We start from the raw sequence: 132,273 nt of genomic DNA, 5'->3' as shown, positions 1-132,273 counted from the left end.
TTGGCTTTTTTGAGTTTGGGCAAGGACACAGGGGCCCCATGATCCCCTATTGCCCGGGGGGCCCCATGAGTTGTCAGTCCGCCCCTGATAAGAGGAGAACCAAGGGAGAGCAGAGTCTCGAAGGCCAAGAGAGTGGAGTTGAAGTGGGGATGGTCAACAGTATCAAAAGCCGCAGAGAGGTTTTAGTGAGTTTTAGTAGGGTAGTTTCAGTGGAGTGCTGCAAGCGAAAGCCAGACTAAGTGGTCAAGAAGGTTGTTGTCAGTGAGGTAGGAGCTCAGACCATTGTAGACTAAGCTTTCTAAGAGTTTAGAGGTAAATGGGAGCAGGGAGATGGGTCTTAAGTTGTTCAGGTTGGTGGGGTCCAGTGAGGGCTTTGTAAATATGGGAGTGATCTGTGCATGCTTTAGAGGGGAGGGGAAGGTGCCAGTAGAGAGGGAGAGATTAAAGATGTGAGTGAGGGAGCATAGGATAAAAGGGTGACCGTAGTAGTTGAGAAGGAACAGGATCCATGGGACTGGTGGTAAGACGGGCTTCTGAGAAAACTCTAGTGACCTCTTTGGTAGTAGCAAGGCCAAATGCAAGGTCAAAAGAGGAAAGTGTTGAGGGTGGTTTTGTTTAGGGTATGCTAAATGAGATAGATAATTGCAGTGGAGATGCCCCCACAAATTCTTTATTTCTTTCTCTCTCCCTTTCTTTCTTCCTCTCTCTCTCTGTCTCCTGGTTTTCTCCTTTCTCTTTCTCGGTCTCCTGTTTCTCTCCTTTCTCGCATTTTCTTTTTCTCTTTCTTTCTTCCTCTCTCCCTCTGCCCTGTCTCTCTTTTCTCTCTCTCTCCAGTTTCTCTCCTTTCTTTTTCTCTCTCTCTGTCTCCTGTTTCTCTCCTTTCTTTCTCTCTCTCCATCTCCTGTTTCTCTCATTTCTTTCTTTCTCTTCCTCTCTCTCTGTCTCATGTTCCTCTTTTTCTCGCCTTCTTTCTCTCTCTCTCTCTCTCTCTCTGTCTCTTGTTTCCCCCCTTTCTCTCTCTCTTTCCATCTCCTGTTTCTCTCCTTTCTCTCTTTCTTTCTTCTCTGTCTCCTGTTTCTCTCCTTTCTCTCTCTCTCTGTCCCGTTTCTCTCCTTTCTCTCTCTCTCTCTGTCCCGTTTCTCTCCTTTCTTTCTCTCTGTCTCCTGTTTCTCTCCTTTCTGTCTTTCTCTCTCTGTCTCCTGTTTCTCTCCTTTCTCTCTGTCTTTCTCCAGTTTCTCTTTCTCTGTCTCCTGTTTCTCTACTTTCGTTCGCTCATTATTTCTCTCTTTCTCTCTCTCTCTCTGTCTCCAGTTTCCCTCCTTTCTTTCGTTTTCTCTCTCTCTCTGTCTCCTGTTTCTCTCCGCTTTCTTTTTCTCTCTCTCTCTCTCTCTCTTTCCTTCCTTCTATACATCTCTTTTTCTTTCTCTCTGTCTCTGTCTCCCGTTTCTCTCATTTCTTTCTCCTTTTCTCTCTCTCTCTGTCTCCTGTTTCTCTCTTTTCTTTCTCTCTCTATTTCGTGTTTCTCTCCTTTCTTTCACTCCTTCTTTCTCTCTCCTTTCTTTTTCTCTCTCTTTCATTCTTCCTCTCTCTCTGTCTCCTGTTCCTCTTTCTCTCTCTTTCTTTCTTCCTCTCTCTCTGTCTCCTGTTTCTCTGCTTTCATTCTCTCTCTATCTCCTGTTTCTCTCCTTTCTTTCACTCCTCATTTCTCTCTCCTTTCTATCTTCCCCTCTCTCTCTGTCTCCTGTTCCTCTTTCTCTCTCTTTCTTTCTTCCTCTCTTTCTCTGTCTCCTGTTTCTCTCCTTTCTTTCTCTCTCCTCTTTCTTCCTCTCTGTCTCCTGTTCCTCTTTCTTTCTTCCTCTCTCTCTGTCTCCTGTTTCTATCTCTCTCTCTCTGTCCCGTTTCCCCCCTCTCTCTTTCTCTCCTCTCTCTCCTGTTTCTCTCTTTCTCTCCTGTTTATCTCTCTCTGTCCCCTGTTTCTCTCCGTGCTCTCTCTTTATCTCTCTCTTTTTCTCTCTCTCTCTGTCTCCTGTTTCTCTCCTTTCTTTCTCTCCCTCTGTCTCCTGTTTCTCTCCTTTTTTCTATATCTCTCTCTATCTCCTGTTTCTCTCCTTTCTTTCTCTCTCTCTCGCTCTGTCTCCTGTTTCTCTCCTTTATTTTTCTCTCTCTCTCTCTCTCTCTCTGTCTCCTGTTTCTCTCCTTTCTCTCTCCTGTTTCTCTCCTCTTTCTTTTCTTCTCTTTTTTTATTTTCCTCCTTCTATATGTCTCTTTTTCTTTCTCTCTCCCTATGTTTCCTGTTTACCACCTTCCTTCTTTCCCTCTTTCTTTCCCTCCTTCTTTCCCTGCATACATCTCCCTTTCTTTCTCTCTCTCCTTCCTCTCCCTCCTTCCTTATTCTCTTCATTCTTTCCTTTCTTTTTTCTCTCTCTCCCTTTCGCTCTTTCCCCTTCCTTTCTTCATTATTTCTTTCTCTCCATCCTTCCTTTCTCTCCTACAAAAAAAATGTAAAGAAATTCTACAATATAAAATTGTAAAAAATTAAATAAAAACCTACTGACACTAGTGGCGGAACTACCAGGGTCACAAAGATCGCTCTTGTGACCGGGCCCTGGCGTTCTGCCAGCTTTGGGCTGCTCAGTCCAAAGTGCCCGGGCCTATTTTGTGTCCCAGTCTGGGCCTGAAGAGAGGTGAGCTTGTTACAGACAGAGCAGGCATTCCTGAGTGCACATGGAAAAAGAGGGGTAGTTTTTGGGAGAAAGGGAGTCAAGATTAAACTGAGTGCATTGCAGCTATTGCTGGAGGAAGGAGGGGCCTGGTGTGGAGGTGAGACACTGGAGGACCAGGGTTCAGGGAGATATCCCCAGAGGTTACTAGAAGAAGGAGGGTAAGGAAAGTAAGTGGGATGTATATGAGTGCACATGCTTCCCTGTCCTTCTGTTTGGGTCAACAGGTGGTTAAAGTGTTGCTAAACCAAGGACCCTGCATTCACTATATCTGATCTCTCACAGTACACACAACATGGAAATGCAATTATTTTAGTAAATAGAAACTGCTAAATACCTTTTCTCATCAGCAGTTAGAGCAGTCTTGTGACTTCAGCAGAGCACTGGTTAAAGCTTGTAGGAGGAGTTTTCTTTCTGCTCTAGGAGGATGCAGAACCACTGTCCTCTGTCTGGACAGTGCCGATTGGCCCTGTGCTGATCACATGCACCCTCCTAAGAAAATTAAAAACGCCTCTCTAGCAATACACATCAAACTGAGCATGTGCATGTGACTACGGATTCGGTCTGTATCAGGTGGACATTTCAACAAGAGGAGGGGCAGAGCAGAAAGGATCAGACAGCCTTTTTACACAATGAAGAGGATTAACAAGCATGTTTTACTGCATATATAGACTGATTTTACTGTCGTGGGTTTAGTAACACCTACGTATTAGCAGGAGGTGATGAGAGCAGTAGTAGGGAGATGGTAGAAGTGAGGGTGATATGTATAAACTTTGGGCTGGAGAAGAGGGGTAAACAAATGAGATTTTTAAAACAGAGGATATTAATATGAGGAGAAGTAGAGGGGCATATTAAAGGTAGATGGAGTGGGAATCAGACTTGTCAGAGATGCTTTCCAAGGTGTTTTGCTTGCAGCCCATGGAGTTCTTTGTTGTGGCTTCTTGCTGCTTTAGGTAAATTGCTGTGTTCAACTGCTGCTGAGCACTCCTGCAGGAAAAATACCCTGTGACTGTGCCCCCTATCCATAACTTCCCCCATGAGCTCATCTTAATTTATAGGGAGATGATCAATTGAGGAATCCTTCCCTGCCCCAATTAGGAGCTGATAAGGAACACATGAATGGGGGGGGGGAGATTGGTCAAAGCCAGACCTGCCACAGACATCGGCCAAAGGCATAATATATATGATTGATTCTTTGATCATAAAAACGCAAAAAGGAGGTGAGAATCAATCACCACAAACAGACAAAACGACTCTTTGACTAATTACCCTAAGTTATGCAAAGAGTCAGTGCATAACAGTAAGACCTTTAACCACCTCAATACATGGCACTTTTACCCCCTTCCTGCGCAGGCCATTTTTCAGGTTTCAGCACTCTCACATTTTGAATGACAATTGCGCGGTCATACAACATTGTACCCAAACTAAAATTTTATCATTTTCTTCACACAACTAGAGCTTTCTTTTGGTGGTATTTAATCACCACTGGGGTTTTTATTTTTTGCTAAATTAACTAAAAAAGACCAAAAATCTTGAAAAAAAACAAATTTTTCTTTGTTTCTGTTATAAACATTTGCAAATAAACAATTGTTCTTCATAAATTTAGGCCAAAATGTATTCTGCTACATGTCTTTGGTGAAAATAACCCAAATTAGGATGTATTTTTTAGTTTGTAGGAAAGTTATAGACTTTACAAACTAGGGGATATATCTGAATATTGATCAATGCTGAAGTACTGACAGCCAATCTAATTTCTTGAGGTCCAAGAATGTCAGAACAGTACAGATATTCCCCAAATGACCTCTTTTTGCAAAGTAGACAGACTTTCATAACAGGCATGGTGAGTTTTTTGAAGTTGTATTTTTTTTGTCATAATTTTTCGGAAAAATTATAAAAATTATAAAAATCGTAGGTCTTCTGAGAGCTCTTTTCTGCAAGGCATGGTTCACATCAGACAGTGCTTCTTGAAACCAGTAAACCCAAAACAAGTGTGTGTTTTTTAAGGGCAGGACAGCTGTCAGCAACACATCCAATATCATCACACTGATTGGAGTCAAGGTTGGCTCACTCCTGGCTCCAATTAGCTCTGGGAGAAGTCATTGAGCTAGGGCCTCACATAATTGTTCCTCCCTGCACTGTGAATGTTTACATGTTATGTGCAATTAAACCATGGCAGCATCTAATGTTTGTGTAGTATTATGTTCAGCAGACTGTGTTCTTCTATTGTTGTGACTTAGATGACGTTCAGAGCACATTTTATGCCCAATTCATGCAAAACTCCACATAATCCCAAGGGGTTCACATACTTTTTCTTGCAACTGTAGATACCTATTGTCAGGAATGGACTGGCCAGCAATGGTGGGACTCACCTGCCTTTTGATCTGCAGTACCAGGGCTGGCCAGCGGGTGCTCCCAGCAATCAGAGACTCAACCTTTCAGCCAGCTAACACCTGGAACTGATGATGCTGGGGTATTTAAGGGATGGCCAGACCCACAGACTCTGCCTTGGTGTTGTGTTTGTCCTGGGCCCTGTATCTGTCCTGCATCCTGTTTCTGTCCCTCTGCCTGACCCTCTGTACTACGCTGCTTGTTACCTGTTTTGATCCCTGGCTTGTGACCCTGACCATCCCTCTGCCTGACCCTCTGTACTACGCTGCTTGCTACCTGCTGAACCTGGCCTGTGACCCCGACCATTCTCTGCTTGCTCCCCCTGTACCTACCTGCCCAATTGATATTGACCCGGCCTGCCTGACGACGCTTGCTTGTATGTACTGTTATCTGTGGGTGATTGGTTGGGTTTGTTTGCGCTGTATTATGTTTAGTATTGCACTGCGTTTATGTTTGTATGGTTAGTGTTAATAAATTGTATTGTTTATCACATATCTGAAGTCTGCGTTTCCCTGCATCAGTCACACACCTCTGGTCACACCTGGGAGCCCTGACATTACACCAAGGCCAATCCTGACCAGAAGTGGCTGCACAGGGAAGCCATCTTGGCTTGTTGATGGGAAGGATGGATCTTGATGAGGTTGAATATTTATATCTGCTAGTGTTTGATGACAGGGAGTATGCTTATCAAACTCTGAAGGAGTATACCCGGGATGAACTGCTAGAATGTATACGGCTCGCTCATGTTCTAGTAGATCAGGGCACAGGGTTCTCTGAGGTGCAGCCATTGATTGAGGTTTGTGCTGAGTTGGTTTCATCTGGTACCCCCGAATGCAGGGATGAATTTTTGCCACCATTTAGTGCAGACCAGGTAGAGTCCCTGGTGTGGTTATTAGAGGATGATGTGGGTTACTTTCTGGAGCATTATTCCACATGTTCACCACAGACACTAAGAGATTGTATAAACGCAGTACAGTCATTGACCAGACAGGCTTTGTGTAAGCTCAGCTTTGTTCAACCCATACTGCAGACATGGACAGATTTGTTGCACCCAGCCTCAGTCAGCTTACAAAGACCCAGTCCTGCTTCTAATCTATTTCCTAAAAACTCTATTCCTGCATTCCCAACAGCTCCTCCTGCCCTGCTATCTACCGCATGTCAGTACCCTGTTCCCACTCGCTGCACCTATCCTGCCTTTAACCCTGTAAAAGAGCCCTCTGTAGCAACTGCTCCCTCTCCTGTTCCATCCTCCAGTTCTTCTCTGTCTCCAGCTGCTCCATTCGTTTGCAGACCTGCGTTTACTTGCAGTGCTCCAGTAGTTAAAACCAGAAAAAAGCGAAAATTCTTTCCAACCAATACCATCCTGCCAGTATCCAAACCGGTGAGCCTGCCTTCCGTGGTTCAGCCTGAAGCCTCTACTCAGCCTGAAGCCTCTACTCAGCCTGATGCCTCTACCCAGCATGATGCCTCTACTCAGCCTGATGCCTCTCTTCAGCCTGATGCCGGTACGCAGCCTGATGCCTCTCTTCAGCCTGATGCCTGTATGCAGCCTGATGCCTCTCTTCAGCCTGATGCCTCTACTCGGCCTGATGCCTCTACTCGGCCTGAAGCCTCTACTCGGCCTGAAGCCTCTACTCGGCCTGAAGCCTCTACTCGGCCTGAAGCCTCTACTCGGCCTGATGCCTCTACTCGGCCTGAAGCCTCTACTCGGCCTGAAGCCTCTACTCGGCCTGATGCCTCTACTCGGCCTGATGCCTCTACTCGGCCTGAAGCCTCTACTCGGCCTGAAGCCTCTACTCGGCCTGAAGCCTCTACTTAGCCGGACGCCGGCATTCAGCCTGATGCCTCTACCCAGCATGATGAACTGATCCAGCCTGACGATCCTATTAGGCCAGTTGACTCGATGCCCGCTGTTGATCCAGATGATCCGGTACCTGATCCGGTGCCCGCTGTCGAGCCAAATGACCTGATGCCTGGTGACCCAGTGCCCGCTGTCATACCTGGTGACCCGATGCCCGCTGTCGAGCCAGACAATCCGGTACCTGATGACCCGGTGCTCACTGTCGTGCCTGTTGACTCGGAGCCCACTGCCTTGCCAGATGACGCGGTGCCCGCTGTCGAGCCAAATGACCTGATGCCTGGTGACCCGATGCCCGCTGTCCAGTCAGACGATCCAATGTCTGACCCAGTGCCCGCGGTCATACCAGTTGACTCGGAGCCCACTGCCTTGCCAGATGACGCGGTGCCCGCTGTCGAGCCAAATGACCTGATGCCTGGTGACCCGATGCCCGCTGTCCAGTCAGACGATCCAATGTCTGACCCAGTGCCCGCGGTTATACCAGTTGACTCGGAGCCCACTGCCTTGCCAGATGACGCGGTGCCCGCTGTCGAGCCAAATGACCTGATGCCTGGTGACCCAGTGCCCGCTGTCCAGTCAGACGATCCAATGTCTGACCCAGTGCCCACGGTCATACCAGTTGACTCGGAGCCCACTGCCTTGCCAGATGACGCGGTGCCCGCTGTCGAGCCAAATGACCTGATGCCTGGTGACCCGATGCCCGCTGTCCAGCCAGACGATCCAATGTCTGACCCAGTGCCAGCGGTCATCCCAGTTGACTCGGAGCCCACGGTTGTGCCTGGTGACTCGGTGCCCGCCGCCCCGCCTGGGGGCCTGAGACCTGTCGTTCCGCCTAAGGGCCCGAGACCTGTCGCTCCGCCTGGGGGTCCGGCGCCCGCCACTCCGCCTGAGGGTCCAAGACCTGTCGCTCCGCCTGGGGGTCCGGCGCCCGCCGCTCCGCTTGAGGGCCCGAGACCTGTCGCTCCTCCTGGGGGTCCGGCGCCCGCCGCTCCGCCTGAGGGCCCGAGACCTGTCGCTCCGCCTGGGGGTCCGGCGCCCGCCGCTCCGCCTGAGGGCCCGAGACCTGTCGCTCCGCCTGGGGGTCTGGCGCCCGCCGCTCCGCCTGAGGGCCCGAGACCTGTCGCTCCACCTGGGGGTCCGGCGCCCGCCGCTCCGCCTGAGGGCCCGAGACCTGTCGCTCCATCTGGGGGTCCGGCGCCCGCCGCTCCGCCTGAGGGCCGGAGACCTGTCGGTCCTCCTGGGGGTCTGGCGCCCGCCGCTCCGCCTGAGGGCCCGAGACCTGTCGCTCCGCCTGGGGGTCCGGCGCCCGCCGCTCCGCCTGAGGGCCCGAGACCTGTCGCTCCATCTGGGGGTCCGGCGCCCGCCGCTCCGCCTGAGGGCCCGAGACCTGTCGCTCCGCCTGGGGGCACGATGCCTGTCGCCCCGCCTGGGGGCACGATGCCTGTCGCCCCACCTGGGGGCCCGACGCCTGCCGCCCCGCCCGGGGGCCCGACGCCGGTCGCCCCGCCCGGGGGCCCGACGCCGGTCGCCCCGCCCGGGGGCCCGGTGCCTGCTGCTCCGCCCGGGGGCCCGATGCATGTCGCCCCGCCCGGGGTCCCGGTGCCTGCTGCTCCGCCCGGGGGCCCGGTGCCTGCTGCTCCGCCCGGGGGCCCGGTGCCTGCTGCTCCGCCCGGGGGCCCGGTGCCTGCTGCTCCGCCCGGTGGCCCGCTGCCTGCTGCTTCGCCTGGTAATCCGATGTGCCTCTGCCCGGAGTCCTGCCCGATGTGCCTCTGCCCGGTGTGCCTCTGCCCGGAGTCCTGCCCGATGTGCCTCTGCCCGGAGTCCTGCCCGATGTGCCTCTGCCCGGAGTCCTGCCCGATGTGCCTCTGCCCGATGTGCCTCTGCCCGGAGTCCTGCCCGATGTGCCTCTGCCCGGAGTCCTGCCCGATGTGCCTCTGCCCGATGTGCCTCTGCCCGATGTGCCTCTGCCCGGAGTCCAGCCCGATGTGCCTCTGCCCGGAGTCCAGCCCGGTGTGCCTCTGCCCGGAGTCCAGCCCGGTGTGCCTCTGCCCGGAGTCCAGCCCGGTGTGCCTCTGCCCGGAGTCCAGCCCGGTGTGCCTCTGCCCGGAGTCCAGCCCGGTGTGCCTCTGCCCGGAGTCCAGCCCGGTGTGCCGCTGCCCGGAGTCCTGCCCGGTGTGCCGGTCTTTGATATCCCGCCAGTTACCAGACCCGGGCGGTGGAACATTTTGCCCAGCTAGGACTGTTTGGAGCGTCCTGAGGCCGCTCCTTGGGGGGGGGGTACTGTCAGGAATGGACTGGCCAGCAATGGTGGGACTCACCTGCCTTTTGATCTGCAGTACCAGGGCTGGCCAGCGGGTGCTCCCAGCAATCAGAGACTCAACCTTTCAGCCAGCTAACACCTGGAACTGATGATGCTGGGGTATTTAAGGGATGGCCAGACCCACAGACTCTGCCTTGGTGTTGTGTTTGTCCTGGGCCCTGTATCTGTCCTGCATCCTGTTTCTGTCCCTCTGCCTGACCCTCTGTACTACGCTGCTTGTTACCTGTTTTGATCCCTGGCTTGTGACCCTGACCATCCCTCTGCCTGACCCTCTGTACTACGCTGCTTGCTACCTGCTGAACCTGGCCTGTGACCCCGACCATTCTCTGCTTGCTCCCCCTGTACCTACCTGCCCAATTGATATTGACCCGGCCTGCCTGACGACGCTTGCTTGTATGTACTGTTATCTGTGGGTGATTGGTTGGGTTTGTTTGCACTGTATTATGTTTAGTATTGCACTGCGTTTATGTTTGTATGGTTAGTGTTAATAAATTGTATTGTTTATCACATATCTGAAGTCTGTGTTTCCCTGCATCAGTCACACACCTCTGGTCACACCTGGGAGCCCTGACACCTATCATGTCACACTTAAAAATTGCACATGCTCATGGAATAGCAACAAACTATGGTACTTAACAATATATATAGGTGATACCTTAAAAGCCTTTGCAGGTTACCAGTTTAGAGTTACACAGGAGGTCTGGTGCTAGAATTATTTCTTCTGCTTTAACATTTACATGTTTGGTGCAAACACCATATGCATGACCTACATATGCGTGCAAGCACAGGAAAAGGGGAGCTTTACATTTTTTTTAAATCTTATTTTTTATTTACATTTTTTACCACTTTTAGGGCTATCACAAAGGATTAACAACATTCCTTGTGATAGTTGGAGTAGTGACAGGTCCTCTTTATGAAGAGATCTGAGGTCTATTAGACCCCAGATCTCTTCTCTGCTCTTCAAATACTCATTACTTCCAGTTTCTTATACCAAAAAGATGATCAGGGATGTTCTGGTCCTCGATTATCTCTATAGTCAGCCAGCGGAAGCGCTGGCTTCAGTCCAAGGCTCTCTGGTGGGGCAGGAGAGCCCAGGAATGAGGCGGGAGGGTTGACCACCTTCCACTGTCTGTAAAAGTGATCCAGTGGCTAATTAGTCACTAGGATTCCTTCTACAATAAAGCCCATTGCATGCTGGAAAAAAAAGATTAACTGGATGATGCCTGTAGCTACAGGCATTATCCCAGTATAAACCCTTCAATCAGATGACATACGAGTATGATGCTGAGGCTGAGGCTGATGTGTCTGCAATCAAGTGCTTGATCCTTTGTGGAAGATATTTGTAACCAAAAGACAACAAAAGTTCATTCCTGTCCCAGGCTCAGATTGGAGCTTCTTTGAGCAGATTATGGGGGATGTCAAGATTTGCACGTGAATTGGATTAAAGTAAGGGAGAGGTGCGCATAGTCAGTCTCTCACTCTCTCTTCCCAGGTTCCATCTTGCTCCAATGGCAGGACAAGAACCGAGACAGTTGGAGATGGGGTGGGTGCAGTGGTTGACCAGGGCATCTTTTGTGTCTTGCCGTGCTCTTAGCATACCACATCACTTGCAGAAACCACCTTCATGAACGTTGTCCTATTCTAGTAGGTTTCATCTGCTCAATCCGCCAGAATCTGTCTTCAGATGCTTGGGATAGACAAGTCCCTATCTCATCGAACGTTGATGACCCAACGGCTACTCTCAACCTGGTTTGGCCAGCCTGTCGAAGCTGTTGCCCGGGCTGTGGCCGCTGCGCATGCTACAGCTACAAGGAGCCACAGGTGGGATCTGAGTGACAGGTGGGGACCAAAGGTGGATGTGCTGCCCTCAAAAGACACGAGCTGCTCTTACACCAGAGGTTCTACCGCTCCCTGCACACCCCAAGCAGATTAAAACTCTAGCTGTCCACATGTTCTCCCAGCCCAGGAGGTATGTTGTCATTCTAGGTAGATATGGGCAGTAATTCCCTGAAGGGCTCCTGCCATTCAGGATGTCCATTCAATCTTTTCCCCTTCAGGAAGCATACTAACCAGCTGTGGGGTCTGCTAGTCAAATGCTAACAACCTCATGCATTCATCTAGCCCTCCTTGAGGCTGACTGGCTGTGCAGAGAAGCCATTCCATTCATGTCCAAACTACATTGAAATGATTTTGTCCAATATTACAGTACTTAATTCAAAAACCAAAAACCCTTGTTCTGAGATTTGTGTCTGTAAGATTGTCAGTTGTGGTACAGTAATTAGGAGTATTTTGTGGGTACAAGGACAGTGGTTCTGTGTTTTTTTTTTTTTTAATCCTCCACTTTCAGCCAAATCCACAGTTAAGTGTAACCTGGCTATGCCCACTCCAAATCTTGTTTCTGTATTCTATCCAAGGCAGGCACAGGTCTTTCATAACCATTACCATGCTTACATTTTTCACACTCTATTCACTAATTCATAATTGTACTGTAAAGCCAGTTATTTACATATAGGACTGAATTGGGTGTCACACTCCTCTCATTAGGTATACTAAGTTTGCTTTGGAATCAGAAATGGTGCTTCCATGTACATGGATATCCTCAGTGATACCAACCACTTCAGATAAAAGAACTAGAGCTGAAAATCCACATGCCGCATATACAGGGAGAAGGTGGAAACAGAGCTTCAAGAACTTTGTTCCTACGGTTTGCTGCCTTCATGAAACCTACCTTAACAAGCTCAGAAATGACATCTCTTCTGTCCTTGTTCCAATATATGGAGTTGTATGCTAAAGCAAATTTTGGTAATTCATAAGGCAGATATCTTGTCATATTTATCCCCTCCTACAGCCACGTAGTATTTATTCACCGTGGATTTATATATTGGTGATAACCCAGAATGCAGTCTCTCATATCCAGTTATTCTTTGGATGTTACTTACCTCTATATCTTTGAGTTAAAACGAAACAGTAATCACCTCAGCTCCAGCAATGCAGCATTCTCAAGCTTCCAGTCCGGCCACTGACATCTTCAGGTGGCGACTTCCGGGTCTCGAACGCTGGCTGCTGTCATTGGCTGGAGGGGTATTATGTCACTCCTGCACATGTGTGGTAGTTCAGTCAGATTGGGCGTTGCCGAATTTGTACAAGTGGTATGTGTGCACTTACCATATTCACTTACCTCTTTATCAGGGGCAACCCTTGAAGTGTCTGTAAACCTCAGACATTAAATCTGAGCAAAGCACATCTTTCTATAATGTTTGTCTCTCTCCCAAGCATTAAGTGTAATTTCTCTTTGCTGTATAGTTCCTCTGTTATCAGCATGAGCCCCTTCTGACAAGCTTTCCTAACACCAACAGGTGACAGGGGAGGGAACAATCTGTGATTGACAGCCTCAGCCCTGTGCTGTGTGAAGGGGGGGGGGGGTCTTATCCCTCCAGTCAGCTCTCAGAACTCTTGTACAATATGTAACTGCAGCTCCACACGCCCTAGTTTGTGAGCCTGTGAAAAATCTTTTTAATATAGCTATACAAGGAAGTACAGGACAAATGGCTGCAAATAAACAGCTACAACGTATGTAGGAGAATTTGTTTCATCTACAGTTGTGTTCAAAATAATAGCAGTCAGACATCACTAACCTGATCAATCACTGTTTTTGGTAGAAATTATATTTCTACATGGTAAATAATTTACTAGCAGGTGTAGTAGAGTAATATAAATCCAACAGACCCAACAATCATGACATGCATGCTGCTGATTCTGTGTAATTGAATCACTAATTGAAAGGGGCATGTTCAAAATAATAGCAGTGTGGAGTTCTATTAGTGAGGTCATTCATTCTTTGAAAAACAGGTGGTAATTATTGCCCTTATTTAAAGAAGGAAGGCAGCAAATGTTGTACATGCTGGTTACAGTGCATTTCTCTCTGAAATTCTGAGGAAAATAGGTCGTTCCAGACATTGTTCAGAAGAACAGCATACCTTGATTAAAAAGTTGATTGGAGAAGGGAAAACATATAAAGAGGTGCAGAAAATGATAGGCTGCTCAGCTAAAATGATCGCAAATGCTTTAAAATGGCAACAAAAACCTGAAAGACGTGGAAAGAGGCAAAAAACTACCATTCGAATGGATAGAAGAATAGCCAAAATGGCAAGGACTCAGCCAACAATCAGCTCCAGGAAGATCAAAGAAGGTCTAAAGTTACCTGTGAATACTGTTACAATTAGAAGACGCCTATGTGAAGTCAAGCTATCTGCAAGAAGCCCCCGCAAAGTCCCACTGTTGAAAAAAAAGACATGTGCTGAAGAGGTTACAATTTGCCAAAGAGCACATTGACTGGCCTAAAGAGAATACATGAAGAGGTCATGCTGCCTTATGCTGAAGAGGAAATGCCCTTGAAATGGGTGTTCCAACAAGACAACGACCCCAAACACACCAGTAAACGTGCAACATCTTGGTTCCAGACCAACAAGATTGACGTTATGGAGTGGCCAGCCCAATCCCCGGATCTTAATCCAATAGAAAACTTGTGGAGTGACATCAAAAATGCAGTTTCTGAGGCAAAACCAAGAAATGGAGAAGAACTGTGGAATATAGTCCAATCATCCTGGGCTGGAATACCTGTTCACAGGTGCCAGAAGTTGGTTGACTCCATGCAACACAGATGTACAGCAGTTCTCAGAAACAGTGCTTATACAACTAAATATTAATTAAGTGATTCAAAAGGAAAGCAAAATCTTCAAACATTTTTCAGTTTATATAGTGAATGTTTGAGTTTGTAAAGAAGATTACAAACACTGCTATTTGTTTGAACAGTCTAATATTCACTTTTCTTCAATTTTTTAGAGGAACAACAGAAATTTGATATATTTTTCTTCATGCTTTGATTTGGAATAGAATGTGTAGTGTTCCCAATGCATTTGTGTGTATGGAAATAAAAGCTATTAGAAGGATTTTGAGCTTTATTCACTTTTTTCAACACACTGCTATTATTTTGAACACAACTGTATGTGTATCACCTGAGGCTAGTCACCTCCCAGGGCATAGGTAAGGGTTTACAGCCACTTTAAGTGTCCAACCATCTATGCCTCTGATCAAGGCCGCTGTTAGAAACAACGGGGCCCGATACAGCCAACCTGACAGGGCCCACTCGAAAAACAAAGCCCAGTTTACTATGCTTCAGTTATGAATGAACACATTGATTGGTACCAATCATTTGTGTTCATTCAGGAACGGAGGGGCTGGTAAATGTGACATATTTAACGGACCTTTCCCCCAGTCTCCATCCTGAAGGATCCTATTTCATGACTGCAGCTGCTGGTGGAAATGAGAGAAGGAAGCCAGTAGCATTGCAGAGATGGGTGCATACAAGGGGGCATGGGCAGCAGGGGGAAATGTATGGTGCACAGGGAGGGTGATGGATGCAGTGCTGGCAATTATTGAAACCGATCCCCTGTATGGCTCCCTCTGCAGAAGCTGAAAGCCAGTGCGAGGGAGAGAAGAAGCCGGCATAGAGGGGATCGGATCCAGTAATTGCCCCCGCCATACCGATCACCCTCCCTGTCCACGTTCGATTCAACCAGCTGCCTGGGCCTCCCTGCTGGTCTGGGCCCTATACAGGACGACAGGTGGTACCTTATCCACAGCCCTGCCTCTGATTCCTCATAGAAGAGTTGTAAGAATTAATTGTCTATGTTAAAGCTAGTCTATAGTCTGTATATGATCTTACTACCACTTAGAATACCTGAGTGCATTGAATCTGTCACCTGCAATTCTGTACCATAGAGGATTCCTGTATGTATTATGTGCATTTCACTTTGTACAACTTTAAAAGTTATAAAAAAAAAAAAAAAATTAAGCTGATCATTTACAAAACACTGATGTGCAAAAAAACACCCCTTTCACAGTGGCACTGTGAACACTAACCTAAAAGCATGTGCATATCAAGTATGAACAATCAAAAAAGCCGTCCTTATTAACATAAGTCCATCATATCAAATGGGTGCCACATTAAGTGCGCCAATCTTCTTGACACTTTACATCCCAAACCAACACCACCAAGTGCTCATGAGACATTTCCTTCTGGGTATGCACTCACCAGACCCACATGCCTTACACTGTCATGGTTGGCATGTACCGCTTGTTGAGATTCCACTTAAGCATATCGCTGTGTAAAACTTCATAAACCTCCTTACTTCTCTCCACCAGGTATCATTGCCAGGGAAAGATTAAACTCATCACCAATGGTACAGTAACCAATGTTCAAAATGTTATTTAATTAAAATTCACTCACAAAATAAATGAACTAAAATCGCTTATCATATCACTGCGGATTGACATCAGGTGTGGGCATGTAAACTCTCACCACTGCCAGACTCCCGCATCACTTCCGGTTCTGGTTCTGACATCAGAATATCCAGTTATGATAGCACTTGGTGGTGTTGGTTTGGGATGTAAAGTAGCAAGAAGAATGGAGCACTTAATGTGGCACCCACTTGATATGATGGACTTATGCTAAAAGGACGTTTTTTTTGATTGTTCATATTTGATATGCTCACGCTTTTGGGTTAGTGTTCACAGAGCAACTGTGAAAAGTGTTTTTGTCACATCAGATATTTTTACTTTTTTATACAAGGTGGTTGCAGTGATTTGCATTATCATTAGTCTTAGAGAATTGTTTAAGGAAGGGGATAACATTATTTATTTAATTTATTTTGGGCACACATCCAGCCCAGAGGTTTAAATATTAAATTTTTTGTTTACAAAGCACTGGCCATATCATGCTGAACCATGAGCAGGTTGTCAGGGCCCTGTACAAAATGTTAGGTACCATAATCAAAAGGCCACCATGTGCTTCAAACATTCTAAGGTACATACATACCGCCCAGAGAGGGAAAGGGGGGGGGTGACTCCATGTTGCCACCAAGAACTCCCAGGGGGTCAGTGGGTCATCTCAGAGGAGAAAAAGGGTCTGCCTGTCCAGCTGCCTGGTCTGCCTGTCCAGCTGGTCAAAATTTTTTGGATCCTGGAAATCTCTATCTGAGACACAGGAGAGGATCTGCTGAGGATTTCCGGAGGTCTGGCTGGGCTGATTTCTTGTTTGATGGCAATTTTAAAGATGAAGATATATGTAAGCACATGAATAAAGTATATTCTGTTTAAGTTTTTATGGAATTATGCTATTGTGGTTTCATTTATGGTGGGCATTGTTTGGAGACTGATGTGGAGAGGAGTATAATACTGCAGCTGTGAAGATCCCTCTGGAGGAACTTATTATTATATATCAGTACCCTGCCTGGAGGATTACTAAGCTTGTGTTTTATAATTTTTTGGTTTCAGAAATCACTTTGGAGGCTGTCTTCACCTGGAAGTTGATTTTGAGATTTTGAAGGACTATTTTATTATTTTGGGACTTGTGTGGTTTTTGCTTTTGTTCAGAGCACTTATTATATTTGTATTTATACTTGGGATACTAAGCATACTTCATAAGATTATCACACTTTTTGGGGTTTAAGTCTATATGCGTTTTGGGGAAGTTTGTTAATAAGGGAAGGGTACACTGTGTTTGATTGTCATTATTTTGCACTAGGGGGGTTTAATTTATATTTATATACTTGGGATACTAAGCATACTTCATAAGATTATCACACTTTTTTAGGTTTAAAGTGTTTATATGCATTTTGGGGAAGTTTGTGAATAAGGAAAGGGAACACCGTATTTAATTGTCATACCACTGACAAGCCATCTGGGGATTGGAGGGGGGAGAGGAGGGTGCATACTTACCACATTCTAAGAGGACAGTACCATCTCCATGACAGGACAAAGTAGGGGTGCTGTCTGCTGACTGGGGGGATCCTTTGACAGAGCAACAAGTCATTCGGTCATATGTGCCCCCATGAGGAATGCTCACAGGCTGCTCTTAAATCCAGGTTAAGCCTATTTCAGTCAACCCAGTCTTAGCTAATATGATCTGCATACGCTCAAAGACTAAACTAGAGAAGAAGAGTGGAGACTACAAGGATCTATTGTACCCAGCCAGTCACTCAGCTCAGCTACTGACTGAAAGTCTCAAAGACTGAAGTAAAAAATGGGTGCGGTCTGCTGCCTGGGGAGACCCTGTGACAGAACAAGTCACTCGGTCATACTAGATGTATTCTCCATGGGGAACACTCAGAGGCTGCCCTTAGATCCAGGGCTGTTTCAGTCAACCCAGGCTTAGCTAACATGTTTTGCATGTGCTCACAGACTGAGTTGAGGAATGATTGGCAGAGACTATAGGGATCTATTGTATACAGCCAATCAACCAGCTCAGCTATTGATTGAAAATCTCAAAGACTAAAGAGAAAAAAAAAAAAAGCTCCCTGGAAAAGAAAAAATAAGAAAGTCCTAGCAGAGAGTTTAGGTCCTTACACTAACAAGTCAGCTGGCTCTAGATGATGATGAGTTTGACCACCGTCAGGGGCCTCCCCTAAGCTGTGCTTAAGTGTTTGCCTAGTATCCTACTCCTGAACATGACACTATAACCATGAAGATATCAACTGTTCCCTTCAATGTATGGAAGAAAGAAGAGAATCTCTTTTGTAGAATGAAGATGTGTCAAAGGGATACACTTAAACAGCTTGAACGATACCTAGGCAAGTGGCAAAATGTTTATTACCTTAATGCAGGGAATGCATTAAGGTAAAAACAATGTTTTAGCTTTAGAACCACTTTAACTTGCTAGAAACTACACCAAAGTCATACATATAAGTCCAGGGCTCACTGACGCCTTACAATTGTTTTGTCTTTGGAAAGAACAAAAAGGTAGCTTCAGGCATGGTAATGTAGCAAACGCAAAGCAGAACTTTAAAATTAATGTCATGTTTAATAACCAAGTTTCAGTTATACAATGAGAGCGCATTTACATTTCCTGAAGAAGAGTCACAATGTTGTCACAGCACAACAAATAATACAGTATTGTATTTTCCAAATAGGAAATGGAGAGATTAAGATTGATACACAATTGCAGACAACAAGAAACTACTCACAAAAGTATAAAAGAACTCTACGTGATTATCTGTACACGATTATCTCATAAACCATATTTAGTGCAATTCCAGTACAAAAAAATCATAGGTCAGCCCAACTAAAACGAACATTTTTGTTGATGAATAGTGGAGTTAAACAAGTAACAGATTTGTATGTCTCTTGTGGAACCTAATGGTGGGATCCTAAACACTTTGTAATGTTTTCTGAATATATTATGCCCATTTTGCATTTCCTTATATCCAGCTGTCTTTGCCTTATCTATCTGTACCAGTATAGTCAAAAGTTTTATGATTGCAATAGTTGATGGAACCACCAGCACCTCTTGTAAGGACTAAACATTTTCTTGTCAGACATAGTCCATCATTATACACATCACAAAACAGTATAGATTATTTGCATGCAAGGGAATTTTTTTCTTCTTTTTTTACATAAAATTCACTCTGAGTGAGAGTTATTTGAAATGTAATCATAAAGAAGATGATGTAAAAATTGTGCATATATCTTAATGAATGTGCTAGTACCTGTGACACATCCTTTGTGTTTAATTTATTTTATTTTTAATAGCGATCATATAGAGACACTATATTTTGACAGGGAAAATAAGATTGAATTAAAGTAAAACAGAAATTGAGTAGCTTTTTAGTACCTTACAATAACCATGCTTTTCACAGCAGTTTTGCACTGGATTTGCATTAAATGTACAATACATACAAAATTACACTGAACAAGTTTTTAATCTGGACTGCACTTCTGCAAATACCTCTACGTACATATAATACAAGTGACACAATGAAGACATGTAAGGTAGTACAAAGTGCAGGAACCAACAGAAACCAATTAGCTTTCCATTTAAAGTACTTAAAGGATAGGTTCACCTTTATACAAAAAATAATAAATGCACATTTTTTTGCAGGTAAAAAAAATGTGCATTTATTATTTTTTGTTGCAAAAGCCTATGAACCATTGCACCAGCAATCAGCAGATTGCTGGTGCCATGCAGGTCTCCTGCAGATCTGTAATTTTATCTGCTTGCCCGTATGGGATGTACGGGCAAGCAAATATACTGACAGGAAGACTCAATGAACTACTACAACACTCCACAGCACCATGGTAGTTCATTGAAAACTATAGGCCGGCAAACACTAAGGCTGTTGGGACTTGTAACTTCTCATTCACAGAACACAGTGAATGAGTGACGTGGCCTGGTGGGGAAGCCCCACACGGATGCTTTTTTTAAACATTTGACAGCTAGCAAGGGGGAGAAGATCCCCCGCTAGCTGTCAATGCAGGGGAGTGGGGGCCGGTCTGATCATAACATGTTGCACCCTGAATATGGGTGTAACATGTAACAAACTTATCCTTTAAAAGGTGAAAATGGGTGAAATCTTACTGGTCACTGTAGGTTACTGCATTTTGCATAACCCTACTAAGTCTCACAGATCTCAGGAACCAACATTAAGAACACTTAACAGCAACCAAGTGAACACAGAGATCATGAGTAAACATGCAACAACTCAAGGCAATACACCAGCCAAGGACAAGAAGAACAAGGCCCTGGTGACTGAAGACAATACAACGAACAATCTGTAGCTTCTTCAGTTGAAACGTTGAGGTGTAGATTGTCATCATACCATACGTTTGTAGTAAATGCATTTATTGTTTTTTGGTGTACTCTTCAGCAGAGAAGTTCGAATAACTAAACCCAAAATCTGAAGTCCAGGCATTTTGTTGTTAGTAAAGGTAGGGCAAATGCAAATGAGCTGTCTCACCAGCTGGATTGCTCTTGTTTTGTTAAGAATACCTTTTACCTCTATAACAGCCTGTATGCCTGTAAACATGAGAAGCTCACAACAGTGCTGGACTATTATATACAGATACGCTGGTCACCCAACACATGGCTAATAATGTGACTACCCCCAGACCAGCAGCAAAAACATTAGGTAGCTGTATTGCATCATGGGAGGTATTGCAGACAAAATAACCTACTTCCACATTACTAAGGGCCCCTTCAGACCTCTGGGGTTTATGGGAGACATTACCACATGCATATAAACATGTGTTGCATTAATGCAGCACACCAAACACAAAATAGATGTTGAAGTGTGCTGCAGTGAGGTTGCATTATAGGATACTCTTCTGTGCATTTGGGTGCCACTGTAAATTCTGCATTTTACCATACATTACTGCAAGGCATAGATGTGAAACCAGGCTAAATGTTCAAACTTCAAATACATGTAGGTGGGGGTAAATGTGGTGTTCTGGTTCAGATTTAAGGTTTACCGTAAGGGACCTGCAGACTTCTTTAAAATTATGGCTATACTTAGATGATACTCAAGGTAGCCAACAGTCCAAGATTGTATGGCAGTAAACAGGTGACTGGAAAATTCCAGGAGTTCCTGATATAGTACAGCAGCAGTCAGGAGTGTGGCTACCTGTTTTCCATGTTCTGTATTTGGAGGCTAAGAGATGTGAAGCTGGCCAGAAGCTCTGTCACCTCATCCACCTGTAAAACATACAGCTTTTTTACATCTATAGGATTCAAAGATTACAGTTTCCTCATTTAATAGTCCCAAACAAAACAACAGGATTAATCAATAGTTTAACAAATTATTTAAAATGAATATAAATATGATTACAGATTCTTACCTGTTAATGTTCTAAAGAGAACAAAAAGAAGTCATGCCGGTACACTAATGGTGATCTGAAAAAAAAATTCTAAGTGGGTCTGACTACTGTATTCACTTGTGTGTTTTAATAAGAAACATGAGATTTCTGGGAAAGCCTATCTTCAAACTAAGTATTCTTGTTATGGTTGCAAGAATATTTTTTGAAGTTCTAATCAAGTACTCTGTGATACATTTTTTATTTTCCACTAAGTTACATTTTCAGCACAGGTTTTTGGAGGTCTAATCTCTTCTTTTTGGTCTAAGTAGTACTGATATCCAAGTGGTTAGCAAATATTAGGAAAAAAAATCTGGAAAGACAATGATCTCTGGAAAAAAAAGTTCTAGAAAATCATATGTGCCTGAAAACCTGGAGTTTTTTAATCATTTGCATTAAAGTGTATGTTATTCTATTTATTGTTTTTGTTCATATGTGCATTTGTCTTTATGTGGATGACAGTTCCCCTTCTTTGCTTTTCCAATCTGACCAAGCCAAGCACGATGAGGGAGTGGATGAGTTGCTTAGTAGTTTCTGGGGTTAGGAACGGGCGTATTTTGGCGATGTTGCGGAGGTAGAGTCTGCATGAGTTTGTTAGTGATTGGACTTGGGGCTGGAAGGATAGATTGGAGTCAAAAATGACACCGAGTACTCTGGCTTGTGGGGTGGGCCTGATGGTGGCATTGTTGGACATGATGAAGAAGTGTGGGGGGGGGGGGTGCGCAGGCTGGGGGGAAAACTAGGAGCTCAGTTTTGGAGAGGTTCAGTTTAAGGAAGTGGAGCGACATCCAATCTGATATGTCGTTCAGTAGGCTTGTGATTCGGGCAGAGACTGAGGGGGTGAGGGGTCAAGAGAAAGATTTGCGTGTCGTCGGCATAGAGGTGGCAGTTGAAGCCATGAGAGTATCAGTTGGCCAAGGGAGGAGGTGTAGATGGAGAAGAGAAGGGGCCCGAGGACAGAGCCTTGAGGGACCCCAACAGAAAGGGGGAGTGAGGGGGAGGTGGTAGCGTTATAGGTAACGCTGAAGGAGCGTTGTGATAGGTAGGACGAGAGCCAGGAGAGAGCAGAGTCTCTGAGGCCAAGGGAGTGTAGTTGTTTGAGGAGGAGGGGGTGGTCGACTGTGTCGAAGGTCGCGGAGAGGTTGAGGAGTAGGAGCACTAAATAGCGGCCATTAGCTTTTGCGGTGAGCAGGTTGTTGGAGAGATTGAGTAAGGCAGTTTCAGTGGAGTGTAGGGGACGGAAGCCGGACTGTAGGGGATCAAGGAGGTTGTTGTCGTTGAGGTGGGAGCTTAGACGATTGTAGACTAAGCGCTCAAGGAGTTTGGATGTGAATGGCAGCAGGGAGATGGGTCTAAGGTTGTTCGGGTCAGTAGGGTCCAGGGAGGGCTTTTTAAGTATGGGAGTGATGTGCGCGTGCTTCAGGAGGGGAGGGGAATGCGCCAGAAGAGAGGGAGAGATTAAAGATGTGGGTGAGGGAGCGTAGGATGGAGGAGGAGGGAGGTCGTAGGAGTTATGAGGGGACAGGGTCGAGGGAGCAGGTGGTGGGGCGGGCTTCAGAAAAGACCTTGGTGACCTCCACAGTGGTAGTAAGGTTGAAGGAGTGGAGTGTTGAGGGGGCTTCAGTGTGAGGGATGTTAGGTGGGGTGGAGGTCTGAACAGTGGTGAGGCCGAGGGAGAGGGGTGATGAGGGGGTTGCTGTGTGAGGAGATAGGTGGGGAGAAAGTTTGAGCTTAAAAAAATACAGCTGAAGAATCTAACTAGTTGATACTGGAAACACAAACTTTTCCTTTTTATTTAACCACTTGCCCTCCAGGAGGATTTACCCCCCTTCCTGACCAGGTCATTTTTTGCAATACAGCACTGAATTATTATAACTGAAAATTGCACGGTCATGCAATGCTGTACACAAATGAAATTTATGTACTTTTTTCCCCCACAAATAGAGCTTCCTTTCAGTGGTATTTGATCACCTGTGCGATTTTTATTTTTTGCGCAATGAACAAAAAAAAAAAAAAACGACAATTTTGAAAAAAACAATATTTTTTACTTTTTGCTATAAAACATATCCAGAAAAAAAGGTTTATAAAAAAAAAAAAAAAAAAAAAAAAAAAATAGATTTTGTCATAAATTTAGGCCAAAATGTATTCGGCTACATGTCTTTGCTAAAAAAAAAAAATCCCAATACGTGTAAAGTTAGAGCGTCTGCAAATGGCGGTATATACTAGAATTTACATTTTTATTATACTAGTAATGGCGGCGATCAGCGACTTAATGCGGGACTGCGGCAGGCATTCTGACACTGGGTGGGAACTGACTAACTGCCACTGACATTCCAATGACACTAATACACTAATACTGATCAGTGCTAATAAAAGCAATGACACTGTACTAATGACACTGGGCAGGAAGGGGTTAACATCTGGGCGATCAAAGGGTTAACTGTGTGCTGTTTTACTGTATGTGCTGTGTGTGTTTTACTAGGGAAACATGCTGCTGTGTATTTCTCTGCTGTGCATGTTATTGCTGGCAGGAGAGAGACCTGTGTTGTTCACACACAGGTCTCTCGGCGATCGCCAGGTGCCAGTGGGGAATCTCCGGCCGGGACCTGGTGATCGACATCAGTAGCCGCCAATGACCGCTCCCTACCCAGAAATGCAAAATCACGTGATTTTGCGCAGCACTGTAGCAGTAATTCTGCTATAGGGCGGCGGGCAACTGGTTAATAAATGAAGCCCATAGTTTAGTATGCATAAAAAGACAGCAATCCCAATCAATCACCTGTTCCTTAGTGCTTGTCCTCTGCAGCCTGTAACAAATCTGATCCAACTGTTCGGTTTGCTCCTGCTGACCCAGCTTCTCTAGATACTCTCGCAACATTTGGATGATCTAAAAATTCAAAGAACAAACGTTACATGTTTCTGCAGTCCAATAACATGTAATATTCTGAAAAAGAGGCATCTTCTCTGCTCTCCACCATATTTCCAGGTATGAAGGATCACATGACTGGCTCAATCCTACATGACAGCACTGGTGCCTGGTAGACCCAGTGCTGTCATATTTGGGCGGGAAGTGACCCCTTAACCCTGTGTAAGTTTTAACAAGTCAGTCTGGAGTTCAGACAGGGCTGTCTTTCCTCTATACCGACAGCTTGAAAGTGTGACAGGTCAAAGAAGAAAAAGGGAGTATATGCTGCTGTGGAAGGGCAGTAAAAGGGTAAGTTCATCTTGTTACACCCATAGTCAGGATGTAACATGTTATGAAAAGATCGGCCCCCACTCCTCCTCGCTTTCACAGCTAGCGGGGGATCTTCTCCTCCCGTTAGCTGTCAAAATTTTTTTAAAAATGCGGGCATGAAAGGCTCCGCTGCCTGGCCACGTCATTCATTCACCGTATTCTGTGATCGAGAAAACTAAATGTCCTGACAGCATCGCCGGTGCAATGATTTACAGGCTCATATAACAAAAAACAATAAAATGCACATTTTTTTACCTGCAAAAAAAAGTGCATTTATTATTGCTTGTCAAAAAGGTGCACTTATCCTTTAAGCGACACTAGTACTTTGCCTTTCCTGGAAAAAGAAAGGACAGTAATTTTGGAGTAAATTGCAATATTATTTACACAAATATAAGATTTCTACTTTTTTTTTTTAATAAATGTACAGATGTATACATTTGTCACAGAGATCCTACAGAGGTGTTTCTTATGATCTTTATGAACTGTATCTAAGCATCAAGATAATATTGTATACCCATTGACTTGCATGAGCAGTGAAGCAGTTCTTACTCTAATTAACAATACTAAAGGTACCCACCAAATACTAATTGCATTGTCTTCAATCAGTAAGCTAAGTTATATGCTTATATTGTTGGGGAGGAAAAGTAAAATACAACCAGCGTGGCGCTTTGCAAAGGAGAAAGCAGAAAGGAAGTATGGGCAAATGTGGCTCTCCACAGTACAATGTCCAATTGTGTGTTTCAAAAGAATTTAAAAGTTTATTCTATTAAAAGCTGAAGTTTTGGGTTTACAACACCACATTAGATATCTGAAATGCTATGCATGCCATGTACTGCAGGTTAAAAACATTTTCTTTATTCAGCTGGATAGTTGCCAGAACGGCAATCTTTGCCATTCACAGAACTCACAACCAATGCATTTTGTAAAAGCAGGAGGGGCAGATGAATGATAGGATCTCCCCTGCACATTCACAGAGAGAATTCCATTGCAGGACAATGATAGTATGAGTTCTGTGAAAGGCGGAAGGGCAGAAAGGGACAGGCGAATGGCCACTTGAAGCTTCTGCGGTTAACCTCTGCAGCCCCGGAAGATCACCTCTCTGGGCAGTATCCAGCGAAAAAAGGATTTTTACAATAAGCAGCAGCTTACAGGACATGGGATACACATCATTTACAGGTAATACATTTGGTGCTGTATCCTCAAAAGAAAAATTTCTAAACTTCAGCTTTAGGATTGGTTCACACCGCAATTTGTGTTCTGGATGAGTTTTTGCATACACTTTTACATGCGTGTTTGATGAATTTTCAATAACTTTCAGGCCCCATTCACACTTGAGCATTTGTGATCTCAGGCAGAATCGCCGAGATTCTGCCTGAGATCCCAAAACGTTCTGCACAAATGACAAATTGCACCACACCTGTTCTAGTGCCATTCATTTTCAATGGCAACAAAACATGGCGCTGTTCTGCCGCAACTGTTATGCAATAAATCGTGCTGCAATCACGGCAAACCGCATAGCATGAAGTTTGTCGCTCAAAAAGGAGCAGGAGCTTCTTTTGGGCAACAAGCTTTGCACGATGCAATTTATAACACATAAAACCGCACCTAATTTTGTTGACTTTGAAAATGAATGACACCAGAACAGGCATAGTGTGGTTTGTCATTTGTGCAGAGTGTTTTGGTATCACAGGCAGAATCGCTGTGGCAGAATCGCTGGGAACGCAAACACTTAAGTGTGAACGGGGTCTCAGTGCATTTTTTCCTTTTTTAATTTGACACTTCAAAAATCTTTATTTTAATGCAGGACAAAGTGCGTTCTGGTGTGTTTACATGCATTCCAATACATTTACATGCATTCTGCTAAGTTCCAGAAGTGTTCAAGATGAAAAAATGCAGCAGGTTCTACTTTTGTTAACTGCACTGGTGTGAACTACAGCCATTGGAAAACATGAAAAACATCATGCATGCGTTTTTGATGCAATGTAAAAAGCATCTGGAATGAAGCAACCCTAAAGAATTCTGGACCTTTTGCTAATAAAGGATGCTTGTATAGCTGAGGAAGACGGTTACCTAAACTATCTCACCTGTTTAACCTCTAGTCGCAAAGATTCCAAGGTCTGTGATTTTCCATCCTGCAGGATGTTCAGCTTTGACTTGGCTAAGTGAAGTGGGGTTCGGCCTGCACGATCCAAGGCATCCACTCTGGCACCTTGAGATATAGCAGAAGAATGCATATTCCAGATTTAAATGCAACATATTTTATACCCTGTAAGGGAGATTTTAGACAGTAAGCATACAAAAAGATCTCACCTCCACGTAAAAGGGTTGTAATCACCGGAACATGGCTTGTACATGCAGCTGGGGGGAAGAATGGAAAATTATAGTATAATTGCTAGCTATGAAATACAGAGAAATATCAGAGAACTATAAGACGTGTCATACCTAAATGTAAAGGAGTATTCCCTAGCCCATCTCTCTGGTTTGGATCAGCACCATGGTCCAGAAGCATATGCACTGAAAAATGGAGCAAACAAAAAAAAAAACAAAAACAAAAATACATATATATTGAAGACATTCATTCATTACATGGTTTATGATTTGAATCATGACCACATGCAAGAGTAAACAATACATATTATAAAAAAGGCATCTTTTCAAACTTGGGTATCTACGAACCTGACCAGCCTCCATTAGATTTTACAGGAATCTTATAGTTTACCTAACACATACATTTTCTGCTACCTACAAATCAAACACTTTTATTCTCCTTATTTTAAGGCAGAGATGTCATTAGATCAGATGACCCAGTTTGAGCAAAAAAAATGTCAACGTGACCTGCACTCACTATGCCATGACTTCACAAATGAGCTTTGAATCTAGGAACCAGCTAAAAAAAGTTAGAAGCCAGTTTTAAGTGGCTGGGGTTTGTGTTCAGGTGACAGAGATGACCAACTGTTGATCTCTAAAGGGGGTCGCTGGTAAAAGGGGATTTTGATCTTAATGGGTGGTCTCTAAGGGGGGTGCTAATATAAAAGGACTCTTACCTAATGGGGGGGAGGGGGTTCTAAGAATGGTGCTAAAATGAAGGGGCCCTACTAATGATCAGGAGCTGGCAAGACTGCCTCTCAATCATGTAACCACTGTGACATTCATAGTGATCATGTGATCGGCCAATCCTTTCAGCCCCCTGGGCATACAGAACCTATTGAAGAGAAGCTGGGACTGGGAAGGAATTATTAGGGAGGGTAACAAAATGTCAATAATACTATGTAGAAACATCTATCTTTGTCAGTTACACCTTCATTGCTCCGGTAAAAGTTTGGAAAAACCCACTATATATTTGTTACGTGTTCCCATTCACACAGCATAGCTAAAACCAATTAAAAATCATATACAGTACCGTGCAAAAGTCTCAGGCAGGTGTGAAGAAAATGCTGTAAATTAAGAATGCTTTCAGAAATAGAATTTTTTAGCAATTAAACTGGAAAGTACATAACAAGAGAAATCCAAATCAAAATTTGTGTGACTTCTCTTTGCCTTGAAAGCAGCATCAATTCTTCAGTTCTTCTAGGTACACTTCCACACAGTTTTTGAAGGAACTCCGCAAGTAGGTTGTTTCAAACATCTGAGAGAACTAACCACATATCCTCTGTGAATGTACTCTGTGGGGGGCTAAACCATCACTTACGGGGCTCCTTGTTTTTCTGTACGCTGAAGGTAGAACTTAATGACATTGGCTGTATTTTTGGGGTCATTGTCCTGCTGCAAAATAAATTTGGGGCCAATCACACGCCTCCCTGATGGTATAGCATGATGGATATGTGTCTGCCTGTATTTCCTAGTATTGAGGACACCATTGATCCTGATCAAATCTCCAACTCCATTTGAAGATATGCAGCCCCAAACTTGCAAGGAACCTCCACGTGCTTCACTGTTGCCTGCAGACACTCATTATTTTACCACTCTCCAGCCCTTCGGCAAACAAACTGCCACCTGCTACAGCCAAATATTTCAGATTTTGACTCAACAGTCCAGAACACCTGCTGCCATTTTTCTGCACCCCAGTGCCTATGTTTTCCTGCATAGTTCAATCGCTTAGCCTCGTTTCCAGGTCCTATGCAAGAAAGCTTAGGAACTGGGGTGCAGAAAATGGCAGTAGGTTTCTGGACTGAGTAGTCAAAATTTGGAATATTTGGCAATAGCAGGCAGTTTGTTCACATTCTCTTCTGTTAATTTACTTTACATTTTGTTAACTAATAAAAATGGATTATTCACACTTCTATTTCTGAAAGCATTCTTAATATGCAGTATTTTTAAACACCTGCCTAAAATGTTTTGCACAATAATGTGTGTGTGTATGTATAAATATAAAAAAAAAAGTATGTTTCCAGCAGAAGTACTGCTACAGGGCGGCAGGGCTGCGCAAAACCATGTATATATACACGTGATTTTTCATATCCAGGTGGGGGGGGCGCAAGCACCGCCATTGGCGGCTACAGATGTCGATCACCGGGGCCTGGCCGGAGATTCCAAGCTGCTGTGTATTTCTCTGCACAGTAGAAAAATACACAGCAGGTTTCCCTAGTAAAATACACACAGCTTATACAGTAAAACAGCACACAGTTGACCCTTTGATTGCCCCAGATGTTAACCCCTTCCTGCCCAGTGTTAGTAGTGTCATTGCTTTTTATTAGCACTGATCACTGTATTAGTGTCATTGGGATATCAGTGGAAGTTAAGTCAGTTCCCTCCCAGTTTCAGAATGCCCACCGCAGTCCCGCTATAAGTTGCCAATAGCCACCATTACTAGTATAAAATAAATAAAAATTCCAGTATATATACACTTGTAGAAGCATAACTTTCATGTAAACCAATTGACATGTATTGGGATTTTTTTTTTTTTGCAAAGAAATGTAGCAGAATACATTTTGGCCTAAATTTATGACAAAATTAGATTTTTTAAAAAAATTTTCTGAACATGTTTTATAGCAAAAAGTCAAAAATAGTTTTTTTTTAAGTTGGCAGTCTTTTTTTGTTTATAGTGCAAAAAAAAAAAATACAGGAGGTGTACATTTATGTACAGTGTTGCATAAACGTGTAATTGTCAGTAAAAGAAATGCAGCGCTGTATTGCAAAAAAATGGCCTGGTCAGGAAGAGGGGTAAATCCCCTGGTGGGGGGGGGGGGGGGGCAAGTGATTAATCGCTGGTAATCCCACTCCAGAAGTAAATAAAACTAACAAGAATGTTCTAGAACACAGCAAAATGAAAAAATTTTAATTTGTGACGCACCGATATATTGTCCACCAAAAATTATCGGCAAAAACAAGGGTTATCAGCGTTTTTTCCGATAAAAAAAAAAAAGGGAGATTGGGCAGATAATGCTGGTTATTTTTTACAAAATTATTGTGCAGCATGTTTAAAGTTTTTTAATTTAATCTATATTTCATTTTATTTTCTGTCCAATTCTTGTGTGTTACTTTCAATAAAGGTTATTTTACGTTACTGGATTTATATAAATAATATAACAAAAAAAAACCCAAAACGGTCTACTTCGATTTCTGTTTTCAGCCAAGTGCATCCTGAATTTTCGATTTTAGTTTTGTTCCAGAATTTTCATATCAGCGCACCATTAATCAAAAAAACAGTATAGGTTTTAAAGAGAACCAGTCATAAAGCAAGCATTTCATAAGCATCTCATTACAATAGCCAATCACTGACTCAGTTGAAACTCCTTTGCCAATGAAGTTATTTTCTTGAAATTAGTGTGTAGTTTCATATAAACAGCAGCGTCTAATATAGGTGATTTGCCCTTTTAGATGCTCCTGTTAAAACTGAAATTAACCAAAATATGATACAAGACTTTTTGTATTGTCAAAGAAAAATCTCAGCCATCCACTCTGTTATCTTACCAATTTGGTCATTTCCATTGCAAGAAGCAAAGTGTAGCGCTGTGCGGCCTTTGTCATCAGCCGCACATGGATCTGCTCCCTCATCTAGCAAATGCCGGACTGAAAAAACAAAAACATTTTTAACTGAATTCTACAGCTCAGTAGATAATATATTTTAAACCCAACTCCAAGTTGAGCAGAGTGCAGCAAGAGTCCCCAATGCCCTACTCAGGTCGTCTTCTCCTCTCCAGCAGAGGGTGATCCTTCCTGCTGTTCTGAACAGCACTAATGTAATTATATAAAGCAGTACTGCAAGTCCATGGAAGCAGGATGCCCAGTTCTTGACAGCCCAGGCAAAAGTTGGCCATACCATGTGTGGGCAGGGAGGTTGTACAGAAGTTGATCTATCGATTTTCTCTTCTCGGTCAGCGCTGCCAGCTATAACCAGCAAAAGGGTTATCACCATATATTCGTTTTCAAAAATGTATGTTTACTATTGTTCTGTGAGTTGGGATATAAGCACCAACAATGTATAGTATAACTGGCCAGTACCATATATTCCAAGGCCACAAATGGCAGTCACAGTGTACCTGGTGTGAACAACCCCCAAAAAGTAGATTTTTAGGGTACTACTGAAGCACAATTGCCATTTAAATATATTCCATTTTTTTTTTAGACAGCACTTCTTCCATTTTTGAGTTCAGGTCCACGTAAACGTGCTGCCCCAATGTACTTTAATAGTAATATCTATTAGAAGAAATTCTCTGTGATTAAAAACATAACCATTTAGAAAATGAGGAAGTACTCTCGACCCACTTAACACCTGGCACAAAGGAAACCATAAAGCCATAACTGAGACATGTACAGATACTTGTAATGGTGTGTGGTGTTTATTCCAATACTTCATTTTCTATCATTTTACATTCTTACAAAAAAATTAAGAATATTCCCCTGCAAACAGAGTACCCTGGAGACCAAATCTCTAATGGAAAGCATTATCAGACCAGTCTCTAATTCACACTCTTCTTTTACCCAACTGAAGACAATACCATCAGCTGGGTTTCACAAGTACCTGTCCATCCACTCCACAAAGCACTGATTATGAGCAGCAGTCCCAGCAATAAATACTGCAATGTTTGCCGATTCGCAGTCCTAAAGACTGCCCATTGCATGACCCTGCCACAATACTGTCCAGGGTGTTCAGTTCAATGAAAGATGACTACATCACCAGGATGTGATGTAGCATGGCTGTTGCTACACTTCCCCAACCTATCACTTAAAGGCTAAATTCACTTTATTTATTTTTTTGTAATGTAAAAAAATGTGTATTTATTTTTTCATAGGAGCTTGCACAGCATTGCACAGACAGTTACTAAAGTGTAAGAAGTGTCGAGGAACTACGGAAGCGCTCATCAGCACCCTCACAGTTCATTGAGAACAAGCCATCGGTAGTTCATTCATTTGCAGATCTGTATGAATGAATGATGTGGAGGTGCAGGAGGATCCTGCACAGCAGTACTGTTTTTAAAACGTGACAGGGGTGCGGGGAGAGGATCCACTGCCCTCTGTCAAAATTGGGAATGGGGGGGATGGGAGAGTGGGGTAAGTTGTGCTGCTGCATTAGTAACATGTTACACCCTTAACACGGGTGTAACATATAACATGTTACTAAAGGTGAACTTATCCCTTAAAGTAAGATGCCTGCTAAGCCTAAAAATTGGCTCATTTTTTAAATTATTTTCCTTTTAAAATCTCCCTCCAAATGTATTCTTAATATGAAGTCCATCTTCCCATTGGTTGTTTAAGGGGCTCTAAAGGACAGTAATAACATTTATTAACACATTATTAAAACCACCTGGAAATAAGCACAATCAGTAATAAAATTACCTGTATCTATGTCATTCCCATTTGCTGCTTCTCTTAACTTCTTTAGAGCTGTTAGTGAGGAAACATTTTGAACAGAATTATTAATGTATATAAACAATATTCTCTTTCCCCCGTTTGAAAATGTGCATTAGTTTCCGTTCAGAGGGGCTGCACTTGTCATATCCCATTTGCAGGCTGGCTGTAATGGATGAAAAATTACTCTTGCAGCTACTGTATATTTGACCCAATGACTTCGTACAACTCGACATCCTTTCACTTAACCTCCCTAACGGTATTCTCGAGTGTAGCTCGGGGTAAAATGTCTGTACCAAAAGCGGTAACCCCGAGCTACACTCGGGCTTACCATGCGGCGCTGCATAGGGAGTCCCTGCAGAGCTTACCTTGTCCTTCGCTCCTGCGATGTGTCCCCTGCAGCGTCTCCGGCCATCTCCTCCGGCTGATGCCGGCATCCGGCTCCTGTGTTCCGGTCCCTGTGACGTCGGGACGTACGGGCGCCGGCGGGAAATTTAAAAATTTTTAAAAAGTGTAATTTTTTTCAAAACGATTTTACATAGTAAAACATTGCTGTTTCAACCCATTTCACATACATTTTGTCCCTAGTGCTCTGTCCTGTCCTGTCTGCATTTTGACTGTTCTTTCTGCCTGGAAACTTAGAAAAGTCCATGGCGTCCAAAAAGTGTTCCTTTAGGTCAAAAGCGGGTTTAGATCAGCTAGAGAACAACGATAGTAAATCAGAACCACTTGCAGAATTGAGTGATGATTCGTGGAGAAATTCGTCATCAGACACTGAAAACAATTTTGCGACTTTGCTCAGCGATGTGCGAACTTGGCGCTATATTTCAAATTTCAGTGTTTTTGGTTTGATTATATTATTGAATTAAATGTATTATTATATTATTATTTTTTATGATTATTTATTAAATTATAATTTATGATTTTGTGTTTCAAATTTTATCATACCCGGGATGTTTAATAGACTCTTGTTCGGACAGATTTCAGCGAATTATTCCTAAATATTACAGCCTACAATAAAAAAACTACATATTTCCATGCAAAATAATGGTACCGCTTTCAGCAGAAAAAATCTAAAATAATCATACCGCTAGGGAGGTTAATGTACTGTAACTAGTGTGTTAAAAGGCTGCAATCAAAGCATGTATCAGTGATCTGCATAATGGTCACCCAACTGGTGGCACATGGCAGGCATGGCTTTGCAAAAATAGTAAAAATGGATTCCCTGCATAGCTTGTATGGGGCCTTAGGATATAGCGGAAGAGTTTGCTCTGCCTACCATTATGACAAATGGGGGTAGACCAAGCCATACCAGGGGTCTCCAAACAACTTCCCATTACAAGAGTTTACCTGGCCTACAACTTTTCCTGCATCTGCATTGTGCATTTACATAGAGGGCCAGTGGCCAGCACCATAATAACCAATGACATGGAGTGGCCAGGATACACAGCATCATTCAATGATTTGTTGCTGGTAGACAAACAAACTGCATCATGGAAATGCAGGACGCAAATCTAAGACTGCCTGGGCATTCAGAAGAGGACCTGTTTCACCTCTCCGCCTCTGTCCAGACCTGCTCCACCTCCCACTCTGTGCCTTTCTGCCATTGTGGCGAAGATTGTAAAGTAGGGCATGAGGACTTTGATGTGAAAGGGGGGAGCTCTGATGTGAAAAGGGGAGGGGGAGGAATGATCTAATGCGCGGCCCTCCAGCTGTTGCCAAACTACAAGTCCCATGAGGCATTGCAAGATTGACAGTTACAAGCATGACTCCCAAAGGCAGAGGCATGATGGGGTTTCGCAACAGCTGGAGGGCCAGCAGTTTGACACCCCTGATCTAATGTGAAGGGGGGGGGTGGGGAGAGCGACTTTCTAAGACCGATTTGTTTTCAACCCACAAATATTTGTAAGATACATTATGAAGTTTGAATGGGTCCTGTCAAAAAAATTAAATTCACATGACAAAAGCCTGAGATCTACTCAGCAGCTCTGATCATAGAGGCAACTGACAGAATGGAGGGGTTTCCACCTAGTAACCTATGGCTCCATGCATACTGGCCAATTAGAGACAGACCAGCCAGCAGCACAAGGAACACTTTTTTTTACAGAAAAAATGTAAAGCCAACACTGGATACCTTTCGGGTCCTCGCTGTACTTGCCTTTGAGGCTGGTGAGCTGTCAACGTTCCTGGGATTTGAAATGCCCACTCTTCACCTTGCAGCAGCAGCTTCCAGGACAGACCAGATCGATTCTGATTGGTCAGCGACATCACAATGAATTACTCTGGTCCATCCTGAAAGCTGCTGCAAGGAGAAGAATGGTTGACAGCTCAGCAGCCCTGGAGGTAAGTACAGTGGGGACCAGGAGGGTGTCCAGTGCTAGGTTAGATTGACATTTTTTCTGTAAAGGTGAACACTTTAGGCTAAGCTCACATGTGTGGGCCGGGATCATCTGCAGAATCACTTACTGACCGCCACAGATACACGCTGCGCTTTAGCAGATGAGCAAGGTTGCTGTTAATTCTTAATGGCGCCTTCGTATGTTTTCATGAGACTGCATGTGCCACAGCATCAGACGGTCCATTGTGGCGTGTTCTCGGTAAAGGGTTGTAGATTTTCCCGGCGTTCCTTAGGGGTACAGCGCAGTAAATTAATAGGTTGCTGTACCGTGACATGCATGTGCAAACGCACACATATGTGAAGCTAAACGTCATGTAAAATATACAAAGTGTGCAGATTGTGAAAATGGGCAAAGAAGAGATCGGACTCTCTGGGGGTCCCCCACCCCCCTATCAGTGGTAGGTGGGGTGTCACTTTCATAGTCGCCATGTGCACCATACACTGTTCATGTATCCGTCTACTGGGCCCCCTCCCCATACACTGATGACAGCTGGACCCCCCCGGCCTCGCTCACCATAGCTCTCCCTCCCCAGAGGACAGATCCTGAAGCGATGTTGTCGGTGAGACTTCACCCGGCCCCCGAAACTCCTCTTCTGTTTCTCGGGTTCCTCCCATAGAGCTCTCAGCAGCTCCGGCACAGCGGACGGACAGAGCTCCTCACCCCGGACCGCAGCCCCCCGATCGGCGGAAATAATCGCCTTGCTTGGATCCTCCAGCTCCATTCCCTCTACAGGCTCAGACAGCACTAGGCCTCAGTAACCACGACAACAAGGATCGGCAGCCAATCCAGACCGACTAGAGTCTCTGTAACCTGACACGTAGGAAAGCCCCAGACCACAGTATTTGAATATCATTTGACAGATACCGCCTCCTGTGTAGACACGCTATCGCCACTAGGTGGCAGGCATTCTCCAACCCATTCTGTATTTACTCCGCAAGTCAACGTTTTCTCTCTCTAACTAGAGGATCGGAGAGCAGTGGGCGGGGTCTGGCAGCCTCATCCTGTTCATTTCAGGCTCCGTGCACACGGGCGTTTTTTTTAAGGCTGGTAACGTTAGCTGTGTGAAGTCAAATTAAAAACCTGAGTTTTTCAGCAATTCTGCATTAGCGTTTAGCCACGTTTGCAGTTTTTATCATTTTTTAACATTTTTTTTACCCCAAAAAATTTATATTTTTAAAAAGTCCAAAAACGTCGATTTGCAGCTTTTAACCGCGTTTTTCAGCATTAGAGCATTTTTCCAGCTAATAAACTCCTCTAGAAACCCACTAGTCCTGGGTTTTTTTTAGCCAAAAAATGCTGATTACACTCTGTGTGCATGGACACATAGGATAAAATGCTGGGGGGTTTACTGGCTGTAGGAAAAAACACCAAAACCATCCTGTGTGCATGAGGGCAAAAGGATAAGTTCACCTTTTTTTTCCCTAAATTCCAGCACCCTTGTATACCAATATACTGTTAGTCTACTTCTTTTTCAGAAATTCAAAAGCTTTCCATATTTTCTACCCACCTTTATGTCAGTGTCCAGATGGCTGTATAAAAAAAGCTTCCCGTTACTTCTGCCTTATTTCCTGCAGAGATTTAAGATCATGACACAGGAAGGAGCTGACCTCATTAGCACACACCTTACATCATATACATCCTACCTCCCACCCACTTCCAGGTGCACAAATATTAAATGAAAAGCAATCAGAGATCACTCTTCTCACTAAATACACAGACATTGATTTTTATTTCCCTTCATCAACACCGCCCTTCACCTGACATTTGTGTCATCTCCTCCATTCTTCATATCCATTCTGTGTTCTATCACCCTCATCTCCATCACTCTTCACCTCCATTGCCCTTCACCAACATCACCCTTCACCTGACCTTTGTGCAGGCCCAGACTGGCCATAGGGCACACTGGGCATTTGTCCAGAGGGCCGGGGCCGTCTGGACAGGAGAGGTGTCAGGGCTGCACATAGAGGACCGTGCATTTCTCGGTTCCTCTCCTATCCATCTCCTGCATGCCCTGCACTCCTGTATGCCTCCCCGCGCCCCCCCCCCCTCAACTCCCGGAGATCTGTGAGCATATGCTGTCCCCAGTGCTAACAGTCCCTGCCCACCACAGACAGGAGAGGAGAGAGAAAGCTGCCCCTTCTCCTCCCGCCCTCTGCTCCTGTGTCTGCCCCGCCCACACTCCCAGCCAGCCTTGTGCCTTCTCTCCCCCTTCTTTTTTTTCTCTCCTTTCTTTCTTTACTTCTCTCTTTCTTTCTCTGTCTCCTGTTTCTCTCCTTTCTTTTTTTTATACTTCTCTTTCTTACTTTCTCTCTCTCTCTGTCTCTTGTTTCTCTCACTTTTTTATTTTTCTTTCTTTCTTTCTTTCTTTCTTTCTTTCTTTCTTCTTTTTCTCTCTCCTGTTTCTCTCCTTTCTTTCTTTCTTTCTTTCTTTCTTTCTTTCTCTTTCTTTCTCCTGTTTTCCTCCTTTTATTCTCTCTCTCCCTCTGTCTCCTGTTTTCCTCCTTCCTTCCTTTTTCTTTCTTTCTTTCTTTCTTTCTTTCTTTTATGCCTCTCTCTCTCTCTCTCTCTCTCTCTCTCTCTCGGTCTCCTGTTTCCCTCCTTCCTTCTTTCTTTCCGTTTCCTTCCTTCTTTCCCTCCTTCCTTCTTTCTATATGTCTCTGTTTCTTTCTCTGTCTTTCTCTCTGTCTCCTGTTTCTATCCTTTCTCTTTCTTTCCCTCCCTCCTTCCTTTCTTTCTTTTCCCCCTTCCTTTCTTTCTTTCTGTCCTTCTATATGTCTTTCTTTCTCTCTCTCAGTCTCCTGTTTCCCTCCTTCCATCTTTCTTTCTCTTCTTCTTTATTCCCCTTCCCTTCTTTCCCTGCTTCCTTCTTTCCCTCTCTCCTTTCTTTCCTTTCTCTCTTTCCCTCCTTCCTTTCTTCCTACAAAAAAATGTAGAAAAATAATAAAATATAAAATTGTCAAAAATTAAATAAAAACACTAGTGGCAGAACTACCAGGGTTGCAAAGGTCGCTCTTGCGACCTCAGTTCAAAATGCCCGGGCCTATTTTTTTTATCCCAGCCCGGGCCTGCCTCTGTGTCATCTCCTCCATTCCTCATATCTGAAAGGATAAATGGAATATAACCAAATCCATTTTGTATACACTAATACAAGATGCTTGTTTAACATACACATATATATGACCTTTGTACACACTAACAAAACTGTCTATGCCAGCTTCATGTAGAAATAAGTGTTTTTGCAAACTTTACAAAAAAGGAGATAAGCTTTACTCTCATTTCTGAAAAGTTGTAACCACAGCTTGGGCATTGGGCCAGATTATAGCCATGGTCTGGGCGTTAGACCAGATATGGTGTGACAGATAAGGCCAGGGGCGGACTGAAAACTCATGGGGCTCCCTGGCAATAGGGGATCATGGGGCCCCTGTGTCCTTGCTCAAACTCAAAAAAGCCTATGAAAAAGGTACCAGGGACATCTCATGGGGCCCCCTACTGACCCCGGGCCCTTGGGCAGTGCCCGAGTTTCCAAATGGTCAGTCCGCCCCTGGATAAGGCAGAAAAGTGTAAATGCAAACCTCATACAAATAATTTTGAGTTAAGGTAAAAATAATGTACATGTATTTGATTGGATGGTCTGAGGGTGTGTTTGCCCAAATGCTACAGTATAAAAACCCTGATGTTATGCCAATAAAGCTGAAGTGTTTGCAATCGCAACATAGGTGATTTGAGTGCATTCACTTTCCGAGATCTCGTAGCTGTGTCCAGGTGTGACCATTGGTACCTGAGGGGACCCCTAAGGAAAAGGAAAAAGACCACCTACCTACCTGCAATATCCATTCTGTGTTCTGTGTTCTATCACCCTCACCTCCATAACCCTTCACTTCTATCGCCCTTCACCAGCATTGCCCTTCACCTGACCTCTGTGTCATCTCCTCCATTCCTAATATCCATTCTGTGTTCCATCACCCTTTACCTGATATCTGTGTCATTTCCTTCATTCCTCATATCCATTCTGTGTTCCATCACCCTTCAACTCCATTGCCCTTCACCTTACCTCTGTGTCATCCCCTCCATTCCACATATCCATTCTGTGTTCCATCACCCTTCACCTTCATCGCCCTTCACCTGACATCTGTCATCTTCTCCATTCTTCATATCCATTCTGTGTTCCATCACCTTCAACTCCATCGCCCTTCACCTGACCTCTGTGTGATCTCCTCCATTCCTCATATGCATTCTGTGTTCCATCACCCTTCACCTCCATCACTCTTCACTTGCATCACCCTTCACCTCCAATAACCCTTCACCTGACATCTGTGTTATCTCTTCCATTCCTCATATCTATTCTGTGTTCCATCGTCCTTCACTTCCATCGCCCTTCACCTCCTTCACCCTTCACCTCCATCTGTGTCATCTCCACTTCTCATGTCCATTCTGGATTCCATCACCCTTCATCTCCATCACCCTTCCCCTGACAACTTTGCCATTTTCTCCACTCCTCATATCCATTCAGGGCTCCATCACCCTTCACCTCCACCACCCTTCATCTGACATCTGTGTTATCACTTCCACTTCTCATGCCTATTCTGGGTTCCATCACCCTTCACCTGACAACTTTGTCATCTCCTCCAATCCTCATATCTATTCTGGGCTCCATCACCCATCCCCTGGCAATCTTTTCCATTGCTCATAGCCACCCTGGGTTTCATCGCCCTTCCCCTGACATCCGTATCATCTCCTCCACTCCTCATGTCCATTTTGGGTTCCATCTTTCTTCCCCTGATAACTGTGTCATCTCCTCATACTCATTCTTGGTTCTATTGCTCTTTTTTGACAGCTGTGTTACCTCCTCCTCTTATATTCATTCTGGGTTCTATCACCCCACCCTTAACAACGTTGTCATCTCCGTGGAGTGGATCCTCATACCTTTTCTGTGTCTGTCTCCCCTCCCCTTAGAACTGTGTAATTTGAAGCATGTAATTAGACAAGTAACCCCTTTTTTAAAATTTAAATATTTATTAAATTTTCATATTATTACAACCATTCCATAAGAAAAGACACAATACATATAAAATCAATATACTTCTACTTTGTCCCTTCTATTTACCTCTTTTCTTTCCCTTCCCTCCCAACCGACCTTTTCCCCCCTTCCCCCCTCCCTCAACACTGCAAGCTCTCCAATCTCTCTAGGCCCAATAACTACAGATAACTTCCTAGTTTAGAGTTTTCTATATTTCTCTTTCAATCCTGATTTTTCCCATTTTTCCCATCGCGGATAGTATAATTTCAACCTGTCTTCCTGAATATAATAAGATTTTTCCATTCTGCTAATCTGGTTTACCCTATTGACCCAATCCTCCTCCGTCGGCACTTCTGTCTTCCACCAAAACTTGGGAATCAACCCTTTTGCAGCACTTAAGTAGTACCATACACCTGATTCTTTGTACTTATTTACTGTTGTCTCAACATTATGTAGGAGACACATGGTTGGGTCTAATCCTATGTCATTTCCAGTTATTGTTTCTATTAATTTAACTATTGTCTTCCAGAAAACCTGAATTTTTGGACATTGCCACCATATGTGAAACACCGTGCCCTCCTCCCCACATCCTCTCCAACACATTTTTGAATTCTCCCCCCTCATCCTGTGCTCAGTGCTCGGTGTAATATGCCATCGTGTCAAACATTTATAGTTAATCTCAACGTCTCTCATACTAACACTCTCGTGAACTAATCTAAATATCTTATTCTGTTGGTCTTCATCTATCACCACCTCCATATCTCTTTCCCAATTTGTTATAAAAATTAACTTTGTGTCTGTGTCTAATTCTGTGAGTATTCTATAGATTTTTGTAACACCATGTTTCCCATCTCTACGTGTTTCTAATAGCCTTTCAAACATATTCCACTCCTTTTTTAATCTCAAGGGCTTTGGGAGAGTTCCAATAAAACATTTTAATTGATGATATTTCCACTCATCTATTTCAGTAAACATATCTCCTCCCCTCTCTTTTAATTCTTTAAATGTTCTCAATTCCCCCTCTACCAATACGTCTCTCAATTGGATATCTTCCTTTCTAAACCATCTCCCTGATATCTCATCTTTTCCTGGAGGGAAAAACTCCGTGTTTGCAAGAGGCATTAATATAGAGTTGAATTCCCACCTCATGTGTCTGTGCAAATTATCCCATGTCCTTAAAACATTTAAAGTGAAAGTGCTTGTGCTTTCTTTAATTCTTCTATAATGTGCTGGAACCCATATCATCTTACTCAAACTAATTCCACTCAGTTCATTTTCTATTTTTACCCAACTTTTCCCCTTCTGGTTAAAAGTCCAATCATATATTCTTGCTAAAATTACTGCTTTGTAATATCTCTTGACATCAGGTAGTCCCATCCCCCCTTTCTCTTTAGTCCTACTCAGTGTTTCATATGATATTCTTGGTTTTTTATTCCTCCATATATATCTTGTTAACATTCTTCTCATTATCTTAAAAAACGCCTCTGGGAGTTTGATTGGGATCATTTGAAATCTATAGAGTATTTTAGGTATAATTACCATTTTAACTAGATTTATACGTCCTAACCATGATGGATTTCCTCCTTCTAATCTTTTTAGTTCGTCCTTAATCTCATTTATCAGGGATATATAGTTTAATCTATACAGTTGTTTATATGAGGTAGCAAGTTTTATTCCTAGGTATTTTATATCTTTTTCTCTCCATATAAAGGGGAATTCTTTTTGTAGCTTTTCTTTTTCACTCTTTGGTATATTGATGTTCAGAATCTCTGTTTTTGTTGGGTTAATTTTTAGATTTGATAGTTCAGCATATTCCTTCAGGGTCTTCATTATACTTGGTAGTGTTATTCGTGGGTTGCCTACATAAAACAATAGGTCGTCCGCAAAGGCCGCTACTTTATGTTCTATATCTTCTATCTGGATTCCCTTTACCGCTCCACTATTCCTTATTATTGATAACAGGGGTTCCAATGTCAAAACATACAGCAAGGGGGATAATGGACAGCCTTGTCTTGTTCCATTGGACATCCCAATGGATTCCGACCTCTCCCCATTTACCGTGATGATTGCGGTGGGCTCCCTATATAATTTACCTATCCACTCACGCATTCTCTCTCCGATCCCCAACACTTCCAAGTTGTCCATCAAAAAGCCCCAGTCTACTCTATCAAACGCCTTTTCGGCATCTATTGACAAGAGCACCACCGGGGCTTTTCCTCTTCTACTTTTCTGGATAAGCATCAAAGTTCTCAACCCATTGTCTCTACCCTCTCTCCCCGGGACAAAGCCCACCTGGTCTCCATGGATCCATTCAGGCATTAGGTCTTTCAGCCTGTTTGCTAAAACCTTTGCGTACAACTTGGTATCAGTGTTTAATAATGATATTGGTCTGTAACTAGAGCACTGAGAAGGATCTTTTCCCTCCTTATGAATGAGGACTACATGGGCCTGAAGGGATTCCCTCCTCCCCTCCATCCCCCCTCCCAAGTCATTCATGTACTTCTTTAACTTTGGTAACAGTACTTCACAAAATTTTTTATAGTACCTAACTGTATAACCATCCGGGCCTGGGCTTTTCCCTCCCCCTATACTTCTTAATGCTACTTCTATTTCTTCCTGGGAAATTTCCGCATCCAAGGAGTTCAATTGTGTTTCACTTAGCTTTGGCAATCCAGCATTTTTTAAATATATCTTCCTTTTTTCATTAATACCTTCTCTAATTTCTTTTGGTGAACCTTGGTGACTGATGTTATACAACTTTCTATAATACTCTGTGAATACTTTAATGATTTCTTTAGTTGAGTGGACCAACTCCCCCTTTGGGTTTTTTATCTTTTCTATATAATTCCTGTTTTTCTTTTTATTCAGGGCTCTCATTAAGTATTTTCCTGGTCTATCTCCCCATCTATATCTTTCACTTAATACTTTGTTATATACTCTTCTCCTCTCCTCTTCCATCAGTCTCTCTAATTCGTCTTTTTTATCTATTAACTTCTGTCTTATTTCTATTGTTATTTTCTTCTTATGTATCTGCTCCAAATCCAGGATTTCCTTTAAGAGTCCACTAACCCTCTCTCTTCTTTCTTTTTTCTTCCTTGCTCCCATCGCAATCAAGATTCCTCTTATATATACCTTATGACTTTCCCATACTGTAGCTGTCGTTACTTCCTCTGTCTCATTCTCCTTGAAATATACCTTAATCTCTTCCCTGATCTTCTGCACAATATCTTCATCCAAGAGAAGAGCCTCATTTAACCTCCATCCTAAACCTCCCGTCCACCTTTTTCCCCATCCTATTTTCATTATGACAGGGGCATGATCCGAGAAAGTTCTTGTCTCTATTTCTATTTTAACCAGCATTTCAATGAGTTGATGGTCTATTAGAATGTAATCCAGTCTCGAGTAAATCTCATGTGCATTAGAGAAGAAGGTATAGTCTCTGTCTTTCATATGCATCATTCTCCAGGTGTCCACCAGTTGGTACTCGTGGATCACCTTCTTCAAGGCTCTCAGAGACCTACCCCCCTCTCTCTGCACAAGGGAGGTTGCATCCTTTTGTGGGTCCATACAAAGATTTAAATCTCCTGCAATTATCAAACGCCCTTTTTTAAAATCTATCAATTTTTTCAGCAGACCCTTCAAAAAGATCTCCGGTTTCTTATTGGGGCAATATATATTGGCTAGTGTACACTCAATTCCCTGTAGTTTACCTTTCAAGAACAGGAATCTCCCCTCCGGATCAGTCTTTCTATCTTCCAACTCAAATCTCATATTCTTTGCCAATCCTATTGCCACCCCCTTTGCTCTTTTAATTGGAGAGTCAGCGTAATACCATGTTGGATAGTATTTGGATTTTAATTTCACATTTGATTCTATCTCAAAATGTGTCTCCTGCAAAAATACCACTGACGTTGCCCTGCGATGTAACTCTTTAAACAACTTAAATCTTTTCCCAGGACAATTCAACCCATTCACATTATATGTTATAAACTGTATTTCTTCCATCCTTCTTGATTCTGTCTATCTCTCTTCTAATTTGTCTCCTCCTATTAGGCCCCCCTGCTCTCTTGCAGCTTTTCAACCCAACCTCCCCTCCCTCCGCTCCCTCCCGCCCAACCCCCATCTCCCACTCCCACCCCCCGCCCTCTCTTCTTTTTCCCCTACCCATTTTTAGGCTTATAGACTGCCTACAAATCATTTGTGGATCTATTTCCACCTTTTGATTTAAAATTTAGGGCGCAAGCTCCGTCCATGTACGGCTCACCTCTCCTCTGACCCCCCCCCCAGGTCCCCTCTCTCTATCAGCTAGACTCCGGAGGAATCTTTACTTCTCTCCTAACAGGAGCTTCCCGGAGGACCTCAACTTTCAGGGGGAGAGAGACCAGGGGCGAGAGAGAGAGAGAGAGAAGGAAAAAAAAAAAACCCCACCATCTACTTAATTCTCCTTCCCTTCCCTCCCCAACCTCAAAGCCTCCTTCCCCCCTCCCCTGACCCGCTGCCAGTCCTCTTTTCTTGTATTCTCTGTATCTCCTTTGTCCTCTCCTTCCCACCCAGCTATCTCCATTCTTTGCAAGTCCAGTCTATCACAAAAATCCCTTAGTTCCTCCGGGAATCCTCGGGGAAGGGGGGAAATGGTGGGTTGGGAGGGAAGGGAAATAAAAGAGGTAAATAGAAGGGACAGAGTAGAAATGTATTAATATTTATATGTATTGTGTCTCTTCTTATGGAAATTTTGTAATAATGTGAAAAATTAATAAATATTTAAATTAAAAAAAAAAAAAAAAAAGAGGGAGGAAGTCTAAGATCTGACCCATTTACCAGTGTGAATACTTCAGTGTGAACTCCCTACCTCTTTAAACAGCAGGGATTTTACACTGAAGGAGCAAAGGAGACTTAGGAAATAGGAAAAGGATCCACAAGCTCCACCTGCTGGCTAAATATGAGAATATATTTATAAATAAAATATGTAATATTTTTTGGTCTTGACTTTAATAAAAATTTAAAAAAAAAACTCTCACTTTGCCTTTTAAATAAGAAATACATTAATAGCACATCGTATGAATATTTACCATGATTGCTGTGTAAAGATACACTTCAGGAGAAAGTCCATAATGCTTTCCATCAATTGGAGTAATCACATCCAAGCTGTGCAGACAGAACTTTGCTTCTGTCTGTGTCCTCCCTGTTGCAGGTCTGCATTACCCTGAAGTTATCATTCTCAGGACTTGTAATTACTTCTCATGGAGTCTCAGCGCTGACACATGTCTGAAGTCTGACAGCATTTTCAGTGATGTGAATGCACCTGCTATATCCAACTCTGGTGCTTGTAACGTGATACTATTAGAGCTGCAGAAAGGATAGAATGCAGATATAATTTATGTCAGTCGCCTCTAGTCTACCTCCCCCCCTTACCCACTTCAACACCTAGAAGGACTGCTAGTATGTGCCTAATTCAGAGTTTCAGCTGGACTGCAAATTATATACATGTATGTACATTTCTATTAGTCTCTTTTGGGCCTACGAAGTATGATTTTAGGAATACAAAGAGAAGGAATGTATTATGCTTGGACCATGCTTTATAGGTTTTATTTTGCCTTCTTCTAGATCAGCTTTCTGTTATGAAAGTTTTAAGGTTTTTTATACTATTAGTTGAACTACATGTATTTTTGCAACCTAGCTACGTAACTTTGTAAGGATTATACTGTATGTAACTGTGTATTTTTAATTAAAAAATAGTCATTTTCTTTAAAAAAAAAAAAAAAAAAAAAGTTCCTCCGGGAATCTCAAATAAGCTGTGACCCCGTTTTTCCAGCCAATTAGAGTTGCTGAGGTACCCCATCTATACTGCACATTCTGTTTTCTCATTTGCTCCAGCAGGGGTCTCAAGGATCTCCTTCTCCATAGGGTCTCTGCTGTTAAGTCCGCATAAATTTGGATAGTCCAATCTCCATACTTAATTGATGATCTTCCCTTAGTTTTCTTCCAAATCTCCTCTTTGACCCCAAATTTTTGGAACTGGACAATTATGTCTCTCGGTCTGTCCTTCTCAGTAGCCTGTTTGAACTTTCCTATTCTGAACACTCCATCTAACTTAATCCCATCTGTATCAGGTCTGTCTCTTATGGAGTTCAGAATTTTTTTGACTAGATCAAATAGCGTTTCCCCTTTTGCAGTCTCTGGGATTCCTCGTACTCTAAGATTACACCTTCTTTCTTTATTTTCTTGAGCTTCCATCCTATAGATCAGTTTTTTCTGGGAGATTTCCAAATGGGTTATTTTTTTCCTTAGATTATCTATGATTTGGGCCTGGATTTTTACTTTCTCCTCTGATTCTTCCAATCTTGTTAGCAGCTGCCCTAAATCATTTCGTATAGCTGTCATTTCATGTTTTATCGTTTTTTCCAAATTTTGAAACATTTCTATCATCTCCTTCTTATTTGGTACTTGTAGTTCACCATCAGATTCTTTTAATCCCGAGCCATCCACTTTTTGTTGGCTACAGCTGCTATTCATGCCCAATGATAATCTAGGACTGTTTCCTAGACTCATGTCCATTTCCCCTTTTGCGCTTGCGCCTTGGGCCCTTTCTGGCGTAATATTTCCATATGATGTAAATTTCTTTATTGTTCCTGTTTGGGAACCTTTGAGCCCTGCTCCCTTGGAAGCTTTATTCTTCATATTCTCAAGATGGGATTTTACAGCTTCTTTATGATTTATGGACCAGACAGGCTTGCTGTTTTTCCTATGTGTTTTTACTCTCCTAAGACACCTGGGCCTCCTCTTCTTCTCTTCCAACCCCTGGGAATCCTCCCCTCCCCTTTTTCACCCCTTGGTCTCCTGTATCTCTCAAGGGTCCACAACAGAGTAAGCCCCCAGCAGCACTCACTCACCCTTCCCAGGTCGGTGGTTCCAGGCTTGTGGCTCCAGGCCTATGTGGAGGGCCTTCACTGCTGCTCAGTCCTGGAGGAGGGATTCCTCTGGGTTTCCGATGCTTTATTTCTTTTTTGCTTCGTCCCAGGGAAGCAGGATGGGTCTCTTAATATTCATGGGTCTCCCTGACCCAGGATCCGACAGCCAGCCTGGGGGGTACTTGCAGCAGTGGACCAGTGGCTCCCTGTCACATCAGGAAGCCAGCCAGCCACCTCTTTCCCCCAGTGATGCTCCGCGGCTGGTCACGTGCTCCGCAGCGTCACCTCTCCTCTCAGCCGGCCGGATCTCCCACTCATACCGCGCCGGGGGATCCGGCGTGACACTGCAGCCTCAGACCAGCTCCCGTCCCTGACTCTCCGGGTCCATCCTCCACCCTAGACAAGTAACCCCTGAACTTCAGCTTTCTATTTTCCTCCCACTGACACCAACAATGGGCATTTATTTTTTTATCCAATGGACAGCAACCATATGTGGTTTTATCCCACTTACACCAAAAATGTGGTTTATTATACCTCTCTTACACCAACAACGAGGCTTGTTTTATCCCTCTGACACCTATGAAGGGGCATATGTTTAATCTCACTGATACCAATGATGACATTTGTTTTATCTTGCTGAAACCAAAAATGGATTTATGTTATCCAACTGACATGAACAGGGTTTATTTTTACACTCACTTGTTTCATCCAACTGGCACCATAGATAGGGTTTATTTTTTTTCTCACTGACAACGATGGAGCTTATTTCATGCCACTGACATCAATGATGGGGCCTATTGTTTCCCACTGATACCAATGATGGTGCTTTTTATTTTCACTGACAACATTGATGGGGTTTATTTCATCCTGCTGACTCCAACAATGGGGAGAATTTATCCACTCTGACACCAATGGTACAGCTTATTTTATCCCATGGACACCAATGATTGTGTTTTTGTTACCATCACTGACACCAATGCTGGAACTTCTTTTACCCCCACTTTCTCTTCAGCGTACTCCCAGAACCTGTTTTGTCTAGCACATAGCAAAAAAAGGAAAAGTGAGTGACACACCAACTTTTAGCCAGTCTGTGTCTGGCATTTTTCTTCACCTTCAAGTTGTCCCTCCTAATTATTTAATATTTTTTGGCAACTGTGGGAAGGACCTGTAATATCACTAGACCAACCAGAAGAGAGCAGGAGGTGCATGTATAAAGCAATTAAATGTAGTACCTTCCTAGACAGGTGCTAGGGTTAGGTAAATTTAAATCCAGTGGAGCTGCATTCTTGTTGATAGGTAAATTCAGTTCTGTAATTGGTTTTGCAAGACTAAATTCAGGCATCCCCCCTATCTAAATTCGTCCCATCCCTTCCTGTTTAAGATCCACCTCTTCATCTGTAAACTCCACCCTTCATCTTTAGGCTCCACCTCCTCCTATTAGAGCTCCACCTCTTAATTTATTCCATTATCGGTGTCATTTGGAGGAATAGTGCCCCATCATTTGGTGTCAGTGGAGGAATAGTGCCTCATCACTGATGTCAGTGGAAGGAATAGTGCCCCATCACTGGTGTCAGTGGGAGGAATAGTGCCCCATCACTGGTGTCAGTGGCACCAATGATCGGGCACTATTCCTCCTACACTGACACTAATGATGGGGCACTATTACTCCCACACTGACACTAATGATGCTTACATTGCTGTGCTGACCCCTGCTCCACCCCGGGCTCCCTCCCTCTCCCATCCACAGACAGCATACCTAGCTGCAGCAGCACCATCTGGTCTGCCCAGATCTCAGCCGCACAGACACTTACCTTACCAATCAGCTGTCTTCCTTCTCGTCACCGGCTCCGGCTGGTCCCTCACTCTGATCAGCTTATTCGATCTTCACGCTGCTTGGCTCCTCCTCCCCAAGCTCTGCCTCCTCGCCAGTGATTGGCCACCTGTGTGCTTTCCCTGAGCTACAGATCCGGCAGTAAATCACCAGTGAGGAGGCGGAGCTTGGAGAGGGAGGGATAAGCTACCATAGGCTGATTGCCCCCAAGGCTACCTGCCACATGTTTGCTGATCATCACGGTCCCAGCTGGGCAGTTGGGTTTTTCTGGAAGTTGATGGAGATGACTGAGGGGCCTTTCGTCTGTGGATCTAGTCTGGTATCACAGGGAGAAAGTGTCTGGAAGGCATTGGAAAGAAGTAGACAATCATCTGAAGACATTTGTGAGTACAGACAATTGTGAGAGATTCTAGAGTCTGAGTGCTGTTGCCCCCCCCTGGTATTAGAGTCAGCTGTGTGTAAAGGGTACATAGTGCCCAGTGTCCTGAAGAGCTGTCTATTTAATTCTTAGTGAAAAAAACTTTGCTTGGGCTGTCCAGAGAGGAAGATTAATCTCAAGTTTCTGCAGAAGAGAAAGTGTCCTCCTATGTACAAACATAGTTTTGGAGAATCCCACTGATATTTCTATCCCCATCCAACTTACCCAAAAATAAAAACACCGAAAGAGACTACCCCTGAACTGTTCATTGAGCCGAAGAGTGACTGTGACCATGTGCGTTGCGACTACTGGGAAAAGAACCCTGGGCATCTTTCTAACAACTCCTATGGGGGAAGCACTACATAAAAAATTATGGAAGAGCATTGTGGAGAAGAAGGGGAGGGTAGGCGGTGGAGGGAAAAGAAGGTCTGCTTTAAAGAATAAGGTCACCTTTCATAATATGTTACACCCATATTCAGGGTATAACGTGTAACATGTTACGAATAGAGCCCCCATCCCCATTGTGACAGCTAGTGGGAGATCTTCTCCCCCTGCTAGCTGTCACAGTATTCTGTGAATGAGAATGCTACAAGTTCCAACAGCCTTTGAGGGTGTCGGCTTGTAGTTCTCAATGAACTAGCACTGCTCTGTGGAGCGCTATGGTAGTTCATTGAGCCTTCCTCTCAGTAAGTATCTGCTTTCCCATACAAGATGTATGAGGACACAGATACACGGACATGTCTACTGTGCTTGCTCATACAAGATGTATAGGCACACAGATATACGGACAGGTGTGCAGGAGACCTGCATGGCACCAGTGATCTGCTGATTGCTGGTGCAATGGTTTAGAGCAGTGTTTTTCAACCTTTTTTGTGCAAAGGCACACTTTTTTCATGAAAAAAATCACGAGGCACACCACCATTAGAAAATGTTAAAAAAATTTACCTCTGTGCCTATATTGACTATATATAAAGTAATTCTCTTGAATAGGAATCAAACACAAAGAAATTATTTTATAATTACTTTATTATGAAATAATAAAGTATTTTATAATTGGACCCGGGGGCCGGACCAAGAGTAGATGAATGATGTGTATGTGTCATCCATAGTAAGTATAGTAATATTCCCCCATAGTAAGCATAGTAATTAATCCCCCATATAGTATTTCATCCCTCATATAGTATTTCATCCCCCATATAGTAATTCATCCCTCATATAGTATTTCATCCCTCATATAGTATTTCATCCCCCCATATAGTATTTCATCCCTCATATAGTATTTCATCCCCCCATATAGTATTTCATCCCTCATATAGTATTTCATCCCTCATATAGTAATTCATCCCTCATATAGTATTTCATCCCCCCATATAGTAATTCATCCCTCATATAGTATTTCATCCCCCCATATAGTATTTCATCCCCCCATATAGTATTTCATCCCTCATATAGTAATTCATCCCTCATATAGTATTTCATCCCCCCATATAGTATTTCATCCCCCCATATAGTATTTCATCCCCCCATATAGTATTTCATCCCTCATATAGTAATTCATCCCTCATATAGTATTTCATCCCTCATATAGTATTTCATCCCTCATATAGTATTTCATCCCCCATATAGTATTTCATCCCCCCATATAGTATTTCATCCCCTCATATAGTATTTCATCCCTCATATAGTATTTCATCCCCCCATATAGTATTTCATCCCTCATACAGTAATTCATCCCTCATATAGTAATTCATCCCCCATATAGTATTTCATCCCTCATATAGTATTTCATCCCCCCATATAGTATTTCATCCCTCATATAGTAATTCATCCCCCCATATAGTATTTCATCCCCCCATATAGTATTTCATCCCCCCATATAGTATTTCATCCCTCATATAGTAATTCATCCCTGATATAGTAATTCATCCCCCATATAGTATTTCATCCCCCCATATAGTATTTCATCCCTCATAAAGTAATTCATCCCTCATATAGTATTTCATCCCCCACAGTACTATTCCCCCCCCCCCCTTCTAGTAAGCCAAGTCCCCCGTGTCAATTCACTTACCTTTTGCGTTCCTCTCGCTGTCTTCCCGCGCCGTTCGGGTCTTCAGGGCGGACTGTGAGAGGAGCCTAGCTCCCCTCCCCTCACGTTCGGCACGCTGCCCCGCCTACACACATCCTGACAGCCACATCCGCAAGCCGGATTAAAAGGTCCGCGCGGACTTTTGGGGCTGCCAACCGAGAGGAGGCAGGGGAGCGGCCGACCGAGAGGAGGGAGGGGAGCAGGCGCCCGGCACACAGAAGAGCCGCATTAGACTGGGTAAAGAGCCGCATGTGGCTCGCGAGCCGCGGCTTGCCGACCACTGAATCATTAGATTCTAATGATTGGTCTATTTGTGAGCCGAAGCCACATGTTACAGATGAAATTGGAATTTTTCCCACGGCACACCAGACAATATCTCACGGCACACTAGTGTGCCGCGGCACAGTGGTTGAAAAACGCTGGTTTAGAGGCTTCAGTAACATAAAATAATAAATGCACATTTTTTTATCCTGCAAAAAATGTGTATTTATTATTTTTTTGTCAAAGGTGAACTTATTCTTGCAACACAGATACTATATGGACCTATATAATACATTTGTTATCTGCTAGTTCTTCCTCCAGGTTACATTATGATTTCTCTAGTCCCTGTTCATAATGTATGCTCTGGCAGGTCATGCCCCACTATCTACACTTTATGCTCTGGCAGGTCTCCCCACTGTCTACATTACATATTTGGGCACCTTTCTTCTCATCATCCACACTCTGGCAGCTCTCTCTTTACACTACATTGTCTGGCATCTTTCACCCAACTTCCCCATGCAACAGTTTCTTAAAATGTTTCCAACCATTGACCCCAATACACCCTAAAGGGTCCTGGAGGGGTGTTGGGACGGTTTCACTTTTGCAAAGGAAACTGTTAAATTGTTTATTTGCCCACTGTGGATAACCCAGTGCCCACCATAATAGAAATATCTCTAGGCCAGTAGTCAGTCGTAGTCCTTAGAGGGCTTCATTCCTCATCCTGTTCTGTGATCTTAACCTGTCAAACTGTGGTAGAATGGGTTACATCTCCAAAAATAAATCTTTCCACTGCTGTGGTAGACCCCTCCCTAATGGAGCTTGTGGGGCAGTTGTCTGAAGCCATATCCTTCAGTTTTATTGGCTTGTTAGAAGCATCTCATTTGTGCCCTTATGCATCTGTTGTCCACGCAGATGCATAGAGCATTCTGGTTTTGGTGCTGGGAGGTAGATGTTGTATTTAAGGGACACTTGACCTGCTTGCTCTTTGGGGGACACCACATCTTCAGACCTACCATTGACATTATCATCAATGATGTCACAGAGGACAAGACAGTACAACCCACCTTGGCATAAGAAGACCAAGGAAAGGTCAGCAGAGTCCCATGTTTCTCTTTCTACTTTTGAAGTTAAGTACACCCAGACACATAAGGTGTGATTTTCATGAAGATCACAAGGCTGGAAAAAAAAACTTGCTAAACCCTCAGAAAAGTCTTTGGTATGAAGGTGCTATTCTAAGTGGTTGGCTAATTCTTGAGGATCCTTGGGTTAGTCCTTTAGGTATTCATGTGATGAGAGTACACCTTTAGGCTCACAAGCCTATCAATTACTTCTGGCACTCGCTTTAGCTTCTCACCCTCTACACCCCTGTCATTGCTTAGAGTAAAAATAAATAAAATGTATCTCTGCCTTTGTGGGGTTTTTTTCAATACAGGAACTCTGGCTCTAGTTCTTGTGTTAGTTCCACATCTGGAACTCTGTGTAAATTTTTTTCCCCAAAAACTTGTGGTAAAAAAATAAAGTATTCCATTGACACAACATGCCTCATAACAAATAGTCTGGGGTGTCTACTTTCCAAAAAGAGGTCATATGGGGCGTGGGGGATTGTTCAGACTGCATCCAATCTGCATATATGTGAACCAGCACTAACAGGTCCAGCAGAGCATCATTTCTAGCTATGGATTCTATGAACTGTACCATAAAATTGTGTTGAAATAGGTTTATAAATGTACACCCTTTTACTGTTCTAGCAGTGCCCGTCCTCAAGTCTATTTTAGGGTACTTAAATTATTATCACCGAATCAGCCCTTTCTATCTGTGCAAGGAACTAATTCTCCACTTCCTTGTTAACACTCGGTGGCCTGTAACAAATGCCAATCAACTTTGACATATGCACACCTACAGTATCTCACAGAAGTGAGTACACCCCTCACATTTTTGTAAGTATTTTATTATATCTTTTCATGTGACAACACTGAAGAAATGACACTTTGCTACAATGTAAAGTAGTGAGTGTACATCTTGTATAACAGTGTAAATTTGCTGTCCCCTCAAAATAACTCAAGAGGGGTGGACTCACTTTTATTGCCAGCGGTTTAGACATTAATGGCTGTGTGTTGAGTTATTTTGAAGGAACAGCAAATTTACACTGTTATGCTGTACACTCACTACTTTACATTGTAGCAAAGTGTAATTTCTTCAGTGTTGTCACATGAAAAGATATAATAAAACATTTACAAAAATGTGAGGGGTGTACTCACTTCTGGGAGATACTGTATATCCTATATGCATCTTCACCATCACATTCTCCATCCACAAGGTCCTCTTTCACATTCACTTTGAGATCACTTCTCCCATAGAGACAGACATCTCTATCTTTACATTTTACCCTGTTTCGCTGAAAGAGCATAGCCAGGAATATACTGCAAACAGCCCAATTGTGTGAAGAATGAAGCCAAGATTCAGCAATACCAATTAAAACATAGTTCTCTTCATGCACCAAAGCCTCCAACTCACCTATTTTTCTTGACAGAATTCTGGCTTTGGTGAGCAAACACTTTAATTCATAGTTGTATTTTGCATGTGTGTATTCCTTTTTTTTTTTTCTACAAATAGTACTATAAATTTCTAATGGTTGTGCCAATGGGAATGGTATCACATGTTATAGCCCCTCCCCCCATATTCCACCCACCATTAGGATATGATATCTGACTAACCTGTCTGCCCCATTATGTTCTAATTCACCCTCCCCCCTTAGTCATAGTTTAACCACTTCTATACTCTTTTACCCCCTTCCTGCCCAGGCCAATTTTTTGCTTTCACACTTTACAATTACTCAGTCATGCACTACTGTACCCAAATTAAATTTTTATAAATTTTGTTCACACAAATGGAGCTTTCTGTTGGTGGTGTTTGATCATCACTGGGTTTTTTTCATTTCAGTGTATATTATTTAGTCTATAGGAAAGTTAGAGTCTACAAACTACAGGATATTCATTTGAAAATTGATCAATCCTGATGTACTGACAGCCCCTCTCATTTCTTGAGGCCCAAAAATTCCAGGAAAGTACAAATACCCCCCAAATTACACGTTTATGGAAAGTAGACAGTCCAAGGTAATTAGGAAGAGGCATGGAGAGTTTTTTGAAGTTGTAATTTATTGGAAAATTACTTTTAAAAATGTGTTTTCACATTTTTTTTTTCCCCCAAACTGTCACCAGTGCGGTACAGCGTCATCATATAACAGACACTGACTGGTGACAGATGTTTAAATTAATTTTTCTTATTACTTTTTACATACTGTAATCAGGGCAGTACATAGTAACACTGTACTACTCTGATGAGGCGAGTGTGTGTAGCTTTGATTGGCCAAAGCTAATGACATACAGATGGGTTGTGATTGGCCCTGGCTGCAGTATGTAGTTACACAATAAATGGCTAGGAATGGAAGCCATCCATCATGTACAATTGCCATGTAATCTGCTGTGATAGGTTACAGTGATCACATGGTAGCAACACCAGCTTGGCACACTGATCTGTCATCCACTGTGTCCGGTGGACACAGCAGGTAACAGTTCACACCACAACACAGCCCGTGAGGTTGCGTTCTTGGGAGGCCATCATATGATGTACACAAAGAACAAGAGAGCTCCCACCTGGCCTATTGTAATAGGACTCTCTTGTTGAAGCAGTTAAATACTCCTCCAGCCCAGCAGATTTAACAACCTGTGCAAACCATCTTTAGCATATAGGTTGCACCATAATGGAAAGTCAGCCCAGGGCTTTAGAAACCCAAATCCTACCTTCTTACACCAGGTCTTTAGTCATGCATTCAGTTCTCTAATCTTCCCGTGTTTACTATGTTGTGCATGGCACAGGCTAATATAACCATTCTTCCCTTCTACATCTACAGCCTAGCTCTTTAAATTGATTCTTAAGGAGCCTCCATCTCTCATGTATACTCTCATTGGTCCCAACATGAACCAAGACAGCCGAGTCATGCCCAGCCCCCCCCATTTATCAATCCAGTCTACCACATGCCAAACCCTGGCACCAGGGAAATGGCAAACCATTCGGTGGAGGTGATCCTGGTGACAAATTATTATATCTCAGTCTGATTATAGAAATCCCAATTACTACCTAGGTCTAATACTGTCTAGGCTTTCCTGCACTATGCCTACTAGATGGGCTGCTCTCCCAGCTGTTAGGGGTAGCAGTGACAGCTAGGACTGTCACCCCCACATCTTCACTCAACTTGGGCAAATCTGTTTGGGTGCTCAAACACAGGACTGGCCTTTTTTTTGTGAGCTCCTACCACTCTCTCCAATTGCATTAACCCTTTCCTCCTATCTGATAATCCTGCCCTCCACAACAACCCCATTGACTACCTGCCCAGTGAGCAGAAGACTTCTTTTAACCCCTTGATGCCAAGCACACTCAAATATCTGGCCTCTGGGCCTTGAAGCCGAGTGGCCGCATATTTGTGTGCCATTAGAAAATACATATGTGCTGAGAGCGCGCTCCCAGCACATATGTCCGTGACTCATGGAATGGTCCTGATCTCCCCTTGCGATCGAGACCTTTTCTGCTCATTTGACCGCTGTGACGGCGAATCACGTTGGTCACATGACCCTAAAACCCCGCCCGCCTCCCGGCTTCTTAAACTCTTAAAGGGCCGGGAGGCGACGGCACGAAGTGGTTAAGGTTGTTTGTTCTACTCAGTCTTGTAAATTTGCTCCTCCTGATCTCTAATGTGAGCTTCCAGAAGTGCAACCTGTTCACATCTGTTGCAGCACTATTCATTCTGGAGCGGTTTCTCCATTATCGTATACATGTGACACAGTAAGCACTGCGCAAAATCTTCAACCTTGCTAGCACTCATTATGCCAGTGACAATATTTATATTAGTTGCAGGAAATTTATGATGTTACTTACAGTTTCTCGGACTCTTGTTTTAACTTCTGGTTTTCAACTCCTGATGTTTAACCCCATTTTGTCATTTTGCCAAGCAATAGCAAAAAACAGCACCACCAGCATATAGAAACAAAATAACTATTTAAGCCACATAAGTCCATGCCCTGGTACCAGAGGGCATCTGGAACTAAAGGGAATTTACCACCAACATTCAAATTCCCCAAACCCATGAGAGGCTGAACGCTAGTGGGAGCTGCAGTAGAGAGGAATCCTTTATATTCTATTCTGCCACAAATCCCATTGTAACAAAGTTTTATTGCCTGTTGATCCTGCCAAAAGGTCTGTATTTTTTGCACTTTCTTAACAGGCTGACAATTCTTTTCATTCTGAAGTGAACTCACACAGAAGAACTGCCACCCTACGGCCAGGGTAGTCTTCGATGGACGTACAGTTGTAAATAGGCTTTAAAGCTAAACTTCCGCTCTGCCCTACTCTTCTACTTTTGGTACTTTTTTGTGGGGGGGGGGGTTGAGGGGATGAGGTACCTGCTGCAATTCCTCAACCGTTCCCGCAGTTGGGATTTAAGTGTCCTCACATTAAAGCCTCCAGTATATTTTGACAAGAAAGCTAAAGCAATACTTTATCAATGTCCAAACATTTTTTTATGCCTAACTGTAGTGTCATTCACTTGGCAGGTGCTTCTCACTTCCATCAAGTGCATTAGTGCTAAACTTATTGGTCTGTCTCCATGTATTAGCTCAAATGCATGTAAAATAATTCTGACACTAAAGCCTCTCAAGTTTACAAATGTAGCTATAATATATCTTCTTCCCAATAGTCTGTATTTTAATAATAAATTATAAAACAAAAAGCACAAAATGTTACAACTTGAAAAAAGTAAATACACCGGGGAAAAGGGGAAAAAAAAAACAAAAAACAAAAAAAAAACACCACAGTACACAAAAATGTGTATTCTGTCCTCTTACAGTCAGTCCAGTCTTCTAACATTTTCACTATTTAATATCCATTTTCACTTCATCACTGTGGCTCTACAGCTATTTTGGTGAAAAGAATTTAGTAATGGAACAGAAGCATTAACAACACAGTCAATCTAGTCTCTTCTCGGTGACCACAATCTATCTGCTTCCAAAGTATTCCTTTTCAAAACGTTTGAAGTCTGAATCTGAGAACACAGATTTCTTTTGCACCCTCTTTTTCTTCTTTACCTGCTTGTCTCTTGCTTTCCGTCCGCAGTGCTGATTTACAATCTAGAAGAAGGAAAGAACACGTTTGGTATCAAAAGAACATCATATGTAGATTGTAGTATAATGGGCTTACTTAGAGATACAGCTGGGTAGGCCTACAAACCAGTATACCATAAGTTTCTCATGTACCCTGGAAACTGCAAGTAAAATTTTATATACATACACACACACATTATATATATATATACACACACACAATATATATGTGTGTGTGTATGTATGTATGTATGTATGTATGTATGTATGTATATATATATATAAAAATAAATATAATTTTTTACTTTTTGCTATACAACATCCATTAAAATAAAATAAAAAAAATTTCTTCATAAAAAATCCAGATACGTGTAAATTAATTGCTTTATGTGAAAGTTATAGTGTCTACAAATTGCGGTATATATACTGGAATTTTTATTTATACTAGTAATAGTGGCAATCAGCAACTTATTGCAGGACTGCGATGGGTATTCTGACACTGGGTGGGAACTAACTGCCACTGACACCAGTACAGTGATCAGTGCTAAAAAAAAAAAAAGAAAAAAAAAAAAAAAAGAAGAAACCCCCACTAAAAACCGCATACGTGAAAAAATGTGGCAAAACAATAATACAAAAATGCTAAAAAACTCGTTTTTAACCGTGACTTTACAGTGTTAGCAGCATTATTAAAACGTCCAGTGTGCATGGAGCCTCACAGAGGACAGAACATAGGTAACAGCTGCAGAATGAATGATCACTTTGGTAGCCAATTAGAGTTCTCTGGGTCATGATCATTAGCAGAAGACCCAGGGCAATCACTGACAGCTTGGGCTCTATGCTGGGAGGAGAAGATCGAGTGCACTTCTAGCACAGGAACACATTTGTGGAGCCCAGGTGTAAAGTCCACCTCCTGAACATCGCATTTACTCAGTGGCGTCCCGAGGCAGGTGCGGGGGGTGCGGTCCGCACGGGGTGACACTGGACCCGCTCCACAAAAAGGTAAGTTGTAAAGCAAGCCGACGATCCCCGCAGGATGGATCGGATCCATCCTGCGGGGATCGTCGGCTTGCTTTACAACTTACCTTTTTGTGGAGCAGGTCCGGTGTCACCCCGTATAGGTTGTATGCCAACGATCCTGTGGGGATCGTCGACATGCAACCTATACGGAGTGACACCGGTGTAGCGGCAAGATGTACCTCCCATGTAGATGTTCCCCCTGAAGCAACTGCGATGTCCCGGTTTCAGGCACGATTAATAGATGATAGAACTGCTATCATCGATTGATCGTGCCTGAAACCGATACATGCGGAGTTGCTTTGGGGGAACATATCTACATGGGACACATCTTGCCGCTGCACCTGGACCCACTCCAAGAAAAGGTAAGTTGTAAAGAAAGCCGACAATCCCCGCAGGATGGATCGGATCTGCGGATTGAGCATAATGGATCGGAGTCCGGGGATCGTCGGAGGGGGTGTCACCCAGTGTTACCACACTGGGTAACACCAACCCTAGGGACGCCTCTGCATTTACTGCATGTGTAACAAGGTCATAAATGGGTTAAAAAGGTCTCCTTGACAACATCAAAAAGATATACTACTGATCTTCTCTCCTGCTTTGGTGTGCACTGTCGGCAGTACTACAATACCACCGCTTGTGAAATTCTCTTTACTACAAATGAGCAGGAGAAGGTCTTCGTCGTGTCTCATGTACGACACCACATTCTTAGGACTTAGCAAAAAACACACAAATGCTAAGTGAAATCAGCTTGTTGGCTATTCAAAGTTATATGTTATAAAATGAAGGTTACACTTTAATTTGTTCTTACATGAGGACTTACCTCCTTGACAGCTTTTTTGTTTGCAACAGAGTGGGATCCAAGCATATATTTGAGGTTTTGTGCAAGATAGTCTTGTGGTGCATGTTTTTTATACTCCTCTGAGAAATAAGAGAAAAAAGCAATATTATTTAGGTGCCAGTTTATAAAAGCCAGTGCTATGCTATACAAATTATGCTTCGTGCTTTGCTTGCTTCAGAATTCCAAAGCATTCATTTTCTTGTCAAAACCATGTGACTGGGCTCTGTCATGGTGTGCTCTGCTAGGAGTAAACACACCCAGCAGGGACAGAACAGCAACGAAAACCTGTACTGGAAGCAAGAGGAAATCATTGGCATTGTGGTGTTTACTTCTGTGATTTTCAGCTTCCAGGAGCATTGCCCAGTAATGATATATACATAATTACATTGGTCCGAGTTGGAACAATGTGACTATATATAGCATGCAATGCCTGGAATACTTTAAACAAATATGAGCAGATGAATTCAAGAGAAGATAGTGGCAGACAGGCTATGTTTTCTCAAAGCCAACTGTTTTTTTGTTTTTATGGCAAAAAAAAAAAAAAAAATGAAACCTGTCATGTACAGCGGTTATTGAGGTTATCTGCAGGTTCATATTCCTAAACTCTGAAGCATTTCCAGAAAGTGCAGACAATACCCTGTATCAATATTTTCTCCCGAAAGGAGATAAAAGCTTTGAAAATGTTTTGGATTACTAGGCATTAAATCCAACAACGTGCTTGCCACCTCGTGGACTTATCTTCTATTTACAATTCTTATTTTTACTTAGCGCTGAGAGCGTAGCTATACAGGTGAAACTCGAAAAAGTTGAATATCATTGAATTCATTTATTTCAGTAATGCAGCTTAAAAGGTGAAACTAATATATGAGATAGACTCATTACATGCAAAGCAAGATAGTTCAAGCCGTGATTTGTCATAATTGTGATGATTATGGCTTACAGCTCATGAAAACCCCAAATCCACAATCTCAGAAAATTAGAATATTGTGAAAAGGTGCAATATTCTAGGCTCAAAGTGTCCCACTCTAATCAGCTAATTAAGCCATAACACCTGCAAAGGGTTCCTGAGCCTTTAAATGGTCTCTCAGTCTGGTTCAGTAGGAATCACAATCATGGGAAAGACCAGAAAGCAGAAAACCATCATTGACACCCTCCATAAGGAGGGAAAGCCTCAAAAGGTAAATTGCAAAAGAAGTTGGATGTTTCCAAAGTGCTGTATCAAAGCACATTAATAGAAAGTTATGTGGAAGAGAAAAGTGTGGAAGAAAAAGGTGCACAAGCAGCAGGGATGACAGCAGCCTGGAGAGGATTGTCAGGAAAAGGGCATTCAAAAGTGTTGGGAACTTTCACAAGGAGTGGACTGAGGCTGGAGTTAGTGCATCAAGAGCCACCACACACAGACGGATAGTGGACATGGGCTTCAAATGTTGTTTCCTCTTGTCAAGCCGCTCCTGCACAACAAACGTCAGAAGCGTCTTACCTGGGCTAAAGAAAAGCAGACCTGGTCTGTTGCTCAGTGGTCCAAAGTCCTCTTTTCTGATGAGAGCAAATTTTGCATTTCATTTGGAAACCAAGGACCCAGAATATGGAGGAAGAATGGAGAGTCACACACCGCAAGATGCTTGAAGTCCAGTGTTAAGTTTCCACAGTCTGTGTTGATTTGGGGAGCCATGTCATCTGCTAGTGTTGGTCCACTGTGCTTTATTAAGTCCAGGGTAAACGCAGACGTCTACCAGAAGATTTTGGAGCACTTCATGCTTCCTTCCGCAGACGAGCTTTATGGGGATGCTGACTTCATTTTCCAGCAGGACTTGGCACCTGCCCACACTGCCAAAAGCACCAAAACCTGGTTCAATTGGCCAGCAAACTCGCCTGACCTGAACCCCATAGAGAATCTATGGGGCATTGCCAAGAGAAAGATGAGAGACATGAGACCGAACAATGGAGAAAAACTGAAGGCCGCTATTGAAGCATCCTGGTCTGCCATAACACCTCAGCAATGCCACAGGCTGATAGCTTCCATGCCACGCCGCATTGAGGCAGTAATTGCTGCAAAAGGGGCCCAAACGAAGTACTGACTACATATGCATGCTTATACTTTTCAGAGGTCTGATATTGTTCTATGTATAATCCTTGTTTTATTGATTGAATGTAATATTCTAATTTTCTGACATTGTGGATTTGAGGTTTTCATGAGCTGTAAGCCATAATCTTCACAATTATGACAAATCATGGCTTGAACGATCTTGCTTTGCATGTAATGAGTATCTCATATATTAGTGTCACCTTTTAAGTTGCATTACTGAAATAAATGAACTTTTGCACGATATTCTAATTTTTCGAGTTTCACCTGTATGCTATGTTTCTGGTGCTGGACCTTCTGGTCTCTGCTCCAGAAGCTGCAGAGTCATATGGAGGGCAGGCAGAGCTCCTGTAATCAAAGAAACAAACCGAGGACGCACAGGCCTAGTGCATTACCTTAAAAATTAATTTATTGCATACAAAGTGGTAATATACTCACACAGGGTAAAATGTCAAAGGCACATCATATGAAGTGCAGCAAGGTCCAAAAACACTGGATGATGTCTGTAATGGGATATTTAGACCTCCAACTGCTTACGCATTTCAAAGCCTTGCCTCTTCCTAAGAACCAAGAGGCAAGGCCCCAAAACGCATCCGACAGTTGGAGGTCTAAAGATCTTATTACAGACATCATCCAGTGTTTTTGGACCTTGCTGTACTTCATACGATGTGCCTTTGACATTTTATCCTTTGTGAGTAGATTACCACTTTTTATACAATAAATTAATTTTTAAAAAGGTAATGCACTAGGCCTGTGCACCCTCTGTTTCTTTGTATGCAGTTAATTTGGATTCCCCTGGTCCATTGAGGGCAGCAAGGCGTAAATCTTCTAGGCATCCCATGTATAGTTCCAGTTTCTGTGGAGTCTATCGTCCAGCGCAGAAGTATATGCTCATGCTACTTTTTGTCAGAGCTCCTGCAATACAAGAAGGCAGTGTTACTCCTCTCAGAGCACTGGGGAATAGTGACAGCTGGTCTGCCAGTGCTCAGTAGAACTGTCAGGTGTAGATTACAGAGATATCTCCATGAGGTGGCACACACCTCACTAGACTTAACCCATAGTCAGATTTTAGAAAGTGGCTGAATTCCTGGAATTCAGTTTGAGTCTTCATTTAATAACCTTTGCTACCGAGGTGCAGTGGAAGAACTCACAAGTTATTGCAACACAACTATTTTGTTGCTGCAAACATGACTCTTATGTTGGCAACATCATAAGATGTAACCAAACGCCCATCTACTATAGCAGCTGGGCGTTTGTTTACCTTTTAAGGTAAACTCCTGATGTTGCCTAAACAGTACCTGTCACCTGTAATATGCTATCACATAGGGGGCTCATCAGAAGTTTGCATTTCAGGGACATGCGCAGTTTTAAAACTTAACATATTTGGCATCCACTTACTTGACACAACCTCATATTTTTTATTTTACAAAAAAAATGGGGATTATATTGCATTTGTCTGCTAAAAACGCAGATAATTTGCCTGTTCTTAATCTTCCCGCTCCCACTCCCCAGTTACCTGGGTGAACTTAGCCTTAGTCTTACCTATTGCTGATTTAATAACTCTGTTTTTGGCCGATGCTCTCTGATTTTGTGGCTGTCCCTGACGTTTCAGTTTTTGGAGCTGCTTCTTCATTCCTATTTTGTTGCTGCTCAAGGCTTCATTCTGCTTGTGCTTTCCTGGTTGCTTTTTGAAACCTAGATTTGCAAATGTAAAGAATAGAATGTTACAAAGTAAATAGGCCAACAGCGACCTGAAAGCCAAGCTGCACAACAGTACCCATGATAGGAGAAGGGAAATGCTTAGACAAATAGGGCTCCACTGTTCACTGAATAACAGAATAGAGCACCAACCTCATGAGAGCAAGGTGTCTTCGCTGTCCTGTCACGGGGGAAAGGTAACTATTTTGTAACACCACCAAACAGGAAGTAAAGCCTGCATATGTAGTGTGTGAATGTGTTGACGCCCAAACATAAAAATGTACCTTATCGAATTTTATTAACACTACATCAGTCTGTAGCCACCCAGGGCTTTCAAAAATTGAAAAAAAGTGCCCTTATAAACCTGACAACATTCAGAGTATTCTGCACATTCTTTGCGGTACACAACACCCCCAGATATGAATTTCCTGTTCATGTTAAAGGCTTTCTGCTTTTTCCAGCAATGGTTTTTCTTATTCCAGGAAAAATATTTTAATTATAGCAAACAGACACTCCTGCACAATATCAAGGACATTTTCAAAATAGAAGCACAGGGACTGAGGCAGCACAGAGACAGGACAAAAATAGACAAGTATAAAGAAGGTCACAAGAATGTAAGCATGATCATTTCCTCTATGATCATGTACAGTTAGGTCCATATATATGTGGACACAGACACAATTTTAGTTTTTTTCAGGTATTCACCAAAACATATTCAACCTATGGTTATATGATGATGTGGGCTGAAAATGCACACTCTCAGGTTTAATTTGAGGGTATGTACATCCAAATTGGAGGAAGGGTAGAGAAATTACAGCTCTTAAGAGTAGCCATCCCCCTTTTTCAAGGGACCAAAAGTAATTGGACAATTGAATCAAAAGTGGTTTCATAGCCAGGTGTAGGCTACTCCATTATTTCGTCATCAATAAAGCAGGTAAAAGGTCTGGAGTTGTGGTATTTGCATTTGAAATCTATTGCTGTGAACCTTTATCAAAAGGAGCTGTTCATGCAAGTAAAACAGGCCATTGTAAGGCTTCAAAAATGAAACAAATCCATCAGAGAGATAGCAGCAACATTAGGAGTAGCAAAATCAACAGTTTGGTACATTCTGAGGAAAGAACACACTGGTGAGCTCAGCAACATAAAAAAGGCATGGACATCCACGGAAGACAACAGTGGTGGATGATCGCCGGATCCTCTCTATGGTAAAGAAAAACCCATTCACAACATCCAGACAAGTGAAGGACACTCTCCAGGAGGTGGGTGTATCATTGTCAAAGTCTACAATCAAGAGAAGACTTCATGAGAACTAATACAGAGGGTTCACCACAAGGTGCAAACCATTCATAAACCTGAAGAATAGAAAAGCCAGATTAAACTTTGCCAAAAAACATCTAAAAAAGCCAGACCAGTTCTGGAAAAGCATTCTTTGTAGAGATGAAACCAAGATTAATCTGTACCAGAATGACAAGAAGAAAAAAGTGTGGAGAAGGCTTGGAACAGCTCATGATCCAAAGCACACCACATCATCTGTAAAACACGGTGGAGGCAGTGTGATGGCATGGGCATGCATGGCTTCCAGTGGCACTGGGTCATTGGTGTTTATTGATGTGACAGAAGACAGAAACAGCCAGATGAATTCTGCAGTATTTAGAGATATATGGTCAGCCCAGATTCAGCCAAATGCAGCAAAGTTGATTGGACGGCGCTTCACAGTACAGATGGAAAATTATCCAAAACACACTGCAAGAGCAAACCAGGAGCTTTTGAAGGAAAAGCAGTGGAATATTCTGCAATGACCGAGTCATTCACCTGATTTCAACCCACTGGAGCATGCACTGCACTTGCTCAAGGGAAAACTAAAAGGCAGAAAGACCCACAAAGAACATCTGAAGACAGCTGCAGTTAGAGCCTGGCAAAGCATCAGAAAGGAGGAAACCCAATCTTTGGTAATGACCATGGGTTCCAGACTTCAGGCAGTCATTGCCAGTAAAAGATTCTCAACAAAATATTAAAAATTAACATTTTATTCATGATTATATTCAATTGTCCAATTACTTTTGGTCCCTTGAAAAAAAGGGGGGTGGCTACTCTTAAGAACTGTAATTCCTAAACCCTTCCTCCAATTTGGATGTACATACCCTCAATTTAAGCCTGAGAGTGTGCACTTTCAGCCCACCTGTGTCTTTTATACACATAACGAGTTGTCGTTAGGAGAACCTTCTTAAATTGACAGAACTAAATCGGTGTACCACATGTGCATATAGCCAGTCTATGGGAGCAAGAATTATTGTTGGTTGGTAGGGGATCAAATACCTATTTTACTCACTCAATGGCATTAGCTGATTGGACAATAACAATTGGAGTTATGTGCATCCGAATTAACGAATGGAACTAAATTTGGATGCATTTGTCATTTTAATTATTGAACGAATTTGAAAATTGAAATTATTTCCCCATGGGACGAACTACTATCATGTGACATCATTTGAAAGAAACAAATTTATTCTGTAATTTTGTTATAACTTTTTCTCAGATATGTTAACATTTGTTGCTATGTCCATTCGGAGATTCGTATACAGTGGTGTTCAAAATAATAGTCAGACATCACTAACCTTATCAATCACTGTTTTTGGTAGAAATGATATTTCTACATGGCAAATAATTTACTAGCAGGTGTAGTAGAGTAATAGAAATCCAACAGACCCAACAGTCATGACATGCATGCTGCTGATTCTGTGTAATTTAATCACTAATTGAAAAGGGGCATGTTCAAAATAATAGCAGTGTGGAGTTCATTAGTGAGGTCATTCATTCTTTGAAAAACAGGTGGCAATTATTGGCCTTAAGGAAGGAAGGCAGCAAATGTTGTACATGCTGGTTACAGTGCATTTCTCTCTGAAATTCTGAGGAAAATGGGTCGTTCCACACATTGTTCAGAACAACAGCGTACCTTGATTAAAAAGTTGATTGGAGAGGGGAAATCATAAAAAAGTGCAGAAAATGATAGGCTGCTCAGCTAAAGTGATCGCAAATGCTTTAAAATGGCACCCAAAACCTGAAAAACGTGGAAGAAAGCGAAAAACTACCATTCGAATGAATAGAAGAATAGCCAAAATGGCAAGTACTCGGCCAACAATCTGCTTCAGGAAGATCAAAGAAGGTCTCAAGTTACCTGTGAGTACTGTTACAATTAGAAGACGCCTATGTGAAGCCAAGCTATCTGCAAGAAGCCCCCGCAAAGTCCCACTGTTGAAAAAAAACACATGTGCTGAAGAGGTTACAATTTGCCAAAGAGCACATTGACTGGCCTAAAGAGAAATGGCGCAACATTTTGTGGACTGATGAAAGTAAGATTGTTCTTTTTGGGTCAAGTGGCCGGCGAGAGTTTGTCAGACGACCCCCAAACACTGAATTCAAGCCACAGTACACTGTGAAGACAGTGAAGCATGGTTGCGCAAGCATCATGATATGGGGATGTTTCTTATACTACAGTGTTGGGCCTATTTATCACATACCAGGGATCATGGATCAGTTTGAATACAACAGACATACCAGGGATCATGGATCAGTTTGAATACAACAGAATACTTGAAGAGGTCATGCTGCCTTATGCTGAAGAGGAAATACCCTTGAAATGGGTGTTCCAACAAGACAATGACCCCAAACACAACAGTAAACGTGCAACATCTTGGTTCCAGACCAACAAGATTGACGTTATGGAGTGGCCAGCCCAATCCTTGGATCTTAATCCAATAGAAAACTTGTGGGGTGACATTAGAAATGCAGTTTCTGAGGCAAAACCAAGAAATAGATAAGAACTGTGGAATGTAGTCCAATCATCCTGGGCTGAAATAGCTGTTCACAGGTGCCAGAAGTTGGTTGACTCCACGCAACACAGATGTACAACAGTTCTCAGAAACAGTGGTTATACAACTAAATATTAAGTGATTCAAAGGAAAGCAAAATCTTCAAACATTTTTCAGTTTATATAGTGAATGTTTGAGTTTGTAAAGAAGAATACAAACACTGCTATTTTTTTGAACAGTCTAATATTCACTTTTCTTCAATTTTTTTAGAGGAACAACACAAATTGGATATATTTTTCTTCATGTTTTGATTTGGAATAGAATGTGTAGTGTTCCCAATGCATTTGAGTGTATGGAAATAAAAGCTATTAGAAGGATTTTAAGCTTTATTCACTTTTTTCAACACACAGCTATTATTTTGAACACAACTGTACATCCAAAATCAACAAATTAAATTTTCATATGAAAAAGGAATAGTGATGAAACGCACGTGTGTATAGGAGGGTTTAGTTTAGCTTTAAAGGCTCGTTCAGACAGGCGATGAGATCTGCCCTCTGATCTTAGCTGCTGTCTGCTGCATGTGCATCCACCTCAGGCAGTGCCTGCATTTGAATCTGCGTACCCACTCCAGCATTTGTCAAAATTTAACATGTGATTGTATCTACATGTACATCCATGTCTATGGGTTGCCTGCATATAGCAGACAGCAGCTTGGACGATGGGTCTGATCACCTGTCTGAATGTACCCTAAGGATTCACTCACATATATACTGTATGTGTACGTTTGTATTTTCTGGAATGCAAGTTCCTGCTGGCAGAGGATCCTGCGTAAAATACTTGCCTAAAGTACTTACATTTAGACATGTACAATTCTTCTAATGACTTTATAAGTGTATGCATGGCACTTGATCACAGCTGTGTCCTACTTTTTTCATATGCTACTAAATGTGCAGCAGTTTCATTTTTTAGATGCAGCCAGCCCCACTGATTCCTATAGTGTTGCAAACATAGAAAACTGCATGCTATAAACATCTAAAAACCTGTGTCAATGAGCCCCATGACGTCTGAAAAGAAAACAGACTAGCAGCAAAAGGATTAACCACTCCAGCTCTGGAAGGTTTTACCCTCTTCGTGACCGAGGCATTTTTTTTTTGCTATTTAGCATTGTGCTACTTTAACTGGCAATTGTGCGGTCATGCAACATTGTACCCAAATTCAATTTATAATCATTTTTTCACACCAATAGAGCTTTTGTTTGGTATTTGAGGGATGTACTAAACTGCATGTTGGGATGATTGGATTATTGGCTGCAATGCTCAACACTCTCATTAGGTGTGTATTTTTTTACACACATACAGTTGGGATCGAAAGTTTGGGCACCCCAGCTAAAAATTTGTATTAATGTGCATAAAGAAGCCAAGGAAAGATGGAAAAATCTCCAAAAGGCATGAAATTACAGATTAGACATTCTTATAATATTTCAACAAAAGTTAGATTTTATTTCCATCATTTACACTTTCAAAATAACAGAAAACAAAAAAATGGTGTCTGCAAAAGTTTGGGCACCCTGCAGAGTTAATATCTTGTACTGCCCCCTTTGGCAAGTATCACAGCTTGTAAACGCTTTTTGTAGCCAGCCAAGAGTCTTTCAGTTCTTGTTTGAGGTATCTTTGCCCATTCTTCCTTACAAAAGTCTTCCAGTTCTTTGAGATTTCTGGGCTGTCTGTCACGCACTGCTCTTTTAAGGTCTATCCATAGATTTTCAATTATGTTGAGGTCAGGAGATTGTGAAGGCCATGGCAAAACCTTCAGTTTACGCCTCTTGATGTAATCCCCAGTGAGATGTTCCCTGTGCCACTGGCTGCAACACAACCCCAAAGCATGATTGATCCAACCCCATGCTTAACAGTTGGACAGAGGTTCTTTTCATTAAATTCTGTGCCCCTTCTTCTCCAAACGTACCTTTGCTCATTCCAGCCAAAAAGTTCAATTTTAACCTCATCGGTCCACAGAACTTGTTTCCAAAATGCATCAGGCTTGTCTATATGTTCATTTGCAAAGTTCAAACGATGATTTTTGTGGTGAGCACATAGAAGAGGTTTTCTTCTAATGACTCTTCCATGAAGACCATATTTGTACAAGTATCTCTTTATAGTGGAATAGTGTACCACAACTCCAGTGTCTGCCAGATCTTTCTGGAGGGATCGTGCAGTCAAACGTGGGTTTTGAATTGTTTTTCTCACAATCCTGCGAGCTGTTCTGTCTGATATTTTTCTTGGTCTTCCAGATCTTGCTTTAACTTCCACTGTTCCTGATGACTGCCATTTCTTAATTACATTCCGAACAGAGGATATTGACATCTGAAAACGCTTTGCTATCTTCTTATAGCCTTCTCCAGCTTTGTGAGCGTCAACTATTTTCAGTTTTCTAGACAACTGCTTAGAAGAACCCATGGTGCTGATTGTTGGCACAAAGTCAGATGCGTCTGGGCATTTAAAACCTTTGAGCTTGACATCACCTGGTCTTCCCAGACGATGACTGAGAACAATCCATGACACTGGCAGGTCTCAGCTTTGCAAAGGGGGCAGAGCATGCTATAAATTCTGCAGGGTGCCCAAACTTTTGCAGACGCCATTTTTTTTGTTTTGTGTTATTTTGAAAGTGTAAATGATGGAAATAAAATCTAACTTTTGTTGACATATTATAAGAATGTCTAATCTGTAATTTGATGCCTTTTGGAGATTTTTCCATCTTTCCTTGGCTTCTTTATGCACATTAATACCAATTTTTTAGCTGGGGTGCCCAAACTTTCGATCCCCACTGTTTATGGTAATGATTTTGTTGTTACTCAAAATAGGTTTCTCTTTTCTGTAGTGCTTGATACTATGTTGCAAGTAGCAGTTCAGCTGTAAAATGGCAGATAGTAAATTATACAGAAATAATGTAAACATTACTCAATATATTAATAGGAATAGATTTACAGATTTCATACAGTACATGTATGCGTAAAGGACTACATTTTGAACTGTTTTATTAGGAAGCTGGAAAATGATGTTTAAAAAATTAAGATGAAAAATTACAAAACACCATGGAAAAAATTAATGCATTTCTGATAACAATGTGGTTAACCGCTTGAGCCCCAGCCACTGCATTAAAACAGTTGCAGGGCAGGCTGGGCAAAATCACGTTTTAAAACATAGTTATGCAAAACAGGTAGGGGGCGCGCCCCGCCCTACCTGTCCCACGGATGTCAGCAGCGGGTCTCAGCCGGTCATTACCGGCCGTTTCCCCGCGATTAGCGGTAATCGCTGACAGAGAGCAGGGCTGCATTGTTTACACACAGCCCTGCTCTCTGTCAGTTGCCTGTCAGCTCCTGACAAGCTGAAGAGGGAGAGAAGAGTTGCTCTCTCCTGATCAGCCTGCCCCCGCCCCCTAGTAAAACACTCCCCTCACACAGTTAACCCTTTCAGTGAAAAAAATGTTAACCCCTTCCTCCCCAGTGCCATTAGTACAGTGTCAGTGGGTTTTTTTTCACTGATCACTGTATTGGTGTCACTGGGGATGTCAGTGACCCCAAGTCAGTTCCCCCCCAGTGTCAAAATGTCCGCCGCAGTCCCGCCATAAGTCGCTGATTGCCCCCATTATTAGTATAAAAAAATTTAAAAATCCCAGTATCTTTCCCGCCATTTGTAAACGCTATAACTTTCATGTAAACCAATTATTTTACACATATTGGGATTTTTGTTTAGCAAAGACATGTCACAGAATGCATTTTGGATAAAATTTGTGACAAAATTAGATTTTTTAATTTTTTTTACTGGACATGTTTTATAGCAAAAAGTCCAAAATATTGTTTTTTTTTTCTCAAATTGTCAGCCTTTTTTTTTATAGCGCAAAAAAAAAACTAAAAAAAAAAAAAAAAAACGCACAGGCGATCAAATACCACCGAAAGAAAGCTCAATTTGTGGGAAAAAAGGATGTAAATTTAATTTGGATGCAATGTTGCATGACCGCGCAATTGTCAGTTAAAGTAACGCAGCGCCGTAACACAAACCTCTTCTGTAACCGCTTCCTGACCACCCTACAGCAGAAATACTGCTACAGGGTGGCATGAGTACGCAAAATCACATATATGTGTGATTCGCGCTCCCGTGGTTTTCACACCCCTCCCAGATAGCGTCAGATTGCCCGTCAGTACACCAGTCATCACAGTTAAACCCTTGATTGCCAGGAGCACGCTCATGTACAATAAACCTCCACTGCTAGTATAGTGTCTGAACGGGGCAATATCTTTGATCAGTTCAGCACTATACCAGCGTTCACATTAGTACAGCGTCCCCAAAAACGCAGCGTTAGTGGGATCAGCCCCTGCCAACACCTGCGTTTAGCCCCTACACTTACCCCCCCTTCTCCCCCAGCAAGTGCAGTGTCAGTAGGTCACTGTCACTTGATACATTGCACACAAAACCGCAGTGTTCGCAGAATCAGGCCTGATCTCTGTTAGCACTTGCCGGTAAATTTTGATGACTCTCATATGCAGCAGAGTGCCAGTACTAGTGCCGCGCTACCTTTTGGTGAACTGTCGAGTACCAGCGGTCTAGTACATCTTGGTCTTTCACATACCTCCTTGATTTTTGGAGCTGTTTTTCACGGAAAATCGGTATGCGCTGATTGTGGATCAAGCCAATTTATATGCACAACAATATATTGCCGCCAATCCAAATTCAAACCTTGCCAGACCATTTGCATGGAAACCCATTACGGTTTTCAAATTTACATTTTTTTTGGGCCTAACCCTCAACATGGGCATTACGAAAATAAATCAATTGAGGTTGTATTGGTCCGCAGACCCGATTCATCATATCCCGTGTTCTCTGCTGCCATGGCCAGGCATAGATATGAGAGTATAATGTTTTTTATGCATTTCAGCGACAATACACTCTGTAATCCTCGGGTAGCCCTGAATTTGACCGGCTCCACAAAATTCAGCCCCTCGCAAATCACCTTAACCTAGAATTTGCAGATGTCTATACTCCCCATCAAAACATCTGCGTTGACGAGTCCCTCATTACATTTTCTGGCCGCCTTGCATTCAAACAATTTCTCCCCTGCAAGCGTGCCAGATATGGGGTCAAGATGTAGAAGACCTGTGAGAGGACAACAGGCTATACTTACAAGTTTCGGATTATCGAGGGAAAAGATAGTCACGTGGAGCCCGCCCGGATGCCCAGACTACATGGGGAGCAAGGGCAAGATAGTTTGGGACTTGGTGCCATCATTTCTCCATATGGGGTACCACATATACGTGGACAATTTTTATTCAAGCGTGCCACTATTTAGACATTTATTCAATCTTGGAACTGGCACTTGTGGCAAAGTGTGACCTAATGTGTGCCCACCATGAGAAGTGGGTGTATGCAGGTGGTATATTCTAATGGTGGTCGTACCACACACTTTTTCTGGCAGAGATTTCTTCTCATTTTTTCATTCATTCCACAGGCTGCATTAAAAAAAAAAAAAAAGAAAAAAAAAAAAAAAAGAACATAGCATATATAACCAACAAGGACCAGCGATGTACTGGTACATCACTGGATTTGAATGGTTATACCAGGATGATGCCTACAGCTGCAGGCATCATCCTGGTATCGTTTTTTTCAGCCGGCGATCGGCTTTCATGTAAGTGCAATCCTAGTGGCTAATTAGCTGCAAGATTGATTTTACAAGCAGTGGGAGATGATGTCCCCCCCTCCCCTGCTGCCTTCCACAGCCTTCTCGGGCAGTCCCGTGCCATCAGGGGAACCTGAGAATGCAGCTGGTGTTTCTGCCAGCTGACCATAGAGCTGACTGGAGACCAGAATGGTGCCAATCATCTCTATAGTCTAAGAATTTGGAAGCTACAAGCATTTCATCACTTCAGTTTCGCAGGATATAAACAGCGCCATTTGTAAATTGGGAAAGCATCTGATCACACCGATTTTGGTTTGATTAGATAATGTGAGGGTAGAGGAGATATCCAGAGTCTGATAGACCCCAGATTTCTCAAAAAAGAATATGACAATGCCCATTGAAGTTATAGGGGATATTTGCATTCCCTGTTATAGCATTAAAAGTGAAAAAAAAAAAAATGAAAAAAGGTACAATGTAAAAATAAAAAAATCAAAATAAACAAAAAAAAAATAAAAATTGACCCTCCCATGAGCGCACACCTGTGTGCACAAGCCTTGACCCTGTGCCGTTATGTAAACAGCGGTTGCACATGCATGTGAGGTATTGCCGTGAACGTCAGATCAAGGCAGTAATTCTAACACTAGACCTCCTCTGTACAGTGGGGCAACAAAGTATTTAGTCAGCCACCAATTGTGCAAGTTCTCCCACTTAAAAAGATGAGAGGCTCCTGTTGGCATCATAGGTAGACCTCAACTATGAGAGACAAAATGAATAAAAAAAAATCCAATCACATTGGATGATTTGGAAAGAATTTATTTGCAAATTATGGTGGAAAATAAGTATTTGGTCACCTACAAACAAGCAAGATTTCTGGCTCTCACAGACCTGTACCTTCTTCTTTAAGAGGCTCCTCTTTCCTGCACTCATTACCTGTATCAATGGCACCTGTTTGAACTTATCAGTATAAAAGACACCTGTCCACAACCTCAAACAGTCACACTCCAAACTCCACTATAGTGAAGACCAAAGAGCTGTCGAAGGACACCAGAAACAAAATTGTAGACCTGCACCAGGCTGGGAAGACTGAATCTGCAATAGGCAAGCAGCTTGGTGTGAACAAATCAACTGTGGGAGCAATAATTAGAAAATGGAAGACATACAAGACCATTGATAATCTCCCTTGATCTGGGGCTACACGCACCTCACCCCGTGGGGTCAAAATGATCACAAGAACGGTGAGCAAAAATCCCAGGACCACACGGGGGGACCTAGTGAATGACCTGCAGAGAGCTGGGACCAACGTAACAAAGGCTACCATCAGTAACACACTACGCCGCCAGAGACTCAGATCCTGCAGTGCCAGGTGTCCCCCTGCTTAAGCCAGTACATGTCCGGGCCTGTCTGAAGTTTGCTAGAGTGCATTTGGATGATCCAGAAGAGGATTGGGAGGATGTCAGATGAAACCAAAATAGAACTGTTTGGTAGAAACACAACTTGTCGTGTTTGGAGGAGAGAGAATCCTGAGTTGCATCTAAAGAACACCATACCTACTGTGAAGCATGGGGGTGGCAACATCATGCTTTGGGGCCGTTTCTCCGCAAAGGGACCAGGACGACTTATCCATGTACAGGACAGAATGAATGGGGCCATATATCGTGAGATTTTGAGTGCAAACCTCCTTCCATCAGCAAGGGCATTGAAGATGAAACGTGGCTGGGTCTTCCAACATGACAATGATCCCAAACATACTGTGTGGGCAACGAAGGAGTGGCTTCGTAAGAAGCATTTCAAGGTCCTGGAGTGGCCTAGCCAGTCTCCAGATCTCTACCCCATAGAAAACCTTTGGATGGAGTTGAAAGTCTGTGTTGCCGAGCGACAGCCCCAAAACATCACTGCTCCAGAGGAGATCTGCATGGAGGAATGGGCCAACATACCAGCAACAGTGTGTGCCAACCTTGTGAAGACTTACAGGAAACGTTTGACCTCTGTCATTGTCAACAAAGGATATATAACAAAGTATTGAGATAAGCTTTTGATATTGACCAAATACTTATTTTCCACCATAATTTGCAAATACATTCTTTCAAAATCAGCCAATGTGATTGTCTGGATTTTTTTTCTCATTTTGTCTCTCATAGTTGAGGTCTACCTATGATAACAATTACAGGCCTCTCTCATCTTTTTAAGTGAGAGAACTTGCACAGTTGGTGGCTGACTAAATACCTTTTTGCCCCACTGTATTGAATATGGCCAAAATTGTAGTATTTCATATATATGTCAATATATTTGTATATTTGGGAAGAAAATTTTTAAAATATATTTTTCTTCCATATGGATCTCCAGACATCCACCCATAATCCCCACGCAGAAAAATAACTATTCTCATATTATTATCAGAGAGAGGTCAAATGTGTTTCTAGGCATGTTCAGCCATAATATTCCACCCATAATCTCCATATAGAAAAATAACTATACCCATATACTTAGGCAAAACATGTCAAATATGGTCCGTGGCATGTGTATCTGCAATCATCCACCCATAATCCCCATGTAGAAAAATAACTATTCTCATGTTATTATGAGAAACAGGTCAAATGTGTTCATATGCATGTTTAACCATGATATTCCACCCATAATCCCAATGTAGAAAAATAAATTTTGCCCATAATATTTTCAGAAATGGGTGAAATATTGTTCTTGCTATGTGTAGCCACTATAATACACCCAGAATACCCATATAGAAAAATAACTTTTCTTATATTTTTAGCACAAAAAGGAGTCAAATGTGTTCCTGGGCATGTTGAAAAAATAATATTCCACCCATAATCCCCCCATGTAGAAAATAGCTATTCTCATATTCTTATCAGAAAAAGTCAAAATGTGTTTCTAGACATGTTTAGCCATGATATTCCAGCCATAATACCTATGTAGAAAAATAGCTATACCTTTAATTATTTCAGAAATAGGTCAAATATGGTCCTTGGCATGTGTATTCACAATAATCCATCCACAATCCCCATATAGAAAAATAATTCTATGCATTTGCTTATCCAAAATAAGAGTTACCATGATATTCCCCCCATATATAAAAGTAATTTCACCCATATTTTTTTCTAAAAAGGTGAAATGTAATTTGTATGGGATGTGTAACCATTATATCCCAGCCATAATCATCATGCAGATCAATATTATCCACATTGATATCAGAAAAGCATTTTTTCCTTGGCGTTTGTAATTTTTAATCTTCATTTTTTTTAGACATCACTTTCCAGGTTCCTAATAAAACAGTTCAAAATGTAGTGCTTTACACATACATGTACTGTATGAAATCCGTAAATCTATTCCTATTGATATATTGAGTAATGTTTCCATTATTTCTGTATAATTTACTATGATGCCATTTTACAGCTGAACATATCAGTAAGTGAAGAGTTAAACATTAGCCACTGCTACTTGAAACATAGTATCAAGCACTGCAGAAAAGCAAAACAGATTTTGTGTAACAACAAAATCATTACCATATACAGTATGTATACAAATATACTGACACCTAATGGGAGTGTTGAGCATTGCAGCCAATCATCCGATCGTCCCAATACGCAGTTTAGTACATCCCGTATTTGACCACCACTGGGGTTTTTAATCTTTTTTCGCAAACTAAAACGAAAAAAAACGAACATTAAAAAAAAGAAAAATATTTTCTACTTTCTGATTATGAAACATATCCCAAATATGAATGGAGTATAGCCGGTCACTGCAATCACGACCCACTTGAAGCTGTATGGAAGGAACAGTCAGTGCTCACACTGGGATCCATGTTCAGCATCTCCCTCACCCCACAAACCATCCATACTACACCCTCACCAATGGAATCCGAGCACACCAGATCCAGCCCTTTCTTCAGCAGTGACCGGGACATCTCCACACTCCGCCAGATCTCCAAACCTCACACATGGGAGTTCAGGGCGGAAGTGACGTTCATAAACTGCGCGGAGGGGCGGTGTTTGGGCTGTGTTGTGTATGGGGGAAATCACAGAGAGAATAGAGGCGGGAGAGAGCTGAGGTAAGAATTCCTGCTGTGTCGGTTATGGAGGCTGAACGTATTAGAGAACCTTTTACCGAATCATCTGTGTTTACTGTGTGACTGGAAACATTGTGTGTGCGGGGTGAGGTGATGGCGGACATGCCGGGCTGTGCAGAGTATTCGGCTCTATATACAGCATCTATACACAGTGATACGAGTCTGACAATGATAACCTGGTGCATGGTTTATATGGAGCTGCTAGAATTACACCGTGATAGATCCACATCGGTGCATGGAATACTCCCGAGCTGACTGATCACACTACAACCATGACCGACACTCCTCACAATGCACAACATCTGAAGGGGCTGTATTATGACATGTGATGTGTATATGCCAGGGCTGTGGTACTACATGCATTGTTATTGTACAGGATGTATAGTAACAATAGTCAGCTCAGCCCTTTACATTATGAAGGGAGACCTTACAGGAACGATACAAGAGGGTTAGGAGGGCCCTGATCCTGGGAGCTTACAGTCTAGTATTGTGACGTTTACGTGTCAGGGCTGTATTGGTACATGGAGTGTGATGTATACCTGTCAGTGCTGTATTTCTACATACAGTGTGTCTGGATCTGTCTGGGCTCCTATGACTACATTCATTATTACATGGATCTGTCACAGCTCTATTGCTATATGCATTGTTGTGTATGGCCGTGGCCACAGCTTTTTCACAAAGTTTGCTGCTTCAGTGTTTTTAGATCCTTTTTGTCAGATGTTACTATGGTATACTGAAATATAATTACAAGCATTGCATAAGTGGCAGAGGCTTTTATTGACAATTACATGAAGTTTATGCAAAGAGTCAATATTTGCAGTGTTGACCTTTCTTTTTGAAGACCTCTGCAATTTTCCCTGGCATGCTGTCAGTCAACTTCCTTACTGATGTCAGCCCATTCTTGCACAACCATTGCTTGGAGTTTGTCAGAATTTGTCGGGTGTTTTTTGTTCACCCGCCTCTTAAAGATTGACCACAAGTTCTCAATGGGATTAAGGTCTGGGGAGTTTCCTGGTCATGGACCCAAAATTTTGATGTTTTGTTCCCCCAAGCCACTTAGTTATCACTTTTGGCAAGGTGCTCCACCATGCTGGAAAAGGCATTGTTCATCACCAAACTGTTCTTGGATGGTTGGGAGAAGTTGCTCTCGGAGGATGTGTTTGCACCATTCTTCATTCATGGCTGTGTTCTTAGGCAAAATTGTGAGTGAGCTCGGCAGGGAAGCAACCCCACACATGAATGGACTCCGGATGCTTTGCTGTTGGCATGACACAGGGCTGATGGTAGCACTCATCTTTTCTTCTCTGGACAAGGTTTTTTTCTGGATGCCCCAAACAATCTGAAAGGGGATTCATCCGAGAAAATGATTTTCTCAGTCCTTAGCAGTCCGATCCCTATACCTTTTGCACAATATCAGTCTGTCCTTGATGTTTTTTCCTGGAGAGAAGTGGCTTCAAAAGTCCTCGCCTCACTGTGCGTGCGGATACACTCACACCTGCCTGCTCCCATTCCTGAGCAAGATCTGCACTGGTGGTGCCCCGATCCCGCAGATGAATCAACTTTAGGAGCATCTGTCACAACTCTATTACTACATGCATTGTTGTCTATGCTTGTCAGGGCTGGATTGGTAAGTGGATTGTTTTGTGGATCTGTCAGGGCCATATTACAATATACACAGTGATGTATACCTGTCAGGACTGGATGGCTATATGCATTGTGTTGTGGATTTGTCAGGGCTGCAGTACTGCATGTATTATGATGTATACCTGTCAGGGCAGTATTGGTACTTGTATTGAGATGTAGATCTGTCAGAGCCCTATTTTTAACAGTGCAAACAAATGGCAACCATCCCAACCTATAACTGGCATTTGCAAAAAGGAGCACATGGAAGGGTGACACATGTCAAAAACAACAAACAAAATTTCCCAGCTCACTTGCCAGCCTGCAACAAACCAAAGTGCCCTGTCTAACAGTACATGGTAAAACAAGGGGTTTAAGTTACACACATTTGCATATATATGTGTAAGCTGAAGAGACCACATCATGGCACCCCAGTGTACTGCAGTCCTAATTCTATTAATTTTGAGAGTCTCCAAAGTTATAGCACATATACACTATATTTCTAAAAGTATTGGGACACCCCTCCAAATCATTGAATTTAGGTGTTCCAAACACCTCCATGGCTGCAGGTGTATAAAATCAAGCACCTAAACATGCTGACTGCTTCTACAAACACTTGTGAAAGAATGGGTCGCTCTCAGGAGCTCAGTGAATTCAAGCGAGGTACCGTGATGGGTTGCCACCTGTGCAAAAAGTTCATCCTTGAAATTTCCTTGCTACTAAATATTCCACGACCAACTGTTAGTGGTATTATCACAAAGTGGAAGCAACTGGGAACAAAAGCAGCTCAGCCACAAAGTGGTAGGCCATGTGAAATGACAGAGCGGTCAATGTATGCTGAAGCGCACAGTGCGCAGAAGTTGCCAACTGTCTGCAGAGTCAATAGCTAAAGACCTCCAAACTTGGTGTGGCCTTCAGATTAGCACAACAACGGTGTGTACAGAGCTTTATGGAATGGGTTGGATGCAGTGGTGTAAAGCACGCCACCACTGGACTCTAGAGTAGTGGAGACGTGTTCTCTGGAGTGACTAATCACGCTTCTCTGGCAATCCGATGGATGTGTCTGGGTTTGGTGGTTGCCAGGAGACCAGTACTTGCCTGACTGCATTGTGCCAAGTGTAAAGTTTGGTGGAGGGGGGTTATGGTGTGGGGTTGTTTTTCAAGGGTGAAGGGAACTCTTAAGGTGTCAGCACACCAAGATATTTTGGACAATTTCATGCTCCCAACTTTGTGGCAACAGTTTGGGGATGGCCCCTTCCTGTTCCAACATGACTGCGCACCAATGCACAAAGCAAGGTCCATAAAGACATGGATGAGCAAATTTGGAGTGGAGGAACTTGACTGACCTCAACTCAACAGAACCCCTTTGGGATGAATTAGAGCAGAGACTGTGAGTCAGGCCTTCTCATCCGACATCAGTGCCTGACCTCGCAAATGCGCTTCTGGAAGAATGGTCAAACATTTCCACAGACACATTCCTAAACCTTGTGGACAGCCTTCCCAGAAGAGTTGAAGCTATTATAGCTGCAAAGGGTGGGCCAACTCAATATTGAACCTGGCAGACTAAGATTGGGATGCCATTGAAGTTCATGTGCGTGTAAAGGCAGGCGTCCTAATACTTTTGGCAATGTAGTATATAATGAAGGATAGATTGAGGGCAGGTATGTCTGGAGGAAGCCAACTCCTCCTAAAAGGTATAGGGACACACTGGACACCCAGCAATAGCACAATGGCAGCGAAGGTATTCAATGCTTCCCCTCACCAATCCACCAACAGTACAAACAAATGGCCACCATCCCAACCTATAACTAGCTTTTGTAGCAAGGAGCACGTAAAGGTCGACACATCATAAAAACGACAAGCAAATATATGCGTAAGCTACCTAGGCCGCGTCATGGCACCTCAGTGTACTGCAGTCCTAACTCTATAAATTTTAGACTCTCAAAGGTTAGGACTGCAGTACACTGGGGTGCCATGACCTGGCCTCTGCAGCTTTCACATGTATTTGCAAACTAAACACCTTGTTTTATAATTCTATATTTTTATTGAAATTACATGATATATATTATTATACATATATAACATTTGAAAAGTGGTCATTTCTAAGGTTGTCATTATTACAAAAAAACATAAGTCTGTTTAGAACGTTAACAAAGACAATGTAAACCATTATCAGATAAACTAATCACAGCATTAGAAAGCTCTCAGACAAGTATTCTTATAAAGTAAAGATGCTAATCATCATCAGAAGTTAGGAAGTGTGAACCTGATCCACAAGGGACCTGAAGCAAAACAATCCTAATCAGTCAATTTTTAATTAATATCAGCAATGTGTTAACCGCTCTCCCACCACCCTATAGCAGACATACTGCAAAATCACATGTGTATGTATGTATATGTGTGTGTGTGTGTGTGTGTGTGTGTATAATATATATATTTTTTTTTTTTTTTTTGCATTTCCAGGGAAGCGCTATCCACGCCACCATTTGCGGCCTTGGCTGTCAATCGCTGATTACTCGCTGGCACCCGGTGATCACCAAGTATTACTGACGGGGGAGAGAACTGTATGTAAACAATACAGTTCTCTCACCTGTCAGCTCGAGCACACTGCTTTGTATGGCTGTGCATAGCAAAGCCGTACAAAGCAGCGTGCTTACAGTGGAAAGCACAGACTCAGCCTCATAGCAAAACATACCCAGCACACAGTTAACCCTTTGATCACCCCAGATGTTAACCTCTTCCTGCCCAGTGCCATTATTACAGTGTCAGTGTATTTTATTAGCACTGATCACTGTATTGGTGTCACTGGTGATGTCAGTGACACCAAGACAGTTCCCTCCAGTGTCAGAATGTCCACCGCAGTCCAGCTATAAGACGCTGATTGCTGCCATTACTAGTAACAAAAAAAAATTCCAGTATATATACTGCCATTTGTAAACGCTATAACATTCACGTAAACCAATTAATTTACACAAATTGGGATTTTCTTTTTTTTAGTAAAGACATGTAGCAGAATACATTTTGCTCTAAATTTATGACGAAATTTAATTTTTTTAATTATGTTATTGGAGATGTTTAATAGCAAATAGTCAAAAATATATATATTTTTTTCCTCAAAATTGTTGGTCTTTTTTTGTTTATAGTGGGGGGAAAAAAACTCACAGGTGATCAAATGCCACCGAAAGAAAGCTCTATTTGTGGGGAAAAAAGGACATAATTTTATTTGGGTGCAGCATTGGGGGGGTTTGCGTTCTGGGAGGATGTGATGCCCTCCCAGAATTTGACAACAGCTCTGTAGCCGTTTTTCGGCTTTAGTGCGGTTTAAAGTGGTTAATTCATTGTCTGCAGTAGGGCAAAAAACTTTCTGCATGCAGCTTCCCCCTCCCCCCCCCCGACCCTCCTATACTTACATGAGCCCAATCTCGATCCAGCAATGTACGTGATTCTCTCCTTATTGGACAGAGAACAGCAGTGGGAGCCATTGATGAGAGAGAGGAGGGGAGATGGGGCCGATTCACACTGTGTGTCACACAGAGCTGGCTTGAGAGCGAGCATGCTCAGTTGCCCCCATACCATTGTGCAGAGCAGGTAAGTATAACATGTTTGTTATTTTAAAAAAACAAAACCTGTGCCTTTTACAGTCACTTTAAATTGTCTGAAGGTGTACATGTAATGACAGTCTATCAACTTTCCTGTTTTTCAATAGGATCATAAGAAGACCTGCTTTTTGTGGTGCGCCAAGAGACACAGCCAGACAAGATTTTTTTGGGGGGAAGAAGATTTGCTGTTGTTTTCAGAGGCCCTTAGTAACAAAAGCATTGTGGTATGAACCTATCTTAATTTTTTTTACTACGTGCTGTTAATGTCAAGATAATATAGATATAGATCCTTATTTCACTTTCATATTGAAATATCAGCTTCTCTAATTATGCAGTTGTGTCACCAGGATACGGTATTGTATATAATTTACCAATTAGCTTGTAAATAAGGTAAATGCCACATAAACCATCTGTCCTTTAAAAGATAAGTTCACTTATATACACGGTGTAGCATGTAACTTGTTACGATCAGACAGCCCCCACTCCCTGCTTTGACAACTAGCAGGGAATCTTCTCCCCCCTCTCTAGCTCTCTAAACCTCGGTGGTGCGGGGCTCCTCCTGCCCAGCCAAGTCACTCATTCATAGTCTTCTGTGAATGAGAGACTACAAGTCCGAACATCCTTAGCAGCTGTCGGCTTGTTACATAGTTAGTCTGGCTGAAAAAAGACAAAAGTCCATGCATTTCAACCATTAAAAAAAAAAAAAAAAAAAAAGTTATAATCCTACACCCACAGTTGATCCAGAGGAAGGCAAAAAACCCAGCAAAGCATAATCCAGTTTGCTCCTGCAGGGGAAAAAATCCCTTCCCGATCCCCTGAGAGGCAATCAGATATTCCCGGATCAACTTTATCTATAAATGTTAGTAACCAGTTATATTCTGTGTATCCAAGAAAGAATACAGGCCTTTTTAAAAGCAATCCACTGAGCTGGCCAGAATCAACTCTTGAGGGAGTCTATTCCACATTTTCACAGCTCTTACTGTGAAGAAACTTTTCTGTATTTGGAGATTACATTTCTTTTCCTCCAGTGGTACTATGCCAGTCATTAAAGAGTCCCTAAAAATTAGAAACAATGACTTTGAAATGACAGAGCTCAATTCTTTAAGAACCCGTGGGTGTATGCCATCCAATCCAGGTGCTTGTAATCCTTAATGAACTACCACGTCTCTGTGGAGCGCACTGTGACAGCTGCCGGTGATCTGTAGCACTTTCCTCATGCTGTGACAGTGCTGCCGATAACCGGCAACTGTATTTACTCCGTGATCTGCTGTCATATGATGCCCTCCCAGAACTGGATAACCGCGCTGTTACCGTCATTCTGCTATAGCGCGGTTAGCAAGTGGTTAATCAAGGTGGCCTCGGCCAGAAATGCTAGGGGGTGTTTTTCTAAGTAAATTCTCAGCAAAATAAAGCATGGACACATGGATAGATGGATGGATGAGCTTGTTCTGAATACTAAAAATGAATTAAATAGCTATTTTAGTGGGTTTGTGATTCTGAGATGCAATGTAGTTCTGCTTTATGTTTTAGAAAAGTTGTTGGGGGTGGATTGTGTATGCCGCTAGATTGCTACGAGAGGAGATATTCCCCCCCCCCCCCCCCCCTTCCACAGCCATCCTGGGCTCTCCCCTCCCACTGGGAGACCCGAGTGTGCAGCCAATGAGTATTTAGTCACTTCCAGTTTCATCAGATGTTCTAAAACCACTGGTCATACCGATATTGGTTTAATCTGAAGCTTTTATGGGCAGAGGAGAGATCTGGGCTCTAATAGACCTCAGATCTCTCAGTAAAGAGTACCTGTTGTTACTACAGGGGATATTTACATTCCTTGTGATAACAATAAAAATTATCAAAAAAATTGAAAGGGACAGTGTAAAAAAAAAAACCAAAAAACAAAACCCTTTTTTTTTTTTTTTTTTTTTTAAAGCACCCGTGCTCGTGTGCAAAGGCAAATGCATGCGTTGGTCCTGCACTGGTATGTAAACAGCAATCTCACTACAAGTGAGGTGTCGCCTCAAACGTCAGATCAAGAGCAGTAATTCTAGCTCCAGACCTCCTGTGTAAATCTAAAGTGGTAACCTGTAAAGGATTTTAAAGCGTTGCCAATGAATAATAAAATGTATGTAGTTTGTCGATGTTGCACAGGTGTGTGCAATTTTAAGGCTTGGCATGTTTTGGTATCTTTTTACTTGGAACAACATCGTCTTTTATATTTTACCAAACAATTGTGTATTATATTGTCTTTTGTGCATTAAAATTTGTTTTAAGTGTATTTTTTCCTAAAAGAAAAATTTTTGAAAAACTGCTGCGCAAACACTGTGTGACATAAAAAAATTGCAACACCCACCATTTTATTCTCTCTATATTTTTTTTTCTCTGTATATAATGCTTGGGAGTTCTAAATAATTTTCTAGCAAAAAATGCTCCTTTTTACGTGAAAGAAAAAAGTTAAAAAAAGGCCTGGTCTTGCAATGGTTAAACATATATCGTATTTTCGGGCGTATAAGATGACTTTTTACCCCTTGAAAATCTTCTCAAAAGTCCATGGTCGTCTTATACGCCGGTAACGGCATGCTGACACTTTTTAGGGGGGCGGCGCGGTGCCGCCGCTGCTACCCCCCCCCCTTCCAACAGAAGGGAAACTAAGTACAGCGGTGGGCAGGGGCTGCTGTCTCTTACCTGGCTCCGGTCCCACGACGATCCGGTCCAGGAAGCGCGGCTGCTCCTTCCTTCGGTTCGTCCACTGGATGTTCGCGCGGCTGCTCGGCTCCGCCTCCTCACCGGTGATTGGCCATTAGAACTGTAGCTCAGGAAAGGCACGCAGGCGGCCAATCACCGGCGAGGAGGCAGAGCTGAGCGGCCCCGCGAAAATCGAGTGGAGATGCAGGTAAGTGTTCCGTGCTTAGGTGCTGCTGCAACCACATATGCTGGCTGCAGCAGCACCATACTGGAACAGGGGTCAGCAAGTGTCAGTGGGAGGAATAGTGCCCCATCGTTGGTGTCACTGATACCAATGATGGGGCATTATTCCTCCCACTGACACCAACGATGGGGCACTTTTCCTCCCCCCCCCCCCCCCCGACACCAACGATTGGGCACTATTCCTCCCCCCCCCCACTGACACCAATGATGGGGCACTATTCCACCCCCCACTGACACCAATGATGGGGCACTATTCCACCCCCCACTGACACCAATGATGGGGCACTATTCCACCCCCCACTGACACCAATGATGGGGCACTATTCCACCCCCCACTGACACCAATGATGGGGCACTATACCACGCCCCACTGACACCAATGATGGGGTACTATTCCACCCCCCACTGACACCAATGATGGGGCACTATTCCACCCCCCACTGACACCAACGATGGGACACTATACCTCCCCCCCCCCCCCCCCCCCACTGATACCAATGATGGGGCACTATTCCTCCCACTGACACCAATGATGGGACACTATTCCTCCCACTGACACCAATGATGGGGCGCTATTCCTCCCACTGACACCAATGATGGGGCGCTATTCCTCCCACTGACACCAATGATGGGGCGCTATTCCTGCCACTGACACCAATGATGGGGCGCTATTCCTGCCACTGACACCAATGATGGGGCGCTATTCCTGCCACTGATACCAATGGTGGGGCACTATTCCCACTGACACCAATGATGGGGCACTATTCCTCCCACTGATACCAATGATGGGGCACTATTCCTCCCACTGATACCAATGATGGGGCACTATTCCTCCCACTGATACCAATGATGGGGCACTATTCCTCTCACTAATACCAATGATGGGGCACTATTCCTCCCACTGACACCAATGATGGGGCACGATTCTTCCCACTGGTGTGCACTGGAAGAGGGGTAGTCTTATACGGCGAGTATAGCCCAAACACTACATTTTAAACAGGAAAAGTAGGGGGTCGTCTTATACGCCGGAAAATACGGTATATATGTGCTGCTTTTATGATATCCTATTAAAAAGCCATTTAGTGGTTCCTTATGAGTCTTAACAAACCTGTCTTCCTGCCAGTAGGTGCTGTGAATGACTATTTACCATCTAATCTGTGTTGGACCTGGATATGGCATACAGTGACTCTCGAGGTAGGAGTTTTCATTGTGGTGTTGTACAACTTCATGCTCATAGGAAAAAATGAAAAGCAAAAAACAAAAGTACTGTATTCTTGTATTTTTTTTTTTTTTCCTGCTGAATCATAGGAATTATAGAAAATTTTGTAAGCTGGTAACGGGGGGCCCCCTGTTTCTAGGGCACTAAGTGCAGAATAAATTCACACTTTCAGAAATGGGCTGTTGTTGCAAAAGGACAACCTTCTCCCCCATCTCTTTTTCTCTCAGTCTTTAAACACCCACCTGAATTACAAATGGCATGTCTATGGTCATTCACATGTCACGACCCGTGCTTGCTTATGTTACTTGAACTTTTTGGATATTAACTAATATGCCTCACATTACACACTGATATTTTTAGCAGAAGCCGATATATTAAAAAAAAAAAAAAAAAAGATATATATGTGTGTGTGTGATATAGTACAGATTCTGCAAAAACTCAACTGGAGGTGGACAGCTAAACAAGTTCCATTAGTCAAAGTGAATTGCACTAAATCAAAAGGTAGTCCCAAGAAGAAATTCTGCTCAGTTTTCCAGCATTTGATGCACAGCGCTGTGGGAGTTCCAAGTGCTTTAGTACTTGACATGCTCCTTTTGTTTATGATCAGAAATTCTGGACGCAGATCGTGGAATGGAGGATGTGAGCTTGGCAGCTGGCAGGAGCCAGCGGGAGAAAAAGAGATCATACAAAGATCTTTTACGTGAGGAAGAAGAGATTGCTGAACAAGTCCGGAAATCTTCTAAAAAGAGATCCAAGGTAAGATTTGTTTGGCCATCTTTAATAAATCTATTAAAAAAAGAGTTGTTTCCTGTTTTGTCTACACAGCGGCTGTTGAACAGTCTAGATTGTATTTGAAAAATTATTATAAAGTATGCCTGGGTTTCACAGCATTTATTGCTTGCTATGTCTATGCAAATATTGATATCCTTCTAACACAATTATTATTGCCAAAATGACTTAAAAACATGAAATGAGAATCGGTCTATAAGCACCAGGAAAACAATAATTCATTAGCAGCAAAACTGGTACAAACATTAATTCTTTGGGTAAAATAATACTTTTCAAATGTTAGTTTTGAGTTATTCTCCCACGGTTTGTGGTCATGTTTTCTGTGTTTTTGATCTTCGTATTGAAAATACTGCCCTTCTAAACCTTATTTACACACTTAATGTTTTGATCAAGTTTTCCATGTCCCTTCTTTTTTCACCAGTGTACTTATGAAGTTCCTGCAGTCTCTCCTTGATATGTTTAGACTTTTCACCACTTTTGTTGCCTGTCTTTGGACTCATTATCAATTTATTTTTCTAAGTGAGGTCTCCAGAACTGGACACAGTATTCTATATGAGGCCTAACCTAAAGATGGGGGAATCAGAACCTCCTTCCTCCAGCTGGTGACCCTTCTAGTGATGCACCCCAGAATTCTATTTGCTTTCCCTACTGCCAAGTCGAATTATTTGTTCATATTTTAATCATTGGAAATAAGACCCTCTATATCTGCAGAATAAAAAGTTCTTGCCAGCATTGTACATCAAACATTATACTCTGTTAGAGTTTTTTCTTTTCCCCGTAAGTGCATTATTTTGCTTTTAAAAATGTTGAACTGCAATTTTCAATGCTTTCACCAATCTTCCAGCAATGCCAAGTCCTGTTCAATGTCACAAACCCCTCCAGGAATATCAACCCTATTGCACACATTTGCTTCATTATGAAAAGATATACTTTGCTCTCCAAACTTTCCGTTCTATCCCTTACAAACTTGTTAAATAGAATAGAACCTAGTACAGAGCCTTGTGGTACACCAAACAGTGACTGATCTCTTTTCTGAATGAGCTCCGTTTACAACCACATTCTATCTATCCTTTACCCACTGCATACCACTGAAGCACCCGAGGGTTAAGTCCTAGTTTGTACAATCTTTTTTATTAGATCATTAAGTAGAACAGCATCAAGTGCAATGCTGAAAACAAAATAGGGTATGCCCACAGCACCACCCTGGTCCAAAACAAAGCCAAAACAGATTTATGCTGATCTGATTTAGAATTTGTTTTGCCCGAAAATACCCCTATCGGCCTTTGGCTGATATGAAAATAGGCACTGATACACTGATACAGGTGCCAAAATTAGCCCCCGCTGGCTCTCAGACTCAGAGTACCACTTCCAACAATCCTGGCAGCTGGGCTTGGAGATCAGTGAAGGAAAGATGGCCTCTGGAGCCATGCTTTTTTTTTTTTAAAGCACTAGATCAATGCTTTTTTTTTTTTTTTTTTTTTTTTTTTTTTTTTTTTTTTTTGATCTAATGCTTTACATTGCAGAGGAGAGATGTGGGGTCTCACTGACCTCAGATCTTTCTATAAAGAGGACCTGTCGCTGCTTATTTCTTTCACAAGGGATGTTTGCATTCTATGTGACAGAAATAAAAGTGATAACATTTTTTTAAAGGGACAGTGTAAAAAAAGTAATAAAATAAATGTAAAAAAAAATTGTAAAGTGCTCCCGCACAGTGGTGAACGTATACATAGGCCACGCCCACATATGTAAACGGTATTCAAACCACGTGTGAGGTATCGCCACGAACGCCAGAGTGAGAGCAGTAATTCTAGCACTAGATCTCCTCTGTAACTTTAAACTGGTAACCTGTAGAAATTTTGTAAACTGTCACCCATGGAGATTTTTAAGTTCCTTAGTTTAGCGCCATTCCTCGAGCGTTTGTATTTTTAAAGCATGACATGTTGGGTATCTATTTACTTGGCATAACATCATCTTTCATATTTAAAAAAAAAAAAAAAAAATGGAGTATATTTTTTTTTTTGTATTCATTAAAGTGTATTTTTTTCCAAAGAAATTGCATTTGAAAAATCTATACGTTTTTCAAAACTGTCCATTTCAGTTTTCAGCCAAGTGCGTCCTGAATTTTTGGTACCAGAATTTTCATTTCGGTGCACCACTACTATCTGCCATTAATGGTTGGCTTCTTAGATAAGCCTGATTAAAAATATCAGTCAATGGCCCAGCGACTATATCTCAAAGTTCTTTGAACTGGGGGTAAGTGTTATCAGGAACCCTTGCTTCATTCAGCTTAAACTTTTTTAAAGACATATCATCTGATATCACTGCCTCTAAAAACTCTGAGATAAATCTTCTTCACTGGAACCAATGTGATCTTGTAATTTTATTTTTGTTAGTGTCACTTCGTTCTAAGAAAACGAAATAGAAGTAATTGTTTTTTGATGGTTTGCTACATCACGTCTGCCTCAACATAAGTATTGTCCCAGTTTTCATTTTTGTGATCCCATTGTATGTTTTCTTCCTGTGAAGAAAATAGACAGCAAATAGTTGCTTTGAATAGGTGCAGAATGGGAATAATGAAGAGGGGGCCCTAGGGTATTGAAATGGTATGTTCGTTTAGGTAGGTTCAGAAGCAGTAGGAAGGAGAGGGGAAAAGACAAAATGGAAAAGGGGGTGGGATAAATACAACTGCTACCCTGGAATCTGGGTGTCCCCAAATCCCAACTTGGAAAAAGATTGTAAACTGTTATTTTATAAGTAATCTGTTTGTCCCTGAGCTATTCCCATTAGAATATTTCAATAGTTCCATCAATCTTTCTCAGTCTGTAAGGGAGGAGGGGCCAGGAGTCAATATGTGTTTGTGTATCATGGAACATGTAAATTCTGTCCAGGGAAACCATGTGTTGCTAAATTTTCTTTCTTGGTTGTGGAGGGAGGCTAATTTTGGTAAACTAAAAGTGAGTAGTAGGGGGTGTTGAGACACATTGAGAAGATGGGCTAACAAGGAGGATTTGTAGCACTCTAAAGGCACTTTGTTGATATGAAGTAGGTATCTGAAGAGTTTTGTCCCTAGGTCCACAGAAATAAGCTGGAGAGTTAGTCTGCAGACCTCTGTTCAGAATGGCCCAGTGGAGGGCAACTCCAAAATGTATGTAGTTGTGTTCCTGGTTCAGACTGACATGTTCAGCCAGTACTCAGGACCTGTGGAATCATTTTGTGGAGAAGGCATGGGAACCAGTATTCTCATGTTAACAATTTTATAGCCTTGTTCCTGAAATCAATTGGCTATGGACAACTTGTGTACTTACAGGATGTCCCTCTGAACTTTTCTTTGAGTAAGTGTGATGCTGAGTTCAGATTCCCACTTCTGTTCGTGTGGGGGAATATAGTCTTTAGGCATTGTAATGATGATCCTATATAGAAGGGAGAGTAAATTAAGCATATTTATAACATTATGGCATAAGATTTCAAAAGGGGAAAGAGGTTTGGAAAGTTGTTGTCGACCTGGTAAAGATTTCAGAAAGGGTTGGATGTGAAAAGCTGCCATCGTGTTTATTGGTGGTAAGAGTAGGTTTTGGATTGTCATACAGGCAAACAAACCATTTTGTGTCATATAATGCAGGAGAATGAATTTCCCTGCGTCTGTAATACACTTGAGTTGTTTGTTTTTCAAACCTTAGGGGAAATCTGCTCTTCCCATCACTGGAGTCATTGGGGATTGGATGAGAGGAAATCGCTGGTAGCTGGAAGGTCCCTTGGGCCACCCTGATAGGGGCTCCAATGGTTGGATGAGATTTTAGAGCCAGCTAGCTGCTAGGAGAAAGCCGATTGATCAAAAATTGGGGAACTATCTTGTTCCTTGTACAATGCTTTTCTCTTTTGTTAACTTTTACTAATTTTCCTGGCATAAAATCAAATTGGCTTTAGGATGGTAGACTTGGAGCATTCATTCACATGGCCTTTAGCTGCATACACCAGATTCGAGTGGCAAGAATCAGCAGATTCTTGAGGCTGAAATGACAGGCTTACAGCAGTTGTTGCTGTTCACATGTAGCCTTGGATGCATTCAGGCCTGGGCATGCATTCCCTTGCAACAGATGATTTTTTTTGTGGCTACGTGCAAACAGCGATGGCTGCTGTCAGCCTGTTAATACTTCGTATAGGCTGAGCGGCCACCACTCTTCACCTACACCTGTGATTCCAGCCACAAGAGTCTGCTGATTCTTGCTGCTGCAAGCCAGTGTATACAGTTAAACAGCTTGTATAAAAAAGGCTTAATAGTGCCCCCTGATTACTGTCTCCTGCTGTTTTACTCCAAACTTTTGTGATTCATTTTTTTAATTTGAATTTCAGCAAACGTTTTACTTTTGAAATCTGAAACGTTTTTGCCTTGTTATAGTTTTTTTCTGTTTTTTTTCTAATATACAGTCAAGGACATTGACATTGGGAAAAGATTTTATTGACTACATAACTTGGTGTGTTTGTATTAGCCTCAAGATTAATCTTACATCTGTTGAGTTCTCTGTTACATTAAGACATTTGTCTCTTACACTATGGAGTGCTGCCTGTATTCTTGTCAATGTAGTTTCTCCTTCTGTCAATAATTTTCCTCATATTAGTTTTTATCTACTATTGTTGAGAGACGCCAAATTTATTGTATCTAGCATGCTATATTAGTACTTTAACTTTGTACGAATCCAAATGATGTTTTTCACAAAATAGTCATAAAGTACAATACTTATGTTTTGTAGGAAACAGAATTTGCGCTTTTGCCAACAGAATCTCATAAGAAGAAAAAGAAGCATTCCTCTGATGACACATATTTCCCAGGTGTGTGTCCACAGCAATTACATAAAACCAGCTGCTAGGTGAACTAACTAGCCAATGTTATCTCTCCTATATCTGGAGTAGACATATCCTTCCGCCATGATGACTAGAATAGTGCATTGCGAAGTAACCCACTTCACTGTGTGCCATAGTAGAATGTAAGATCCGCCAATCTCTGTATGGTTGTGTTTTTTTTTTCGTTTTTTTTTCTTGGAGTGCTAGAAAAAAGACCAACTTATTTTGGTATTTTAAGGAACTACAGTATTCTTCAGAATGTCAAGCTGTAATGGGCCCAGAACACCTTGACATGTTCCATGTACTGTACCTTTGTCGACTTCTTTGGTTGTTGTGGAAATCCCTCTCTATAGTGTATAAAGATGTAAATTCATACATGAAGATAACCTGGCCATTAATGCTTTTCATTTATACACATGAGAATGTATAGGATTACTGTAATGGATATTGTTGATAAAAAAACTTTTATGTAACCAGTATTATGTTCAACCTGTTTTTAGTTAGTTTTTAACATATTGTTTCTAATAAAATCATGATCATATTAACAGTAGTTGAATATTTTAATTATTGTAGTATGGTAAAAGTCCCAAAGAGGTTGGTCTTCCTTGACTAGTTTTATGCGTTAGGGATGAGTACATCCTTCAAGGGAAAAAGTGGTTGGAGTCCATTTATTTAATTTATTCATCATGGGGTTGATTTACTAAAACTGGAGAATGCAAAAGCTGGTGCAGCACTGCATGGTAGACAATCAGCTTATTTAATTAAGCTTTGACAAACAAACCTGGAAGGTGATTAGTTTCTATGCAGAGCTTCACCAGATTTTGATTGCTCCAGTTTTAACAATTCAACCCCATTGTGTCTTCCAGTGCTAGTATAAAAATAATACAAGAGTATCATGATAGGACTTGGGGGCAGAAAAAGTTTTCCCTTTAGAACAATATTAGGATAGATTTTCTGAAGAGCTAAATGTGGACATCGTACATATTTTTTTTTTTCTATTTTCACTAATCTGCAGGACTATGGAATGTCCTTTAATTTTATGTATTTACCTTGTGTATAATAGGGAGGAAAAATGAATGTGTCTAATTGAAATATTAATGTGTATAGTTGTACTAGTAACTGTCTGTTAATGTACAGAATATATTGTGAAAAATGAAGCATTTTTCTCCTAAAGAGAAGCAGATAGTAAGTTGTGAAGAGCCTGTCCAGACAGGAAAGGGTGTCTGAGATCAGGTGTCCAATTGCGCTCAGGTGGAATTGGTCCATAAAAAGTGAGTCTAATGCAGGCCATAGATGGGGAGAAAAACGGCAGATTTTCGGCCGATTAACGAACTATCGGTCGGTCTAAAAAACTTACCTGACCACCAATTATTACGAAAATCGGCCGATTAATGAGTAACCTATAACGGGAAATGATGTCATTTTGTGGCCTTTGTGATCCTTTTTCGGAAAACGATCGTTCGTTTTTGACCATCAATGAGGATAAAGTCGGGCGTTTTTCGAAAATTTTCCAACATCACCGATAATCTGAAAGTCCAAAATACACGAAAAACGGCCGACAAAATCGTCCACTAACGATAAGATAATCGGCCGGCTTTATTTTCGGACGAAAAATCGGCCGTTTTTCTCCCCATCTATGGCCTGCATAACATCAGGCAGATGGTACTGGGCTGGTAAGTCAGTGCTGTAGTAGCAGAAAAACTCAGTTTACAGACTTGGACAGGACTCGGTGTGAAGGAACAGGCAGGGGCCAAGACAGATGGCCAAACCTGCCTGTGCTGCAACCAAAAAGCCATGAGGCTGAATGCTTGATTTTTAAGTATCGTTCTGGAGCCGGCTAATAGAGTTTTTAGAAAATTTGTTAAAACTTTACCTTCCCCGCTTCAGATAATGTGATGTTTCATTGGTCTTCTCCACTCTTGTATCTTTTTTCTGACCTTTTATACTTCTTAAAGAAGATCTTTTCACATAACATAACCTTAACCTCCCTGGCGGTATTCCCGAGTGTAGCTCGGGGTAAAGTTTCAGTACCAAAAGTGGTAACCCCGAGCTACACTCGGGCTTACCATGCGGCATTGCACAGGGATTCCCTACAGCGCTTACCTTGTCCTTCGCTCCCGCGATGCGTCCCCTGCAGCGTCCCCGGCCATCTCCTCCGGCCGATGCCGGCATCTGGTTTCCGTGTTCCGGTCCCTGTGACGTCGGGACGTACGGGCGCCGGAACCGGCAGCAAATTTGAAAATTTAAAAATGACCTTTTTTTTTAAAACGATTATTTCATAGCAAAACATTCCTGTATCAAAGCATTTCACATACATTTTGTCCCTACTGCTTTGTCCTGTGCCCTGCCTGCATTTTGACTGTTCTTTCTGCCTGGAAACTGAGAAAAGTCCACGGCGTCCAAAAAGCGTCCCTTTAGGTCAAAATCTGTTTTAGACCGGCTAGAGAACAGCGATAGTAAATTAGAACCACTTGCAGAATTGAGTGATAATGATTCATGGGGGAAATTCGTCATCAGACACTGAAAACGATTTCGCAACTTTGCTCAGTGATGTGCGAACTTGGCGCTATATTTCAAATTTCAGTGTTTTTTGGTTTGATTATATTATTGAATTAAATTTATTATTATTATATTATTATTTTTTATGAGTATTTATTAAATTATAATTTATGATTTCGTGTTTCAAGTTTTATCATATCCGGAATGTTTACTAGACTCTTGTTCGGACAGATTTCAGGGAGTTATTCCTAAATTTCAATACAAACTACAATAAAAAAAATACATATTTCCATGCAAAAAAATGGTACCGCTTTTGGTACAAAATTCCTGACATAATCATACCGCCAGGGAGGTTAAAATACTGTAAAAGTATTAAACATTTTCTTTGAAAAACACTTGCTGTTTATTTTGTCCCCATTTTTTAAAAGGGCAGTCACGCATAGAAGAATTTTTAATAAAAATTGTGTATGTGTGGTAACTCTTGTCTCTTAACCTGTTCTAGCTTAACTGGTCTAATAAAGGAAGAAACAAGCTAATTTTCCCTGTTTTGACAGCACAACTTACATAAAATCAGTCTGTGAGCTGTCATCCAGGGGGCTAGTAAACATTGTCACACAATAAAATTTCATATTAGCGGTCCTCTTGTAGCGTAAAGGTTTAATAAATGAATTGTATTTGGTTTGACTTGACTTTTTCTATTATTCACTATGCATTCTCACTATGTTTCTACCTTTTTTATTTTGCAGTGGTGGTGTTTTTCAATGATTGCATATGTCCGTCTCAATCCTTGCTTATGGAATTCTGCTTACATATGTCCCTTACTATTTTATCTACAGATTTGTCTTCTTCAGACATGAAAAAGAAGAAAAAACATTCTCATCCCAGCTCCTCTCCATCCTCCGATACAGCTATGGATCTGCTCAACTCCATTTCCTCCCCTGTAGTTTCTTCAAGCAAACACTCTTCCAAAAAAGCTGAAAAGATACTGGCGTCCCCTGTTGGGTTTCAGTCTCCAGTCCAAGTAACCCGAAAAGAAAATCGTAAAAAGGGTGGAGAAGACACTCCTGAGGATCTCTCCCACAAATCAAAAAAGCCCAAGCCTTTAACTTTACGTGAGCCTGAAGGTTTAAAGATGAAACTTATTCTTTCTCCCAAAGAAAAGACTAGTGAACGACCACTCCAAACACAGGAAAGTTCAGTATGTAGTGACAGAAGTTCTTCCAAAAAGAGCAGCAAGAAATCTAGAGATGAAACTGAGAAAAGTAGTCACAAGAAACACAAAAAAGAAAGTCACACACCACGGCACGGTGGCACTCCAGATACGGCTTCTTCTTCTGGAGGGGAAATTGAGGGTGGAGAACTTGTAATTGACGATTCCATTCGGGAAATGAAGAAGAAAAAGAAATCAAAAAAGAGTAAAAAGAAAAAGGATAAGCACAAAGAGGACAAACATAGGAAACACAGCAAGAGCAAGAGGGAGCATGGATTAGAAAGCCCAAAACCTGTGGCATCTTCTGTGCTCCCCTCATCACCAAATTCTACACCTGCAACATCCTCTCCTCCACCATTACCAAGTCCACCAGCCACGGTACTTCTGCCAACACCCGTTGTCTTGCCTCATCCTGAGGGAACAACAGACAAGAAAAAGAAGAAAGAAGAGTCAGAAAAGGTAAACCATGAAAATCACTATCTTTGAATCACCTGATTGTTGCCATTCGTCATTGGGCCTTTTGTGTGGACATCCAAAGCTACAAATCCATTTTTAGTAATTTCTCTTTTGTTAAAGCGGGTCTTAACTGTATATGAGCACCACAAACTGAAATAGCTATTTAACTTATTTTTTAGTATTCAAAGCAAACTCACCCATCCATGTCTCCATGCTTTATTTTGTTAAGATATCACTTTGAAAAACTCTCCCTAGCAATTCTAGCTGCAGCCTTCTTGAGTAAGGGCAAATGATCTATCATTTACTTCCTGGAATCCATCTGTCCTTAGCTCAGGCATGCAGACAGGAGGGTGTGCTCAGCTGAAAAGGTCCCTGCTCACCTCCTCCAGATTAAAAAAAAAACCCCAAAATATTGCCCAAAGTCTCCTAGATGTGTGACATCACTTTAGCCTAGGCCAGAAACCAGGAAGTAACTGAAATGTAAAAAAATAACGTACCTTCATATCTATTTACTAAGACTAGTAGCTTAAGGCCTAAAAATAGTTAATGCTGATTGAGAGTTTTTAGTTCTGTTTTAACTAGTGTACAACATTTTCTGGGTGTTTGCAGATTGGATTATTTTCACATTTTGAGGAATAGGTTTAGTTAAAAAGTTATTAATTATTCATGTACATTTTTTATTATGAAGGCTAGCTATAAATAAAAATGGATTACTTGTAAAACAAGCTATATTATTTGCCATGTCTGTATTTTATTCATCTTTATAGGTAAAGTTAAATCTATAACTCACTGGACTGGATCCACAAACCACCCACTGCCGTATCGCGTTTCTCTTACAAGACACATGGGGGTGCCATTCATTCTGTGCAATCGCGGGTGCAGGAACCGCATAGTCAAAAAGACCATGTGGTTTCTGTGTGGATGTGTTTTGGAAAAGAAGCATGCACCTTTTCCTTGTGTGAAATGTGGGCACAGCAGCCCATTTCAATCAATGGGCTGCCATGCCTGTGCAAATGTGGGCCGCACTGCCCGCACTAATGTGAACCAGGGGTGAATGAGACACTGTTACTAGTTTGCTCTCCTCAGCGACCACAGCTTATTTAAGTGTGTGTGTGTGTGTGTGTGTGTGTGTGTAACCATTTGAGAGTTTCCTTTGCTTTGTGTTTTGGGATCATTGTCTTGCTGAAATGCCCACCCTAGTTTCATCTTCATCCTTGTTGAGCAGGGCAGCAGATTTTTATTAGCAGTGTCTTGGTACCTTTTTCCATTCTTCCTTCCTTCAATGAAATTAATTTTGTCAGTACTGTATGCTGAAAAACAGCCCCACACCATGATGTTCCTACCTGTTTTTGGGGTGATGTGTAGTGCCATTTGACCTCCAAACATAGTGTGTATTGTGACATCCAAAGAGTTCAATTTTGGTCTCATCTGACCAGACTATATTCTCCCAGTTATTCACAGGCTTGTCTAAATGTTGTGCAGCAAACGTTAAACAACATGCTTTTTCTTCAGCAATGGAGTCTTGCATGGTAAGTGTGCATATAGGCCATGGCAGTTGAGTGCATTATTATTATTATTACACAGTATTTATATAGCGCCAACAGTTTGCTCAGCGCTGTACATTACAATAGGAGACAATACATGAGACCGTACAGTAACAATACAATAAAATACACGAGGGGTTTGAGGGCCCCGCTCCTTGGAGGTTACAATCTAGGAGGGAGAGGAGAGTGGTACAGGAGGAAATAGCTGTGGGGGATGGAGTGGTGGGGAGAGCGGAGGAGATCAGCAGTTAGGTGAGGGCAGGGTAGGCTTCTCTGAAAAGATGGGTTTTCAGGGTGAGGAGGGTCGGTGACAGTCTGATGGATTGGGGTAGTGAGTTCCAGAGGATGGGAGAAGCCCTGGAGAAGTCCTGGAGGAGGGAATGGGAGGAGGAGACCAAGGAACTGGAGAGTAGGAGGTCTTGTGAGGAGCGGAGAGTGCGTTTTGGGTGGTAGATGGATATCAGGTCGGTGATGTAGTTTGGGGCAGTGTTATGAACAGCTTTGTACATCAGTGTTAGTATTTTGAATTTTATGCTTTTGGGCAATCGGAAGCCAGTGGAGGGATTGGCAGAGGGGGGTGGCGGATACGGAGCTGTTGGTAAGGTGGATTAGTCTGGCCGCAGAATTCAGGATAGACTGAAGCGGGGATAGCCCGTGTTGGGGTAGGCCGTCGAGAAGGGAGTTGCAGTAGTCAAGTCGTGATATGATAAGGGAGTGAATGAGTTGCTTTGTGGTTTCTGGAGTTAGGAACGTGCGTATTTTGGAGATGTTGCGGAGGTGGAGTCTGCATGAATTTGACAGCGATTGGAGTCTAGAATGACACCTAGTACTCTGACGTGCGGGGTGGGGGTGATGGTGGCATTGTTGGTCATGATGGAGAGGTTGGGGCACGGGCTGGGGGGAAAAGAAAAATATTTTGAACCAATGGACTGCAGACCCAGTACAGGGGATGACCAGAGACTGCGGACCCAGTACAGGGGATTACCAGAGACTGCAGACCCAGTACGGGGGATGACCAGAGACTGCGGACCCAGTACAGGGGATGACCAGAGACTGCGGACCCAGTACAGGGGATGACCAGAGACTGCGGACCCAGTACAGGGGATGACCAGAGACTGCGGACCCAGTACAGGGGATGACCAGAGACTGCGGACCCAGTACAGGGGATGACCAGAGACTGCGGACCCAGTACAGGGGATGACCAGAGACTGCGGACCCAGTACAGGGGATGACCAGAGGCTGCGGACCTTTGGGGAGGGAGGGGGAACGGGTACCTGAATTTGACAGGTACCACTTCCGCGGAGTTGTCCTTCCTTCTTCCCGCGGCGGGTTCTATGACGGCCGGGTGCCCACTGCACATGCGCGAGAAGCTCTGTGTTTTGTAAATGACCTGGAGCCTTCTGGGACCTGTCATGTATCCCAGAAGACACCGGACCATTCACAAAGCTCAGCGCTTCTCACGCATGCGCAGTGGGCACCCGGCTGTCACAGAAGCCGCCGCGGAAGACTGCAGCGCTGGAGAGAGGAACAGGTAAGGTCCTGCAGGAGAGAAGAGCTGAGCGGCCGGCCTGATATTCTGACATGGTGGCGGCCGCTTTACATTCGCTCCATAAGATGCACTGACATTATTCCCCCTTTTTTTGAGGGAAAAAAAGTGCGTCTAATGGAGCGAAAAATACGATAATTGTACCTGCTAATTCCAGGTGTTTCTAAAACTTTCCACATGTGGTCCTTTGCTCTTGGGTAACTCTTCTATAATTCTTTTCACTCTTGTGAAGAGCACCTGGTCTGGGCCGGTTTATGGTGAAATTATGTTCTTTTTACTTCTGGATTATGGCCCAACAGTATTCACTGGAACATTCAGAAGTTTTTAAATCCTGAAACCAATTCCATCAGTATGTTTTGCAACAATAAGGTTGCGAAGGTCTCGCGAGAGTTCTTTGCTTTTACCCATCATGAGATGTTTATTGTTGGACACCTTCGTAATGAGACACCTTTTTATAGGCCATCAGTTTTAACTGAACCAGCTGATATTAATTTGCACTGACAAGGGGAAGGATTGCTTTCTAACTACTGATAGATTTCAGCTGTTGTCTTGGCTTTCCATGCCTTTTTGCACCTCCCTTTCTTCATGTGTTCAGTACGTTTTCCCTCTGCCATTCCATTTTGTTACGCATAATTACATTTTTGAATGTTTGTGTTTTTTTGGGTTTTTTTGTATGTATGGATTGCATTGGTTATTACTGACATGTGGTGAAAGTTTCAATAGCATGTTTAGAAATATATTGACTGAGAAAAATGGTGACGTATCCAATACTTATTTTAGTGTGTGTGTGACTCTTGAGGTTTCAGTTTACCAAGACATTTTGGATAATTTCATGCTCCCAATTTTGTGGGAACAGTTTGGGGATGGCCCTTTCATGTTCAAACATTACTGTACACCATTTCACAAAGCAAGGTCCATAAAGATATATGGATGAGTGAGTTTGGGGTGGCCTGCACCGAGCCCTGACCTCAACCCGATAGAACATCTTTGGGATGAATTGGAGCAGAGACAGCGAGCCAGGCCTTCTCGTCTGACATCAGTGCCTGACTAATGTGTGACATCCTTCCCAGAAAAGTTATAACTGCAAAGCGTGGGCCAACTCAGTTTTGACCCCCTACGGACTGGGATGCCATTAAACTTCATATGCGTGCAAAGGCAGGCGTCCCAATACTTTTGGCAATATTGTGTGTGTATAATAAAATATATATATATATATATATATATATATAAATTTTACAGTATCTCACAGAAGTGAGTACACCCCTCATATTTTTGTAAATATTTTATTATATCTTTTCATGTGACAACACTGAAGAAATGACACTTTGCTACAAATTAAAGTAGTGACTGTACAGCGTGTATAACAGTGTAAATTTGTTGTCCCCTCAAAATAACTCAACACACAGCCATTAATGTCTAAACTGCTGGCAACAAAAGTGAGTACATCCCTTTTGTGAAAATGTCCAAATTGGGCCCAAAGTCTCAATATTTTGTGTGGCCACCATTATTTTCCAGCACTGCCTTAACCCCTTGGGCATGGCGTTCACCAGAGCTTCACAGGTTGCCACTGGAGTTCTCTTCCACTCCTCCATTACGACATCACGGAGCTGGTGGATGTTAAAGACCTTGCTCTCCTCCACCTTCTGTTTAAGGATGCCCCACAGGTGCTCAATAGGGTTTAGGTCTGGAGACATGCTTGGCCAGTCCATCACCTTTACCCTCAGCTTCTGTAGCATATTTTTGTATATTTATATGATTGCCCTGTTGACCAGATGGGCCCAGTTTGCGTTTTTTTTTTTTTTCCATTATAAAACAAAAAAATGTAGGTTAACCAACAACTGTAATGGTACAGTTCACATGAGTGACACAAGAAAAGTTAACAGAAACACAGATTAGACAATTACAACAAAACCGATTCGTAAGCATAGAAGAGGTAATGAGAGTGAGAGGGGTACTCAAACTATGGGGGTGGGAAGAGGTTTGGAGCATCAATTTCCTTTGGATCCGTTCAGGTAGATTGTCTAGTCCAGGGGTCTCCAAACTTTCCAAGCAAGGGGTCAGTTTATTGTCCTTCAGGTTTTAGGGGGGCTGGAATATGGCCATTGGGAGTAGAAAATGCCCCAGTATCAGTGGTTTTGAGGGGAGGGAAATAGTGCTCCATTGTTGATATCAATGAAATTAATATTGCCCCATTGATGGTGTCAGTAATAGAAATGGTGCCCCATCATTGGTGTCAGTTGGTGAAATAGTGCTCCAAGGGCCAGATAAGGGCAAGCAAAGGGCCACATCTGGCCCCGGGCTGAGTTTGGAGACCGCTGGTCTAGTCCAATGTCATAAGCAGACATTATTCATGTGGCTGATCCTCCCCAATAGATTATATAACCCATCTTAATCTCTGCAAGGTGCTTGTGGACCATCTAGTGTAAATGTTGCCTAAGGAGGAGCGCCTCAAGATTTATTCTAAATGGTGGTGGTATTGTTTTAGGACATGCGTGAGAAAACATATATTGATTCCTGAAGGTGGTATTTTAAAAGGTTTTTACCCAGGTAAGGGGAAGTTACCCACTTCAGCCCTTGTGACATACCGTTGCATCGTGAGGTTGAAATGGGTATACCGGGATGATGCTTGCAGTTGCAGGCATCATCCCGATATTGTTTGCTCTTTCATATAAAAGCAATCCTAGTGGCTAATTGCTTTTACAGGTAATGAAAGGGGCCCCCACCTCCTGCACCCTCCAGTGCCTCGCTAGCCTCTCTCATCCAACAGTGGAGCGCAGGGCTGAAGCTAGCAGTTCTGCCGGCTTACCATTGATCGGGGACCAGATCTTTTATATGTCTCTATGGTATAAAAGACTGGAAATGATGAGCATTTTGTCACTTCTGGTTTCTCCAGCATGTTAACAAGCCATTTTTGGCTTGGGAAAGCATCTGTTCAAATCGGTCTCAGTTTGATCAGATGGTTTTAAGGGCAGAGGAGAGATCTGGGGTTTAATAGATCCCAGATCTCCGTAAAGAGGACCTGTTACTGAGCATGCTATCACAATGAATGTTGTTCATCCCTTATGTTAGCAATAAAAGTGCTAAAAAAAAAAAAAAGTTTAAAGGCAGTGTAAAAAGATATAAAAAAATTCAAATATAATTAATAATCACAATAATTTTTTTAAAGTTCCTACCGTGCTAGTGGGCAAAGTTGAACATACGTCGGTCCTGCACTCATACGTAAACGATGATTGTATCACACGTGAGGAATTGCAGCGAACATCAGAGCAAGAGCAATAATTCTAGCAAAAGACCTGCTGTCTAATTCTAAACTAGTAACCTGTAAATGCTTTTAAGGCATGGTCTATGGGGATTTTTAAGTATCATAGTTTGTTGCCATTCCATGAACGTGCGTAATTTTAAAGCGTGACATGTTGGGTATCTCTTTACTCAGCATAACATCATCTTTTATATTTTGCAAAACAATTGGGTATAAGATTGTGTTTTGTGCATTCAAATTCATTAAAGTGTATTTTGTTTTTAAAAAAAAATTGCATTTGAAAAACTGCTGTGCAAATAGTGTGTGACATAAAAAATTGCAACACCCACCATTTTAATCTCTAGGGCAGTGATGGCGAACCTTTTTGAGCCCGAGTGCCCAAACTGCAACCCAAAACCAACTTATTTCTTTCAAAGTGCCAACACTGCAATGAAACCTGAATATCGAGCTTTTGGTTTAGAAAAAACAACTCGTACAGTAGTGCAAACTAATTAACAGTACAGGGATGACCAGAGACTGCGGACAGTACAGGGATGACCAGAGACTGCGGACACAGTACAGGGATGACCAGAGACTGCGGACACAGTACAGGGATGACCAGAGACTGCGGACACAGTACAGGAGATGACCAGAGACTGCGGACAGTACAGGGATGACCAGAGACTGCGGACAGTACAGGGATGACCAGAGACTGCGGACACAGTACAGGAGATGACCAGAGACTGCGGACAGTACAGGAGATGACCAGAGACTGCGGACAGTACAGGAGAGGACCAGAGACTGCGGACAGTACAGGAGATGACCAGAGACTGCGGACAGTACAGGAGATGACCAGAGACTGCGGACACAGTACAAAAGATGACCAGAGACTGCGGACACAGTACAGGAGATGACCAGAGACTGCGGACACAGTACAGGAGATGACCAGAGACTGCGGACACAGTACAGGAGATGACCAGAGACTGCGGACACAGTACAGGAGATGACCAGAGACTGCGGACAGTACAGGAGATGACCAGAGACTGCGGAAAGTACAGGGATGACCAGAGACTGCGGAAAGTACAGGGATGACCAGAGACTGCGGAAAGTACAGGGATGACCAGAGACTGCGGACACAGTACAGGGATGACCAGAGACTGCGGACACAGTACAGGGATGACCAGAGACTGCGGACACAGTACAGGGATGACCAGAGACTGCGGACACAGTACAGGGATGACCAGAGACTGCGGACAGTACAGGGATGACCAGAGACTGCGGACACAGTACAGGAGATGACCAGAGACTGCGGACACAGTACAGGGATGACCAGTGACTGCGGACAGTACAGGGATGACCAGAGACTGCGGAAAGTACAGGAGATGACCAGAGACTGCGGACAGTACAGGGATGACCAGAGACTGCGGACATAGTACAGGGATGACCAGAGACTGCGGACATAGTACAGGGATGACCAGAGACTGCGGACATAGTACAGGGATGACCAGAGACTGCGGACATAGTACAGGGATGACCAGAGACTGCGGACAGTACAGGGATGACCAGAGACTGCGGACAGTACAGGGATGACCAGAGACTGCGGACACAGTACAGGGATGACCAGAGACTGCGGACAGCACAGGGATGACCAGAGACTGCGGACACAGTACAGGGATGACCAGAGACTGCGGACACAGTACAGGGATGACCAGAGACTGCGGACACAGTACAGGGATGACCAGAGACTGCGGACACAGTACAGGGATGACCAGAGACTGCGGACACAGTACAGGGATGACCAGAGACTGCGGACACAGTACAGGGATGACCAGAGACTGCGGACACAGTACAGGGATGACCAGAGACTGCGGACACAGTACAGGGATGACCAGAGACTGCGGACACAGTACAGGGATGACCAGAGACTGCGGACACAGTACAGGGATGACCAGAGACTGCGGACACAGTACAGGGGATGACCAGAGACTGCGGACACAGTACAGGAGATGACCAGAGACTGCGGACACAGTACAGGAGATGACCAGAGACTGCGGACACAGTACAGGAGATGACCAGAGACTGCGGACACAGTACAGGGATGACCAGAGACTGCGGACACAGTACAGGGATGACCAGTGACTGCGGACACAGTACAGGGATGACCAGTGACTGCGGAAAGTACAGGAGATGACCAGAGACTGCGGACACAGTACAGGGATGACCAGAGACTGCGGACACAGTACAGGGATGACCAGAGACTGCGGACACAGTACAGGGATGACCAGAGACTGCGGACACAGTACAGGGATGACCAGAGACTGCGGACACAGTACAGGGATGACCAGAGACTGCGGACACAGTACAGGGATGACCAGAGACTGCGGACACAGTACAGGGATGACCAGAGACTGCGGACACAGTACAGGGATGACCAGAGACTGCGGACACAGTACAGGGATGACCAGAGACTGCGGACACAGTACAGGGATGACCAGAGACTGCGGACACAGTACAGGGATGACCAGAGACTGCGGACACAGTACAGGGGTGACCAGAGACTGCGGACACAGTACAGGGGTGACCAGAGACTGCGGACACAGTACAGGGGTGACCAGAGACTGCGGACACAGTACAGGGGTGACCAGAGACTGCGGACACAGTACAGGGGTGACCAGAGACTGCGGACACAGTACAGGGATGATCAGAGACTGCGGACACAGTACAGGGATGACCAGAGACTGCGGACACAGTACAGGGATGACCAGAGACTGCGGACACAGTACAGGGATGACCAGAGACTGCGGACACAGTACAGGGATGACCAGAGACTGCGGACACAGTACAGGGATGACCAGAGACTGCGGACACAGTACAGGGATGACCAGAGACTGCGGACACAGTACAGGGATGACCAGAGACTGCGGACACAGTACAGGAGATGACCAGAGACTGCGGACACAGTACAGGAGATGACCAGAGACTGCGGACACAGTACAGGAGATGACCAGAGACTGCGGACACAGTACAGGGATGACCAGAGACTGCGGACACAGTACAGGGATGACCAGAGACTGCGGACACAGTACAGGGATGACCAGAGACTGCGGACACAGTACAGGGATGACCAGAGACTGCGGACACAGTACAGGAGATGACCAGAGACTGCGGACAGCACAGGGATGACCAGAGACTGCGGACAGTACAGGAGATGACCAGTGTCCGCAGTCTCTGGTCATCTCCTGTACTGTGTCCGCAGTCTCTGGTCATCTCCTGTACTGTGTCCGCAGTCTCTGGTCATCCCCTGTGCTGTCCGCAGTCTCTGGTCATCCCCTGTGCTGTCCGCAGTCTCTGGTCATCCCCTGTGCTGTCCGCAGTCTCTGGTCATCCCCTGTGCTGTCCGCAGTCTCTGGTCATCCCCTGTGCTGTCCGCAGTCTCTGGTCATCCCCTGTGCTGTCCGCAGTCTCTGGTCATCCCCTGTGCTGTCCGCAGTCTCTGGTCATCCCCTGTGCTGTCTGCAGTCTCTGGTCATCCCCTGTGCTGTCTGCAGTCTCTGGTCATCCCCTGTGCTGTCTGCAGTCTCTGGTCATCCCCTGTGCTGTCCGCAGTCTCTGGTCATCCCCTGTGCTGTCCGCAGTCTCTGGTCATCCCCTGTGCTGTCCGCAGTCTCTGGTCATCCCCTGTGCTGTGTCTGCAGTCTCTGGTCATCCCCTGTACTGTGTCTGCAGTCTCTGGTCATCTCCTGTACTGTGTCTGCAGTCTCTGGTCATCTCCTGTGCTGTGTCTGCAGTCTCTGGTCATCCCCTGTGCTGTGTCTGCAGTCTCTGGTCATCCCCTGTGCTGTGTCTGCAGTCTCTGGTCATCCCCTGTGCTGTGTCTGCAGTCTCTGGTCATCCCCTGTGCTGTGTCTGCAGTCTCTGGTCATCCCCTGTACTGTGTCTGCAGTCTCTGGTCATCTCCTGTACTGTGTCTGCAGTCTCTGGTCATCTCCTGTACTGTGTCTGCAGTCTCTGGTCATCTCCTGTACTATGTCTGCAGTCCATTAGTTCAGAATTTTTTTTCCCTGTTTTCTGCCTCTAAAACCTAGGTGCGTCTTATGGTCAGGTGCGTCTTATGGAGCGAAAAATACGGTATATTTCGACACAGGCACAATTTTTTTTTTTTCTTCCAGGTATTTACCAAAACATATTCAAGCTATAGTTATATAATGGATATGGGATGAAAGTTCACACTCTCTGGTTTAATTTGAGGGTATGTACATCCGAACTAAAGGAAGGGTCTAGGAATTACAGCTCTTAAGAGTAGCCATCCCCCCCTTTTTCAAGGGACCAAAAGTAATTGGACAAATGAATCAAAAGCTGTTTCATAGCCAGGTGTGGGCTACTCCTTCATTATTTCTTCATCAATTAAGCAGGTAAAAGGTCTGGAGTTGAAGTGTGGTATTTGCATTTGAAATCTATTGCTGTGAACCTAAATCATGCGTTCAAAGGAGCTGTCCATGCAAGTGAATCCATCAGAGAGATAGCAGCAACATTAGGAGTGGCCAAATCAACAGTTTGGTACATTCTGAGGAAACAACGCACTGGTGAGCTCTGCAACATAAAAATGCATGGACGCTCATGGAACACAACAGTGGTGGATGATCGCAGGATCCTCTTTATGGTAACGGAAAACCCATTCACAACATCCAGACAAGTGAAGGACGCTCTTCAGGAGGTGGGCATATCATTGTCAAAGTCTACAATCATGAGAAGACTTCACAAGAGCAAATACAGAGGGTTCACCACAAGATGCAAACCATTCATAAGCCTGAAGAATAGAAAATCCAGATTAGACTTTGACGAAAAAAATCTAAAAAAGCTAGACCAGTTCCGGAAAAGCATTCTTTGTACGGATGAATCTAAGATTAATCTGTACCAGAATGACAGAAATAAAGTGTGGATAAGGCTTGGAACAGCTCATGATCCAAAGCACACAATGTCATCTGTAAAACATGGTGGCAGTGTGATCGCATGGGTATGCATGACTTTCAGTGGCACTGGGTCATTAGTGTTTATTGATGATGTGACAGAAGCAGCCGGAATAATTGTGCAGTGTTTAGAGATATAATGGCGGCGCTTCACCGTGCAAATGGTCAATGATCCAAAACACACTGCAAAAGCAATCCAGGAGCTTTTGAAGGGAAAGACGTGGAATATTCTGCAATGGCTGAGTCAATCACCTGATCTCAACCCAATTGAGCATGCATTTCACTTGCTGAAAGGCAAAACTAAAGGCAGAAACAAGCAAAGAATAACTGAAGACAGCTGCAGTTAGAGCCTGGCAAAGCATCAGAAAGGAGGAAACCCAGTCTTTGGTAATGTCCATGGGTTCCAAACTTCAGGCAGTCATTGCCAGTAAAGCATTCTCAACAAAATATTAAAAATGAACATTTTATTTATGATTATATTCATTTGTCCAATTACATTTGAGCCCCTGAAAATGGAGGGACTGTGTATAAAATTGGTTGCAGTTTTTAAAATTTGTACTTGATATTTATGTCCAACCCCTTGAATTAAAGTTGAAAGTCTGCACTTCAAATTCATTTGGCTTGTTTCATTTTAATTTATTGTGGTAGAATACAGAGCCAAAAGTATGAAAATTGTGCCTGTGTCCAAATATATATATATGGACGTGTGTGTGTATACAGGTGAAACTCAAAAAATTAGAATATCGTGCAAAAGTTAATTTATTTCAGTAATTCAACTTAAAAGGTGAAACTAATATATGAGACTCATTACATGCAAAGCAAGATAGTGCAAGCCGTGATTTGTCATAATTGTGACGATTATGGCTTACAGCTCATGAAAACCCCAAATCCACAATCTCAGAAAATTAGAATATTGTGAAAAGGTGTGATATTCTAGGCTCAAAGTGTCCCACTCTAATCGGCTAATTAACCCATAACACCTGCAAAGGGTTCCTGAGCCTTTAAATGGTCTCTCAGTCTGGTTCAGTAGGAATCACAATCATGGGAAAGACTGCTGACCTAACAGTTGTGCAGAAAACAATCATTAACACCCTCCATAAGGAGGGAAAGCCTCAAAAGGTAATTGCAAAAGAAGTTGGATGTTCCCAAAGTGCTGTATCAAAGCACATTAATAGAAAGTTATGTGGAAGGAAAAAGTGTGGAAGAAAAAGGTGCACAAGCAGCAGCAGCCGTAGCCTGGAGAGGATTGTCAGGAAAAGGCCATTCAAAAGTGTTGGGGGGCTTTCACAAGGAGTGGACTGAGGCTGGAGTCAGTGCATCAAGAGCCACCACACACAGACGGATCCTGGACATGTGCTTCAAATGTCGTATTCCTCTTGTCAAGCCACTCCTGAGCAGCAATCAACGTCAGAAGCGACTTACCTGGGCTAAAGAAAAACAGACCTGGCCTGTTGCTCAGTGGTCCAAAGTCCTCTTTTCTGATGAGAGCAACGTTTGCATCTCATTTGGAAACCAAGGACCCAGAGTATGGAGGAAGAATGGAGAGGCACACACTGCAAGATGCTTAAAGTCCAGTGTGAAGTTTCCACAGTCTGTGTTGATTTGGGGAGCCATGTCATCTGCTGGTGCTGGTCCACTGTGCTTCATTAAGTCCAGGGTCAACGCAGCCGTTTACCAGGAGATTTTGGAGCACTTCATGCTTCCTTCCGCAGATGAGCTTTATGGGGATGCTGACTTAATTTTCCAGCAGGACTTGGCACCTGCCCACATTGCCAAAAGCACCAAAACCTGGTTCATTGACCGAGGGATTACTATGCTTTATTGGCCAGCAAACTCGCCTGACCTGAACCCCATAGAGAATCTATGGGGCATTGCCAAGAGAAAGATGAGAGATATGAGACCGAACAATGCAGAAGAGCTGAAGGCCACTATTGAAGCATCCTGGTCTTCCATAACACCTCAGCAGTGCCACAGGCTGATAGCTTCCATGCCATGCTGCATTGAGGCAGTAATTGCTGCAAAAGGGGCCCAAACCAAGTACTGACTACATATGCATGCTTATACTTTTCAGAGGTCCGATATTGTTCTATGTACAATCCTTGTTTTATTGACTGCATGTAATATTCTAATTTTCTGAGATTGTGGATTTTGGGTTTTCATGAGCTGTAAGCCATAATCATCACAATTATGACAAATCATGGCTTGAACTATCTTGCTTTGCATGTAATGAGTCTATCTCATATATTAGTTTCACCTTTTAAGTTGCATTACTGAAACAAATTAATTTTTGCACAATATTTTAATTTTTCGAGTTTCACGTGCGTGTGTGTGGGTGTGTGTGTGTGTGTGTGTGTATATATATATATATATATATATATATATATATATATATATATATATGTGTGTGTGTGTGTATAGATAGATAGATAGATAGATAGATAGATAGATAGATAAATTGTTTGGGAGTTCTAAGTAATTTTCTAGCACAAAATACAGATTTTTACATTTAGGAGAGTCCGAATAGGCCTGGTCTTAAAGTGGTTAAGGTAGGAAAACAGGTACTAAAGTAGGGTAGAGGAGAATGAAGGGGAGGGTGTTGACCCAGGAGCTTTGCTCTTTGGAGGGTGTGGGCTCATGCCAGATTCCATAAACAATCCAGTTAGTGCTTTTTAAATTGATTTTTATGATTCTTTCACTAATAAAATTGATTATATTGGTTAACATTATAGTAATACAGTGTTGTATATTTTTGGGAATTATAGATTTAACTTATGTTTCATTTAGAGGTACTGTTGATTGCTACATTTATTTGTATTGGGAATTTCTTCATTTGATGTTTTATTTTGAAGGTTGTTCAAGTGAGAGATGTGCTTAAAGTAGCATTGAATGCTAAAAACAAAAATGTAAAAAATAACTGCAGTGTTATGCCATAATGTGCAAGCTATGTCAGCAGTACTTCCATCAACACCTGGCTTTCCTACCGGGTTCTGTCTCTTCAGCTGCCTGAATGGCCAGGCCGCGGCGATGTCACTCCCATGCATGCACATGGGAGTGACATCACCACAGCACAACTAGGGTGCTGTAAATGTAATCTGAGCTACATATGTATGGTTCATATTACATTACTGCTTACAGGCCAGGAGAGACATTTCTGAAAGAAGAGATGACTTCTGTTATAAAAACCCTGCCCATTAGTGGTTTTTATTAAATTGACTTCAATACCACTCTGGAACCCACTTTTTTATTTAACAAATAAAGGAAAAGCTTACTTTCATATAAACTAAACTTGTTCTTTGCCTAAGCCTCCTGACCGAAACTAACATATCACCCTCCACTGCTTAGTTATCTGAGTAGGACCACTGTGGACTACCCAAGTATTTTAAATTTTGCTTCTGAAATCTTCTTAATTTTGCCTGCAAAGTGAGCCCATTATTAAAGTGTTACTAAACCCACAATCAGTCTGTATATGCAGTAAAGCATGCTTGTTATACTCACTGTGGAACCTAAGGGGTTAAACCTCTGCATTGAATAAAAAGGTTGTTTGATCCTGTCTTCTCTGCCCCCTCCTCTTGTTGAAATGACCACCTGATAAACACTGAACCCGTGGTCATATGTACATGCTCATTTTGGTGTGTAATGCTAGAGAGGTTTTTTTTTTTTTCTTGGGAGGGTGCATGTGATCAGCACAGGGCCAATCAGCACTGTCCAGACAGAGGTCAGAGGTTTCACATCCTCCTAGAGCAGAAAGAAATCTCCCCCTACAAGCTTTTACCAGTTCTCTGCTGAAGCCACAAGACTGCTCTAGCTGCTGATGAGAAAAGGTATTTAGCAGTTTATATTTACCAAAATAATTACATTTCCATTTTGTGTGTGCTCTGGGAGACCAGGTATAATGATGCAGGGTCCTGGGTTTAGTATCACGTTAAAACTTACAGTAAACAAGTGTAATAGGCACCTTTTGGGCACCAACATTTTTTAGTTTTATTACTCAAATATCTAGGCATATTTTATATGCAAGTCTACAACCAGACAACTAGCAATTTTAAAAGAAGTATGTAATGGCAGCTTCAATGTTGCCATACAGTATTGTCATTTCTAAACCCTGCTGACAAAATATATATATTTTTGTTCCATATATGTGTAATCAGCCCAAGAAGAAAAATATGTCTGCGTATCAAGTGTTCTCTAAAGAGTATCGAGGCAGCATTATAGCAGAACATCCAGGAATTGGTAAGAAGCATTTACCTGTTGCTGTACAAATCCTGTATACACCAAACGTTTCACCGCAGATTATCTGTGGCTGCTTTTCTCTGTGTTTGCTCAGAAAGGACTGAGAGGATGCAGTCCAGCCAAATAAAGATATAGTGCTCTTTCTACAAAACTTGATTTGCAGTACATGCTGCCATCCTGCTAACACCCAAAATATGTAAATATTTGGTTAATATATACAGTACTGTGCAAACATTATGGACAGTTGTGAAGTAATGCTGACAGAAATAGAAGTGTTAATAGATTATTTTTGTCAATTACCAAAATGGAAAGTAAATTAACAGAAGAGAAATGGAAATCAAATCAATATTTGGTGCAACTACCCTTTGGCTTCAAACCAGCATCAATTCTTCTAGGTACATACCGTGCTTGTGCAGAGTTTTTGAAGGAACTCAGCAGGTAGGTTGTTCCAAACATCTGGGAGAACTAACCACAGATCTTCCGTGGATGCATATAGTTTTCACATAAGATATGTCTAATGAAGACATGACATATGCATACAGTATGCCTAATGGGCATAGCATGGTTGAGTCACTGGTTGTAAGGGTGTCAGCTCCTTAACAACCAATGAGTCGCTGTAGTAAAAGCATCAAATATGCCCCAAGTTGCACTACAAGACCACATTGGAAATCATATCAAAATCGCATTGCACTAGTGTGAACCAGGCCTTATCGGCAAGGCCAAACAAAAAAAAAAAACTTCCTTATTTAATTGTATCATTAGTTTTGCAGCAGCATTTGGCTGGCTCATCTGTATAGTAACAAAAGGGCATATATACAGTATAGAAAAAGGATGTAGGCACATCAGTTTTTTCACTTCTCTCTCTTGTATATAATATCAAGACCTAGTCATATACCCTCTGCAACTTAATGGCAAAGGGTTATGAAATTGAGCTGTGCCCCTTACTTTCAGAGGTGCATAGCTGCTGTAGACGGCACAGATGCCTAATTCATGTCTGTGTCAGAAATACTTTCAAGCTAAAATTGAGGACAGTAGATTCTGTGCTTTCATAGAAGATGGCCACCAGGTTTTCTTCCCTTTTACCCTCCTCATGCTTTACGGAGTATAATGCTGGTGATTAAAAGTCAGAAAAAGTACAGTATATTTGTTAATTTACCTGCGAATAAAGTGTATTTCTGTTCTGCTGATCTTTTGATTTACACACCTCTACTTTACTTCACAGCTATTCAGGGGATACTTAATTCCTGGTTCAGCAATGCAGATTTTCTTTGTTGCCTCTCTCTCTTATCATATCACTCACTGAGTATTAAATCAGCTTCATCAGCTCTATCCAGTGAGCAGGAAGCTGCACCAGAAAGTATTTTTTTTTTTTTTACCAGCAGAGCTGTGTGTTGGGAGAGGTGTGTGTTTGGTATAATAAAAACTCCTGTAGCAGGTTTATAGAAGCATTACTAGCTGCTTTAAGGGGAATATGTGCCTAGAATATGTGCCAGAGTTTATTTGTTTGACCAGAGCTAAATAAAGAAACATTTTTTAGACAACAATTGCAAGACTTGGCAGCTTCTGCTTTCACAGTTGTAGAGTTATATGTAATGGAAATTGCACAATGTTTGGGATAGTGAATAGTGGGGGTATGGTTTTGTCTCTGGATTTTAATGCTGGAAATCCCTCTTTATGAGCCTTTATTGCTATGGTCTAATTTTGCTACGGAGAGGATCCTTTTTTTTTTTTCTCTCCAATTTCACTGAAATAGATAATGCATATGTTCTAGTCCATCATTAATCCTGTCTTATTCGTTCATTTTAATCTACTGCCAGACTTTGGAGAACTTAGTAAGAAGTTGGCTGAAGTGTGGAAACAACTGCCAGAGAAGGATAAACTTGTAAGTTAAAACTGTAAAAGAAGGAAGCTCTGCCTGTTCCAAACTTGTATGTTAATTGTGGTTTGTCTATATACTGAATGCTAAGCTCCATTCATCGTGGCTGCAGGTCTGGAAACAGAAGGCTCAGTATCTTCAGCACAAGCAAAACAAAGCAGAGGCGACTACTGTCAAACGAAAGTCTAGCCCAACAGAGTCCACTTCAAAGAGCAAAGGTATTAAAAAAGTGCTTATAGATGTTTGGTTTTCCCACTTCTAGGAAGATGCACATAAGTATCATTTAATATAAAAAAAACATTGCTCAGCCACTCCTTTACTTCCCACTTCCCTTTCAACATAGTTGCTTGGTTGCTATTTTGATCCAGTGACTGCCGACACTTCAATTCACCAACCTAGAACAGCTGTGCAGTCAGTGATGTCAGACCTTATTTCCATAGTTTTTCTGTGCCTCACAAAGAACTGAAGACATTAGTTCAGCATTACATCTAGCATTTTTTTTATGCATAGCTTTCCTTGAAAACATCAAACACTGATTGTTTAATCATTTTATCACTGGACAATTGTTTTATTTGTTTGGCTCTGGATCTATAAGGTTTAGTCATTCTTGTTCTATTCCGATCATTTGTGTGTGCTTGTTCTGTAGGTTCACCTTCTTCCTCAGGCCTCTCCTCACCCCATAAGAAGTCCTCAAGTAGCAGTCTGTCTTTCTCTTCTTCACCTGCCAAAGTCCCTGATACAGAGCCAATCGATGTGGCAGCCCATCTACAGCTGTTAGGAGAGTCCTTGAGCCTGATTGGACATAGACTACAAGAAACTGAGGTGATGATCAACAAAAACCCTGTAGGTTATTAAAAAAATGGCACTATATTTTATACACATTAATATGTACACAATGTTTAATACTGCAAGCATTAAAGCGCAACTGTGGGAAACCTAAAAATTCTCCCCTGCAGTGGGGCTATGCCTGCATTGAAAGGGTTTAGGTCTCTTTTAGTCCAGGGAACAGTAACCGCACCTTAACTGTACTTTTACATGATCTTCCACTACCCTGGCATATGACTCCCCCCATCCCCCGTGATCCAGTAATGGACTATACCTCAGCATCCTTAAGTATAGTGCAGGGCCATGGACCCTGCATTGGTTTTGATGATGTTCGAGGACCTTAGACCACTGGTGCATGGGTAGATAAAACTTCAGGGACCAACTAGCAGTGCAGAGCAGCCTTCAGGATTGGAGGATTGGGTATGTAAATCTTTTTCCAGATCCCCAAGATAGAAACGAGTAGTTACCCTTTGCAGTGCACAACCTCACTGCCAGGGTTAAATGTTGGGTTTCCTGGAGTTCATCTATAATCTGTGTTGCAGATTGGTAAAGTTGTTTTTTCCAAAATCCTCTTCCAACACAGTACTTGAGAGAGAGGCTCTTCTGACAACAGTAACAGGAATTGCATTCCCAAAACATTTTTTTAAAAGGCAGTCCTTTTGCTGAAGTGGTCATTTATTGTGTTTCCTCTGTTCGGTGGAGTTGCATCATTTGCAACCTGGTGGTGAGAGGCTTAGTTCAGGATTTCTGTCTGCAGTCCTCCACCCTGTCCTCCTCCCACTTTTTTTTTTCATCCTACCTTGCCCTCTTCATAGCGGTCCATCTTTGCCCCCCTTCCTCTTTATGACCAAAAAGAGGCCTAGGGCCAAACCCCTTTTCAGTGCCTGGGGAGGGTCAATACCTCTTGGTGTGTTCAGGCCTGGGCCAGTTCCCTTTTAACGACAATAAGAGAAAGTCCCTGCTGGACTACCAGCATGCTTCTTCCAACCAAGCCTTCTGGGGAAGGAGGTGTGCAGTCTGAAAGACAATTTTTGCAACTTTACACTGCTGTACCCCCATCTATGTTCAACACAGGGACAGACCGCACCCCTCGGCAGTGAAACACAGCAGTAACACCAGCAATATGCAGGGAAATTTATAATCTGTTTCTTGTCTCTGGCTGATGGTTTGTGCAGTCTATTCAATGAAATATGGTGCAGCGCATCTCTTCAGCCTAAACCATTTATGTAAAAAATGTATATAAAAATAAATGAACTGTGAAAATTAATACCACAACCTAGTGCTGTAAATCTTGAAAAGTCCTCAACTTAATTATTGTGCATCTTTAAGTAACAAATAAAATGAATAATGATATCGCAATATATATACTGTAGCAAAACTTGCATATGAATAAATACAAATAATATTCTGTTAATTCAAAGTTCATCTACCATACCCAGTGTATCCCACTTATATCCTCCAGGGAAACGTTACGCCCTGAGGAACGAGGTTTGCAGTTTTAAGGCCAAGAGGTATCCTTCAATTTGCCTCTGTATGAGGTTGCTGGGGAAGATTGTGTCCTTGTTCAAGGACATCCCCATTTCTCAATTCCACTCTAGACCTCTGCAAAGGTACATTCTGTCTGTTTGGAACAAAAAGATTCCGGCCCTGGATTACTGTATGTCTCCAGAGGTGCAGCAGAGCCTGAATTGGTGATTGATAACTTACAATTTGGAGAAGGGAAGATCCTTTCGGACAGTGGTGTGGAAGTTTGTAACCACCGACGCCTGCCTTTCAGGTTGGGGGGCCGTTCTGGAGGACTCCCAGAGAAGGGTGTCAGAGCTGGCAGCTCTATCTTGCAGAGAACCATTTATAGCTTTGCATGATAAGGTGGTGTTGTGACCTCATCAATGCTTTTTACAAAAGGTGGTTTCTAGCTTTCATTTCAATCAAGACATAGTTCTGCCTTCATTGTTTCCTAGGCCTCTGTCAGCAAGAGAAAGATCTCTGCATATCTTGAATGCGGTTCGTGCTGTAAGGGCCTTTCTGAAGGCGACCGCACAGGTCAGGAGGTCAGATGCTGTATTTGTGCTGCCAGTGGGGCCTAGGAAGGGGAAGGCGGCATCCAAGGAGACGATTTCTCATTGGATCTGCCAATTGATCATTCAAGCCTATGGTTTGAAAGGTAAAGTCCCACCCTTTTGGGTGAAGGCACACTCTACCAGGAGTGTGGGGGCTTCTTGGGCAATCCACCATCAGGTATCAGTGGCTCAGGTTTGCAAAGCCGCTACATGGTCTTCGGTTCACACATTCACAAGGTTCTACCAGGTGGATGTCAGAGCCGCAGAGGATTCTGCCTTTGGCCGCAGTGTTTTACAGATGGCTGAGTAGGTCCTGAGAGATTTATGACTGTAGCTATTATGGTATCACCCTCCCCTCAAATTTTTTGATTGCTTTGGGACATCCCATCACAGTTATGAATAGCCTGCTCTGTGTCCCGTGGTGTACGATAAAGAAAATTGGATTTTTGCTACATACTTACCTGTAAAATCCATTTCTTGGAGTACATCACAGGACACAGAGGTCCCACCCCTCTTTCTGGAATTTTCATTGCTTGCTACAAAAACGGAGGAAATTCCTGTATAGGAGGTTTGTTTTTTTTTAGGGGAGGTTCTCCTCTCCGATTGGTCAACCAGTGTCCATTCACCTATAGGTGGCCTATAACCCACATAGTCACGAATAGCCTGCTCTGTGTCGCGTGATATAGTCCAAGAAATAGATTTTACAGGTAAGTATGTAGTAAAAATCCAATTATTTTTATATACATTTTTTTACATAAATGGTTTAGGCTGAAGAGATGTGCTGCGACATATTTTTTTTTTCCAATTATCTTGTGCACTATAATGTATCACACAGGTATTGGCAGAATTTCCTTTTTAACCTCATTCAGATTGCTGTTGGCAGTGCATGAGTTAATACATATATTGTGTAGTCTATTACCCCTACAGAGATTTCTTGGTGGTTGGCTTTACATGTCCTGGCATGGTTGGCTGCATTTTACCCTTTGCAGGTACTTTTGTGTTTGGGGGGATGCTTTAAGGGTCAGGTTTCATGTGAAACCTCACTGTTTACTCTGCTGGTGGCAGGGTTTGGCTCTTGCAAAGTCCTAGGCCTTCTGCTAATCTTAAGGCCTCATGCATACTGCAGCTCAAAGAAACTGCTCTTTAAGGCATTTGAGCTTTTAGTTTTCTCTGCCTGTTAACTCCCCTTCATGTTAGCCTATGTATCCATGCACAGTATAGGCATTTTGAAGAGTTTAGTAGCAGGGGAGATTACAGGCAGAAAAAAACCCAAGGGGTTTAGGTTTTTTTTTTTCTGCCTGTAAACTTCCTTGCCACTAAACTCCTGAAACCGTTTGCGGTGTGCAAGGACATTAAAGAGTAAATGTGTGGTCTGCTAAAATGCACATAGATACATTTTCTAATGGTATCAGATTAAGGGTGAATGTGCATAAGCCTCTTCTGCAGTGCTAGAAAGAGCTGTCATCTACTGGATCTCTCTTGGTTAACGGAAAACCTTTGGGTCAACCTTAACCCGTGCCACTATTTTGTTCAGCCTCCTATAATAAGGTTTTTGTGGGTTTAGTTTATTTGGAAAATTTAGGTGGGTGTTTTATTGTTTTTTGATCAGATTAGCTTCCAGACTAACTCCCTTGAATGCAGTATGTGGGACTTATAAATACAAATATCCTCCTGCGCTTATAGAAGTGTCCTATAGAACAGCAGCCAACACTTGAACCTGATACCTTAACAGTGTAAACCAATATAACCCACAATAGCGCTCTAACCCTACCTCCCACAAAATATACACATAAATACCAACCTATAGAAAAAAATAAACGTGCATCAAGTGCTACAATAAACACGTGACCTAAAGTCACCCTAGTGCCTAATAGACCAGTGAATATAACAAATATCATGGATAATACCTAAATAAGTAGTAATAATTCATATAAATAAACACAAGACCCCTAACCGGGGATACACGTAACAAAAAAAGTGATCACACTAGTACACTAAAATAACACACAAATGTAATAGTCCATAAACAAGTGCTTCCAAATGACAAAAACCATGCAACGTGATATGGTGATGGTAACACTGAAAGTGTCAGCACACTTCAATCCTTAACGGCTAAATTGCCTCCTCACCTCCCTTCTGCGAACCAGTGGGCCACTTCACTTTCAGTATCTCTAATGGATCCTACTCCAACCATACCAGGCAATTGCAGGACCTGTAGTTCCTCTCCCCCTTACTCCATAGGATATTCCAGGTATCACAAGAAGTAAATGTGTTAAGCATATTTCTCACCCCATAGGGTGAGAGAAAAAAGATCCTCCATATTGTAGTATGTAAAAGATATTCCTTTAATTCCACATAATTTTAATATTGTCCACTCACATTAATTCACAAGCAGTCAGACAGTCGATTCCTCATGCTAGGGTGTACTGCATGAATAGGGTAATTTCCGCGTGGACCAAGATGGTGGCGACGCCGGAAGTGCATCACCACGCTCCGGAAACTGTGTTACGGCGTACTTACGGCGTTGCCGCCATCTTGGTCCACCCGGAAATTACCCTATTCATGCAGTACACCCTAGCGTGAGGAATTGGCTGTGCAGATGTTCTTGATTTCACTAACACAATAACCACCCATTATTCTACACTGAATAAACTGGAACTGGGCTTTACTGGACATTGCTAGGCTCGCCTTCATTTTGACCTTCAGACACTGGGTTTCAATTATGGCACTCTGTAGACACTCTAATTGAGTATTTTATTATGCTCAATAGACACACTTTCAAAGCTAGCTATCCTAAATTACATTTAGATTTCTTGACAAAGTTTCACTATCTGACAGCATATTTAGTAGCATGAAATTACAATTTTCTAGGTACCAAATATGATATAGATCTTATGTAAACTATATTGCCAAAAGTATTGGGACACACCTCCAAATCATTGGATTCAGGTATAAATATGTGTATAATCACCTCCCCCCAAAACTCCTCAAAAAGTCACACTTTCTCCCCAGAAAGTAACACAATATTATCACCTTTTTGAAATTATATAAACATACTCATATTCAAATAAATGAATATAATAATAATAAAAACTCAAAAAGTCAAAAAAAGTCCAATACAAAGTGTCCCAATAAAAATGTCCCAATCCAAACAAAAATAGTGTCCAAAATGTCCCAATGTTCAAGCTTTATCATCCAATAGGAAGAAATTCCATTTCGTCCCGTGGTACCTCAAAAAAGCAAATTTAAATAATCTAGTGCATTACCTTTATAGATAATATAATCACTCTGTGCAAAAACACAAAAACTGTGCAAAAACTATATATATATATATATCTCTTCCGTGCACATATGAGTTAACTGTGACCACTCTGTGAACACTGCAACACTGTGTATCCACCAACACCAATAGTATTAGATACTATTACCCTCTGTATCCATATACCAGCATCCAATGAGATCTTCTAATTTGCTCCCAAGAAATTATTCCAAGGTCCTCAAAAGACAAGAAGGGTCTCAAGGCTCATATTCAGGGTATAATTAAGAAATCTTTAATAGCCACTTACATTAAAACTTCATTAATCCAGCTTCCAACATGGTTTTTGTGTGAGCTCTATCAAACAAATGCAAATGCCATGTGTTGACAACCCACAAAATGGCCGCGGCGACACTTCCGGTCTGCGTGCGTGCGTCACGACGTCACACCCTTAACGCGTTTCGTCACTTCCGGACTTCGCCAGACGAAGTCCGGAAGTGACGAAACGCGTTAAGGGTGTGACGTCGTGACGCACGCACGCAGACCGGAAGTGTCGCCGCGGCCATTTTGTGGGTTGTCAACACATGGCATTTGCATTTGTTTGATAGAGCTCACACAAAAACCATGTTGGAAGCTGGATTAATGAAGTTTTAATGTAAGTGGCTATTAAAGATTTCTTAATTATACCCTGAATATGAGCCTTGAGACCCTTCTTGTCTTTTGAGGACCTTGGAATAATTTCTTGGGAGCAAATTAGAAGATCTCATTGGATGCTGGTATATGGATACAGAGGGTAATAGTATCTAATACTATTGGTGTTGGTGGATACACAGTGTTGCAGTGTTCACAGAGTGGTCACAGTTAACTCATATGTGCACGGAAGAGATATATATATATATATATATATATATATATATATATATATATATATATATATATATATATATATATATATATAGTTTTTGCACAGTTTTTGTGTTTTTGTGTTTTTGCACAGAGTGATTATATTATCTATAAAGGTAATGCACTAGATTATTTAAATTTGCTTTTTTGAGGTACCACGGGACGAAATGGAATTTCTTCCTATTGGATGATAAAGCTTGAACATTGGGACATTTTGGACACTATTTTTGTTTGGATTGGGACATTTTTATTGGGACACTTTGTATTGGACTTTTTTTGACTTTTTGAGTTTTTATTATTATTATATTCATTTATTTGAATATGAGTATGTTTATATAATTTCAAAAAGGTGATAACATTGGATTCAGGTGTTCTAATCGCCTCCATGGCCACAGGTGTATAAAATCAAGCACCTAGGCATGCAGACTGCTTCTACAAACATTTGTGAAAGAATGGGTTGCTCTCAGGAACTCTGAAGTCAAGTGTGGTAACGTGATAGGTTGCCACCTGTGCAATAAGCCCATCCATGAAATTTCCTTGCTACTAAATATTCCACAGTCAACTGTTAGTGGTATTATAACAAAGTGGAAGCAACTGGGAACAGCAACTCAGCCACGACGTGGTAGTCCACGTAAAATGACAGAGTGGGGTTAGCGCATGCCGAAGCCCACAATGCGCAGAAGTTGCCAACTGCAGAGTCAATAGCTAAAGACCTCCAAACTTCATGCGGCCTTCAGATTAGTACAACAGTGCGTAGAGAGCTTCATGGAATAGGTTTCCATGACCGGGCAGCTGCATCCAAGGCTTACATCACCAAGTGCAATGCAAAGCGTCAGATACAGTGGCTTAAAGCACACCACCACTGGACTCTAGAGCAGTGGAGACGTGTTCTCTGGAGTGAGGAATCATGCTTCTCTGTCTTGCAATCCAATGGATGTGTTTGGGCTTGGCAGTTGCTAGGAGAACGGTACTTGCCTGACTGCATTGTGCCAAGTGTAAAATTTGGTGGAGGGGGCATAACAGTGTAGGGTTGTTTTTCAGGAGTTGGGCTTGGCCCCTTCGTTCCAGTGAAGGGAACTCTTAAGGTGTCAGCATACCAAGACGTTTGGACAATTTCATGCTCTCAACTTTGTGGGAACAATTTGGAGATGGCGCCTTCCTGTTCCGACATGACTGCGCACCAGTGCACAAAGCAAAGTCCATAAAGACATGGATGAGCGAGTTTGAGGTGGAGGAACTTGACTGGTCCTGATCTCAACCTGATAAAACACCTTTGGGATGGATTAGAGTGGAGACTGCGAGCCAGACCTTCTCATCCGACGTCATGACCTCTTCTGGAAGAATGGTCAAACATTCCCATTGATACACTCCTAAACCTTGTGGACCGCCTTCCCAGAAGAGTTGAAGTGGTTATAGCTGCAAAGGGTGGGCCAACTCAATATTGAACCCTATGGACTAAGACTGGGATGCCATTAAAGTTCATGTGCATGTAAAGGCAGGCGTCCCAATACTTTTGGAAATATAGTATATATATATATATATATATATATATATATATATATATAGTCTAAGGTGTCTTTTATTCTGTATTCTTCTGAACCTTGTAATATCGACATGTTTGGTGCCTAAGGCCACATGCACCCTCCTCCTGTCTAACACAGACATAAGATTTAAGTGCAACCGTTTTTGGTGTGTGTGTGTGTGTGTGTGTGTATGTATGTATGTATAGAAGCCCATTTTGGCTCCTCAACTTGGAACTGGAAGCTGGTTCTCACTGATAGCCAGTGGTTAAAGTAAATCTGATTTCTGGTGACATTTTGAAAGGGCTCTGGGGCAAACATCCACTGTCTCTGTGCCATTTGAATGTGATACGAGGGACTCAAGTGTTTAAAATAAGGCAAAAACTGAATACAAAGAGGAACTAATTATTCTTTTGTGATTATATATGTACTTTAAACCTTTATCCACTTTGTGTACTATGACTCACTTACCCTTATACTTTGCTTGTCTCTGTATTATTCTGCTTGTGGATACATTGTATATTTAATGTTGTACAGTATTTTATATGTGAACATTTGTTGCCTTCTTATCGTTACAAAAGTAATTTGCTGCAGTATATATTTTTCTGTTTGGTGGAAGGGGCCAGGACCATGTTCGACTTTCCTAGCTAAGTTGATATTTGCATATTAGATCTCCCAGGAGATTTGTGAATATCTATAAAGGTACATGCTGGCTTCCCTAGAGGCCTACATTTAGTTTATGATAACAGATTAATACTTTGAATATAAAAATTGTTTACCTTATTCTGTCATAGCCTCAATTACCTCACTTCTTTTTTCAAGGGCATGGTTGCTGTATCTGGTAGTCTCTCTGTTCTTCTGGACTCTGTGCTCTGTGCCCTGGGTCCCTTGGTCTGCCTTACAAGCCACATTCCACAGCTGAATGCATGTCCCAAACATGTTTTGGTAAGTGCATGAGAAATTATTTTGCTTTCATATTCCCTGAATACATTATGCTGTTAATGGGGATTTCCTAGAAAAATAAAAATTCCCCACATCCAGTCTGTAATACTGAGGGGTCCTCAACTCCCACAATCTCATGAACAATAATGGAACTCCATATTGCTGCTATGTGGGCCATAAAAACAGGTGGTTGAGCCACAGCTTTAAGTATGTTGAAAATAATAAATAAATAGAAATGAACTAGATCAGGGATCTAGTTTAGTGAGTGTCAGTGTTAGTGTCAGTTAGTAACAATGTTGGGGTCAGTGTATTTTCGGTCAGAAAAAAAGGTATTATATTTAGTGTCAGTGCAAGCGTTGGTGTCAGTGTGTTTAGATAGGACAAAAAAAACCAAAATGCATACGATTGTTTTCTTTTCCTTTCTACGGGTACAAAGAATAAATAAAACAGACATTTCATTTCAATAAAACACATGCTATTTCAACTTGTAATTGTGCGGTCATGCAATGCTATACCTAAATGGAATTTATGTCCTTTTTTCACACAAATAGAGCTTTCTTTTGGTGGTATTTAATCACCAATGGTTTTTATTTTTTGTGATATAAACAAAAAAAAACCCTGATATTTTTTACTTTATTATAAAAAATATATAGAAAACTCAAAGTTAGTCATAAATTTAGGCGAAAACGTATTCTGCTACATGTCTTTGGTAAAAATAAATCCAAATACATGAATATTTATTGGTTTGTGTGAAAGTTTTATAGCATCTACAAACTATGGTATATATATTGGAATTTATGCAGCTTTTACTTTCTGACTGCTTATCACATTTCTTGAGGGGCAAAAATGCCAGGGCAGTACAAAAACCCCACAAATGATCCATTTTTTTTTAAAGTATACACCCCAAGGAACTTGATTAGAGGCATGTTGAGTCTATGGAACATTTTATTTTTTGCCATACATTTTTGAAAAATTACATTTTTTTTTTTTTTTTTACACAGTTGTCCATTAAATGATATGATACTCATGCATGCCATGGGTATATGTAGAACAACACCCCAAAACACAATCTGCTACTTCTCCTGAGTATGGGGATACCACATGTCAGAGACTTTTTGGCAGCCTAGCTACATACAGGCCCCCAAAAACCAAAGACCACCTCCCAGTCTTTCAAAGGGCATCCTCATATCACTTCCTCAGTACCTATCACAGTTTCAGAGGCCCTAAAATGCCAGGATAGTACAAACACCCCACCCCCCCAAATTGACCCCTTTTTGGAAAGTAGACACCCCAGAGGCATGGTGAGTATTTTGCAGATATCATTTTTGACACAGGGTTTTGAAAAAGATTAAAGAAAATAAAAAATAAACTTTTGTTTTCTTTCTTTGTTTTCCAAAAACAAATGAGATCTGCAAAACACTCATCATGCCTCTTAGCAAATACTTTAGAGTGTCTAATTTCCAAAAAGGTGTCATTTGGGGGGATTGGGGGTGCTTCTACTATCCTGGCATTTCAGGGCCAACATTAAAAGCTTGTGCCACACATCACATAACCACATGAAGACCAAGCCTTTTCTAACACTTTTTGTTTACTTGAAAACACTTTTTTTTGCTAGAAAATTACCCCCAAACATTATATATTTTTTTTTAAAGTGGAGGCCCTAGAGAATACAATGGTGGGTGTTGAAATTTTGTATGTCACACAATATTTGTGCAGCGATTTTTCAAATGCAGGAAAAAATAAACTTTTTGGAATTGAATGCACAAAAACATATTATATTGCACAATTGTTTGCTAAAATATAAAAGATGATCTTACAACGAGTAAATGGATACCAAACATGACATGCGTTAACTGGTTTCCGCCCAGCCTATAGCCAGATGGCGGCCGGGCGAACACCTCGTCCCTCCAAGTGGATGCCATATGGCGTCCTTTTCAGAGTGCGCATTGTGCATGCCCGCAGGGCCGCGCCGCGGTATGATCTGTCACCGGCCGTGTACCTCGGACACGGCCGATGACAGATCTGTGTACCGGCCCCGTTGCCAGTACCATGTGACCTGCTGTGACCAATCAGTGAATATAGTGAACTCGATGTAGAGCTATTCACCCTGAAGTCATCACAGAGGACAAGGGGGCACTCTTTACATCTGGAGGAAAAGACATTTAATCTCCACATACGGAAAGGTTTCTTCACAGTAAGAGCTGTGAAAATGTGGTATAGACTCCCTCAAGAGTTGGTTCTGGCCAGCTCAGTGGATTGCTTTAAAAAGGCCTGGATTCTTTCCTAGATGCACATAATACTATCATTTATAGGTAAAGTTGAACCAGGGAATATCTGATTGCCTCTTGGGGGATCAGGAAGGATTTTCTTCCCCTGCAGGAGCAAATTGGGCCATGCTTTGCTGGGTTTTTTGTCTTCCTCTTGATCAACTGTGGGTATAGGATTGTAACACTTTTTTTTTTTTTTTTTTTTTATGGTTAAACTGGATGGACTTTTGTCTTTTTTCAGCCAGATTAGCTATGTAACTTAGGTTGATTTTAGTGCACAAAATATACAGTAAAAATGAGGTTGAGTTGAGTAAATAGATACCAAACATGTTAAGCCTTGAAATTGCACACATCCATGAAACGGCAATACATTTTGATACCCAAAATTGTTCATACAGTTGCAAGAAAAAGTATGTGAACCCCTTGGGATTACGTGGAGTTTTGCATGAATTGGGCATAAAATGTGCTCTGAACGTCATCTAAGTCACAACAATAGAAGAACACAGTCTGCTGAACATAATACTACACAAACATTAGATGTTGCCATGGTTTAATTACACATAACATGTAAACATTCACAGTGCAGGGAGGACAAAGTATGTCAACCTTTGGACTTAATAACTGGTTGACCCTCCTTTCGCAGCAATAACCTCAACCAAACGTTTCCTGTAGTTGCAGATCAGACCCGCACAACGATCTGGAGTAATTTTGGACCACTCCTCTTCACAAAACTGTTTCAGTGTAGCAATATTCTTGGGATGTCTCTTAAGGTCATGCCACAGCATTTCAATCGGGTTGAGGTCAGGACTCTGACTGGGCCACTCCAGAAGGCGTATTCTGTGCTGTTGCAGCCATTGTTCTGTTGAATTACTTGTATGCTTTGGGTCATTGTCCTGTTGCATCACCCATCCTCTGCGGAGCTTCAGTTGGCGGACAGATGGTCGTATGTTTTCCTGCAAAATGTCTTGATAAACTCTGGAATTAATTTTCCCATCAATTACAACAATCTGTCCAGGCCCTGAGGCAGCAAAGCAGCCCCAAACCATGATGCTCCCTCCGCCATGTTTTACAGTGGGGATGAGGTTTTGATGTTGGTGTGCTGTGCCTTTTTTTTCTCCACACATAGTGTTGTGTGTTCTTCCCAAACAACTCAATCTTGGTTTCATCTGTCCACAGTATATTTTGCCAGTAGTGCTGTGGAACATCCAGGTGCTCTTTTGCAAACTTCAAATGTGCTGCAATATTCTTTTTGGACAGCAATGGCTTCCTCCGTGGTGTCCTCCCATGTACTCCATTCTTGTTTAATGTTTTCCTTATTGTAGATGTGTCAACAAAAATGTTAGCATGTGCCAGAGATTTCTGTAGGTCTTTAGCTGACACTCTGGGATTCTTCTTTACCTCATGCAGCATTCTGCTCTTGCAGTCATTTTTACAGGACGACCACGCCTAGGGAGAGTAGCAACAGTGCTAAACTTTCTCCATTTGTAGACAGTCTGTCTTACCGTGGACACATGAACATCAAGGCTTTTGGAGATACTTTTGTAACCCTTTCCAGCTTCATGCAAGACAACAATTCTTGATCGTAGGTCTTCTGAGAGCTTTTTTTCTGCGAGGCATGGTTCACATCAGACAGTGCTTCTTGAAATCAGTAAACCCAAAACAGGTGGGTTTTTTTTAAGGGCAGGACAGCTGTCAGCAACACATCCAATATCATCACACTGATTGGAGTCAAGGTTGGCTCACTTCTGGCTCCAATTAGCTCTGGGAGAAGTCATTAAGCTAGGGCCTCACATACTTTTTCCTCCCTGCACTGTGAATGTTTACATGTTATGTGCAATTAAACCATGGCAACATCTAATGTTTGTTTAGTATTATGTTCAGCAGACTGTGTTCTTCTATTGTTGTGACTTAGATGACGTTCAGAGCACATTTTATGCCCAATTCATGCAAAACTCCACGTAATCCCAAGGGGTTCACATACTTTTTCTTGCAACTGTAGATGACATTTTAAAGGCCTTTGCATGTTATCGGCTTAAAGTTGACCATGACTGATGGCCCTAGAAATATTGCTCTCACTCCAGCATGCTTGGTGATACCTAATTTGTGTAGCTCAATCATCACTTTTATATGTGCATAGGAGTGGGAGACTTTAAACATTTATGTGTGTGTTTTTTTTTTAATTCATTGTTTATTTTGTTACTTTTATTTTTTTACACTTACCTTTATTGCTGGTAGCCCCCTATGCAATTGCATAATAGAAATGACAGCTCTTTAAGGCGTTAATGGTATATTAGACAGCCAACAGTCAGCTTGAGGGCCAGTTCACACCATGGCTGCCCATGAATTGTACAGGAATGCACTGTGCATCCCTTTGCAAATCAGACTGCATGCAACACCCACTCAGTTTGCGATCTGCAGCCAGTAGAAGGCTAATGACGCTCCAAACGCAGGTTGCAAACGCAGTGCGTTTGTCCACAGTGGATCGCATGGTACTTTTGTACCATGCAATTTAGGTGCAGTGCATTTTAAATAGTAGTCCATGCACTACTTTATATGTGGTGCGGTGCGATCTTAGCCCTTTCAGAATTAATGGGCTGAAATTGCACCGCACAGAACCGCATGTGAATTGCAAAGGAACGCACAGTGCTTTCCTGTGTGAGTCATGTGTGGCCATGGTGTAAACATGCTCTGACAGTAGTGAATTACAGTTCCTAGTTACTTAAGAAGCTGAGAATGTGTGTAAAATTCCCTGCTACCGGCCCCCCGTGTATGGTGCTGGTAGACAGGTGATGAAGAACTCCAATAAAAGAACTTTATGGTAAGTAAAAAAAAATAAATCTTGTTTTGTTTTTTTTTTAACTTGTTCATTATTGTTTGTTTAATTATAGTTAAGACTATGCTCTGTTAGGACTCGTGCACACTGCAACTCAAAAAAAGCTGCTTGTACAGGCGTTTGAGCTTTTTTTTCCCTCTGCCTATAAATCTCCCTCCATGTTAGCCTATGTGTCCCTGCATATTATAGGTGTTTTCAGAAGTTTAGTGGCAGGGGAGTTTGGAAGCAGAAAACGAAAACATAACTTTGCATTCAGAAGAGGCGCTTTTGAGCATAAAAATACGCTTAAAGCGCCTTAATACTGGACATGTTCCTGCATTGATGCATTCTAATGGCCACAATTCTGGCCAAGACTATGCTATGGATTAACACCAGATTTGGGAACCTGCATTAACGCACATGCAAAGCACGGCTTTTTACCACGTATTGGCTTCTGCTGAACGCCTTAGAAGACAAAAGCATCAATAGCATACAGTGTGCATGAAGCCTTATACATGTATTATATTCAATATATATTTCATTATTTCAACGTTTAGGACAGAGTGTCTCTTTGTTAATCCTGCATGACAGTTGTGCATAGCTGATAAATATTTTTACATTTTCCCTAGTCTAATACTTTGGATAACATCGCCTATGTCATGCCTGGCTTGTGACTTGCAGAAGAGGAATGACCTGCAACACTGGGAACTTTTCTATCTGTACAGTACTGTATGATATGTATAAAGAATGTAGATTGTTTTATAACACTTTGTAATTTTAGTACCTATTCTACAGAAGAGTCCTGCTGGGGGAAAATGTTTTATTCTGCAGCATAAAATCATCTTTTCTTTCTTTCTTTTTATTTTTAATTAGCTAATGTCTTTGCTTTATAAACATGAAAATGCTGAAGCAATATATTCTATCACAACTTTTTTAAAGGCAAAACTTTTTTTGGTTTTGGATAGTGGAGAATGATCAGAAGACCTGGCAGTTTTTATTGCTGGCTGTGCTCCCGTTCTGGAGCTTTACCCTCTCGGTTTGCCCTGTTTACTGGTATCATTGAAAGTGAAAGTAAAAGAAGCTCCAAATTTTGGGTTGTCCCAGAAAAGTAATAGAGGGGAAATCTTCTAATGGGGACACCAGTTCTGGAGACCTGAGGGACCCCAAGGGATTCCCTTAATTTGCAGGGATTTCCTGTTTTTTGCTGTGGGACAGGAAGTAAAGGGAAATATCCCCAATGGGCCATAGATGGCCAAAAATTTTGAAAGCAATTATAACCCTCCCTTACTCTATCCAAAATGAAAAACCGTTTTGCCTATTCTACTTTAAAGGATATCTGTACTTTTAACAAGCACCTTCAACTGCCTGAGATATTTATTATATATTAATAGAATGTATTAAAACCTATAAAATTAAATTGCATTGACACAAACCAATCATAATTTTCTATTATCTCTTCTAACGACCCTTATCTAGATCTAGGTCAGAATAGGAGCATTGATTGTATTCATTGAGCTGTCTATGTGCCTGTAATGTCTGCGGCATCAGCAGTCAACACCAGCCAAGGCTTTTTAAAGGAGCATTTACCAGACATATTAGAAATTCTTGTCTGAATACTGGTTTTTCTCTTGATAAGCCAATGCCTGCGGTATCTGCGGCTCTTCTCTGCAACCTATCTTTATAATCTAAACAGAAGCAATTGCAAAATACAGCTATTCATATTTAGGGAAATTCTAATGCTAGGGATTCCTGTGAGCAGTTCATTAATGCCTGCATGGCCAGCCACCCTCTAATGTATATGGTAGCCTTCACATAACCTGGCAACTAATGTTTGCAGATGTGCCAGCTTGATCATATAAATCTAAAAAAAAAGTAGTGTATTTAAACCCAAGACCAAAATTAATATATTCCAGCATACAAGGCCTTAGATAAGATTATGTTTGGTTTTATTTTTCAGACTTTTTTTTCCTCCTTCATTTTCAACTTGTAGTCAATCCAGTAACGCATTTCTTGTTCTAGGTTGAAAACCTTCACTAGCTATACTATATGTATGGAGGAGTAAGGTTGTCACCTTAGGATAGGAAGTATGTTAAGACTACAGAACACCTCCACTCCTCTGTCCTCCATAAGATAGAGGGTGGTGTTCTTTAGTTCAGAGGGAACACAGCAGGACTGATACTACTGCTTAATATAACATTGCAGAATGCATAGTACAGCACTTCTTAATTTCTCTCAGAATGAACATGTATTTTTTTGCACTTATCAATAGGGGTGCACCGAACGTTCGGTGGCTGAAACGTTTCAGCCGAAAACACCCCTATCGGCAGTTGGCCGATATGGAAAAAAAAGCACTGATGCAGGTGCCGATTTAAAAAAAAAAAAAAAAAAAAAAACCCCATCCCCTCACCGCTGCCACCCCTTGATGCTGCCGCCACCCGCTGCCACTCGGTAGTTCTCAGCCTCACCTGAGAAGTTACCGAACGATCCCGGTGCTGGACATAGAGATAAGTGAATGAGACATGGCCTCCACTCATCTGTATGGCCTTGGAGGACCGGAGCTGTGTCACTTCTGGTTCCAGCGCCTAGTAAACAAGGCCTATTTATTTATTTATTATTTTTCTTAGCACTAGATCAATACTTTTTTTTTTTTTTTTTTATCTATCTAATGCTTTACATTGTAGAGTAGAGATATGGGGTCTTATTGCCCCCATATTTCTCCATAAAGAGGGCCTGTCACTAATTATTTCCATCACAGGGGATGTATACATTCCTTGTGATGGGAATAAAAGTGTTTTTTTTTTTAAAGGAACAGTGGAAAAGAAAAAAAAAAACGTTTAAAGTGCCCCGGTCCCCCCGTACTCTAGTGGTGAACGCATACATAGGCCACACCCACATTTTAAAGTTTGTTCAAACCACACATGTAAGGTATCACCACGAACGTCAGAGCAAGAGCAATAATTCTAGCACTAGACCTCTAAAAATTTCTACAGGTTACCAGTGTAAAATTACAAAGAGTCACTCATGGAGATTAAGTACCGTAGTTTGACGCCATTCCACTAGCTTGCGCAATTTTAAAGCATGACATGTTGGGTATCTATTTACTCGCTGTAAAATCATCTTTCATATTGTACTAAAAAATTGGGGTATATATTTGATTTTTTTTTAATCATTTAAAGTGTATTTTTTTCCAAATTCCATTTTTTTTCCGTTTCGGGTTTTCATCCAAGTGCATCCTTAATTTTCAGTTTCAGCACCAGAATTTTAATTTCGGTGCACCACTACTTATCAAACAAATATAACAAAACCCTTTCAATGATTATCTATTAACAGACCAAAAGACAGCAAATAAGAGAAGTTAATTGTTTCTGTAAACTTTAACCACTTGCCCTCCAGAGGATTTACCCCCCTTCTTGACCAGGCCTTTTTTTTGTGTTATGGCGCTGCGTTATTTTAACTGACAATTGCGCAGTCATGCAACGCTGCACCCAAATGAAATTTGCATCCTTTTTTGTCCCCCACGAATAGAGCTTTCTTTCGGTGGTGTTTGATCGCCTGTGCAATTTTTCATTTTTTTGTACTATTTTGTACTAACTAAAAGAAAAAAAAACTGACAATTTTGAGAAAAAAAACTATATTTTTTACTTTTTGCTGTTAAACATGTCCAGTAAAAAAAATTTAAAAAATCAAATTTCCTCATAAATTTAAACCAAAATGTATTCTGCTACATTTCTTTGCTACAAAAAAAAAAATCCCAATGCATGTAAATTAATTGGTTTACGTGAAAGTTATAGTTTTTTGTTTGTTTTTTTAAATTTTAACAATCAGTGACTTAGAGCGGGACTGCGGTGGGCATTCTGACACTGGGGAGAACTGAATTGGTGTCACTGACATCCCCAGTGACACCAATACAGTGATCAGTGCTAATAAAAAGCACTGACACTATACGAATGGCACTGGGCATGAAGGGGTTAACATCTGGGGAGATCACAGGGTTAACTGTGTGCTGTGTTTGTGCTTCCCTGTAGCCACACTGCTTTGCATTCATCTTATATACGTGATTTTGCGCACAGCTGCCGTCCTGTAGCAGTATTTCTGCTATGGGGCAGAGCTGAAGTAGTTAACGTGAACTGAACAAAACATTAAGATGCTGTACTTTGCATGGTGTGTGCATATTTGTGTATGTATATATGTTTGTTCGTATCTTTACTTGGTTTCACTATCCAGCTTGTAATGGACTAGTACTTTTTATAGCAGTTTTTTGAAAGCTTATATTTTTATTCAATCATCTTTAAATATTTCAATCTGGACAGTTATTGAAAAATAATGTGTGGCCTTTTCAGCTCCTTTGATGCTGTAATAATGAAACAAGTGTCAAATTGTACATTTCTGTAAGAAAGGACATTATATTTACTTTTAAAGTGATGTGTAAAAGTATCCAGTAGAGTTTGTCTAGAAATACTGGCTCTTTTTTAACTTTGTTTTATATGTTTTTGAAAATAAATTATATAAATGTGTTTTTCATGATTTCCAGTGTCAGTAGTCCTAATAATTCCAACTTTGTCTGTTATTCTGTCTAAGGTGGAAGAAAAAGTTTAATCTAGTTATATACAGAAATATTGGATTGTTTGTTTTTTTTTTGTAGTAGTAGACTCTTGGTTAAATGTATTTACCTGTTCGTACATTGTTGCTTGATCTTTTAATTTAGGAATCCTGAATTGGTCTAGGTTCACACTGATGCAGTGCAATTTTAATCTGATTTGCAATGCAATTTCAAGGGCAGTTACAGCGCATGACATTTTATGACCGTAGGATAGGCAAACGTTCTGAAAGCTTTTCCATTGAAGTCTGTGGACCCCTGGTCAACTCCCTTACAGG

General features: G+C 42.2%; 3 protein-coding genes across 8 annotated transcripts; 1 reads left to right on the top strand and 2 right to left on the bottom strand.

The window, feature by feature from the left end:
- Positions 1 to 18,126: 18,126 nt before the first annotated feature.
- On the bottom strand, positions 18,127 to 35,214 carry ANKRD54 (ankyrin repeat domain 54). 2 transcript variants are annotated; one of them, XM_089674243.1, is made up of 8 exons: positions 34,907 to 35,212; positions 31,983 to 32,030; positions 30,117 to 30,215; positions 26,649 to 26,720; positions 26,517 to 26,564; positions 26,291 to 26,415; positions 23,751 to 23,858; positions 18,127 to 20,813 (listed from the first exon to the last, which is right to left on the bottom strand). In XM_089674243.1, the coding sequence occupies exons 1-8, from the start codon at positions 35,112 to 35,114 to the stop codon at positions 20,739 to 20,741; spliced, it is 783 nt and encodes a 260-aa protein (XP_089530369.1). In that variant the 5' UTR covers positions 35,115 to 35,212; the 3' UTR covers positions 18,127 to 20,738. The 2 variants fall into 2 exon arrangements, with proteins under 2 accessions (XP_089530369.1, XP_089530370.1); XM_089674244.1 differs by lacking the exon at positions 18,127 to 20,813 and adding an exon at positions 20,943 to 21,011 and having other exon boundaries at positions 34,907 to 35,214.
- A 21,408-nt stretch (positions 35,215 to 56,622) lies between these two features.
- On the bottom strand, positions 56,623 to 76,155 carry RPS19BP1 (ribosomal protein S19 binding protein 1). The gene is made up of 4 exons (XM_089674242.1): positions 76,043 to 76,155; positions 62,547 to 62,699; positions 58,904 to 59,001; positions 56,623 to 57,093 (listed from the first exon to the last, which is right to left on the bottom strand). Exons 1-4 carry the CDS (start codon positions 76,095 to 76,097, stop codon positions 56,962 to 56,964), a joined length of 438 nt encoding a protein of 145 aa, XP_089530368.1. The 5' UTR covers positions 76,098 to 76,155; the 3' UTR covers positions 56,623 to 56,961.
- An 18-nt stretch (positions 76,156 to 76,173) lies between these two features.
- Positions 76,174 to 131,922, top strand: HMGXB4 (HMG-box containing 4). Of its 5 annotated transcripts, none has more exons than XM_089674238.1 (12): positions 76,174 to 76,241; positions 81,586 to 81,702; positions 85,527 to 85,594; positions 86,227 to 86,375; positions 91,157 to 91,235; positions 94,583 to 95,415; positions 110,856 to 110,937; positions 112,755 to 112,819; positions 112,905 to 113,031; positions 113,460 to 113,656; positions 122,200 to 122,322; positions 128,028 to 131,922. In XM_089674238.1, the coding sequence occupies exons 3-12, from the start codon at positions 85,573 to 85,575 to the stop codon at positions 128,070 to 128,072; spliced, it is 1,722 nt and encodes a 573-aa protein (XP_089530364.1). In that variant the 5' UTR covers positions 76,174 to 76,241; positions 81,586 to 81,702; positions 85,527 to 85,572; the 3' UTR covers positions 128,073 to 131,922. The 5 variants fall into 5 exon arrangements, with proteins under 5 accessions (XP_089530364.1, XP_089530367.1, XP_089530365.1 ...); XM_089674241.1 differs by having other exon boundaries at positions 85,524 to 85,594; positions 112,926 to 113,031; positions 113,460 to 113,635; XM_089674239.1 differs by having other exon boundaries at positions 85,524 to 85,594; positions 112,926 to 113,031.
- Positions 131,923 to 132,273: the final 351 nt, after the last annotated feature.

Source organism: Staurois parvus, unplaced genomic scaffold (genome assembly GCF_062004578.1).
Source record: "Staurois parvus isolate SC_StPar_1 unplaced genomic scaffold, SC_StPar_1.0 ptg000149l, whole genome shotgun sequence".
Classification (NCBI taxonomy): domain Eukaryota; kingdom Metazoa; phylum Chordata; class Amphibia; order Anura; family Ranidae; genus Staurois; species Staurois parvus.
The sequence above is the reverse complement of the archived record's forward strand: the minus strand, read 5'-3'. Positions and strand labels throughout refer to the sequence as shown.

Coding starts and splice junctions, on each gene's coding strand:
- RPS19BP1 (XM_089674242.1), bottom strand. CDS start 76,097: ATGTCCCGGTCACTGCTGAAGAAAGGGCTGGATCTGGTGTGCTCGGAT. Junction 59,002..62,546: donor AGTTATTAAATCAGCAATAG/GTAAGACTAAGG, acceptor CTTATTTCTCAG/AGGAGTATAAAAAACATGCA. Junction 57,094..58,903: donor ACAAAAAAGCTGTCAAGGAG/GTAAGTCCTCAT, acceptor TCCTTCTTCTAG/ATTGTAAATCAGCACTGCGG.
- HMGXB4 (XM_089674238.1), top strand. CDS start 85,573: ATGGCATACAGTGACTCTCGAG. Junction 95,416..110,855: donor AGAAAGAAGAGTCAGAAAAG/GTAAACCATGAA, acceptor ATGTGTAATCAG/CCCAAGAAGAAAAATATGTC. Junction 112,820..112,904: donor TGCCAGAGAAGGATAAACTT/GTAAGTTAAAAC, acceptor CTGAATGCTAAG/CTCCATTCATCGTGGCTGCA.
- ANKRD54 (XM_089674243.1), bottom strand. CDS start 35,114: ATGGAGCTGGAGGATCCAAGCAAGGCGATTATTTCCGCCGATCGGGGG. Junction 32,031..34,906: donor TCTGGGGAGGGAGAGCTATG/GTGAGCGAGGCC, acceptor CCTCACTAACAG/CTCTAAAGAAGTTAAGAGAA. Junction 26,721..30,116: donor CAATGGAAATGACCAAATTG/GTAAGATAACAG, acceptor TCCATTTTTCAG/TGCATATGCTTCTGGACCAT.